Raw genomic sequence first — 142,212 nt, 5'->3', positions numbered from 1 at the left:
ACGCTAAGTGGAGGAGACAAGAAAGTGGTTAACCCTCAAGCTGTCCGGTGCCAAGAAAGCATTTTACCAGCATCTCTCATGATAGCCCCAGGGTTCAAAGGAATAATAGCTGGACAGTGCACTAACCCTCTCTGAGGGAGGAACATATGGCCGTTAATTAAATGGAGAGGAAGCGTGTCTTGTCACATGCCAAGGAGTCAGGCCATGTGTTCCCATGCAGTAATCTGGGTCTCTAGGACTCGGAGAATGACAGTAGAGATGATCCTGGAGCTATGGATGATTCCAGGAGGAGGACTGTGGGTTACAAAACACGCCTTATGGACAGTTTGCATTGGGGCAGTGTTAAAGGGACACCCAATAGTGAACACGACCAAGGCCAGTAATGCCGGCAGGGCATGGATTATATGCCTATTTCTTACTGTATGCCAAACGCATCACCACTCTGCCTTAGTTCCCCCATTCAAGAGGGATGTGTAAGCCAGTGGGGTAGCGCACCAGCCCCTCAGGGATCGATGCCCCCTCAGCAGTGTTTCAGGCCCTTCCCTTGGGGGTAGAGCAGATGAGAACCCCCTCACCTCTCCCCGAGCAGTTGAGTCAGAGTTTGCCAAAGTGAAACGTTCCATGGAGAGGGTTCCATTTCAGCTCAGTGCCTCTGGAAAGCGGGCACAGTTCTGACAAAAATGTACCTGGATTTCCTGCCAGCCCACCCACCCTCTGCAACCCAGGCTCACAGGGCTCATCACTCCAGGGCAACCCACCAGGCAGACTGCCCCACAGCCAGGCACTGCCATTCCCCTTAAAGAGACTGGAGATTTTTGGTTGGCGTTCCAAATCAGAAGCAAACCGGGTTTCCACAATACCAACATTTTCCATAAGGCAGGATCTCCCTCCCCTTCACCCAGCACACGCTTTTTTGGTCAAACAGAAAACTTGGGCAAAGGACCAGAATATAGTAGTTCCTCCTCCACCCAACACGAGCGCAGTTCCCAGAGGCTTTTCCCTCACCTCTCTCAGGCCTTTGCCCTGGCCTAGCGCCCCCCACTGGATCCTTTCAACTCCCCCTCTCTGTAGCTCCTCCTATCTGGGAGTCATGCAATAACCACCGTCCCACCTCTTCCCTGCAGGATTTTCACTGTCCTTAATAAGGACCAGGTGCTCTTCAGGCGATCACCTGACCCCTTAGAGACAGCTAATTAGTCACAGCTGGGGCTGGGCCCCTCTCCCCTTAAATGGGCAGTCATCCAGTGACAGGATGACAGACATTTCTCTTCTGCTGTTCTTGTCTCTCCTCCTCATCTCCTCCTACTCTTGCCTTTGCCTTTTAAATTCTTTCTCTCTACTTGTATTTACTTTTGGCTTTTTATAGGCACAGTGACAGCTGTAGTTAAGGGGCCCACAGGTTTTCATTCTAAAAAGTCCTTTCAAATGTCTTATAACTTACAGAGGTTCTTGCTTGTCTCTCTCACCAGCAGTGGACCAAGAAAAGATATGACCTCACCCACCTTGTCTCTCTAATATCCTGGGACCGACACAGCATGCGGGTTGTGGCTGACATTTCTATTTAGGAGCTCGTACGACATCCCCATGGCATCACACAAACATGAATAAACAGAGCCTCTGGTGCAGGGAGATGATATGATAATCCCCATTTCACAAATGGAGAAACTGAGGCACAAAGCAAGCACTTGCCCAAGGTTCTACAGGTCGTTTGTGAGAGAGCTGGGAATTGACCTACCGTCTCCTGTAGGCCAGGCTTTGGCTTTAACCACAAGACCAACCTTCCTGGCACGTCTGTTCTTCCAGGAGTGATTTTTTTCTGTTTAACTTTGTGCAGTGCTTGGGGATAGAGCTGTGTGAGCGACCACTATAGAAAAGAGAGTTTTCTTGCGTTGTAGCTCCTCCGAGTTCTGTTGGTTGTGCAGAAACTTGTCATTCAAACCAGTAGCGTAGCTGGGAGGGGAGCGGCCAGGCGGCGCCCCAGGTCTTCAGCGGCTCTTCGGCGTCAGGTCCTTCATTCGCTCCAGTCTTCGGCGGCACTTCGGTGGCGGGGGGAGCGTCCTTCAGTGCCGCCGAAGGCTGGAGCGAGTGAAGGACCCGACGCTGAAGTGCTGCTGAAGACCCCGGAGCGCCGCCGGGTGAATACAAGTGGGTGGCACCCTTTTTATCTCCGCTCCCCCCTGTTTTCTCCACCTGGCTACTGCATGTAGGATAGTGACCTCTGGTAAATTTCCCCCTCCCTGGAAGAGGTCCATCTTTGGCCGTTTGCTTTGTAACTGGGTCCTTTCTGGATTGTACTTGTGCCATTAAGGCTACTAGACAGTAAGTTACAAATATTGCCAAAATGAGAAATCACTTGTATTGAGCGGGGCCTTCAACATTTTTTTATGAGAAGAACTGGGACTGTCCCACTCCTCATGGGAGTCAGAAGTTCCAGTGCTTCTCCGGAGGTCCCATCAAACTTCTGTACAACCTAAGCTTTCACTCTCTAAAGAGGGGAAACGGTTTCTACCCTTTGCTGTTGTGAATACAACTTTCTGATGCTGGGCCAGCGCTCTGATAGACAGACTGACTCCATAGCTCTAAGAGGCGTAGCCTGCCCCGTTCAACGGTGGAGCCTAACGACAGCAATGTAAATATCAGTGTAACCCACACACCTTCTGGGGACGGGGTTCTGTCCCATCCAGTGGCACTGAGACCACTTAGAGAGAAAATGAGTCTGCTCCATAGCCTTAGCTAACAGTCGGTTGGTTTTTAGCTCATTCAGTAGAGGCTCATGCACTAAGCTCCCGAGGTCCCTGGTTCGATCCTGACGACAGGGCGTTACATCAGCACGAATGTTTTCACTGCTGATCATTTTAGCAGAAGACTCCAGCCCTTCTGGGGTTGTGACCAGAGCTTGGAAGGCTCCCACTTTATTCCCTCAACATTTCTCTCCACAGCATTTTATACTCTAGACTCCTGCAGGAATCATCTGATTACAGCAGTGCCACCAGTGGAAAGAATCAGCTAGTGCCCCATCTACTGTGGGTGGGAAGGGATGTTTTTGGCGAAGGGGGACAAGGCACAGACATCTGCTCTGATCAAATGTGCTTGGGTTTTTTAATGACCACACAGAGCCTTGGCTTGGAAAGGTTTTATCTGAAACATGCAGTAAACTGTGTGGATCTAGGTATACTGGCCTTGGAAGGAAGAAGGGCAGAGCTAGCTTGGATTTATACCTGTGATTTTGAGGATTCTAGTTATTTCAAACCTGGGGATTATTCTTACTCAACCATCCCTCCTGCATGACGATTCTATGCCCCATCACGTATAACGCGTCCCCAGCTGGATTTCTCTGCTCTGCACATGCACGCAGGGATAGCTCTGTCATTATCTGTGATCATGATTATTATATTGTTCCTCTGACTATAAATAACCTCATCTGCTCCCTCCTCCCACTACTATATCCTTCCTCAGAGTCACTTGGCTCTCTGTGTGTCCTCAGCTGCGCTGCATTTGTATGTGTTCCCTCCGGCAGGCAGAAGGGCAGCCACCCATGCATGCTGGACTCCTGCCTCTTAGCAATCTGGAAATGGACCCTGCTACTTTCCCTTTTCCACCCATTTACTCCATGCATGACTGGAAATGCTGAAAGGCCTTCTCTCAGATCCAGAGAGAGAGCTTACTGCAGATCTAGCAGCAGGAGAGAGACCCACTCTGAAGCACCCACGGGGAAAAATTAGTGGGTGCTGTGCACCCGCTGGCAGCCAAGCTCCCCCGCAACTTCCTCCTCCGTCTCCTCCCCTGAGCGTGCCGCGTCCCTGGTCCTCCACCTACCTCCCAGCGCTGCCCGCCTGGCTGCCGCCAAACAACTGTTTGGCTGCTCCTGGAGCGGGGGGAAGGAGCAGGAACGTGGGGCACGCAGGGGAGGAGGCGGGGCCGGTGTGGGGATTTGGGGAAAGATTCGGAATAGGGGCAGGGAGGGGGCAGAGTTGGGGCGGGGACTTTGGGGGAGGGGTTGGAATGGGGGCGGGGCAGGGGTGGAAGGGGTTGGAATGGGGGCGGGACCGGGGACAGAGAGGAATTGAGCACCCACCGGAGGGAGCAGAAGTTGGCGCCTATGGGTTCTAGAGGCCCACATACCAGACCGGAGATGTTGGACTCAGGAGTGGTCTATGCGGATGGTATGGATTCGGTATACACAATGCGGCAGGAGCCCACAAACAGCTTGGCAAGCCCTGCCCTTTCAGGGCTGCTGTGTCAACTTCACACTCATAATAATCACTCTTAAAAGACCGGTGAGCAGTAATAATGTCTGTCAGTGATTAGCATATAAAATACTAATTCACAATCACAGAATTCTTGGCATTATTCAATCAGTGGATCCACAGCACTTTCCAAAATCCGTAAGAACAAGGGGCCCCCGCAGTGTAGACAGCGCTAGGTCGATGGGAGAATTCACCTGTTGACCTAACTCCCGCTTCTTGGGGAGGTGGATTAACTACACGGACAGGAGAACCCCTCCCATCAGGATAGGGACCATCTTCAGTGAAGTGCAACAGTGGCCTAGGAAGGCACTCAGCGTCCCACAGCGAAATACAAGATGGACTAGATAGTTCAGCATAAGGTGGGCGGCGAACACTTCTACTGTCACAGGACAAAGGAGGGTGAGCTACAGATTGTTGTAATGAGCCAAAAAGCCAGTATCTTTATTAACTCCATGATTTTTAGCATCTAACAAAGTTACAAATTTAAACTCCCAGGCATGGGCAGCAGGTGAACCCCTGCTTTGGGGAGGCTAGCCTGCCGGCCGTGCCCCTTCCACTTGAGGCCCCGCCCCCGCACACGGGAGGGTCAAACCCCCCCCACCATCAGGAGGAGCCCTGAGGGCCTCCCACCCCAGCCACAATGGGCTGAGTCCCCACCCCGAGCATGGGCCAAGCTGCTGACCCCCCTGAGCACCGGGCTGCTGGTCCAGGCTGACTGCAGCGCCGGGCCAAGCCACCAGCCCCCTGAGCGCCAGCACTGGGCCAAACCGCTGGCCCCCTGCCCCTGAAGGCCCCCTGGCTGAGCCCCTGGCCCCCTGAGCACCTGGCCCAGCGTCCCCCCTCCATTGCCAAGCCACCCCCCCAAGCACCGGGCCAGCCTCAGCGCCTGGACGAGCCACCTCACTCCCCCACCAGATGCCGCCGGCCGCTGGCTTGCCTCATCCCTCCTCACTCCCCCTCCCAAGAGAAGGAGGGACGCAGCGGGGACTTCTGGAGGGGTGGTGGTGGTGGAATGGAGGAATTCCCGGCAGCCAGCAGCAGCAGGCAGCGAGGGCCTCGGGGAAGGGGCAGGGGCACCACGGCCCAGGCGTCCAGCGGCAGGTTGGCGGCAGCTGCACCAAGCATTCCCTGGCCCAGTATACCCACCGCCCACGCTCCCAGGCTCGCCTTTGGAAGGCGTTGGGCAGGTTTCCGTTGAGGACGAGGACTGAGAGGTCAGATATGGAGTGATCGCTATATGGAAAGTGTTTGCCCACAGCGCGATAGGGTGCTTTTGTCTGCACGAGTTCATTCGAGAGCGTAGTGACTGTCTGGCTTCACCCACACAGCTGTTACTGGGGCATTTCATGCACTGCATGAGGTTTACCACGTGTTGTGATGGGCATGTGTAGGACCCATGGGTCTTGAAAGATGTGTTGTGGGGGGAAGGGAGTGAGCATTGTAGCAATCAAGCGAGGTCTGCAGGTTTTGCCTCTGTTATGGCAGGGGCTGGTGCCGCTTTGAGTTGGTGGGTCCCGGTCTGTGGTGATGATTCTGATGATGAGCTTGGAGAGGTTCAGGGCGGGGGGCGTGTTTCACAGTGCTCCCTGTAATTTTTTACGTCCATGTGCAGAATGAATTTTGTTATGTGCCCAATATGGAGGTGATGTGTGGTAGGGGTAGGGCGGAGGGGTTTGGAGTGTGGAAGGGGCTCAGGGCTGGGGCAGAGGGTTGGGGTGCGGGGGTGAGGGCTGTGGCTGGGGGTGCAGCCTCTGGGGCGGGGCCGGTGATGAGGGGTTTGGGGTGTGGGAGAGGGCTCAGGGCTGGGGCAGAGGATTGGAGCATGGGGGGTGACGGCTCCAGCTGGGGGGTGAAGGCTCTGGGGTGGCGCCGGGGATGAGGGGTTTGGGGTGAAAGCTGCCCTGGGGCTGTGGCAGGGAGAGAGGACTCCCCCCAGCCCTCTCTCGCCGCAGCAGCCCAGGGCTGGCGGAGGGGCGCCTCTCGCTAGCCACGGCAGCTCCGGGGCTGGGGCTGGGGAAAAGGCGCCTTTTGCCATCTGCATGGCCGCACAGCTTAGGGGGAACTTAGGCCAGAAGAGGAGATTCTGGAACAATTTCTTCAGGACACGGTCCCCGTCGAGTATGGGCTATAACTGTTTAACGATACCCCATACGGGTTCCAGCGTGGGGTGGTAGCTGACAACTATGGGTGTGCAGTAAGAGGGTTTGGGTTTTTTTTTCTGTATTGGCGCGGGCGCTCTCAGGTATTTGGGGGGCCCGCTCCATGATGCGACCTACTTCTCTGGTGGAGGGTCCTAGTTTGGCGAAGGCGGGTTTACATGTGTTAAGAGGGTGTGTCCCAGACTTCTTCCTCCGAGCGTGTTCTGTGGTAGCTGAGTGACACAGCGATTTAGCCAATCGCCACTGACCAGATCAGGCCACATCAGCTGATCTGGGGCCTCACGGTCCCATGACGGAGGATGCTGGGGGAAAGTGCAGAAAGGAAGAACTCTCCGCTCACCCGAGGGAACATGTGAGCCAGGCCCACTTCTGCATTGACTCACAATTCAGAGTCAAAGCAGGCCCCCGGTCCAGCAAAGCACAGGGGCAAACTTAACTCTAAGCTCCATTGATTTCAATGGGTTGACTCATGCTTAATGTTAAGCATGGGCTTAAGTGCTTTGCTGGATTGGGTCTCTCAAGAGTCCCCTGGCCAGTGACTGGATTTGCTACAAGGCCAACTCTGCTCCTACTGAAACCAGCAGGAGTTTTGCCTCTGTCTTCAAAGAGAGCAGGATCTACCCAAACCTGTGTCCTGAACATGTCTACAAATGGGCCTGGAAGCAGGAGCCTTAGAGGCTGTAGGCTTCTGCAGCTACTGGCAGAGGCGGTGGGAGCCGGGCTAGCTTTGGCTCAGCGGGAAGTTACTCTTTGCAGAATTCACTTGGCCTTACGCAGCCTTCCCCTTTATGGGGAGCCAGGTGGAGTTTTTGATTGTTACATCCTGGCCTGCATGAACCAGGCATGTATTGAAATGTCTGTCCCCACAGGCTGCATAAAATATTCCGCAGTTATTTGAGCTGCACCTGATCACCCGCAATGGGTACAATTTTCAAAGCCGGGAGCCTGACGGTAGGCTCTTGAATCCACTCCACAGCTGAACTTTAGGCACATAAGTCTGAAAATTCTGGCCAATTATATTGCCATTGTTGCAACTGCTGTTCCAATCTGCACCTGTGTTTAATCAACGCGTCTGGAGATAAGGAGGCGGAATAAAACCAGCATGACAGCTTTGGGAAAGACAGGTGTCTGGAAGCCTGTTTACCACTTCTGCTTAAGGTCCCCGTCTATAGTAATTTTAGAAAAAATTGTACCCTTTAACTGAATCTCTTTAAAATTGCCCTAGGTAAACCAGCGCAAACTCCCAATGCAGACACACAGAACCCAGCTAACCCTTGTTTAAATCAAGTGAGCTTAATCTGCCAGTATTCTGCAGTCCTTACTCAAGCAAAATTCCCATTGAAGATAATTATGTATATGTCTATAAGAGCTTCCCCTGCCAACATAGCTACTGCCTCTTGTGGAGGTGGATTATCTACGCCGACAAGAGAGCTCTCTCCTGTCTGCACAGAACATCTTCATTAAAGCTCTGCACCGAAGCAGCATTTTAAGTGTAGACATGCTAATGGGAGCCAGAGCCTTTCACCTCTGTGTCACTGGTTCTAATCCCGCCCTCTGACTGAAAGTTGCTACCCTCTAGCAGCAACTGGGTGGGGTCATAGAAGTATGTAAGACACAGGAGGTAACTGTCCCTCTCTACTCAGCCCTGGCGAGGCCCTGGCTGGCGTACGGTGTCCAGTTCTGGGCACTACGCTTTAGGAAAGATGTGGACAAACTGGAGAGAGTCCAGAGGATAGCAGCTATGAGGCGAGTCTAAATAAATGGGGCATGTTTAATCTTGAGAAAAGAAGACTGAGGGGGGACCTGATATCAGCTTTCCAACATGCTAAGGGCTGACATATGTTGGAGAGAACAGTGATGAGTTGCACTCCATGTGTCATTGGAGGTTTTTAAGAAGAGGTTGGACAAACACCTGTCCGGGGTGGTCTAGGTTTACTTGGTTCTGGCTCAGCACGGGAGGCTGGACTAGATGACCTCTCAAGGTCCATCGCATCCCTACGTTTCTGTGATTCTAATGAGGTGCAGGCCTTTATCCAGTTCCAAGTGGGACAGGTGTCCCCATCATAACTGGGGGGTGTTAACGGGGGGGGTGAAAGGTGGCTGAAACTCATCCCCAGAGATGAGTGCTCCTGAGCAGGGCTGAGATGTGTTGGCAGGGTAGAAAGGTGACAGACATCTTGGGAATAGAAGGGCTAGCCAGGGAACGGGCTGGGGGCAGCTTGCCCTGCTCCTGGCTAAGGAAAAGAAGTTGCCAGAGTGCAGTGCTGGGAAATCGGATCATCCCATGAATGTTAAAGGTGACCCAAGGAGAAACCCAAACTCCATCCCCACAATTTCTGCAAAGCAGCGGGGCAGCGTTAAAAGCCTGGATGTCTCTGGAGGCCATGTGAGGCTACTGGGCTTTCTCAGCAGACACTGAATCTTGAACGGCTCAGCCCAGACCTTCAGCTGCTGTAAATGGGAGTTGATCCATCCACATCAGCAGAGCTACACCAGTTACAGCAGCAGCTGAGCATCTGGCCTCTCCTCTTCCCACTGTCAAAGCTCCTCTTTGGCACCAGGCTGCAGCCCTTTGCTCCAGAGTCCTCGTGACTGTTGCTTACCCTGCTCTCACGCTATTGCCTTAGTGGTCACTCCAGTGCCCGGAAGGTCAGACACTGGCCCACAGCGAGCAGGGCCCTGGAGGAAGGGGAAAAGGTGGCTGCAGGGCCATCTCTCTTGGATCTCACTCTTCCAGTGACACAATGAAAGTCACATACTTGGGAGAGCAATGTTAGTAACGCAAAGGAGGCCAAGCTCCCAACAAGGAGAGGGTGGGGGCTGCAGCACCCTCTCCCCCTGGCTGATTAACTCTCACTCTGCACCCGAGGGGGATTTGCCGGACGGCATTACTGTCCGGGGACGATGCTGTCAGGTGTAGGAGCCAGGCCTGCTCTGTCCTCCCATTTAATAAGGGGACTGTGTGAAAGGGGAGGATCACGGAAGACAAAGAAGCTGCAGAAGGAAGCAAAAATCAGTGGCGGGGAGGGGAGAGAATTTAAATAGATGCCAGATTCAGAGACATTCACTGTGTGGCTGAGAGTAACATGAAATCAGCTGTGCTGTGTGCCGCCGTGGAGTGAATAGAGCCCTTGTACAATATCCAGCTCAGCGTGACAGCAGCCCCACACCCCGCTCTGCTGGTGCACCTCAGTCGTGACTCGCAGCCCCCCACCCTCCAGCTCCAGCCCTGAGCTCCCGGACCCACAGCATCTCAATCCTGACCCCACCCTGCTCTTCCAGTCTTGGGCCCCTCTCACACAGCTCTGCTGATGCACTGTGATTTTAACCTGCAGCACCCCTAGCTAGTCCAGTCCTGGACCAGCCCAGCTCTGCTGATGCTCTTCAGTCCTGATTTTTGTTACCCCCTGCTATCCCAGGCCCGGTACTCCACCCAGCTCTGACATCGCAGTGATGGTAACAATACCTGGCCCATCGCACCTTCCATCCAAGGACCCGGAAACCCGGAAGCACTTTATCAACATTCGCCCTTCAAGCAAGGGATCCCCAGGTTACAGATGGGGAAACCGAGGCAGCGCGTTGCAGGCCACGTAGCGAGTCAGTGGCAGCGCCAGAAACAGAACCCAGGAGTCCTTGATTCCCTGCCCGCTCCTCTGCACCATGTTGGCCACCTCTCAGGGGAGCAGCCACCGAGGGGCTGCACCGTCAGCCAGGCAGGGAGCTTCCTGCTCGCACACCTGCAGGACAGCACCTGACGGCTACAAGCAGCTCTCAGCTCCTAGCCCAGTCAGGGCATGAGTCAGGCCAGGCACAGAGCTTGCCCTCCTGGCCCAATTTGGAAGAGCAGCGCCATCTAGTGGACATCGAGGCCAGGGAAAGGCGAGAGTTGGATGCTCCAAGATGGATGCTTCAGGCTGTCTCTGCTGAGGCTGGTCCCCCTGGAAATAGCAGCGGCAGTTGTTTGCTGCCTGGTCCTGTACAGCTGAGCACACCCATGGCAGGCCCGGCACGCGCTAGTGACAGAGCCCGGGGGAGACGTACTGCACAGGCTCGGAGCCTCGCCTCTCATCAAGTGATCAGAACAGGAGGCTGAGAGTCAGGACTCCGGGGTTCTATTCCCAGGCTCTGTCAATGACTCTCATGAACTTGAGCAAAGTCATTTCCTCCCCTGCCTTAAGTTCCCCGTCTTTTAAACGAGGTCGGAAGAACAGTTGGGCCCCACCACCCGGGGCTGGTGCGCTGCTTGAGTCAGTATTGGTGGAGCACGGTGCGGTTCGGAGCCAGGGTGACCCCCCGATCATCTCGTTAGCTGACCATTCCCGGATTTGGCATCCCCTCACCCACACTCAGCTGCTGGGAGGCCCAGCGGGACCTGTGCTGGCACTAAATGCACTGTCTCTTTGTGCGAGGCTCTTCCAGCATCCACCCCAGGAATAACGGGGAGCAATCCACAACGCCTGGCCGGCAAGGGACCAGCAGAGAGAGAGCTGGGGCATTTGTTCCCAGCTGGGCCTTGCAGCGCTGGGGAATGCGTGGGAGACTGAGTCAGTGCAAACCCCCTGGAGCTGAGGCCCTCTAAGGATGGGCAGTGCAGAACCAGTGGGATGAAAGCAGAGAGCAGGAAGGGTGAGGACTAGTCACAGAAGCCCAGATCCTCAAAGCTATTTACGGTCCAGTGGAAGTTAGGAGCCTAAATCCTCATTTTAGGAGCCTAAATCCTCGGGCCCCTTTTTGACCCGAGCAGCTAGTCAAAGTTTGGGGCCCTGTGCGTGTTCCGTTCTGCTTGGGCACGTACAAAGTGATGGAGTCTGGTATTTTCTTTGGTGCAGCTTTTTTTAATACAAAGAATGCACCAAGCCCTTTGTCTCTGAACGCAGAAGGAATCAAGCAGCAGGAAACAGCTTTGTTTGCTCCCAGCCTCTTTTAGCCTGCACCCAAACCAAACCTCTTCCCCGGTTTCCTCTAGGGTCAGCCCCTGACCTTTCAGCCGCTCCTTCAAGCTGTCTCTCGCTGTACTTTCTTGTTGCAGTTCCTGTGTGATGGCTTCTCCCCACACAGCCCCTCACCCAAAACAAAACTCAGCCAAAAGCTCCTGGGTGGGTTCACACACACCTTTGGTGGCGTGGCCAGGTGCCTGGTTTTTGATGGGAAAGTCCGGTTGAAGAGGAGACCTGGCAGTGTCCAGTCAGATGTACTGACTGGACACCGGGTAAGCGCTGGGTGATTAACCTGCACCAGCCTCTGCTCGGCCGGGGCTCCCTCCTCTCTGCAGCCAGGCTCCTTGTCGGGCTTCAGCAGTTCCCGTCCCAGCCCCGGAACAGAGGGAGCCCAGCCTGGGGGGAGAGGGAGGTGGAGATGGTCCAGAGAGGAGGAAGGGGTGGGCAGAGCCGTGATTTACAGGAGGAGAGGGGAAGAGTGGAGCAGGGGCAGGGCCTCAGGGGAAGAACCAGAGAAGGGGGCGGGGCGTGGGGAAAAGGCGGTGCAGGGAGGGGGGTTCGGGGGCAGAGGTGGGGCGGGGGCAGCGCCTGGGGGAAAAGGCGGGGCAGGGGCGAGGCCCGGAGGGAAGAGGCAGGGCAGGGGCAGAGCCTCAGGGGCCCAGTTATCAGCCATTAGAAAATTTGCAACCCTAACCTTTGGCCTTATGCTTACAGTTACGTTAAGGATGAGTTCACACCAAACAATCTCAATGGGGTTTTAATTAATCCAGCTCATAACAATACTTTTGAGGATTTGGCCCTTTCTCCTAAACCCAGCTTCTCTTTTCAGAGCATTGCCCAGCCGCTCGCCTCCTGGCCCTATCTATGGTGCTGCTAGGGCCCTCATCCCCACCATCTAGCTGGGAGGCAAGGCTAGTCTCCCCATTTCACAGATGGGGAACTGAGTCACAGAGAGACTTGCCCAAGGTCACAATGAGAGTTTGTGGGAGCAGAGATGTGAACGCAGGTCACACAAGTTCCATGTGTTCTCCCTAACTGCTAGACCATCCTTCCCCTCCAGCTGGCTCCCTGCTGGCATCTATAGTGGCCTCTGTGTCATTGCCCCAAAGCAGTGTCAAACTCAGTCAAGAAGACAGAAAATTCCTCCAAAGAGCAGGTTTGCAGAGCTGAGAGTCGCCAGGCATAACAGGGCCAGGGTGTGATCCACCCCGGGCTTCATTTTAAAGAGACAGGAGGGCATTTGTGGCGGGCCACTGCACTGGGTCACAGCAGCTGAGAGGGTTCCCTTGTGGGCAATGCAGCTAGCAAAGTGTCTGTTGACCCTGGCTGACCCAGGACAGTCCTGGTTTCCCTGTGTCTCGGGAGCAACTCCGGGGACCCTGGAAGTACCCTCGTTTTTCATTTCAACAACTGAAACATTTTGGATATTTTAATACTAAATGTTTGTCCAAGAGACTTTTGCACCGAGCGGCACTGGCTCGGCTCTGCCAGGAGCTTGGAGCCCAGCGGAGGACTGGAAGGAGCATTCAGCATGGGTCCAGAGAGGAGTGGAATGAACATAGGTGTCAGCCGAGCTGTCTTTCGCTCAGAGTGGCTGTTAACGGCCCTTGGTAAACTCATGAAGTTGGGGAGGATTTTCCTCACTTGGAGAAATCTGTTCCTGTCGCTGGGGCTGCAGCTGTGTGTGATTTTTTTAAAAGGGCACCTCTATCTGCAGGGAGAGTTCACAACCCTACAAAGTGGCCCTTCAAATCACCTGGGGGTTTGATCTCAAAAATAGGATCCCTTTAGCAATCAGGTGTCATCCTGGGACTGTCGTAGAGGGGGTGAGTCATCCCTGAACTAGCTGATTAAGCCACAGGCGGGGATGAATCATTCCTGTGTTAGGCTCCAGCCAATCCATGAGCTGGTCTGGTGGCTCTCAGGGCAGGTATATAAGCCTCACAGGTGAACCAGCTGCTCAGTCTTATCAATGAGGTTACTTCATGGTTTAGAAGGGATGTCTCCTCTGCCTGATAGCAGGGACAGCCTCCACAGGCCTCAGCCTGCTCCAGCCAGGCTCTGGCTCCAGCCCTACTCTGGCCTCGTGCCAGCCCTGCTCTTGACTCCTGGTTCCAGCTCTGACCTGTAGGCTGCACTGCCATCACTCCAGCTTGTAGGCCTGACCATCTTCGCCTCAGTTTCTGGCAGAGAAACCCAGAGGAAAAGGACAATTTCAGAAACACCATGGAGCTTAATGAGGCCGCCTCCTCCTCCCTGGCCTTACATCTTGTGCGGTCACTTACACTACTGCAAAGCGCTACCGTTCTGGTAGCATTTTATAACCGATTTGTACTGGTACAAAGTGTGGGCAAATGTTGACTCCAGCCCGGCTACTTTACCTCCTGAATGGAGGCAGGATGTAATAATAACAACAACAATAATCCTGAACTCTTCTCTGGTGCTTTTTAATCAGTAGGTCTGAAAGTCCTTTACAAAGCATTAGCCCCATTGTTTTACAGCTTGGGAAACTGAGGCATGGCGGGGGGGAATGTGACTTGCTCAAGGTCACCAGCAGGGCCACGGCTGAGCTGGGAGTAGATCCCAGGTCGCCTGAGGCCCAGTCCTCTGTCTACTAGGCCACACTGCCTTGTGTGTACTTATATAGCATCAGTCCTCCAAGAATCTCAGAGCCTTATTAATTCAGCCTCACAACGCTTCAGTGTGGCGAGCTGTATCGTTTGCCCCATTTCAGAGAAGGGGAAACTGAGGCACAGAGACATGGAGGGGCTTGCCCCAGCTCACCCACTAAGTCAGCGATATAATTATATCCTGTCTCTTCCCTATCAGGCTGGTGCTCTAGCTGTTGTTATTGTTTGTATTACAGTAACACATCCAGGGCCCGGCCCAGCAAGGGTCACCAGTCTGCTTGGTGCTGTACAAACATTGATAGATTATTGGGGCCATTACAATCATGTAGGGGACAGGCCCTGCCCTGAAGAACTTACAATCAAAAGAAACAAGGCAGGCCAAAAAAAACCAGAGAGAAACTGAGGTCTCCTAATTCCCAATTCTTGTGCCCCTACCCACTGGACCACACTGCCTCTTCTATCCATCAGCACCATGTTCTAGGCTTTTGCATTTGTTGGCTACGGGCTGTCGTTTCCATTGCATAACATGAACATAGTATAAATAAATGAAAAGGTCTGAACGGGCATGAGCTAAGTGGCTTTTGTTGTTCCCTCTCTCTCCTTCCAGAAGGAGCATTCACTGTATCAGATGCTGACACCAGACGAGGTTGGGAGAGGAGCTGGTCAGGGATTTTTCAAAGAAACTTTTTCCTATCAGAAAATGCCGAGACGTTGGAACCAGAACTTCTCCGCAGGAAATGGGCCGATTTGGCAAATTGCTCAACTCGAAAATCTTTTGGAAAAGACGTTGTGACAGTGTTGGGATGTTTTGTTTCGAGATTTTTCTAAACAAAAACAATTCCCGTTGCCCTTCGAGTCAGAGCAGCTGCTTTGTGGGTGACGATTGCTGCTTCCTCAAGGCAATTTCTTCCCATATTAACGCAGCAGCTTAATAGCTGCCACCAAGATGTTAGATCTTAGTGTCTTGGTCCAAATAGGCATCTGGAGTTTGCAGGCCTGGATTGCTGTGGACCTGCACGTGTCATTCACACTGATGCACAGCAAGTGTGAAATGCCACCAGATCTGCAGGGTGATGTTTTACCCCTTCCTGGCCTGGGTGTAAATGATGACACAAGTGGCAGGGTGACAGCGAACCAGGTCCGTGTAAGTCCATCATTTCACAGTTTAAGGCCAGAAGGGACCATCAGATCATTGAATCCGACCTCCTGCATAGCACAGGCCTTCAGTACCCCGCGATGAGCCCGATAACTTGAGTGGGACTGACCTGTGTGCCACAGGCAGAGACCCAGGGGCCACCAATGCCTCTTGCCCCTGCAATGGCAGGGAATTGATTGCATGAGATGTACCCAGATGATCCCAGCCAGCAATCCACACCCCATGCTGCAGAGGAAGGTGAAAACCTCCCCAAGGTTCTTGCTGCTCTGACTTGGGGGGAAATTCCTTCCTGACCCCAAATCTGGTTAGACCCTGAGCACGGCACACCAGCTTGGCATGTAGAAGAAGGATTCATTGGATCACCCCAGTGTATCCCCTTCCCTGTGTCAGGCCCCCAGCTATGGGGGTCCGTGCTGAGGTGGAGCCTGGGTTGGGGTGGACATGGTCTGAGTTCAGTCTAGGGTCAACACTCCGTACTAGTGTCACGCCGTAGGATCAGCCCAGAGTCCAAGTCGATGGGCCACAGCAGGTCAGAGTGAGGTGAGTTAGTCAAAGTAAGGTTAGTAGAACAGAGGCAGGATGAGGGGTCAGGGGCAGAGCTGAAGACTAGAGCGGGGCCAGGTATCAGGAGCAGAGCTCGGGCCATTCTTCATCCTCTTATACAGATTTGAAACATGGGCATTGCTTAAACAAGACATCAGGCACCCGAAGGTATTTCATACGTGTTGCCAGCGGCAACTACTGGGTATAAAAGGGTTTGCTTTGATCAGTAAGAGGGATGTGTCATTGAGAACTGGCCTTGAGAGGATTAAAGTCACCATCAGTCACCGCCGGCTGGCACTTTTTGGTCACTTAGCCCATCTCAGAGACAAAGCCCCTGCGCATTGAGCCCTGACATTAGGACTCAAAGTCAGGGGGAGACGTTGCCCAGCCATAGGCTGGCAGCAGCCATGTGGTTGTCCACAACTGGCGTGGCTGATTCAAATAAGCAATTCCCTGGTGGAGCTTTCAGATGCCTGAAACAAAGCCAGGTCGTGTGGCCGTGGCCATTCGGCGCACCGGACCCTTGTCTAAGCATGTTGTCGTTGCTAGGGCTCTACCCAGGAGCAAAGTGAGGTATCAGGACTGCACAGCATGGTCTGTTTGCAGTGGCAAGCCAAGGATGCACTAGGTGCACAGACAACCTCCAGGCACAGGTGCTGGAAATAGGGGGGCTGCTGCATCCCTGGCTTGAAGTGGTTTCCATCATATGCAGGGTTTACAGTTGGGTTCAATGGCTCTCAGCACCCCCCACTACAGAAATTATTCCAGCACTCCTTCCTCCAGGGATTTTCCCTAGGGCGTAAATCTTGTACCTGGGCCAATCAGGGAACACGGCAGGCTCTGCCAGGTGGAGCCTCTGTGGGCAGGACATCCACTGCTGCTTGAACCCATAGGGCGCATACGCTACTGTTCCCCGCTTCACCAGAGCTGTCGGGCAGCAGCATGGACATAGCTGGTGCCCAGAAACCAGCAGACCCATCTTCCAGGCCCACGCATCCTCACACCATGTCCCATCTCCAGCTGTGGCCAATCCCTGATAGGAAGCACTGCCCCCCACCCCAAGTGTAGCTGGCCAGTTGTTCATCAGGAAAAAAAAAATCCCGCTGACCCCTGCAGGTGACCACGTACTCTTACCTGTTTGAGCCTTTCGCATGAATGTTAGCTTGAAACCACATTACCCAGCTGGTTATTACATGCTGCTTCCCTTGCTGCTGCGTGATTCAGCTTAAGGAAAAGGATGAAACTTGTGTTAAAATTGCTGGGGCCGCACTGGACACAAGCTGAAGTGCATTCAGCATAATTCCCTTTGCTCAGGGCTGCAATGCAAAGTTGAATCTGCTGGCTCAGCTGGGTTTCACAGCCCCCACTACCACAAGAAGGAAAATGGAAGTGCTGCTTTGCTTTTCATAGTACGCTCCGCCAGAGGGCAGGCAAACACACCGTCCCACACCTAACATGGGGGACGATGATGATGAATTGTCAGTGGAGGAGCTATCCACAGTCGGCAGGAGCTGCATAGTGCAGGTCAGGATGCAAACTGCCCCAAAGTTCACATCAAAGTAGAGTGACCAGATAGCAAATGTGAAAAATCGGGACAGGGGTTGGGGGTAATAGGAGTCTATATAAGAAAAAGACCCAAAAATCGGGACTGTCCCTATAAAATTGGGACATCTGGTCACCCTACCTCAAAGGCCCATCTCTAATTTACAGTCCTGCCCCTTCATCCAGCCTGGCTGAGTGAGACTCTTTCAGTCCCCTCAGGAAGTGCTTGGTGCAAAGGTGGAAAATAATCTTAATAAAACAGAGAATCCAGGAGGACTGAAGGCATGAGGGGTGCCTTGGGGAAGTGTGGATCAGGACTGAGGGGCATCGGCAGAGGCGGGGGGGAGGGGGGCGGACTGGGGTAACAGGAGCGGGTCGGCTCAGCACAGAAGTGCCTTGGCACAGCTGTGTGAGGTTGCAGGCCAAGAGTTATCACAGATGCTATATTGAGTGTTGAGGGAGGAGTCTTTTCCCCCGGTGGGACTGCATGCCCATGGCTCAGTAATGGGGTATGGAGCCTTCCGCCTGTAGGTCACCGGCACCGCTTTGGGCTCTGTATTATCTTCCAGTGGGTGGCGTGTAATGAGCTCCCTGTCTCAGTCCAGGTGCTCAAGGACACCTGTCAACTAGCACTCCTGGTAGCTGGCCTGTGATGGGGTAGGTGGGCCCCACGCAGCCAATAGGACAGACAGGCTCCCCACTGGTGATGAGAGGGTTAAGGAGAGCCTGTGGACCCATTTGACCCCACCCTGCTACACCTGCAGCCAATAACAGGCATGGAGAGGGGGTGAAAAGGAGGAGACCCAGCCCCATTCAGGGCTGACCAGGATGGAAGGAGACCAGATCTCTGCTACTTTCTAGGGAGGGAAGCCCAGGACCCAGCTAAGACAGCTTCCGTTTGGTGGATGAGCCGACCAGGCCCGGGAAGATGGACAAGAAGGGTTTAGCTGCTCAGAGACAAGCCTGGAGCAGAAGGGTGGGGTCTGGTCAATGAAGCTGCAGATTAAGATGGTTTTTTAGTTCTCTGTTTTCCTTTTCGTTTTGGACTCTAACGGCCTGGAAGGGGTCGGACTCCAGCGTGTGTTAGCCAGAGGGCACCACGGCATTGCGGGCAGCACCCGACTGTTGGGGACCCACAGAAGGGAAGTGATGCCATGATGGGCCACAAGGGAGTGCTGCCTAGACAGCCCAGTTACACGGCCATATCTCGGTTCCGGGGCGTCGTCCGGCTCTTTGATGGGAAGCTGGCCCTCCTAGGCAGTGGACTGATTCCAGGCTCTCCCTGCTTGTTGTGTGGAAAGAAACAGCTAATTGCATGCTGCTGCTTAGTGCCTCTTCCCTGAGCTGCAGGCTGCCTTCTCCACCCACCTTCCTTCCTGCCCACCGAGCCAGCGTCAGATGGTGTAGGGCTGGGCTCTGAGGCTACAGACCCGCCTGGGGGGACACAGCCATTATAGGCTGCCGCCCTCTAAGGAGGTCACACACCTGTTCCCTGTGAACCAAAGCCACTGGGCTTGGCTGAGAGGCACCCAGAGAAGTCCCTGGGCTGCTGCTGAGATCCCTTCAGCCAATCATTGGTACCCAGACACTGAAAGCTGCAGCTGAGACCAGACTTCCAAGGAAGCCCAGCACACTGAGCCCTTTGGGAAATCTGGCCCTGAATATGGGCACTGAGCTGCCTTGAAAACCTGACCACTAGAGCTGGACCATGTAGGAGATCCAGCAATGCCGGAGACAGTAGGCCAGATCCTCACAGGTACTTAGGCACTTAACTCCTATTGAAATAATGGGAATTAGGCACCTAACTATACCAGGGCTAGTTCTGCTAAGGCCTGGAGAAGCTTCCTCCTAATTGAGGGGGTGGCTGCTCTCACCGAGATGCTGCACAGCCCCTGAGCATTCTCTGTGCTTTTGCAACATCACCTGAGGCCCAGAGAGGCGAAATGACACTCCCAGGGTCACCCAGTGAGCCAGCTGCAGAGCTGGGAGCAGACCCCAGGAGTCCTGGCTCCCACTCACATACTCAAACCACTAGACCCGCCTCCCTCCAAGGGTTCGGGGCAGGGTGCAGGCTGTTGAGACGCCCAGTCCCCTGCTCTAGCACTGAGAGCCGCCTTTTCTAAACCACCCAGATCCCAACATGTTGAGTAGTTTCTACATCTGGCTGCTTGTTTTGGAGGCTAAAGGAGAGCTGAGTGTTCTCTGAAAATCTGGCCCTGTTTGCAGGCCCCAAGCACTTGAAAATCTGCCCCCCCACAACCCCGTCTGCCCTTTCTGCAGGGTAAAGCCACACGCTGCCTCCTGCATGTACTCCTCCCCTGTAGCTTGGCCCCAGGATGTTGAATGTTACACATTTTTAAACCATATTTTAATCTTACAAATTCCACAGAGTGGCCTTGAGTCTTTAATCTGCCGAGAGCTCCTTGGAGGTGCATTGCTGTCACTTGCATGCTGCACGCAGAGTTGGGTGACCAGATGTCCAGATTTTATAGGGACAGCCCCTATTTTGGGGTCTTTTTCTTATATAGGCTCCTATCACCCTGTCCCAATTTTTCACACTTGCTGTCTGGTCACCCTAATGCAGAGGCATGCGCTGGATTCGGCGTTATTAGAGCAAACCTTTCCAAGGTCCCCTTTTCAAACACTGGCCCCATTTCTCTCCTAAAGCTCCATCAGAGACTCCTGTTGGCAGGGCCGGGGATGAAGTTATTTAAAACATGGAACCAACTGTGTGACTCTCGTCTCTGTGAGTGTGTGTGTGTGTCGGGGAGAGAGTTAAGAGTGCTGGGGTAGCTTAGGAAATGACTATTTAGTCAAAGAAATTAAACCTCATAGGGCCCATTCCTGCAACCCTTCACTCATGCAGATGGTCCTTCCCCACACAAGAAGTCCCTAGGAATTGGATAGCCTTATTCACAAGAGTAAGGACGTTGCCACTGAGTAATCCACTGAAAACCAGGCCACAACAAAGGAGAAATCGCTTTAAGCTCATACATGCTCATTCCTTGACAAACAGATAGTGGGTCAAACTCTGATCTCAGTTATGTGCTCTAAATCTGGAGTAATTTAAAGTCATTTTTCCCTAGAATAAGCCTATGCTTGCCCACCCCTGTGGAAAAGAACATCTGTATCTTCCACATTTATGTTGCTGAAAATCTATTGCTAGCATCATACAAAGACACATTTCTCTCTGTATTATAGGGAGGAAGGACTGACTTAAGGGGGGAGGGATAAGGTAAAAAGTTTGGGGTGGGGACCCCTGACTTTCAGCATCCCTACTGTAAAAAATGTTCCAGCACCACTGGACTTCTCCACAGAACAGGAATGGCACCCAAAAACATAGGTGCTGGAACTTGAAGTGGTTTCCATCATATACAGGGTTTACAGTTTGATTCAGTGGCTCTCAGCACCCCCACTATACAATTTGTTCCAGCACCATTGCCCAAAAGTGTTGATTCTCTCTCTGCTGCTCTAACCACTAGACAGAATTCCCCTTGTTAAGGCAGTCAGTAGAATCACTTATAAATACCTTAGATAAATAGACGTCCCTCCAGGTAGCATGGGAGCAGGGGTGATCTTATGGCTAAGGGACAGGATGGGAGTCAGGAGCCCAGCATTCCAATTGTCTATCACTGTCACATGCTTCCCATGGGAGCTTGGCACTACCACTAACCCCAAGCGGTCAAAACCCATGAGACGGGCACCTAAAATCATGAGATTGGGATTAAATATAGTAAATATCAGGTTATTTTATTTGCTGTGTGTGTTTGTGTGCGTGTGATGGTTTCAAGCTCTTCTCCAAAGCCATGGGAGCTAGAAACTTACTTTTTTCTACCACAGTGGGGTCCTCAGCAGTGACTCGGGCTCCTAGGTGCTACGGTCAGACAGCTAATCATAAAGCTGTGAGAACTAGCAAAACTGCCTTGGACAAGCCACTGAACAAGTCACTGACTCTCTGCCTCAGTTTTCTCATCTGTAAAAGAGGGTAACACTTCCCCCATTGATAGTGGTGTTAGATACGGTTACATTAACTGATGGTTGTAGAGTATTTTGTAATCATAGGAGCAGGCATGGGGTCCACCTGTTCTGGCATCCTGTCTCCAACAGTGGTCAGCACCAGCTATTCACTTCTCTGAACGTCCTTATACTACACTCATCACCAGGCTAGCTGAGTGCCTTCTAGGTCGCACATTAAGCAGCATGACCACACAGATTCATAGATTCATAGATATTTAGGTCAGAAGGGACCATTATGATCATCTAGTCTGACCTCCTGCACAACGCAGGCCACAGAATTTCACCCACCGCTCCTGCGAAAAACCTCTCACCTATGTCTGAGCTCTTGAAGTCCTCAAATCATGGTTTAAAGACTTCAAGGAGCAGAGAATCCTCCAGCAAGTGACCCGTGCCCCATGCTGCAGAGGAAGGCGAGAAAGCTCCAGGGCCTCATCCAATCTGCCCTGGAGGAAAATTCCTTCCCGACCCCAAATACGACCCCAATTCAATGTCCACAAGACCACCCACCCCACCCACACACAAGGCACGAGCACATGTCTGCCACATGTCAGCTGCCTCACAAGGTTAGACACTGAGGCATGGTCAACACCTAAAACTTAGGTCAACCTAGCTACGTCACTCAGGGCTGGAAAAAATTTCACATCCCGAGGGCCGTAATTAGGTCGACCTAGCCTCCACGGTAGACTTGGTGAGATCAACAGAAGGATTCTTCCATGGACCTAGCTAACGCCCCTGGGAGGTGGACTGACTGCATCACCAGAAAACCCCCTTGTGTTGCTATAGGCAGCATCTACACTATGGCGCTACACTGGCACCATTGCAGCACCATAGCTGTGCCACTGTAGCTCAATAGCGTAGACAAGCACGAGCTGTTCCTGGAGGCAGCAGGCGTTTAGACTTTAACCATGTCATGGAAATCACAACACATTTCCCCACAACACATTTTCCAAACAAAAGGAAATAAGATCAGGGTTGGAAGAGACCTCAGGAGGTCATCTAGTCCAACGCCCTGCTCAAAGCAGGACCAACCCCAACTAAATCACCCCAGCCAGGGCTTTGTCAAGCCGGGTGTTAAAAACCTCTAAGGATGGAGATTCCACCACCTCCCTAGGGAACCCATTCCAGTGCTTCACCACCCTCCTAGTGAAATATTTTTTCCTAATATCCAACCTAGACCTCCCCCACTGCAACTTGAGACCATTGCTTCTTGTTCTGTCATCTGCCACCACTGAGAACAGCCGAGCTCCATCCTCTTTGGACCCCTCTTCAGGTAGTTGAAGGCTGCTATCAAGTCCCCCCTCACTCTTCTCTTCTGCAGACTAAATAAGCCCAGTTCCCTCAGCCTCTCCTGGTAAGTCATGTGTCCGAGCCCCCTAATCGTTTTCGTTGCCCTCCGCTGGACTCTCTCCAATTTGTCCATATCCTTTCTGTAGCGAGGGGTCCAAAACTGGACGCAGTACTCCAGATGTGGTCTCACCAGTGCTGAATAGAGGGGAATAATCAGTTCCCTCGATCTGCTGGCAATGCTCTTACTAATGCAGCCCAATATGCCATTGACCTTCTTGGCAACTAGGGCACACTGTTGACTCATATCCAGCTTCTCGTCCACTGTAATCCCCAGGTCCTTTTCTGCAGAACTGCCACTTAGCCAGTTGGTCCCCAGCCTGTAGCGGTGCCTGGGATTCTTCCATCCTAAGTGCAGGACTCTGCACTTGTCCTTGTTGAACCTTATCAGATTTCTTTTGGCCCAATCCTCCAATTTGTCTAGGTCATTCTGGACCCTATTCCTACCCTCCAGTGTATCTACCTCTCCCCCCACCTTAGTGTCATCCACAAACTTGCTGAGGGTGCAATCCATCCCATCATCCAGATCATTAAGATGTTGAACAAAACCGGCCCCAGGACAGACCCCTGGGGCTGGGGCACGCCGCTTGATATCGGCTGCCAGCTAGACATCGAGCCATTGATCGCTACCCGTTGAGCCCAACGATCTAACCAGCTTTCTGTCCAGCTTATAGTCCATTCATCCAATGCATACTTTTTTAACTTGCTGGCAAGAATACTGTGTGAGACCATATCAGAAGCTTTGCTAAAGTCAGGATATATCACGTCCACCACTTTCCCCATATCCTCAGAGCCAATTATTTCATTACAGAAGGCAATCAGGTTGGTCAGGCATGACTTGCCCTTGTTGAATCCATGTTGACTGTTCCTGATCACCTTCCTCTCCTCCAAGTGCTTCAAAATGGATTCCTTGAGGACCTGCTCCATGATTTTTCCAGGGACTGAGGTGAGGCTCCCAGATTCTCCTTCTTGCCTTTTTTTAAAGATGGGCACTATATTAGCCTTTTTCCAATAGTCTGGGACCTCCCCCGATCGCCACGAGTTTTCAGAGATAATGGCCAATGACTCTGCAATCACATCAGCCAACTCCCTCAGCACTCTCGGATGTGTTAGATCCGGCCCCATGGACCTGTGCATGTCCAGATTTTCTAAATAGTCCTTAACCTGTTCTTTCATCCCTGAGGGCTGCTCACCTCCTCCCCATACTGTGCTGCCCAGTGCAGCACTCTGCGAGCTGACCTTGTCTGTGAAGACTGAGGCAAAAAAAGCATTGAGTACTTCAGCTTTTTCTGCATCATCTGTCACTAGGTTGCCTCCCCCGTTCAGTAAGGGTCCCACACTTTCCCTGACCTTCTTGTTGTTGCTAACATACCTGTAGAAACCCTTCTTGTTACCCTTCACATCCCTTGCTAGCTGCAACTCCAATTGTGCTTTGGCCTTCCTGATTTCACCCCTGCATGCTCAAGCAATATTTTTATACTCCTCCCTAGTCATCTGTCCAAGTTCCCACTTCTTGTAAGCTTCCTTTTTGTGTTTAAGCTCACCAAAAATTTCTCTGTTAAGCCAAGCGGGTCGCCTGCCATATTTGCTATTCTTTCTGCACATCGGGATGGTTTGTTCCTGTGCCCTCAATAAGGCTTCTTTAAAATACAGCCAGCTCTCCTGGACTCCTTTCCCTCTCATATTAGCCTCCCAGGGGATCCTGCCCATCAGTTCCTTGAGGGAGTCAAAGTCTGCTTTTCTGAAGTCCAGGGTCCGTATTCTGCTGCTCTCCTTTCTTCCTTTTGTCAGGATCCTGAACTCGACCATCTCATGGTCACTGCTGCCTAGGTTGCCATCCCCTACCAATTCTTCCTGGTTTGTGAGCAGCAGGTCAAGAGGAGCACGGCCCATAGTTGGTTCCTCCAGCACTTGCACCAGGAAGTTGTCCCCAAAATTCTCCAAAAACTTCCTGGATTGTCTGCGCGCTGCTGTTTTGCTCTCCCAGCAGATGTCAGGGTGACTGAAGTTCCCCATGAGAACCATGGCCTGTGATCTGGAAACTTCTGTAAGCTGTCTGAAAAAAGCCTCGTCAACCTCCTCCTCCTGGTCTGGTGGTCTATAGCAGACGCCCACCACAACATGACCCTCGTTGCTCTCGCCTCTAAACGTAATCCAAAGACTCTCAAAGGCTTTTCTCCAGTTTCATGCTGGAGCTCTGAGCAATAGTGCTCCTTTAATTTTCTTCTAAGGGGGAATCAATTTACACAGGGATATCGATTAGCATAACTGATAACAAGGACAAAGCCAGCCAGTCTATTTGAAGCTAGATGGGACAAAGGGCTGGATAGTAGAAAGTTGGGAGCAATCCTGAACTGGCTGGCGAGATGGATTAGGTGGGACCAGAGCTGCTCAAAAACATGGCCTGGAGGGCTGCAAGGGAAAAAACAACCCACCAAAAATTGTCTATTTTTTTTCACATTTTAAATCTTTTTTAAAATATTAAACTACCTCTAGTAGGGGGCTTATAGAAGCCTTTCCTCTAACTTCTATGGGCCTACAGTTCAATCAGTCATATAAACCCTTGTTCTTTCAAACTATGTAGCAGAAAATACTGTGTCTTCATTATTCCCGCCTCCCCAACCCATTTCCCCCCTGGGTGGTCTTTAATTTTAATCACAGCTATGATCCAATCTGAGCCTTAGGGCTGGAATTTTGATACTTCAACAGGATACAAAAGATGGGCTGGAACCAAAACCTGGGATCCAGACATTCCTGCATTTGGGGAAAAAATATGGATCGCATCTGAATTGAACCGCTCAGGCCCATCTCCATCAGAAACTACAACTAGGAGTTCTAATCAAGGACCAACACCCCATGGTGCTAGGCACTGCGCAAACACAACAAAAAGACTGTCCCTGCCCCAGCAATCTTACCATCTAAGACAAAAGACAGTAGAGGGATAGATAGATAGATGGGGGAGTATAAAGAAACAATGGTTGATAATGCCACCCTTTTGGTTTTTCCCCTTAGAGGAGACAGGCTGTTAGCAGTAATTCTCATTACGATGCATTAGCTGTTTGCTAATTTGTTTACACTGGGTTATAACTGCAGTGCCTTCTTGGGGATCTTGTATTGCTCATGCCGGAGCCCATAACTGAAATATGAACAGGCTGGGGTGAGGTAGGTGGAGATATTGGCACAAACGGTAACCTTTGCCTCCAGAGGATGCCTGCTAGAAATGTACATCAGCAAAAGCAGAAGGTGACATTATTTATAACATAAAATCAGGGCTGATAGTATCACATAGGAACAGAAGTTAGGATCATAGAAGGATAGGGTTGGAAGGGACCTCAGGAGGTCATCTAGTCCAACCCCCTGCTTGAAGCAGGACCAATTCCCAATTTTTACCCCAGATCCCTAAATGGCCCCCTCAAGGATTAAACTCACAACCCTTGATTTAGCAGGCCAATGCTCAAACCACTGAGCTATCTAAGTCTAGAGCTAAGGGAAGGTTCTTGTACATTAACCTGACAATGAGTGAGATCAGGGTCTTAATTAGGGATGATCCCAAGCAGATTTCACACCAACCAAAGTTTGGGAGTGGTGTGGCATCCAAGATATTGGTTCTGTCCCAATTGTTTAGAAATCTTTATAATGAGCTGAACCAAATAGGAAAGTCTGTGGCCCATCTCCATCAGGAACCAAAGCTGCCAGGTTCCTCAAAATGTAGAGTGTTTTAAAACCAGATCAAGTACAGTACTGGATCCAAGTTTTGTAATCTGAGCCAACCCGTGTTTATGGGAATTTGGCCACAACTGGGTCTGGTAGCTCTTCTCTCCTTTGTAAGCCTGTTAAGGTTGTTGACCTATGTCTCTGTGTCAGGGAATATTTTGATCAAACCTTCAGCTTGAAAAGGGAGGAGAGTTTTGTAATCTATAGAGGAAAAGAAAAATTGGGGTTTTGCCCTTTTTTGTGATATTTAAATACTTTTAAAATCCAAAGTAATTCCCCCCATCTTTTTTTATATTAAAAATGTCAGGAAAGTGAATTCTGATTTTTCCAGAAGCCTCACTGTAGATCTCAGATGGGGATTGAGGGCTTTCATAGTCAATCCTTAAAGGTTTGATCCTGCCCCTCTGCCAGTCAATGTGAGTTTTTTCATTTATTTGAATGGGGGCAGGAGCGTGCCACAACTGAATGAACAGGGGATGACGACTTTATAGGTGATCTGAATAAAACAAAGCAAGTAAACAAACAGACGAGCTGCATCATTTCCTCTCTCAGTTAAGCCAGTTTCACTTACAGTTCCTCTGATGTCACAATCTTGTTAGTACTCCAGCTGTACATAGATTCCTTCAGGCAAAAACAGGGTAAATAAGACCTGAACCTTGTCAAAAACATGTAGAAACAAAAAACAAAAGGTAAAAAATTGTTCATCCTTTCTTTATCCATACAAAAGAAGCCAAGGAGGACACAGACTTTTTTACCTGTGGAAGGTCATCTTTAAATTCCTGTCCTTTTGGAAGAAAAGGACTGGATGGAAGAATGGGCCCTAATCATGTATTTCTTCACTCCACATTTCCCTTTACTCTGTCACTCTTTATCCAGAGCACCACCTGCCTTTTAAAAGAGACATCACCTACTCTGGAGAGCACGGCAGCTTTTGTCCTGTGCATGCACAGTGGGTGATGTTCCATATTATTTTCTGCTTTGGAGAATTGCTAGCAGTAACTCTGATCAATAGGCTTAACACACAATGCCACTCAATGGGAGAAGCAGCATTACATCTGCACTGCATTCATCTCTCCTCATGGTGCTTTGCAGGGCCAAGATTTTCAAAAGCAGCTAGTGATGGTGGGTGCCTCAGAGTTGAAGTGCTGTCATAGACTCATCATTCTGGAGTGCTCCCTCTTAGTGTGACCTGTCTGGCATTTTAGCAACAACCCTCTGAACCTCAGGATGTCAGTGTAGGTTTTCGACCGGAATATCTGGTCAAAAAGGGATCCTGGTGGCTCCGGTCAGCACTGCTGACCTGGCCATAGACTGTCCAGTTGGCGGCGCAGTGCAGCGGGGCTGGCAGGCTCCCTGCTAGCCTCCGTGCCACGCAGCTCCCAGGAAGCTGTGGCATGTCCCTCTCCAGCTCCTACGTGTAGGGGCAGCCAGGGGGCTCCACACACTGCCCCACCCCAAGAGCCACCCTCACAGCTCCCATTGGTTGGGAACCACGGCCAATGGGAGCTGCGGGGGCGATGCCTGCAGACGGAACAGTGCGCAGAGTCGCCTGGCTGCGCCTCCACATAGGAGGCGGAGCGGGGACATGCTGCTGCTTCTGGGAGCTGTTTGAGGTAAGTGCCACCCGGAGTCTGCACCCCTGAGCCCACCCCACCGAGCTCACTCCATCTCCCCCTGCCCTGCCCCAGCCCTGATCGCCCTACCGCACTCCGAACCCCTCGATCCCAGTCCGGAGCACCCTCCTGCACCCCAAACCCCTCATCCTCAGCCCCACCCCAGAACGTGCACCTCCAGCTGGAGTCCTCACTCCTACCCGCACCCCAGCCCCCTGATCCAGCCAGGTGAAAATAAGTGAGTGAGTGAGGGTGGGGAGAGTGAGCAACAGAGGGAGGAGGAGATGGAGTGAGCAAGGGCGGGGCCTCAGAGAAGGGGTGGGACATGGGCAGGGCCTCAGAGGTGGGCAGGGGGTTGGGCAAGGGTGTTTGGTTTTGTGTGAGCAGAAAGTTGGGATCCCTACATCAGAAGTCTAGTATAGTCATGGCTTGGCCCTCCATCCAAGTTAGGTTTCCCTCCTTCTGAGGAATCAATGTCCCTTCCACCCTGCCTGGTTGCCACTTCAGTTGCCCTTCTTCTGGAGTAGCAGCTCCCAGGGCTTCTCTCTTACGTCCCTCGCCAAAACCCCCAATCAGACAAAATACAAACTAAGCAGCTTTTACCCATCTCAGGCTTGAGCCTTTAATCCCTTTTAGCTACTCCCATTTCTCTGCTCTTCTACAGAACACCAAAGCACAGGGATGCCTCCCTGGAGTCCTGCTCCTTTTTCAAGGGCCGCCACAGGAGTTCACTCCACTCCTGTAGCTTTCCCACAGTTCTGCATCTGCCAGGTTCTTGTCAGGCTCTTCCCACAGAGCAGGAACTCCCAACGCTCCTGGATCTCCCTCCTCCAAGGACTCTAAACTCCTTCCTTATACCTCCTCGCTGAGCCGAGGGCTCCAGTTAACGCCTTCTCAGCCAGTGCAGGATTCATATACCCCATGACAGGTGCCCAGTTGAGACATCTTAAAGAGGTCTGATTTTCAGAAGGTAAAGGCTCACCATTTTCTGAAAATCATTCTCCATGAAAGTGACGCAATTTAGGCACCCAAACATTGCGCTGCCCAAAGCCACTAGTCACTTTTGAAAATCTAAGTGGCTCCAGGGGCCACTTTATGTGTACATTTTTGGTGGGGTTTAACTATGACGTGCCATTTATGACTTAGTGTTGTGTGTTTGTGTAACCCACACATCTCCTGGGTGCGGTGTTCTGTCCCATCTAATGGACTAGATGACCTCCTGAGGTCCCTTCTAACCCTGATATTCAATGATTCTATGGCACCGAGACCACTTCGAGAGTAATTCATGAGTCCGCTCTACAACCTTAGCTAACAGCCAGTTGGCTTTTAGTTCATGCTGCAGAGGCTCATGCACTAAGCTCCAGAGATCCCAGGTTCGATCCCGCCCACTGACGACTGGGGTTTGTCAGTGTTACAGTTGCACAGTGTGTAGCACAAGGCGGTCCTGATTCCGAGCAGGATAATAACAAAATAATAATAAAATAGCAGCACAACTGTGGCTTTGAAGCTGTTGAGTTTAGCTGCGGCTGCTTTTGTATCCACCACTGGCATGTACATTTGTGCCTTTTACACCCTCGGAAACTAGCATTTTGGCCCCACCTGGATTCTTCATCTGCAGGATTATATTTATTATGTTGTCAGTGTTGCCATGAATTATCATTTATCTTTTGTCACACCATTGGTATTTATTATTACAGAACGGATTACAATATCATGCGTTATCACGCCCCTGTTGTGATTATGAATGGCACACTCATTCATCCAGCCCTTACAATGTACCAGGCACCCGACAGGACACCCAGGAGGCCTGGCGCTCCGGCCACACGGCCCGCTCTCAGGCCGGGAACGGTGCCTAGGCCACAGCAGGGGTAAACGAGCTCAGCTTCGCTCGCAGCAGGATGGTGGGGCTGCGGGGGGGGCAGGGGGAGCGTCCCCGCATCGTTGTGCGTGAAGGGTCCCGATTCAGCAAAGCGCCTAAGCACGTGCTGACGGACACCCCTGTTCAGCCAGAGCTGTGCGGCCCTAAAGCGGAGCAGGTGGCCGGCAGGAGCAGGTGAGCCGGGGGGGGGTGTCACCGGGCTGATCCCTCTCCGCGCCCCAGGAGGGTGGGGGCCAGGGGGCGGGGGCGGGGGCGGTGGGCAGCGGGCGCTGTTCCCCCCCCCAGCCCCGCCCCAAGGGGTGCTGGCCGGGAGACGTGCGGGCAGCGGCGGGGAATCACCGCTGGGGGGCGGGGTCAGGGTCAGAGGGCGGGGCTAGCGCCCCCCAGGGGCCGGGGAGGAGAAATAGGCGCGGCTCCGGGACCCAGGGGCGGAGCCAGAGGGAGCAGTGACGCGGCCTTCGGGAGAGTGGGCGGGGCCAGGCGGACGGGCTGTGGGCGGAGACAGGGTGCGGGCCGGGCTAGGGGCGGGGCGGAGGGGGCCAGGGGCGGGGCTAGCGGCGGTGAGGGCGTGGCGTGGCGCGCCGCGCGGCGTTCCGGAGTGGGCGGGGCCGAGCCCTCAGCTGACCGGCCGCCATTTTGTCGGGCGCTCGGCGGAGCGGAGCCCGGAGCGAAGAGATCCCAGCCGCCGGGGCCGCCGCTGCTGCCTCCTGCGTCCCCGGGGCCCGCACGCCGCCCGGCCCCGAGCGGGATGTGAACGGCCCGGCCCGCCTCGCCCGGACACACACGGCAGCGGCTGCCGCGCCCCGGCCCGGCCCCTCAGCCCGAGCGCAGGCCCCGCCGGCCCGGCCCGGCCCCGCCGCCGCCGCGATGGCGCTGAAGATGGTGAAGGGCAGCATCGACCGCATGTTCGACAAGAACCTGCAGGACCTGGTGCGGGGCATCCGCAACCACAAGGAGGATGAGGTGGGCCGGGGGGGGAAAGGGGCCTGGGCGGAGGGTCGGGGAGCAGGGGCCGGGGGGGAAAGGGGCCTGGGCGGAGGGTCGGGGAGCAGGGGCCGGGGGGGAAAGGGGCCTGGGCGGAGGGTCGGGGAGCAGGGGCCGGGGGGGAAAGGGGCCTGGGCGGAGGGTCGGGGAGCAGGGGCCGGGGGGGAAAGGGGCCTGGGGCATCTGAGGAGGGCAGCGTAGGACCTGCTGAGAGTCATGGGGAGGGGAGGGGAGCGGAGCGGAGAGGGCCGGGGGGTAAATTCCCGCTGTAGGATCCGGGGATGGGGGGTGGGGATTGTAGAGTGGGAGGCGAGTCTGAAACAACCCCCCACCCCACAGCGAGCCGTGGAGGGCTTGAGGTTGCTCCCTCAGAAGAACTAAACCCAGGCCTTTCCCCTCCAGGCTCAGGGTGTGTGTGTGTGGGTGTGGAAGCCCCCCTCCTTTCACTGTGCCCCCCCCCGTAGATTTTTGGGGGCGGGTGGCAGCTCCCTTCCTTCTCCTCCTCCTCCTTTTCTCTCTTTATCTGGGGCTGCCCCCCCCCCCAGTAGGGTTTGGGGGAGGGTGATGAGACTCTCCCATTCAGACCAGGGCTGCCCACAAAGAGAATAAAAATCTAGTGGGAAACTCTGGACTTGTCCCCTGTGCATGGTTCAAGAGGGGGTGAGTCACATCTGCTGCTCCTCTCTGGGCTGTGAGAGAGTCTCTTTCTCACACCTCTTCCCCCCCCCCCATATCAAAATAAAAGGTGTGTTTTTCATGCAGAAAAGGGGATTTTTTCAAGGGCGAAAGTGCAAGTAGACATGAAAATGAGGAAACAGAGTCTTGTGGGGGTCGGCCAAAGGGGAGAGCCAATTCAGGGAAGCTGCCAGAAACAGTGGGGAAAGAGTGTTAAAAGGGAGAAGGATCTGACAGGTGGGAAATCTTTGTTCTTGGTTTAGTATTTGGTTATATTTTTAGGGGAGATTGCTTTGGTATTTGGTAAAGAAATTCCTGTCTGCTGCCTTCAAGAGATACGTGACTATTTTCTAGGGTGCGATTGGAGTATAAGAAAATAGAATTCAAGTGTACTTAAGCTTTTTAGTTAATATTATTTCATTTAGCTTCTGTCTAAAACACATTTCCATAGATGCCCTAATTCATAGGCTTATTTAAGGTAGAAAGCCTTGGATGTCACCACCTGATAAATTCTGCTATATTTGAGTAAGATCAGGAAACTGATGGAAAGTAAATAATTGCCCATCAAGAACTGGTTTATGTGAGAAGTGAGAATTCTTTTATCAATTGTTGTCACGTGGTATACGTTAATCAGGAAGTCCAAGACACTGAGGAAGTCCTTGGAGGCTTGGCACAAGCAAACTTGATGTGACTTTTATGTGAACAACTTCCATAATTACCTTTTTGGCAGAAAATTAGTAACTTGGTTGGAGTTTAGTATGATATCATATCACAACTTCAAACTACAGTAAAGAGCAAAATAGTACTGATTGTGGAAGGGATTAAGAAACAAATGTAGATCTTGTTGCTAGAACAAATATTTAGGTTGTAAAACTCATTTGTGTTTGTTCTTTATCACTTGCGTTTCATCCTGAGATCAGCAACATTGTTTCCAATAGACATTAACTTTCAGATCCCTTTAGATTTGGATATTTCACACTTATACTTACAAGGCAGCATTTACTAGAGCCACATACCACGAAAAACTACTGAATTCTTCAATTTCATAATATAGTTTAAATACTATTTGGTATTGCTTTGGTGGCATAGGAAGATGTAGTTGCTATCAAGGACTTAGTGCCCTGGACAAAAATAATAGCACCTAGCAGCTTCTAGTATTTAATGAAAGACAGCTTTTGTTCGATCATATAAGAAATTATTTACAAGTGTTTATGTGAATGTTTGTTGTTGAGATGGTGGTATGTATATTAACCTTTTATTCATGCCTGTGTAGTTCATGCTTTGAGCTATTATTATTCCACACAAAACTGGGATCGATAAACACTTGATGAATAATTCTGTGGAGATTTCAATTAGAAATTTCCTAGAGGACATTTAGGCCTACTAAGATACTGAGCACCATATTATTTGGCAGTAGATCTCTGCAAGTATCAATGCCTTTATAGTCTTCATGCAGGTCCTACGCCTTACTTTGTGACTCCCATGATCTTTGTCGAGAAGGACTGAATATATTACCTTCAGTTCTAGAATAAGTACTTGACAAGTAAGTCCTTTTGTAGGGATCTAGATAGTCAAAGAATGAATAGTGTAACTCTTAACCATTTAAAACTAGGTAGAACAACTTCTGTTCTAGATCTTCACACGTGCAGTAGGATAAGAACTGATCAAGTTTCAGCAAACATGTACAGGTTATTGATCAATTTAAATGCATATTTCCTACTGGTACTGTTAGTTCTCTAAAGATTCTCCACAATATACAGTCCCTCTGGAGGGAGACCATCAAAGATGCTACTTACTCATTGAAAGAAATTGCTGTTAAACAATGTAAGGTATTTTCTCTTCCTTCCTTCCTTCCCCTGCCTCATCTCACTGCAGAGCAGTTTAAACACGTGCTAGTTTTGAGTGAGGTATTGGGAACTGAACCAGAGCTTCCCAAATGGTGATGGTAAGCACTGTATTTTTCCAATCCATAATATTCAAAATAGTACTTTAGGAATGGCAATTAAAAACTCTTCTGTTCTTCTCCATGTAGTCCATTGTTCATAGTGTTTAGGAAGTGTCATTGAGACACTGACAAGTCTGGTTGTACATCTTCAGATTGCCTTGAGACAAGACTATCTAAAAGTCAACTAAAGGGTTTGGCCTGTCCAAAAGAGCAGATATTTACTAACACAGACTTGTGAACAAATATTGACACACGCTTTGTGCTGGTGTCTATTATTGTGTTTGCTGTTGGATAGCAATTAGTGTTATAAATCATGGATGCCTGGCAGTGACTCTTAGGCCTTGTCTACACCAGGATTTCTCTCCCTAGAACTTCCCACCATTAATAACTGCAATTTGTCTCCACCCTGGGTAGCAATGGTGGAAGCATTACTATATACGAAGTTTGCTGGTGACTGCCAGCATCTTTAGCATTGCATTGGCTAGACCTGCTTAGAGCCCCTTCTATGCCAGAGCTCTTACTAAAAAGAAAAGGAGTCCTTGTGGCACCTGAGAGACTAAGAAATTTATTAGAGCATAACCTTTCGTGAGCTACAGCTCACTTCATCGGATGCATACAGTGGAAAACATATGGCTGTATTTTCCAATGTATGCATCCGATGAAATGAACTGTAGCTCACGAAAGTTTATGCTCTAATAAATTTCTTAGTCTCTCAGGTGCCACAAGTACTCCTTTTCTTTTTGTGATACAGACTAACACGGCTGCTCCTCTGAAACCTGTCAGAGCTCTTACTGTTGCTGCTGGAGCTGAACTATTGGGATATACTAGGAAAAAAACTAGTGGAAACACACAGTGAAAGCAAATATTAAAATGGAAAACCAGATGTTTCTTGCCTTTTGTCTTCACGCGGGTTTTGTAATGTTTTAATGGTTGTATTATAATCAAAATGAATGGACCAGTTAAACTTTCCTTACTAGATTGCTGGCAGACATAAGTGTCTATTGGACAGATCATCCTGGAAGTGGTGACTCCATGGCCCTTGCTTTGTGTGCATGAAGAGGTTTGTTTCTCTGGGATTTTCAAAAGAGTCTAAGAGTTAGGCACCCAGCTCCTATTGAACTTCAGTGGGAGTTAGGCATGTAAGCCAATTAATCTCCTTTGAAAATCCCATTTCTAATGACAGAGCCCCTGTCCATATTGGGAGCAGGACCATACCAGTGACAAAAATGTTTGAAAACAGTTGTTCAGCAGTGATCTGGGGAAAAAGTGGCTGTAGCAAGCATACTTTCGGTGTCCATTGTGGAAAAGCTTTTTAATTAAAAAAAAAAAAAAAAAAAAGCTTTATTCTATCCCCCTTAGCAAGGCTGGAGTCTTATACTTCCTTTATCTTTTATTTTCATGGCTTTGTATACGGTACTTTGAAGCAGGCTTAATTTGTCTAATTCTGGTTTCACTTACTTTAACTGTAGTAACATAAATGCATAAATTAGGGGAATTGAAAAATGTATTGGAAAAGTATAAAAGCATTTCTTCCCACTGACTGTGCTGCTGAGCAGACTTCCTCATTAATATGATCAGGAAGATAAAAGTATTACTGTTATAATGTTGCTTATTGAATAGCTTTTGAAGGTGAGATTCCCTCTGTTCTCATTTTGTAGCATTAACTTTTTTGTTTGGCATTATATTATATTTTCGTCTAGTTTCTGCCAAAACAAAACGTGTGTAATATCAGTCAGCTGCTGCCTAACCCTTGAATCATTTTTTAATTTTAAATATATAAGAACTTTTACTTTACCATACATTTGTAGTGGAACATCCTGGGTATGGTACACTTTGGCCTGCTTCCATAATTCCATCTGTGAGAAGAAGGTATAATGGATGTTAAATAAAAATGTCTGAGATTGAATGAAAAATGTTGTCGTGCCTTTTATCTGTGTGGTCAGTTACACTTTATGAAGCATGTTTCTTTCTTGGCTAACTTTCATTTTGTGTTGATACTTGTCTTCTGCGGAACAGTGGGTTACATGTAAAATCAGCATGCAGCAATTCCACCAAGCAACACTTTTCTCTTCAAATTTGTGCAGTGTTTTCTGGTTGAAATAAACCTTAAAAGCTTCCATCTTTCCAGTTCTTAAATATGACAGCTCCCCAGTCCTCTGCAGGAGCTGACATTTGCCATCATAAGTGCAATTTAATTAAACTAGTAGATCAGTTCCATTAGTAAACACCGTAAGAACGGCCATACTGGGTCAGACCAAAGTTGCATCTTGCCCAGTATCCTGTCTTCCAGCAGTGGCCAGTGCCAGGTGCTTCAGAGGAAATGAACAGAACAGGTAATCATCAAAGGACACCATCCCTGCCCATCCTGGCTGATAGCCATTGATGTACTATCCTCCATGAATTTATCTACTTCTTTTTTTGAACACTATTATAGTCCTGGCCTTAACAACATCCTCTGGCAAGGAGTTCTACAAGTTGACTATGCGTTGTGTGAAGAAATACTTCCTTTTGTTTGTTTTAAACCTGCTGCCTATTAATTTCATTTGGTAACCCCTAGTTCTTGTGTTCTGAGGAGGAGTAAATAATATTTTCTCCACACCGGTCATGATTTTATAGACCTCTGTCATATTCCCCCTTAGTAGTCTCTTTTCCGAGCTGAAAAGTCCCAGTCTTAGTAATCTTTCCTCATATGGAAACTGTTCCATACCCCTAATAATTTTTCTTGCCCTTTTCTGAACCTTTTCCAATTGCAATATATATTTTTTGAGATGGGGCGATCACATCTTCACGCAGTATTCAAGATGTGGGCATACCATGGATTTACATAGAAGCAGTATGATATTTTCCGTCTTATCTGTCCCTTTCTTAATGATTTCCAACATTCTGTTAGCCACAGGGGGCTGAGGGCAGCGAGCAGGGTCTTGGTGGAAAGGGGCGGGACAGGGGCTAGTCTCCCCAAGGGGGAATTTCACCTGCTTCCCGTGCCTTAGACCCCCTCCCTGCTGGGCAGAAGCCCCTAGCCCCACCACCTTGCTGGAGCGCAGAAGCCCCAAGCTCCCCCACAGGCTGGTAGGTGGAGAATGCAGGTCTGTGGGTGGCTCTGCGAGCTGCACTTTAACTGTAAAAGAGCCGCTTATGGCTCACGAACCATGGTTGGCCACCCCTTGCATATCATCTTTACTTTTGAGGAATACGTGCAGTGGCATGATAATCTCTGCAGCATTTCCCTGTACCAGGATAAAATTTTAGGGAAAAGCACGCATACAAGCAGGGAAGAAAAATAACAATCTGTCCCATTCTGCCATGCCGGTCTTTTTCTGTCTTGTTTGTGATTCACCAGGGAAACACATCCTACTGGCGGTGAGAGCGGTGGGCAGAAGTAAAACTTAATTTTATCCTTTGTGGTAGGTGAATTTATACCATATGGAATAAGTTATCACAATAGGTGTCCATTTCTTGAGGATTTGCAGCACAGCTGACTAAAGGAAGAAGTAGGTTGCTGTGTCTGACAAAACTTTTCAAGGAATCTGTGCACCATATGATATGAAAATGTATTGAATGTTTGCTCTGGGCCTTCCTAGCTGGGACCTGATGTGATTAAAGGTACATGGTTCTGTACTTGAAATCTGCGTGCAGGAGGCTTTTGGCACTGCAGTTGTTTAGCTCTTGCATATCACTTTGCATCTTCAGTGTGTTATAAATATTGTCACCCCCATGAGAGAGCAGTATTATCTGGTACTGTGATAGATACTGTGGTGAGGGGTGCCATTATATAAATCTGGTTAGGTGAAGCAACTGGGGCAAAATGGTAAAGAGACTTTTACTGAGGAGTTTTACACTCTGACCATGTGTGTCTGTAATTCAGGTACTTAGGTTTATTGGAGTGGTCCCGTGTATGTGTGGCAAGATCTGCACAAAAATGTCTGAAGGCTTGTCATATAACTGGTGGATAAAATTGCTCTTATGCGCTGCCTTTGTTAGGACAGACTTGAATGACAGGGTTAGGACTTCATATTTTTTTCAGTTGACAGCCCTAAGAAAAAACAGTTATATGGAAATAGGATCGATTTGGCCTTGATTGTACTCTAGAGCTAGTCAGAAGCCATCTTTCATGTCCGATCATGAATTTTCTTCAGTAGGCAAAACTGAGTTATGAATCCTTCACATAATTTTTCTCAACATAAAAAGTATTGAAAACACATCTTTTCATGCATAATGTAAAGTGATAAGTCAACAATGAGTAATCTGAGGAGCTGTAGCTCCTGAAAGAGACAGGGTACAAAGTTACAAAATCCTTTACATAACCATCTTAAGAGGAAGGGAGCAATCAATTTCTGGGTGGAAAAACTTAAGATGTGAATTTGAATCAACCCAATGGTCTAATGCAGGGGTTGGCAACCTATGGCATGCGTGCCATCATGAGCCGATTTTTAATGTCACGCTGCTGCCTGCCGGGTCCCAGCCGCAGGCCCCACTTAGCCCGCTTCCGAACCCAGGCTGGCAGCGGGCTGAGCGGCGCCAGGGCCCCGGCAGGTAGCAGTATGCCATTAAAAATCCTGCCTGCCCTGGCCCACTCTTCTCCGCCGCCCCCCCCCCCCCCCCCGAAGCTTGGTCTGTGGCTGCTGCTGCAGGGCAGGCAAGCTCTCCCCTCCCCTGCCTCTTCCCCCAATGTGCTGGGCTCCTGCCTCTCCTCCTCTCCCTCCCTGCAGCCCATTAGCTGATGGCCCTTGTGAAGGGGGAGAAGGGGAGCTGCAGTGTGCTCGCTGCTCTGGGGAGGAGGTGGAGAAGAGGTGGGGAAGGGGCCTTTGGGAAGAGGAGGTGGAATCAGGGCATATCCCCTCCAGCCCCCTCCTGTGAGCTGCTCTCAGCAGGGGGCTGGGAGCACCCCCATGACCCTAGCCCACACCCACAGCCGTCTGCCCTGACCCCTGCACCCCCCATGACCCCAGCCCTGACTCCAGCACCTCCCCCCTCACATACCCAGCCCCCCCACACCACATACCCTGACTCCTGCACCCCTCTCACATGCCCTCTGCCCTGACTCTTGCACCCCCCACATTCCCACCCCCACCCTGAGCACCAAATGGGAGCTCCTGCACACACACACCCCCACATTCCCACCTGCACCCCTTGCACCAAATGGGAGCTGCCCAGGTAAGCACTCCACACCCAAACCTCCTTCCCCAACCCTGAGCCCCCTCCCTCATTCTAGCTCTTGGTCAGGCCCTACACCCCAATCCCCAGCCTACTGCTTCACCCCCAGCCCTGTGTTCAATGCACTCCCACTCTCAGCTCAGTGCAGAGAGAGAGGAAGAGAATGGGATAGAACCAGGGAGAAGGTAGGTACCCACTCTATTTGGGCAGGGTTGGAATCCCGGACCCGCGGCCACTCAGCCCACTGCTGCTCTGGGGTCCCGGCCGCTGGCCCCGTTCAGCCCGCTGCCAGTCTGGGGTTCTGGCTGCTGGCCCCTTGCCAGCTGGCATCCCGGCCACAGGCCCCACTCAGCCTGCTGCCGGCCTGGGTGAACGGAACCCCAGACCAGCAGCGGGCTGAGCGGGCCGGCGGCATAAGATCAGCATTTTAATTTAATTTTAAATGAAGCTTCTTAAATATTTTGAAAACCTTGTTTACTTTACATATGACAATAGTTTAGTTATATAATATATAGACTTTCTAAAAAATGTTAATGTATTACTGGCACACGAAACCTTAAATTAAAGCAAATAAATGAAGACTCGGCACACCACTTCTGAAAGGTTGCCGACCCCTGGTCTAATGGGAGTACTCCACACTGAATGGTGGATTTAATTGCCAGAAAGAATTAGGTGGGTTGTGGTGAGGCTGCTCCCCTTCTTGATGTGTATTTGGAGACAATGGATTTGCCTTTCTCAAAAGCCACCCTTCATGCTGAATAAAGACCTTTATTGACTGATTGCAAAGTTTAATCCAATTGTCTTCAGATGGAAAAATGCCAGACTTAATAGGGAGTTCAGAGGCATCCTAAATTATAAACTCTTTGGGATGGGGATTGTCATTAACTGTTTGTGGATCTAGCACAATGGGGCCTTGGCTGCTTGGCCTCTGGGGACTACTGTATTATAAATGTTACATAATAATGGGCACAGGGTGGGGTATAAAAAGGGAAACTGAGGAATATTAGAAATCTGACTGGAAAAATATTACCAGTAGGAAATAAGCAATTTGTCTGACATGTCTGTACTTAGGAACTGATCAAGTATCAGTGAACTTATCTGTCATATCATATGTATTAAGATCTTTGAAGGAGATCATTATTCCATCTACTCTTGAATGGGCTGAGAGTTGCTGCTATTGTTAATTATTTAAGTATCTGAAGCCCTGCAAAAGGCAAAGGAGTTACTAGTCAAGTACTTTATCCCAGAATTGGAAACACTACACAAAAGAGAGTTTGTTAAGGACCTGACAATCTGCAAGAATCCTGGTCTCCACCCTAGAAGGGACAAGTGGAGCCAGTGTCCCTACTTAGCTCTTCTGTGGCATTGGCAAAGGGGAGGGCTCTGGGAACAATAAGAAACAAGTGACTTTTTGTGTTGTATAATTACAAAGGGTAATGTAGAGTTTAGCCTTCACTGCATTTCTGCTTTCATTCTATGTTGAACCTTGTGTGTGTTGACTGAGGCTCAGCTAGTACCCATAACTTGCTCTGGTCATACAATAACGATTGCTTTATCAGGTAGTAAGAGCCTTGAATCAGCCGGGCTAATAGATCATTTTGAAGCTCTTTCTCCTGTGTATTTAAAACAGCCTAGCAAAATAAATTTACTCATAGATTAAATAAAGGTGGTTCTTAGGCAAGCAGGTGAGGAGAGCTCTGCAAAACTTCTTGCTAGTAGCTTATTTTAAGAAGTTTGGAGAGCACTTACGACAAATTTTGCAAGCTGAGGAGAAAAACCTTCCAGAAACTTTCAACAAAAATAAGATGTCAACTATACTGTGAATACTTAGTACAACGGCATTTCATTAATTCATGCTTTGTAACCTCCCCCTTAAAAACTAACTTCTAGACTTGTGATTTATTAAGCACAGATCTGCAGGATCCTGGTGGGGCCGGTGTAGGTGATTACTGCATCCAGGGTGCCATGCTGCCTTGTATACACCTCCATCATTTGAAGTCCCAAAGCAGGTCTACTTATGTTGCTGCTCCTGCATTCTCAACCTTCCTGCTGGTGTTGCTGAGATAGACACTGCATCCATGGCTGCTCTTAAGGAGAAGAAAAGGAGTACTTGTGGCACCCTTAGAGACTAACCAATTTATTTGAGCATGAGCTTTCGTGAGCTACAGCTCACTTCATCGGATGCATACTGTGGCATACTTTTAGTAAGTAATCTAGCTAGGTACGTGTTAGATTATGATTTCTTTAAATGGCTGAGAAAAGAACTGTGCTGAATAGAATAACTATTTCTGTCTGTGTATCTTTTTTGTAACTTAAGGTTTTGCCTAGAGGGGTTCTCTGTGTTTTGAATCTAATTACCCTGTAAGGTATCTACCATCCTGATTTTACAGGGGGGATTTCTTTATTTCTATTTACTTCTATTTTTATTAAAAGTCTTCTTGTAAGAAAACTGAATGTTTTTTCATTGTTCTCAGATCCAAGGGTTTGGGTCTGTGGTCACCTATGCAAATTGGTGAGGCTTTTTATCCAACATTTCCCAGGAAAGGGGGGGTGCAAGTGTTGGGAGGATTGTTCATTGTTCTTAAGATCCAAGGGTCTGGGTCTGTAGTCACCTAGGCAAATTGGTGAGGCTTTTTACCAAACCTTGTCCAGGAAGTGGGGTGCAAGGTTTTGGGAAGTATTTTGGGGGGAAAGACGTGACCAAACAGCTCTTCCCCAGTAACCAGTATTAGTTTGGTGGTGGTAGAGGCCAATCCAAGGACAAAGGGTGGAATATTTTGTACCTTGGGGAAGTTTTGACCTAAGCTGGTAAAGATAAGCTCAGGAGGTTTTTCATGCAGGTCCCCACATCTGTACCCTAGAGTTCAGAGTGGGGGAGGAAGTGGCAGTTTCCACAGTATGCATCCGATGAAGTAAGCTGTAGCTCACGAAAGCTCATGCTCAGATAAATTGGTTAGTCTTTAAGGTGCCACAAGTACTCCTTTTCTTTTTGCGAATACAGACTAACACGGCTGTTACTCTGAAACCTTAAGGGAGAAGCTGCACATCCAAGTTCGGGAGTAGGGAGCCTTTAGAAAGGCGGTAGACTCAGTTTTGCTCTTCAGTGATGGCTCTTCAGAAAGCTGTTTTGTGTTCCCTGTGGCTTGCTGATGCAGCCACAGGAGAGATTAAAGATGGTAGCTGTCTCTGCTCTATGTTGAGAGAGAGGTTCTGTCGCTTCTGATCTTTCTTCGTATGGCACTTGTCCACAAACCTCATTAAGGCTCCTCCTCTTCGCTGCAGATTAGAGAAGATCTTTCATGTACTTAGATTACTTTAGAGTAGTTAGTATAGAAATGTTCTTCAGCAGCATATTGCGTTTGTGTGGCATAATGAGCAGCAGGGGAGGTATTAAACTATTTGCATGCACCAAAAAGACTGAATCATGGGACCAGTTATAAAGAAGCCTGTGTGTTCACTAACTTATTAAAAGCTGACAGTATCTATTTTGAAAGATGGCACTGAGGTATATTCTGAAGATAATTAACGTGGTGTGTGGTTAAATAAAAGTGGTACAATTAAGGAGATATTTGAACAAGGAAAACGTACAGGGAGTATATGGTTAACAGCACACCAGTGATAATTCATTGTAGTAGAAGCTGATAGTGGTATGTTCTTATGAGAAAACACGTTTAAAATGGCAGTGACATATATAGCAATATCCTGCAATATCTTTGAGAGACATTACTGAATTAGCTTTAAAATAGTTTGAGTCCATTGTACTATAAATGCAAAGTTTAGGTAGTATTATGGGATTGTATGTAACTTGTATATGGGGGAAACATGACCAATGTAAACTCTGGGAAGTGTTATGAGTTCCAGAGGACTATTTGAAACAATGTGCCAGGCAAGAATGAACTTTTGGAGCAAACAGGTGGGTTTCGTAGGAAATCTCTAGGGCAGGGGTCGGCAACCTTTCAGAAGTGGTGTGCCAAGTCTTCATTTATTCACTCTAATTTAAGGTTTTGCGTCCCAGTAATACATTTTAGTGTTTTTAGAAGGTCTCTTTCTGTAAGTCTATAATATATAACTAAACTATTATTGTATGTAAAGTAAATAAGGTTTTTAAAACATTTAAGAAGCTTCATTTAAAATTAAATTAAAATGCAGAGCCCCCCGGACCGGTGGCCAGGACCCAGGCAGTGTGAATGCCACTGAAAATCGGCTTGCATGCCGCCTTTGGCACGCATGCCATAGTTTGCCTAACCCTGTTCTAGGGTGAGGTGTATGCAGATACACGCCTTTCAGTTATGCAAAGACTTAGCTTTTCAAAGTTTTGCCCTAAGGAGGGGACCTTTGTCTTGTCATCTTCTGTTACATGAGGATAAAATCAAAGGCACAAACTGTATAACGTTCAAAATGAACTATTCATGGGGTTCTTGTTCTGTGCTAACAGCTGTTATGAACTTGCAACCACAGGAAAAAACCCGTGGTGGGATCTGAAGGACTGATCACCTTCAGATCTCTTGTTGGAATTGGGGGTGATCTCTGGTAAGCTTATTAGTATCCATTTAGGTTCATTTATTTTTAATGTCTTCTCTGTAGTGCTTTCACTTTAAGAATAAATGTGCTTGCTTAGAAAGGCTGTGTGGTGTCTTAAAACTAGAGGCAATTATGCTGTTTATAGCCTCTGAGGAGAAAGCAAAACAGGCCTCTTAGGCAGTTTGACTTGCTGGGGGATTCATGGTAGGTAGGGAACTGTGTGGCTAGGAAAAATACTGGTCAAGAAGGAGAGAGACATGGGTCATCACCCAAGACGGCTGGCAGTTGAGGAGCTGGGAGCCTAGAGTCCTTGCGATTGGTGGACCATGAGCAGAATATACAGGTTCAGTTGCCCTAAACTGTGAAAATGGCTATGGCAATATTTTAGAATCACGTTAAATATATCTGTGAAAAAGGGTTCAGGAAAATAATATCTAGGTGACTCTAACCATTGGCCAAAATGTCAATTACAGAAATAGTTCATGGAACACAGTTTAGCGCTATTATTTTACCCTTTATCACGTTTCTTTGTTTCGTTACACAGACAGCGGAGGCTAATTTGTTCAGATGAGTCTTTCTTTGCATTGAGTTTTAGATACTGTTGATCTAATAGTTAAATTTCACTTTTCCATCCCATGTAGGTTTGTATTTGATAAAATGTTAGTCGTAAGTGCATGTTAATATAGCTGGATAAGAAAGCTCTTTAGTTTTTCTTGTTTTTCACAGTAAACATAAGCCTGAATGAATTGTATCACTTCCAGCTATAACAAGTGAGTGACTTGTCTTCACTTTATTAAGGACTATAAGTTTGGTTTGAACAGGTGAGATAATTGTCCATCTGCTTGTTCTACAGACTTGAATTGTAGAACTCAGCAAAAAAGCATTTGTAGTGGATAATAAAGAACAGCCACTTGACATGAGCCATTCTCATTTTCATTATCCAGCTCAGCTTTATGGTTTACAAAATCTAGTGGCGTAGCATGTATTTCAAGCAGTTGTGTGATGAGAACAATACAGATTACTTTTTTGGACGTGATCTTTTCTGCACCCCTAACAAAAGGTTTGTTTGTATATGGCTAAGCATACTTTCACCAAAGCCTGATATGCTGTACAGAAGTGTAGAAATCTATCTGGCTCCATGCTGCTTAGTGGAAGGTTCAAGGGAGTCAGAAAACTCTGATATGTGAAATGGTTTTTCTTAAAAAATCCATCCACAAATTGTTGCTCATTTGGGAAATACTCAGTTTGATTTTCTGTTGGCCTCGAAGTTGAGTCTGGAGATGGAGAATAGCTGTTTAGTTTAAAAAAAAAAAAAAAATTCACCTCTGTAATATCAGGCATGTCAGGTCTTGTTGTCGTCCTTTTGTAGAGGACTCCTTGGTGGACCCAGAGAAGCTTTCCGAGGCCTTGATTGATAGCAGCTATAACTGAGGTCTTTTGTTATGCTTTTGAGTTAAATAAGGCATTTAGAGCTTTAAAGTCTGTGTGATTTTTTTGATTCAATCAGATTTCACTTGCTTGGTAACTATCATAGTCTATTACTTCCTCAGTTCTCCATAGCCTTCCCAGAAAAACAAGAGAGTTGTAACCATTTAAAATGCTTCACACAAACCCTTTTAGAAAGAAGCAAAGAAGGTAAAACTAACTTTTGCCTTTAATCTGTTGCCTGAACTGAAATGGGTTTTGTTCTTCATTTCATTTTTATTTTACCTACCAAAATGAGCAACCTGTTGCCAATGAGACATTGGGATATTTGTGAGAGGTAATTGCCATTCTCAGTTTCTTGAATTATTTTTCCTGAGCAGAATGATAGTTTCCTATATTGGTTTTTCTTCTGTAGTAAGTGTGGGCATTTCTGGTGTGCTAATTTTACTAGTTCTGCTTTGTGTCTTTATACAGTGTTTGTCTTTGCATTTTTTACTGTTAAGGGTTCATTTTGAGCAAATGTGCTTATTTGTATAAACTGTACTGAATTTATAAACTTATTGCTTCTACATGTGGACATCTTTGACTCTGTAAAATAATACAGAATTAACAAATATATGTCTGAAAATACTCTGTACAGCCACTCATATTCTTCTGCAAAATATTCCAGAGATCAATTAAAAGCTTGATCAAACAGATGTCTACAATGGTAGGTGCTTTCATCTGCCACATATTTGGAAGGTTTTTTCCTGCTCTAGTGCAAAGTGGGGAACAACTAAGACTCTTGAGAATTGTCTAATAGGAATACTGATCACTAAATCAATTGCTATACACTCAAGTTGACAGCTACTGGAGACTTATCTGTAATTAAATGGTATATCCTAAATTTATTTACAGTGTTCGTTTGCAGACTTATATTACCAAAAATGACCAATCAGTATATTCTTAATATGTACATGAATCTAGGCCTCAACACATAATATAGCAATGGGCAACTTAGAAATGAAGATGATACATTGTGAAAAATAAGAACATCCTTCAGTTAGACAAATTACTGTCTTTTAAGAGAGATTACATAGAGGTTAATGTGATGGATATTTTAGAAATTCATGTAGGTGGATGATTGTCTAGCGAGGTTGGTGCCATATCCTGTTGCCATTTATAGGAAAGAATATATTGTGAGAGCTGTTACATGGCATTTAGATAACTTTTTTTTCCTCTCCATTCAGAAGAGAATCAGAGATATAGAGATGGAAGATACCTATTAGATCATCTTGGTGTTCTGTGACCAGTATTATCTCATTGTTTCCTTGTAATCCCGTCTGTATCTATCTGTTGTCTCTTTTGTACTTAAATTGTAAACTCTTCAGAGGAAGGACAGTCTTTTTGCTCTGTATTTGTTCAGAGCCTAGCACAGTGAGGTCCTGGTCCGTGACTGGGGCTCCTGAGGGTTACAATGATGATAAACTTGTCCATTCCTTTATTAGAATTGTTCTGTATCTAGATCACAGATTCTTGTGCTTTGTCCAGTTTATTCCTAAAGTGCTAAAAGACGGGGCTTCCAACCCTTTCCTTTGGATAGTATTCCACAATCTTAGAGCTCTTTACCTAATTTTCCTTTTTTTTTTCCTAAAGCTTGGAGAAATAGGATTAATAGCATTGCTGTGTTGCTCAGGCAGTATAAAAAATCCACATCCCTGAGTGATGATGTTTAAATTGACCTAATCCCCCGTGTAGACAGTAGTAGGGGAAGTGGTGGGGGGAGGGATAGCTCAGTGGTTTGAGCATTGGTCTGCTAAACCCAGGGCTGTGAGTTCAATCCTTGAGGGGGCCATTTAGGGATCTGGGGCAAAAATTGGGGATTGGTCCTGCTTTGAGCAGGGGGTTGGACTAGATGACCTCCTGAGGTCCCTTCCAACCCTGATATTATATGAATGGAAGAGTTCTTCTGTCAACATAGCTACCGCCTCTTGGGGAGGTGGAGTGCATATACCAACAGGAAAACCACTCCAGTCAGTGTAGGTAGTGTCTACACTGAAGCCTTACAGTGGCACTGCTGTAGCCCTTCCAGTGTAGACAAGCCCTTAGCCTAAAAGCATCCAAACAAACATTTAAAAGTATAGAACAGCCTTGGAATATTGTGGTAGGCGGAAAAGTCACTAAATGAAATAGCCTGTCAGCCAATGTCTTTAATACTTGGAGGATAGAAATACCTTTTTAATTAGGCATTGGATAAAATGTGGCATTGGGAGGACAAATATGCCTCCATTTTCCCCATGTAATTCAGAGCCTCAAATGTGTATTGTTACTGGCAGAACTTGGAGCCTTACACTTAGCTCAGTGGCATTCCTGTTTGCCAGTATGTAACACAATAAGTGGGACTGCCATACCAGATCAATTCTGACACCTCTGGGAATGTTCTAAGCATCAATGGGGGAAAATGGGAGACCTATGAAGCCTTTGCCAGCTATTTAACACAACCACAAAGGGGTGGTGGAGAGTGTACAGCTGCAAGGTATCCCTGGTGTGTGCAATAGGCTCAGCCTACACAAGCTGTTAAATAGTATGTGACTTCCCCATCGTGCTTATATCACTATTTGTATATTGCTTTTCATATTAATATTGGTATTATGTTGTTAAGAATTATTTTGCCTAGCATATTCTCACTTGATTTATTAGTATTCTACAAATATTTTGTGTTTTGCCTGTTCCACAGGTGTGTAGCAGTTTGGAAGATTCCTAATCAGCCTCTTTAAGTGGGAACTGAACTAATCTTTCACCTGCCTAATTGTCTCAAATCTACTGTTGGGAAAACATTAGTGTCTGTAAACTCTTGACTTTTCTTGCAGGCAGCTTCTAGTTTACAAGATACTTTAAGATAAAATAGTTTTATAATGAAATATTTGTTTTGATTGAAATTTCACCTGGGAATCAAATAAGCAGTTCTTGTATAAACTAGGCCATTTGTTGTGTGACTGCAGACTCCAACACCTGTTTTAAAAGGTAACACATGTGCTGTCTTTTATAATGGCAGGTGGTCCCAACAATCTCACTTTGTATGGTTTCTGGGTTTTTAGGAATGCATCTTATTTTACAGTCAATACTTGCTCTCCAGTAACCCTACAGGTAAAAACAGTTACTGGAAACTGATCAGCCTTTTATTTTAGTCTACACTGTGAATAGTGCCTGTTAACTTGGACTTTGTATTTATTAGCCATCTGGGGTAGACCTAACAAAAACAGGTCAATAGGATTCTCTCTTTAGGCCTTCATACTATAAGCAATAGCCTAAGAAATAGAATTAATTTTTTCTCATTCCAGAATGTTGTTCTTCAGGCAGAATCTGTAACATCTGACCCATTGCATTGCTAAACCTCATCTTACTCTTTCTACCTTATTGTAACAGGAATACTTGCATATGGTTCTGAGTCTAAATCAATTTGGAATTCTACTTGTATTGAAACTTGTGTTCCTGTGTGAGAGATGGGTTTATTCAGCCTAAATTTATTAATATTCAGGTGATAATTTATGTAGTAGGACATGCAACCACAAGAAGTTTCTAGATTTGGGGATATTACATCTGTAATGCTTCCGATTCTGCTGCTGTAGAGGCAACCATTCAAAGAAGCAGCATGAATCTGAAGTCATTGATAACCTGATTTTTGCTTTTGTCAGACATCAATCAAATTATTTTGTGTTCCATGTGGAAGCTGGAGGGCAGACAGTATTTACAAACTGCAGAAAAGCAAAATGATGAGGCTAGCTTATTATTTTCAAAGTTCTAAGGAGGTGCTAACTATTCTTTAAAATATTTCCCACCTTTAAAGCACATTCTTGTCTGTTTGGGCTATAAATTGAAAAAATCTACAAGACTAAAGAAAAGTCCCTCAGGGGGAGGGATAGTTCAGTAGGTTGTGAGTTCGATCCTTGAGGGGGCCATTTAGGGATCTGTGGCAAAAATTTGGGATTGGTCCTGCTTCGAGCAGGGGGTTGGACTAGATGACCTCCTGAGGTCCCTTCCAACCCTGATATTCTATGATTCTATGATTCTATGTTATAGTACAGGTGTGTTTGGTTATCTGCAAGACCCAATAAAAAATGCAGTCAGTCCTCCATATACCTTTGCTGGCAGGTAAGAAACCCTGGAATTAGCATTTTCACACATGTTGTTTTGCATTGGAGTAGAATGGTGAGATAATTAAAACTTGTGTATCTAAAGTCAATCTTTTCAGGTAGTCAGCCACTGTACTTGAAGTGTTTAAAAAAAAAAGTCATGACTTTCTGTATCTACTCTTAGAGAAAGTGTAAAAAAATATATATATCCCTGATAAACCTATGTAACTTGTCTGTTTTAGGAGGTTGATAGAAAATACTTGACTTTGAAGTGTCATTGTGTGGGGGACAGTAAGGAAGTGAGATTTTTGTTTCAGAATGTAATAAAATTTTCAACACCTCCTGACCCTCCCCAGGGATCATGATCCACTGGTTGGGAAATGCTGGTGTAGATAAATGCTTTGCAGACTATTTAAAGCTGCATCCAGATTCTTTAATGGGAAAGGAATGAGATCAAGTAGAACATATATCTGATGTGCTATAGGAGGACTGTAGTTTTCCTCAGTACATTTCCAAAGTTGTAAAGGATATTGTCAAATAAGAGAGATTTGTTTGTGTAGTTAGTACGATTAAAAATTAACAGACCCCTTTTTCGTTGGGGTAGTCTTCTTGATGTGTTAAAATCCTGAATGACTTTACCACACCAACTAGTCACTACTTTATCTATTTGTAAATAGCACTTTTAATGCATTTGAGAGGCTCTATATTGTTATAAGAAAAGGAGTACTTGTGCAGCTTAGAGATTAACCAATTTATTTGAGCATAAGCTTTCGTGAGCTACAGCTCACTTCATCGGATGCTGTAGCTCACGAAAGCTTATGCTCAAATAAATTTGTTAGTCTCTAAGGTGCCACAAGTACTCCTTTTTGTGAATACAGACTAACACGGCTGCTATTCTGAAACCTATATCCTTATAGTAAAAGTAAAACTGGTCATTTTTAGAGCAACATGCCAGGAGTCACATTATTGATTTACAGTACAGAAACTGACATGCTAGCTGTCAAGATGTAGTTGTACCTTTAAAAAAAAAAAAAAAAAATAGTACTGAACATCAGTTTGTAGGTGAAATAAATCAGTTCTTAGAACTTGGCTTCACTTCCTATGCACCAGGAATTGTGATCAAGGTTTCTGATGCAATCCTGAGTGGTGGTTGAAACATTCAACGCTATACTTATATTATAAAGTTAAATGTAACGAGCCATGCAAATGTTGGCTTCATAGTGACCACAAATTAGGCAATACAGCAAAGATGACAGCCTTCCAGTTTTTAGTGCAGCTGCCTTTCAGGAAGACACCTCTTAAGTTCTCTAATTCAAAATCATGCTGTATTTGAGAGAGAGGATAGAATGAAGCTATATCAACACTTAAAGCACTACAACGGCACAGCTGTAGAGTTTCAGTTTAGACAATACAGCGACAGGAGGGGTTCTTCTGGCACTATAGGTAATCCACCTCCCTGAGATGCATTAGCTAGGTTGACAGAAGAATTCTGCTGTTGATCTAGTGCTGTCCATGCTGTGGGAGGTTAGGTCGTCATAACTGTCACTTGGGTGAAGATTTTTCAGTGTAGACCAGCCCTGAGCCTGCAATGTAAAATGGCAAAGGCTGACCTTTAAGTATCAAACATTGATCACTGAAATATAATTCCTCAGTACTACAAGAACATTATATTAATGCAGAATATTAAAAAATTCTGTAGGGCACATGAATAATTCCCTGAGATCCTAAAGATTAATTTTGGTAGCAAACTCAGACCTACTGCAAAAGGTACAATAATATAAAATATTTCTCCCCTTGGAGAACACAAGTGTGGCCTTTTTTAAAAAGCCCTCTCCAATCTGAACAGAAAATCTAAGGTTTCATTGATTCGGCTTGTTTTCCATTGGTTCACGTTGGCAGCTTGATGCCAGTCTAAGGAATTGATGCTGCTCCATAATTCTACTACATTTATGTTCTATCAACTTGCTTAAAGTTCCCTGAAAAGTATAGTAAAGTTCCTGTATGTATCTCTGTGGTTGGCAAATAACTTGTGGTGTAGACTTTTGAGTCATAAAGGTTTCTTAAGGAAGGATCCTGTCATCTTCTTTCTTGAGGGCAAGTAGTACAGTTAATTACCTTTATTTCCAGCATTTTAAGAGGTTTAGAGGGTACCTGGAATTTCTAAATTATAAATTCTTTATGGGCAGGGATTGTATTTCATTATTTGCATGTACAGCACAATGGGGCTCCAATCACTGAGTGAATTTGCTACTATAATGCAAATAAAGTAGTCTTGAGGCCACATCTTCAGCAAATATAAATTTTCATAGCTCCTTTGGCTTCACTGGAAGATCTAGCCCAGTGTGTGCCCAGGATGAACAAAAATTGGCAAAACTTCTCTTCAAAAGTGAGTGCGATTTTCTGATAATGCATCAGAACTAAATCAGACACAGTTGTGGAACACCTTGGAGTAAAAAACCATGAACAAATTTCTCACACGGTATAATATTTGACAGTGGTTTTTTTTCTATTTTTAAAGTTAAGACGTAACTATCTTACAGCTATTGTTAATGAGAGAAGTTATTCAAACAACAGGTTTTTAATCTACTTTATTTAGCGCTGTTTGCTGTTAACTTGTATTTCCTCTGGACAACGAAAATATGCTGATCAGTTTTACTTCTGTTCATTATTAATTACTACTTAATTTTACCTTTAGTTTCTCCTTCCCTGTCTTACTGCAATGTTTCAGTTTCGAGCACTGTAGAGGATTATTGGTTTGTGTAAAACCTTGTCCTTTAAAACCTAAATTTTGAACCAGATTTGTTCTGATGATGATTGTGTCCATATGAAATGCCCCCTTCTTTGAGAGAAGCCAAGATACTTCTGTTTCAAAGGCCATGCAGGCAATTTCTGCTGTTTATTTACAGCCCTGCTTCATTGGATTATCAGGCAGCAAACATTGTTACCGGCATAGATGAGACTATATTTTGTTTAAAGCAGAAGCAGTTTTGAGAGTGGTTTTGCCTCCAAGCATTGTAGTACTCTCAAATGGCTAGTATCCAAATATTTCTTAAGGCTGTCAAATAGACCCGATGATGATTTCTTGGTTGCCATTGCTATAGGCTTTTCAGAAATCATGTGATGGGTCATGTGATCTCATGAATCAAAGCTTCCACGTTGCTGAGAGTCACTTTAACTTTAGACGAGTCTGAGTTCTATAGCATTTCTCCCCCCCCCCCATCTAGAATTTTTTAAAATAAAAACAGATGACACATGAATGAGGTTTTATAGATGACCTCAGTTCTTTGTTCCCATCTTCCTACTTATTTCTTCCTCTCCAACTCTTGGCTGTCTAAGTCATGATATGGGAACCACTTATTTGAGAGACCGTCTCACTTATTACCACGTTCACTACGTTAACCAGTATTCGCTGCCCCTCCCAGAAAACAAACAACCCTATGCCAAACAGAGTTTTTCATTCTGAAAATAGAGAAGAGTCAGATACTCCATGAAGTATTGCTCTTACATGGAGGGCACTTTGATACCACACTGATGGGCAGCAGTGTAAAACCCTAAGACAAATCAGTAGTGGCAGATCCAATGGGGTTGGGATCTGAAGAACTGGTTGATACTGGGGATTAGTGCAAGACCTTGACTTCGGACCTTTCTCTGCCTCTGGTGCTTTGCCAGAAAATAGCAGCCTTAAGGGCATGATGCAAGTCACACTTAGTTTAGCAACTTTTGATTGTTGTGTGGTTGCTTGTACTGTTGACTTAAAATTACTGACAAGGGTCGCATTAATGCATTACATTTTGTGTAAGTTGCCATGGCGATGTATGCTCTAAAATATTGGTGTCCTTTGCAGCTCCTCTGAAATACTGAGTCTTAAGCAAATGAGAATAGAAACTTAAATGTAAAGAAGCACATACTCTGAGATATAACTGTTAAATTAGACAGTTCAGTAAATGTTAATCAGCTACAAAAATTCACCTGCACTTCAGATGCTTCACTCTTGCCAGGATGAAGTGTGATATTGCAAGAAAAGTGTGACTTGTGAGAAAATGAAACACTGGGGAAATGAGTCTTGAGTTTGTGCTTTGGTTTCCTACAAAAACCTGTTTCGAAGGGATTGTGACAGTCAAAGATGGGATTTATGCATCCCATCTTTGCCTCTCCAATATAATCAATTTCATTTTTCTGCATTAATTTAAAATATTTGTGCTTTCAAGATGAGTTCTTGAAATTCACAGAATTTAGGCAGTTTCTTGAATCAGTGGTTGCACATCTTTAAGTGTGGAAATAATGCTTACCGTGTGTGTGTGTGTGTGTATATATTAATGCTTACCACATATGTTTGGGGGTGTGTGTGTGTATACATACATAATACCCCTCTCCTAATACATATATAAGGAGAGGGCTATTCTGACTTCATGCTTTATCCCCAGTTTTGCTAAGTAATTACTGTGTACATCTTCATTTTTCACTTGAATTTTAGCTATACTGCCATGAAAATGTTTCTGCAATCTTTTTTTCCCTTCTGTTTTCTTGTATGGTTCTCAATCACCAAGGTGATTGCAGCAGTGTTTTGCCTGTGGAGTGTTCCTCTTGGGATACCAGCCAGATTAAAGGATCAGAAGTATTTTTACCTTTCACTTAATATGAAGTAGTCTTTTCCCCGTATAATCCAGTCAAAAGTTGAAAGATACAGATAGAAGTTGTCCATCTTCTGCTGGATTTGCAGTGATCTGCTAAAGCATAGAGGTCATTCTATTAGGGCTTGCTGTTTGTGGCTCCTAAGGTTTTTAACTGGCTCAAAGATTGAAAGGTCTATTTTAATTACTTAGTTTGTGCCCCAATATATGGTGGTCTTACATGCGGTGCCTAAAAGGCAAGATACATAAATATCATAAAAAGAAAAGGAGGACTTGTGGCACCTTAGAGACTAACCAATTTATTTGAGCAAAAGCTTTCGTGAGCTACAGCTTATGCTCAAATAAATTGGTTAAGTCTCTAAGGTGCCACTAGTACGCCTTTTCTTTTTGCAAATACAGACTAACACGGCTGCTACTCTGAAAGCTATAAATATCATAGGTGTTCCAGTTGAACTAGCCAGAAAACATGAGCAGCTGACTAGCATGCTTGGATCACTTAAAAAGAGGCTTTTATGGAACCAAAAACAGAATTTAAAAATTTAAGCCATGACCATTGTTGAATATGATATTTAAGAGTGTAGTGTGTTTGCCCTCTCTGGTAGGGCTAATCTATACTTGGAAGAAGTGGACCCCAAAATAAAATGCTTTAAATGAGCTCTGTGTACTCCTTTCTGAAAAGCACTTAGCTACATTTAATGGAGAGCACCTTTGATCACAAAATCTCAAAATTGCTTCAGAGAAGTCTAAGGGTATGTCTGTACTGCAGCTGGGAGCATGCCTCTCACCCATGACAGGCAGATGTGCACTAGATCTGCTTGAGCTCATGTGCTAAAAACAAACATGATCATTGCATCATAGACTAGCTGCTCAAGTACAGACCCAGGGTGTCCGGCAGGCTTGAACTCAGACTGCTAGCCTCTGCTGCAGTGTTCACACCACTGTCCTTCACGCAGTAGCTCAGCATATGTCTGTCTACCTCAGGGGTCTCAAACTCAAATGACCACGAGGGCCACATGAGGACTAGTACATTGGCCTGAGGGCTGCACCACTGACCCCCGGCCCCGCCCCCACCCCTTCCCTGCCCCCATTCCATCCCCTTCCCTGAAATCCCTACCCCAACTCTGCCCCCCTCCCTGCCCCCAAGGGGTACAGGAGGGGTGCAGGGTGCGTCAGGGGACTCAGGGCAGGGGCTCGGGGTGCAGGGTGCGGCAGGGGGTTGGGGTGCAGCAGGAGGGGCATCCTTCCCTTACCTAGCGCTGTTCAGTGCCACGTACCCCGCAAGCTGTACACTCGGGGCTTGTCTACACACAGAGGGCTAGTCTACGCTGGCAACGTTAAGCGCTGCCGCAGCAGCGCTTTAACATGGCTTGTGTAGTCGCAGCAGAGCGCTGGGAGAGAGTTCTCCAAGCACTCTAGAAAAACCACCTCCACGAGGGGCGTAGCTCCCAGCGCTGGTGCACTGTCTATGCTGGCGCTTTACAGCGCTGAAACTTGCTGCACTTGGGGGGGGGGGTGTTTTTCATACCCCTGAGCAAGAAAGTTGAAGCGCTGTAAAGTGCCAGTGTAGACAATCCCAAAGGTTGTACTGCTTTAACTCTGCTGTTACCGTTCATGTGGTAGAGGAGTCCTCCTAGTATGGACAGTATGGGAGTTTTCTGTCTTGTGGATGTATATAGTGCATGATGGCATAGGTTGTAGACTAAATGAAATACCTTTCTGTTCACCACTACTCTCGTCCTTAAACACTTGAGGGTATGTCTACACAACAAAGAAAAACCTTTGGCTCTAGAACCCTGTGAGGCGGGAGGGTCCCAGAGCTCAGGCTCCAGTCCAAGACCAAAAGTCTACACAGCAATGAAACAGCCCCTGAGCCGGAGCCCCACAAGCCCCAGTTGGCTGGCCTATGCCAGGGGTTTTTTCTTTGCTGTGTAGACATAACCTGTGAGGCTTAATGAAGGTCTGTATCCCTAGCTGGCAGCTTTAACTTTGAATGTGCTCCTGAGATTCTTTCCTATTTGAGTATTTTTGTTTTTAATGGACGTTTATAGTCAATTTGAAAAAACCTATCAGCAAATGGACAAAATCAGATGCACTGATCGGTTTCTTTGCTTACTACTCATGTGCTAATTTGAGTTATATATAGCTGCCCGAAAGAATGGGACTTATTTGGTACTCTGAGTAACACAAGATGAACTGGGGTTTCTTTTCAAATTCTCCTTGTGGCAAACATCTTGTCACCAGACTTTTGCTGACATGACCTCTATTTGCTTCATAACAGAAGAATAAAAGCATAAATGAGCACTAAAATATAATAGCCCTGGTATTAATGGACCTCTAGCACTTTGTGAGACTTCCGGCCGGAAGCAAAATGAGTTGAGCTGCCAGGGGTTATTAATGGCAATTAAATATATTTCTTATCTTGTTGTCTTTGTTTCACTGCACCCTTTCATTGTTAGATATGGGTTGTGAAAGAGGACACTGACTCACAATTTCATGAGAATGAAATCTGTAACCGCAAAGTAGGGGATTAGCTTGCATTTTCAAAGATAACTTTGGCATTCCAACATTAAACTCTTAAATCAGATGTCAAGATTCCATGGGTTTGTTTTGATATTGCCCCCTGACCTAAAAACCCCACACTTTATTTCCTTGATAAAAAACACTGAATAAACCTGTGAGTGGAAGTTGGGAGGATGAGTGAGGGTTGGCAAAGGTTTTCTGAAACAAAATACTCTTCAATAAGCTCTTTGGGTCAGGGACTGTATTTGTGTTGTGTTTGTAAAATGCCTGGGATAATGGAGTCCTACTCTATATGATTGGGGTCCCTAGGTGCTACTATAATCCAAATAATTCACTTGTAAGCATATTTATTCCTCAAATGTAAAAAGGCACACATTGGCCAAAATGAAAACGTTGCAATTCTGTAAGTAAAACACAAGCACAATAATAGTCACTAGTTTACAAACTAGTTAGGCCTGTGTTTTTTGGACCTGCGCTTAGATTCTGATATATAGTAGAACCTCAGTGTTACGAGCACCTCGGGAATGGAGGTTGTTCGTAACTCTGAAATGTTCATAACTCTGAACAAAACATTATGGTTGTTCTTTCAAAAGTTTACACATGAACATTGACTTAATACTGCTTTGAAACTTTACTGTAAAGAAGGAAAATGCTGCTTTCCCTTTGTTTTTTTTAGCAGTTTATATTTAACACAGTACTGTACTGTTTGCTTTAATTTTTTTGCGGGGGGTCTCTGCTGTTGCCTGATTGCGAACTTCCAATTCCAAATGAGGTGTGTGGTTGACTGGTCAGTTCATAACTCTGGTGTTTGTATCTCTGAGGTGCTATTGTGCTTCCAGATTTGTATGATTTTTCAGCACCTAATCTGTTAAAGGTTCAACCAAGCCAATCCAAATGTGCAAAAACTCTCTTGATTGCTGATCTGAGAGGACAGGAGTGCAAGGGTTGTAAAAATAGCCAATGTTCTGTGCTCAGTTTCATAAACTTCTGTAGCTTTCTGTCACTTTGATGCAGTGAACTACGGCACAACCACATTCACAAATATTAATTTGAGGTAGAAATCTGCGTTTTCAATTTTTAATGCTACAAACGAGGAAGGGAATTGGGAACTCAGGATTTTGTTCTTGTCAGTCATGTTTAGATTGAGCCCAGATATGTAAAAGCCTGTGTTCTTTTCTGTTTAGGAACCTGTTATGAAAACTTACCAAAGACACATGCAAGCCATTTAATCTTTCAATTATGGTTTTCTTTATTGACAGCATGGGGGATATTGACTTTCTCACAGGGTGGTGTTAGGCTTAATTTAATGTCCATAAAGAGTTCTGAGATATTGCTAGGATGGTGTCTGTTTTCTTGGGCTGAGGAAGGAGGATCTGCATTGTAGTCCTGGCATTGAAAGCTAGCACTGATGTTGCTTGCCAAGATACAGGAACTAGATACACACGTGAAAGATTCAATGACACCTGTTCCAGCACACTGCTACATGAACATAAAATATTTAAGGCAAGGTACGATGTATTGCTTAAGAGTTCAGTTTCCCATTGTATAAGACAATCTGTCAGCATCTCCTGTCAGTGCATATTTATAAATATCAAAAGTTTTTGTTTAAACTCTTAAATTATGTTTTCTCTCCAATCTGTCTAAATGGGATTGTTTTCTATATAGTCTTTCATACTGTGGATATTTGAAATATATTTACAAAGCAATTATTATGATACTCAAAATGCTATGTATGAAGGCAAACTTGCATCCTAGGACATTAAAACAGTGTGGGTGAGACAGTGAGGTCATAATGTTTAAATTCTCCCTGGATACCCCTGTAGACAGAGGAAACCTCTGTAGAATGAATAACTTAATTATAGAGACCCAGTGGTTAAGGTTTCAGTTGAGATTTGTGCTTTAAAGCAGGGCCAATCCCTCTGTCTTGGGCATTTATGAATGAATTTGGTCTCCAAATTTGGAACAATGATTAATAGGAAAATTTTCAGTGTAATATTACTAAGCAAATGTTGGGCAGGCAAAGGAAACATTTAAAAAAAACACTCTCCTTTTTAAAAAATGTGCTTGACTTTGCATTTTTTGGGGTTACCCTAGCTAAGCAATCACAGTCACAACATGCTGCAAACTTCACTCTTACCTGTTCTTGAATTATGCAACTTTTGGACTTTTTAAATTTAGTAAAACTTTTTTCAACTTTTGCTTAATTTGGACTTGTTCATTATATCTCATTTTATCAGAATAAACTTATTACAGCGTTAGGTGACATTGTTTCAGGCCTCAAGATCTTGTCAAGGTCTTTCAGAAAAGGTAGGGAAGTGAAGACCTGATATTTTGATTTTTAAAGGGAAATAAAGTATGAGCGTTTTGTTTAAGTTGTAAAAGTCTAATAAACTTTTTTGCTTCATAGTTCACCTTAAAGGGAAACTGTCAGTTTAAATCACATTATAAGCACATTTCAGTACTACTGATACTAACAGTTCAGATTGAGTGAAAGAATTTTAAGTGATCTCCTTCATTATTTATGCTGTATTCTGTTTTGCATTTGTGTGGACAACGAAGTCGCGTTCACTTTGTTTTAATCTGCTTCATTTTAAAGTACTGCAAGTTAGAGGTTCCAGACAAAGCAGGGGGAAGTTGCTATATAAGATCAAAGCTTTACAGTGGGCATTTTAAATAAAAACTAGGTTTTTATTAACTTTTGCTTTTACAAAAACTGAGTTTTAGATCAAACTTTAATGTAACATCCCTTTTAAAACCCCTTTGAACATAGTTACAAGCTCTAGAAATGGAAGCCAAGTTCCAGCCTTAATTCATCATTCTATCTTTAAGTCAAGATTGTCCCTTTTGTTACTTTTATTTTAATCTTATTTTGAAAGAGAAATACTGATAGTAAAATAAATTACTAAATTACAAATGTATGCTACTGAAGCTTTTGTCTTGCATAATTTGCTTAAAAAGTATAGGGCAATTTTTTGAGATTTTTTTCCCTAAATGGCTTGTATATGTGGAAGGGAGATAGCATTCATTTTTCATTCCCTTCCAAACTTCTCACTGCACTACCCAATGGCTGCAAAACTGTGAGGGCTAGCTGAACTGACTAGAATCAGAAGTGATCAACTTCTGTTTTTATCTCTTGTAACTTACAAAGTTTGTAACACTTATTTTGTGAAGATGGTGAGCCAGCAGAACTATTCCCAGATGGATCTATGCTTAGTGATCATAGAATCATAGAATATCAGGGTTGGAAGGGACCTCAGGAGGTCATCTAGTCCAACCCCCTGCTCAAAGCAGGACCAATCCCCAATTTTTGCCCCAGATCCCTAAATGGCCCCCTCAAGGATTGAACTCACAACCCTGGGTTTAGCAGACCAATGCTCAAACCACTGAGCTATCCCTCCCCCCCAGTGATCTTGTATCCTGACAAAGATTTCCAATGTAAATGGTGCTATACCTTTAACTATAGTTGTGTGAATGGTCACCATAATGCTGCTGCTTTGGAATGTGAACCCCTAAATTAATACAGTTGCTACTTGCCCTAACTAGGATCACTCCATGGTTTGTTTTTGCACTACAAATGTCTTTTTCTTGTCTGGATCTGCTATTTTAGTAAAGATAATACAGCCTCCCTACTTCACTATCTAGTGACTAAATCCCATGACTTGAACCACAAGTATCACTCCAGCATTCTAAAAAAAGGCCAGAGAACCGTCAGGATTATGCAGTAATTCCAGTATAAAGAGAAGAAATATTAAGTAATGGCAGCAGACCAATGGGTTTCCATATCCAACATTTCTCAGATGTAACTTGCTTTGGAAGTAGGTCGCTAGGGAGAACTACATATGAATATTAAATAATTCATATATCTGTATCTGTTTTTGACTAGATTCCTCTGACAGTTAATTTATATGGAATTATAAATACCCTGGTGTGCATGTGGCTTTTTTTAGGGAAGGCTTTTTTTCTCCTTTGAAATCTTGGGTAGTATCTTGTAGATGCCTTTATAACGTTATTTTAATCAGAGTTAATCATCATGAATTGAAAGAATATCTGACTGAATTAAAGCCAATGTATAGAGTAAAATATCTGCTTCAACAGACTTCTTAAAATGAAGTCTGTGTGCAGGAAGGACATGGCAAGTACATGATCCTTTAGAAAGAGAGAGTCTCCAAACATTTAGCTGTAATGTAACATTTGGTTCTTTGGAGTTTCTGAGATGTACATATGAGTAAGCAGGTGCAAGAGATATCAAGTAATATAAAAAGGCAAAGTTATCCCTCTCTGACTGTAAAACTATCAAGGCAGTAGTCCATATACTGCTGTCTAAAGGGAAGAAATCAGATGAAATTAACAGTTGCTCCAGAATTACCTCCTAAAACTCTTGTACCCTGGCCCTTTGGTAGCAATAATGAGAATGTGGGCTGCATATTTGGGGTGCTGAATGTATAAATACGCAAAGAAAGACTGGGTTATTGGCTCCCTCTGGAGCTGGTGGCTTATTCAGCTTTATTGGGAAATCATTTGGGGGTGGGAAGACTGAGAAACAAATGCCTTAAGTTGCTCAATAGTGACCCCTTCTGCTGTGCAAGCAGTAGCACTGAAGGGCTCCAGAGTCAGTCCTGTCTAGTTTTCAGCCGGAACAATTGTGGTTGTGACATGGATAGTTAAAGATGTGTCATGGAGGATTTGAAAACGGGATCCTCAATGTGTAGGGGGTTCTATTAAGAAAATATAACTGAGTAGCCTACAATTATTTTTAATCAAGGAAAACTAATATTGTGCTTTCTATAGTGCCTGGCATCCTGAATTCTCTTGTCACGTAATAAACAATTGCCAATTGCCCAGTGGGGCAGATAACTAGTATGATCTACAAACGATGAAAGTAGAATCCTGATGCTAGACTTCTGCTCCTGCTGTTATATACACAACCTCCTAAAGCTTCTTTCCTGTTAAGCTTTTAAAGAGTGGCTCTGGGCTGAATTGATTTATTCACAGGAAATTGAAAGTAGATTTGAAGAAACATTTCAGCATACTTTTGGCTGTAACATTTAGCATAATGGTTTTGATTGGCAAGTAGTTTCTTCAGAATTGAATGCTTATCAAAACAGTGGGTTATTAAAATTTGTGATAAATTGGAAATGAGCAAACAAACACTAAGGTCAGGTCCTGCTAAAGTACATGCAATCTGCAGGATGAAGAGTGGTTCATGTAACTGAGTATGAAAATAATAACTTTCTCTTCCCTCAGGCAAAGTACATCTCCCAGTGCATCGATGAGATCAAACAGGAGCTCAAGCAGGATAACATTGCAGTGAAAGCAAATGCAGTTTGCAAACTTACATATGTAAGTACCCTGCTAGGGTATAATCATAGAATCATAGAATATCAGGGTTGGAAGGGACCTCAGGAGGCCATCTAGTCCAACCCCCTGCTCAAAGCAGGACCAATCCCCAATTTTTGCCCCAGATCCCTCAATGGCCCCCTCAGGGATTGAACTCACAACCCTGGGTTTAACAGGCCAATGCTCAAACCACTGAACTATTCCCCCACCCCCCAAAAAAGTCAGACACTCCTGCATCCCCCAAAAGGGAAGTTGACCCTGGTCCAGCTGTGGGCTCACAGCTCACAACATGCCTATCACAACATGTGGTGTACCTCATCCAGTGTATTAAATGCCCCAATAGCAACATGGGTGAAACCAGACATATGTAACCATACCTTTTATTTTACTCTCTTGCTAACTGCCAACTGACTGTGAACTGTGCCTTCAGTTACTTTCCTTAGTTTTACTTATGTAATATGACTTAAGCATATTTTCTGAAAGTGATTAAAAGGGTCACCAACTAAAAAAAAATCACTCCTCTCTGGAGAATATTTACCTACTGGTGTTTACAGTATTTTTAGTGCTACTTGAATCTGAAAGGTTAGAAAGAAAAGGAGTACTTGTGGCACCTTAGAGACTAACCAGTTTATTTGAGCATGAGCTTTCGTGTGCTGGAAATGGCTCTACTTGATGATCACTTTAGATAAGCTGTTACCAGCAGGAGAGTGGGGTGGGAGGAAGTTGTGTTTCATGGTCTCTGTGTGTATATAATGTCTTCTGCAGTTTCCACGATATGCTGTGCATCCGATGAAGTGAGCTGTAGCTCACGAAAGCTCATGCTCAAATAAACTGGTTAGTCTCTAAGGTGCCACAAGTACTCCTTTTCTTTTTGCAAATACAGACTAACACGGCTGTTACTCTGAAACCTGAAAGGTTAGAGTTTCTTCATGTGTTTTGACAGCCCTTTGTACATAGAAGGTTTTGCCATTTTTTTCTCTCTAATCAGTCAACTTCTCTTTGCATGGCCTTTCATGCAGCAGCAGGTAACAGAAAAATTTTAAATACGTAATGTAGAGTAGGTTTAATACCCGAAATTACTCTTTTTGGACACTTGCGTAATTAAAAGGGACTTTTACTTGAAGCCTTTTTACAGTAACTCCTCACTTAACGTTGTAATGATGTTCCTAAAAAATGCAACTTTAAGTGAAACGATGTTAAACGAATCCAGTTTTCCCATGAGATTTCATTTAAATGCGGGGGGTTAGGTTCCAAAGAAATTTGGGGGGGGGCAGACAAAAGGCATTATATACTGTACTGTGGTTGGGAAGTGCTCCTGGCTTACCCACACAGCCACAGCCCGCTGCAGGCAAGGACGCTAGGAAGCACCTTCCCTGCAGCAGCAGTGGCAGCTTACCCGGAGAAGAACAGGCTCCAACTTTGCCGGGGGATGCTCCAGGCCCGCTTCTTCCCACCCCCACTCCACCTCCTCTCCAGAGCATGCTGCATCCCCACTCCTTCCCGCCCTCCCCCTGAGAATGTTCTAAGCACTGCCAAACAGCTGTTTGGCGGTGGGGGAAGCGCTCGGAGGGACGGGGAGGAGGCAGAGAAGAGGAACTTGTGCAATGCTCCCTTGTAAAGTCGCTGCTCTTCCACAAAATCTTACAAGCAGTGGACAGAGCAGGCAGCCAAACGACGTTATAAGGGAGCATTGCACAACTGTAAACGAGCATGGTCCCTAATTGAGCAGCGACGTATCTTTGAAACAACGGTAAGTGGGAGGATGTTAAGTGAGGAGTTACTGTATTCTAGGGGTGGGAGAAGATAAAATTAAATAGCCATGTGACTTTTCTGCTGTCCAGAACATATATTCTATAGTAGTATTACTGTACATCTTCAACCTGTAACAGTACCCTGTTCTTTTTAAAATTTCCTTGTTGTATTGGGTCTTGTATTTTGAAGTGATTCTTTTTTTTCTTTTTGGGCTCCTTTTCCAACAGTTACAGATGCTGGGCTATGACATCAGTTGGGCCGCATTCAATATTATTGAAGTAATGAGTGCATCGAAGTTTACATTCAAAGTAAGTGGCCTGTATATTTGCGTATTCTGGCCAACACGTCCATTATCAGCAGTATCATTCAATATAGATTGAAGTCATCCTACCTTTGCTTCTGGCAGTCAGACAGGACATAAAACATCAACATTACTTTCTTCAACCAGACATGCAGGGTGTATCCTTGTTTGTGATAGCCCTGGTCTCTATTCTTCTGTGTAGGTTGCTTAAGACTGCTCATCAGTTGGTGTATTTTCTTTTATTCATTGTATTTTTTTGGAATGTTTTTTCCATGAGCTAGCATCTGAGGCTGGAAAAGGCCACAGTCTAGCCAAGGAAGGCTGGACAAAGCTTCTAGGCTTCTAGCTGTTGCTAGAGTATTTCTCAAGAGCCAGGAAAGTAGGCCACCTCTCCAAAAGAGCACTATCATTCCAGCCAGAGTGAGGCAAATCTGCCATATAACTGCTGCTGCTAGGCCACCAGGCAACTTTCTTTAAAGTAAATTCATTGCTGGTGAATGGTACTGAATTGACAACCCAAGAGAGTGAAGCCCTCACTCCGCCTGGCACACTGGCAGCAGAAGTGCAGCATTTCCCAGTTCCCCCTCCTGATGAGCCTGTGTTGTTCTCGGGGGCCATCAACAGTTGAGAGAGTGGAGTTCAGTCTCCTTGGCTCCTTGAAGCCTTGACCTCTGTAATGAGATGGACAAAGAAGACCGTGCCAGTTGGGGTGGTGGTTTTAAAACCCTTGTGAGGTAGCTAAATTAGACCCATTTTACAGATGGGGAAGTTCAGAGGTAAAGTGACTGTTCTAGTGCACACAAGCAATTTGTGCAAGGACTGCTCTAACCATTAGATGACACATTCTCAGTATATAATTCTGCTGAAGGATTATCCAGTCCAGTCTTTTGAAGATTCTGTGGAAAATCAACACTTGTGAATGACTCATTTCCTTCTGTTTTTCCTAATTGTGCAGAGAATTGGTTACCTAGCTGCCTCTCAGTGCTTTCATGAAGGGACTGATGTAATTATGCTGACTACCAATCAGATTAGAAAGGTAAGGTATTCGCTTCAATAGGAAGGAATTCAGACTGTTGTAAGGTGTTTATTCCGTCTTCCCACCTGGCATCTCAAAGCTGTATAAAATCTGTTTAATATAGAATGTAGGTATGTGAGCAAAGTAGTTGTCATTTGGCTCACATTCCAGCCTGATACCTGAATTTGTCAGAGATTGATCCGAAAATTGACAGCCATTGTCAGATTGTTTTCCCCTTGGTGCATGCCCAACTATCTGGGCTTGTTCAGAGTGCAAAGTGAACATGAAGACCCTAACTTTTCTTGGCGCTCCCAGTATCACACATGCTAACACAAGAAGTTAATGGGTGGGGAGAGTGCTGCAGTATCTGAAAGGAACTGTGTAATTACCTAGTTACAAATGAGCTGGCTTTTTGGATCCACGAAAGGCTGCTTCGTCCAGCACTGACAGACCCTTGACCTTCTCCCACATAATTATACAGAAAACAGGTGAACAGCAGCTGTTTCCATTAAGGCTGTTTATTCTTGTACTAATGTGCTCAAATGTGTTATCTTTTGGTTTGGCATGGCATTCATTTTGTTACTTGTATTCCTTTCGCAATTAATGGATCTGCATTTTTCCTGATCAGCTACTGCAAATAGAGAAGAAATCTTAAAACAAATGTTAATTTAGTTTCAGTCTTTAAAATAAATATCTTTTTAATTTGAGGACCCTAAATACTTGGACAACTTTCATCAGATACTAATCTGTGCTTAGATCTGTTATAAATGGCTGAACATGGTTTTCACTTGCTCCAGAGAAAATTAGCAGAATGGGATTCTGTTCAGACTCTAACCTAAAGAACCAGTGTTCTTCTTTTAATTATATTTTAAACTATGTTCAGGTCTGACAGATAAGTCCTTTATTTTATAACTGTTCAGCTCTTTGTTATGAAGACTCCGCTATACTGGTATTCTCTAAATCACATTTTGTTACACGTCTCTTCCATTCTTTTTATGGATGTTTTTGTATTAAAACTATCTTTGTTTAGGCTCTTCTATGCTCCATTGATCTAGCAACTGTGTATTTAGAAGAGGGGACCGTCACTTTGCCCAAAGCATTAAAACCAAAATGAACTGTAGAGCTTTCACTTTCATTCATTCCAAACTGTGATTTAATATTATTGCCAGCCTGATCTTTTTCCTTCACCCGCTCTGGGGTACTGAAATGAAGTGTAAATTGCACACTGCCCCAAAGTCTGAACTATATGTCTGGAACTCCCAATCATTGGAATGGGAATCTTAAATATTAAGCTTGCAAGTTCATATGGAAAACTTCATGCATTTTTATTCATGTTTTTATGCACGAATTGCCATATTTTTTAAGGACTGATCTTTTCATGACTGCTTTGTTTTTAAAATCCTTGTCAGAATAAATTCAGGTACAAGTATAATGCAAATCTTAAACAGTCCTCTCAAATTGGAAATATCTAAAAGAGTATACAATATTTAATAAAAACAAAATAAAGAGAAAATCGACAAAATATGTATTCTGCAGTTTAGCTGGTATCCTGTCTTTACTGGAAAGATAAACTGTAGTTAATGGGGGCTTAGAAGACTACACTTATTATATTAGCTTAGCTGTATAGGAAGGTTAAACCAGGACACTATATCAAACAATGGGCCCCACTGAAGTCAATGACAAAACTCCCGCTGATTTCTGTAGGGTTAAGATTTCAGTCAAGATTTTTAATGACCCTAAACGCTAGGAAAAATTTCCGTGTTCATATGCAGCTTCTGAAATACCATGTGTGTTGTGCTCCCAATATTCTGTAGTTTAGTTATGTAGATTATTACATGTATTAAACTAGTGCCTAGCCATCTCTGAGGATGAGTACTAATGAAGTGACAGTCTTATAAAAAAAAATCAGATAAGTAAATCCTCCCAAACCTGTCAGAGCAAATATCCTATAGAAAGGAAGCTCTGTTCTGTCTCTGTTAAACAGGGCAGTTTTATTCATTTATGTTTGAGATGTTTTTCTTTTACCCTGAGTTTTCTTTGAATAAATCGGAAGTTTTTAACCCTGTCTTTACTCTTTTAGGATCTGAGTAGCCCTAACCAGTATGATACTGGAGTAGCACTGACTGGTTTGTCCTGTTTTGTTACTCCAGATCTTGCCAGAGACTTGGCAAATGACATCATGACTCTGGTGAGTTGATAAAAAGTGAGCAAACCTTTTTTCCATATTATTGTGTCTAGAATATATTTAGACTATTAGAAGCATACTCTTCCTTGTAAAATTTACAAGTGCTATGCCTGAAAACTTGATAATTGGTTGTTAGCAGTTCTTGTGTCTCGGGAGCTTTACAGCTCCTGACTTGTGTAATCTCTTTCGCAGTTCATATCTCAAAGTTAGCAAACTAATTGTGCACCCAGAGTTCATTTTAGAAACTTGTCCAAGTGGGACCACAAACTACCAAGAACAAGTAGGTGACGTGCTTTTAAAGTGAGAATCATGCACTGACTTTATTACTATGTTGGGTCAGGTAGTATAGTCCTCTTCATCACTCCTACCACTTCACCATGCTCAGCTTGGCTCTTGAAGAGGAAGAGCAGCTTTGAGGACTTGAATAACTCAGCCAGAGGTTAGGGGTCTGTTACAGGAGTGGGTGGGTGAGGTTCTGTGGCCTACAATGTGCAGGTCAGACTAGATGATTATGGTGGTCCCTTCTGACCTTAAAGTATCAGTATATTAGAGGTGATGGTTCTGGTATAAGATCTGTTCTTTGTCCTCTTTCACGATGCGTACTCCGTTCAAGCGTTATTACCATTGTATGCTTCAGATGGGTCAGCAGCACTAGGTTTGCATTTGGGTGACTCAACCCCTTCAGATAGGGTATGGTAATGGAGATAAGCATTAATACATCCAATGAGATTGCTACTCCATAGGTGAAGGTGCTATTTAATGGTGAGGGAGGAGCAGTTTGGTTAAACAAGTTCTTTGATGTTTGAGACGCTGCTTCTTTCCTCTATCCTATGTCACTATATTAACCTGATTGCGTCTTATCACATCTGCCCCTGTTGGCTGTACTTGAGACTGGATATGTTTCTGCCTTGAAGATCGCTGTTTGATGCTACTTGTTAGATTGAATAATAGGACTGGTTGAGTGCAGCGAATTTAAGAACAAGGTGACTGGCAACCTCTCTTTATCCTAGGCCAGTAGGGAGTACGTGCTCTACAGCACATTCAGAGTGGGAGTCTTATGGTTGATCCTTGAACCCTGGTCTTTTGTAAATCACACATCATTGGCCAGCCCAAAGGGACTGCTTTGACTATTTGTTTTGACTTGCATGACTGACAATGTTTTGCTTTTTATCTTAAAATGCTGAGTGCACTAAAAGAGCAGCTGCATGGAAAGACTGCCCAACAGAATCAATCTTTGTAGATATTGCCGTGGAGGCGTTGACTAAAAATGATATCTTGAAAGAAACCTCTTGGGAAAGTGAGCATGTTAAGAGTCTGACTGTGGTTGTTTCACTAACAGATGTCTCACACAAAGCCTTATATCAGGAAGAAGGCAGTGTTAATCATGTACAAAGTGTTTTTGAAGTACCCTGAGTCCCTCCGTCCTGCATTCCCTCGCCTTAAAGAGAAACTGGAAGATCCAGATCCTGGTTAGTGAACTTTAATAAACTACTATTATTACAGAACGGGACCTCAGTGAAGACATGAATTTTTAGTGGTGGTTGATTCATGGGAGGTAAAGGAAGGTAACTGGTTACATGTTATAAATTATTGCTGTACCTGTGGGCAGGCACCTGAACACTTAAAGGGATGTGATCAGATTAAAAACACGTTTTGTGTTTTTAAAAAAAATTAAAAAGCCATTACTTGTTACTAGGCTGAATTAATGGATTAAATCTTAATGACGTAAAACCATTCTTACATTTTGTAGTTCACATAGCTTGGCTGCTGAAAATACAGTAGTCAACTTCGGGTTTTTTGCTTCTCATGCCCTAGCCCAGGGATGGGCAAACTACAGCCCCCGAGCTGTTTTAAGCCGGCCTGCAAGCCACACCATGTGGCTTGGCCCCGCTCTGGCCGGGGTGCTGGATCGGGGGCCACATCACGTGGCTCCCAGAAGCCACAGCATGGCCCCGCTCTGGCTCCTACATGCTCCAATGGGAGCCCCAGGGGCAGTGCCTGCGGAGGGGCAGTGTGCAGACCCGCCTGGCCGCGCCTCCGCATAGGAGCCGGAGAAGGGACATGCCACTGCTTCCGGGAGCTGCTTGAGGTAAGTGCTGCTTGGAGCCTGCGCCCCCTAAGCCTCTCCCCCAACCCCCTGCCCCAGCCCTGATCCCCCTCCTGCTTTCTAAACCCCTTGATCACAGCCCAGAGCACCCTCCTAGACCCCAAACCTCTCATCCCCAGCCCCACCCCAGAGCCCGCACCCCAACCCCAATTTTGTGAGCATTCGTGACCCGCCATACAATTTCTATTCCCTGATGTGGCCCTTGGGCCAAAAAGTTTGCCCACCCCAGCCCTAGCACAAAGCTGCAGTGATTGGGTTGTAATATCTGGATGTAAACGGAACATTTGAAATATTTCTCATAATATAACAGGAATCTCTTCCATATTTTTTTTAAAAAAACTGAATTTGGGGCCTAAACAATCTCTGTAATCCACTTGTATTGTAATGTTTTAATGTTAATACTACAAGACAAAAGGTAAAATACTGTGGCTAAATTCTTGGGGAATGTGTCATAGCTAAAGCTACGTTTTAGTCACGGGTATTTTTAGTAAAAGTCATGGACAGGTCACTGGCAGTAAAAAATAAATAAATAAATAATTCATGGCCGGTGACCTGTCCATGACTTGTGCTATACCCCTGACTAAATCTTGGGAGTGCTACTGTGGGGGGGAGGCGCAGGTGGTGTGGGGGGCGTGCTGTGGCCAATGGGGGCGGAGGCAGCGCGCTGAGCTAGGAGCTGAGGGAGGGACATGTTGCCACTTCCAGGGAGTCCCCCCAAGGTAAGCGCTGCCCAGAGTCCTCACTCCCTCCCGTGCCCCAGCCTTGAGCTTCCTCCCACACCCAAACTCCTCCTGCTGCTGCTAGAGGAGGGGGGTGCGGTGGCCTGAGACTGCCCCAGCAGTGGCCAATGCGACTGGCCCAGGGGCTGCGTGGGCAGCCCCGGAGCCAGCCACACTGGCCTCTGCAGAATTCATGGAATTCCGTGACCTATGTGACAAACTCGCAGCTTTAGTCATAGCTAGCACAGCTAGGAAGCTTTCTTTATGTCAAGCAACTGTAAGAATTATTGTTCACATTTCTATAGCCAGTCTTCCCAGAATTTATTTAGGATGCTTATTTTTCCCCACTGGATGGAAATGCTGTATATTCAGTTTGAGAGTTCCACCTGAGACTCAAGCCTATGACTTTCAGCTGATTTTTGTTTAAAGAGGGAGAATATAAATAGAGTCACTGGACTGATTTGATTAGGGTAAGGCAAGACCTGCCCTCCAGTGAAATAAGCAAGAAAGAATCACTCATGTTAAAAGGGAACCTGCAAAGGGGGGAGGAGGGAGCTGTGATTTTGCTCTTTTTGAGGTTTTGTGATGGATAAACCATGAAAGGCTCTTCAAAACATTGCTTGTTTGTTTTACATTAGGAAATCAGGTTCTGTCTAGACTGCAAAGTCTGTGATCAAAAACCAAGCCTGTGGGAGTTGGAACAAATGAAAAGGGATTTTTAGTCACTGTTTACCTTTGTGTCGCGTATAACATCTTTTAACTTAAAGAAAAGGAGTACTTGTGGCACCTTAGAGACTAACCAATTTATTTGAGCATAAGCTTTCGTGAGCTGTAGCTCACGAAAGCTTATGCTCAAATAAATTGGTTAGTCTCTAAGGTGCCACAAGTACTCCTTTTCTTTTTGCGAATACAGACTAACACGGCTGTTACTCTGAAACCTATCTTTTAACTTAATTGCCTAATGGATACTTAGAAGAAAGGAAGCTTTTCGTCAAATCTTTAAGGTGTGAGCTTTAATAGTGGACATCCTGTGTACCGCCACACCCCGTGAACAAATCCTCCAACAGAAACAGGGAAGACCAGAGCTAACATTCATGGTACTTCTAAAGGTAGAAAACATATACAGAGGGGGAAGAAAAACTTTCATGCCCTTTTACATTATAAAGCAACCAAAAAAGGCACAAGCCCAGTTTCTTAAAATCATTTGCAGGTTCCATTTAAAATACTTGGAATATAATTTCTTCCATAGAGTAATTTTGCAAATGAGGATAAGCAATAATTCCAGCTCCGTACTAGTCTAATCTGTAGCTGCTCTTGTTCTGTTCATTTTGAGTATGAAAATCAAGCTACAGTTGAATTGTTGATTGGACCCCTTTTCTCCCACTTCTGTTTCCCAGGTGTCCAGTCTGCGGCAGTAAATGTTATTTGTGAGCTGGCCAGACGCAATCCCAAGAACTACCTTTCCCTTGCTCCGCTCTTTTTTAAATTGATGACGTCTTCAACCAATAATTGGGTCCTCATTAAAATTATAAAATTGGCAAGTATTCCAGTTCTTCTATGTTAGCTGTTTTCCAGGGCTGGCGTGCTCATTAACAGCACCTTGGGTGTGAAAATAAAGCTATCACTTAGAGGGATAATTACTAGTAAATCCAAATGACAAGGAAGAGAAGCAGACATCTGTTATAATGGGTGGGAACATAACAACCAAAAGGAGACAAAACATCTCCTTTTAATTTTGTTTCGTTGTGTTGTGCCACATAAATGACGATAGTACTGTTTTACCCTGACGAAAGCTAGCTGTTAAAAGAATTTCCCTTCCTCCTTTTCTTTTCAAATAGTTTGGTGCTCTTACTCCATTAGAACCTAGGCTGGGAAAGAAATTGATTGAGCCACTTACCAATCTCATACATAGGTAAGTCTGAAAATATACTTGTTTCACCTCCTTAATTCTTCAGCATTGTTTGTGGTAGCATGAATGGAGTCCGCCTAGGTTTATTGCATATAGAAATGTTTGGCTCCAGACATCAAAAGTTAAAATTATGTCACTGGAACAGCCCCAGTATAAAATATCCTTTTAAAACTTCTTGTGAATGTGACTGGCAATTGGAAGAGACCTGAGAGAGGCCATCTAGTCAAGTTCCCTGTGCTGAGCCTAGAAAGGTGTGTAAGTTTAGACAAACTGGAGAAAGTCCAGAGGAGAGCAACAAAAATGATTAAAAGTCTAGAAAACATGACCTCAGAGAAAAGATTGAAAAAATTGGATTTGTTTCTTTTGGAGAAGAGAAGACTGAGGGGGCATGATAAATCTTCAAGTATGTAAAAGGTTGGGATGAAGAGAAGGGTGAAAAAACTGTTCTCTGTATCCACTGAGGACAGGATAAGAACTAATGGGCTTAAATTACAGCATGGGAGATTATAGGTTAGACATTACGAATACTTTGTAAACGTGAGGGGAAGTTAAGAACTGGAACAAATTGCCTAGGGTTGTGGAATCCTCATCACTAGAGGTTTTTAAGAACAGGTTAGACGAACACCTGTCAGGGATGGTTTAGATAATACTTAGTTGTGCTTCAGTTCAGGGGACTGAACCAGATGCTGTATTGAGGTCCTTTCCAGTCCTGCCTTTCTGTGATTGGGAACCCCTGTTTTAGAGGGGGTGGGAGAAGAGGATCTTTTCTGTTAAGGCTCGCAGTAGTCATGATAGGATTGATTGTTTATGTTGAGGAGAGAGGAGATGAGCTGTGAGTGAGCAAGTTCTCACACATGTACAGTATCGTCTATAATAGTGGAGGGGGTGGTGCCCGAACAAACCACTGTTTGTCCATTCAACATTCTTTGAGACTGCTCCATGGTGGAAGCTTAATTTTGTGTTAACAAGACAGTTAAAGGCCCATGGATTATAAAGAAATATTACTTAAAGTTAACAGTATAGCCGATAGTAGGGGCTGGTCAAATGGCTCGAAAAATTTGTGCACAGACGTAGATTTCACCCCACTGGAGCTGAGAAGTGCAGGCGGCACCTGTTATGTCTCCATTGGATGCCGAGTCCCAGAAAGATTCTTTCCTGAGAGGTGCAGGTGGGAAGTCAGGTCACATTGCTGCCACCACCCTCCCTCAGGGATTCTGCAGAATGAGCGCTAGTTTTCTGAGAGCTCCCTAGAGGTCCCAGGCAACAGGGATGCTCTGAAATGGTCCGTTGCTTGGTCAGTATTGCCTGCTTTTTGAATTGTGGCAGCTTCCTTTAGACGGTCCTTCTATGGCCACGCAGAAAGGAGGCTGCAATTGCTTTTTGCTGTCAGTGTCTCCCTCAAATAGGCGTTGTCATCATGGGTTCTGTGTCCATCTATGTGCACCCTGCTTTTATTTGATCTCCCAGATTTCATAGATACTGTGGAATGCATTTTCGTCAAATTCCTCTTGCAGCCATTTACTAAGGATACCTCTATTCTAGAGGGTTCAGTTGAGCCCTAGGGTAAACAACAAACATGTTTGGAGTGTCCAGAATAGCATTTACAAAAAGTTAAATTGAATTAATTGGCAGTCAATTAACTCAAGTTAAAAGTCTCAAGAGCAGTCAGACCCAAAGTGTTGAAACTCTGTGGCTAGTTCACCGGCAATCATTGTCTTAAGTGTAGTTAGTAACTTTAAATTAAAGCATTACCTCAGTTTCCACAGTTCATGCTGCTAGAAGAGAAGCCCATTTGTTACTAATTATAGACTAAGGAACGAAAAGTGTCTGCTGTAACCCATCTCTCTCTCGAACAGCCAGCGGGCTTGCATCCAAATACCTAAAGAGGGTTCAGTTCATTGCAACACTGGCAAAAATACAAATTTAGTACTACTTCAAGAAAAGCAGCGAGATGGACAGTATGTATATCTACACCCCCTCTCCATCCCACGTCCTCATCCTGCTCCTGCAATAGTTATTCATTTAATTAGTTGTGAGGACTTTAACCTGAAGTCTGGTTGGTTTCCATCATATTAGTCATGATGTTCCTGGGCCAGTGTTATCTAATGCATAAGGCAAGAAACCTGCCACCAACTGCTAACAGCATAAACAATAAAAAAAATCTTATCCTGGACCTGGGTGTACTGGGTTTTTAGATCCTTTGTGCTTGTGCCTGGCTGTACTGGGTTTTTAGCTCCTATGTGCTGAGTCATCTTTATAGTGTCATTTGTGTCATCAGGAGTTAACTTGGTAGTTCATTACCTCAGTGGACCATCCCTCTGGGTTCTACTCCTACCATTATCATGCTCACTGACTCTGGCAAGTCACTTCACCTCTGAGCCTCAGTTTCCACCATGTGTAAATGAGGACACCAGCTGTGTAAAGTGCTTTTGAGACACTCAGTTGGAGATAGCATGCTGCGTGCAAAGTATTGAGAGCAGGCAGAAGTTTTGGGCGCGGACCCAAGTAGAGATACATTTTGGGCAAATGACTTTTAAAGAAGCAGATTTTTCTCTAGTAGAGGTGAGTAATGGACACAATCCAGTAAATTTCTGAAAGGATCAGTTGCTTGAGCAGCATTTAATGGTCTTGGAGGAGAGAGATTTCAGGGCTTTCTACCAGCCCTTTGTTTCACATGCATTAGTGGTCTTAATTTGATCCTACCCTTATTCACTTAGTTCTTAGCCAAGTTTGGGTCAGTGGGCTGTACTTGATGCTGAGATCTTGAGTTTTTAGTTTCCCCTTACCACTCAAAATGGTGCTATTGCTTCCTTGTTTCCCAGAGAAAAAATGGTGTAAAGTAGAACCGTGTGGATTTCTCAGGTGTCAGGAATATGGACTGAGAAACTCGTTGTTTACCACCCTACCCCCATAAATTTAGCTGGATTCAGTGAAGACTGGGTATTGAATCTTTTGAAGAATAAGAATTATTTCATCTAGTTCAAACATATATGGAGGAGGGAGGAAAAGGTTGGTAATTTCTGTGTAATAAAAGCTGGTGTTTTTGAGAACTCTTCATAATGTGATATTTTTTGTTCTTTATCTGAAATACTTGATTTGTTTCTTCCCTGTAGCACCTCAGCCATGTCTCTTCTGTATGAATGTGTGAACACAGTGATTGCAGGTGAGAACTGAAAGTCAGCCTAAAATAGAACGTTTAACTTTGGCAGCGGTTAAATAACGTCCGCCATAAAATCCATTTTTACCTGCAGTTTCAATTAACTTAATATAACCAAATTAAATCGCTTAGTGAACTTGGCTCACTACGTAATTGAAACTGAAATCCTCTGCTGTCAATATATAGGGGGTAAACTAACAAAATGTAAATCAAACTTGCTAAAGGTAAAAGCAAACAAAACTTAGCTAGCAATAATAAAATAATATACACACTCTTTTAAATAATGCACAAACTGAAACCCACAAAACCCGGCAAATACAGTATTAAGCTATGTACCTATATGCAGCACCCTCCCATACCTCCATGCTCACAGACCCTCAAACTAAGCCAACAGTTCTCTTGATCCATGAGCCAGAATAGAATCCAGCACCCTCTCCCAGAAATGTTGGCTCTGCAGGGTTAGTGGGAGTAAAGAGAAATAACTCTCAAGTGACTGGAGTCCACAGATATGCCTGAATATTCATAGGAAACAGACTGGCTGAGTAAGAAGGAGCTTTCTCCCTGCCTTTTAATGCCTCTTCTGTTGCCATGGACATGGATGCACTTTATGACAGGCAGCATGATGACTCTGAGTTGTTTGCCATGGAGTCATGCACTGCCAAAGCTGCACAAATGTCCCCTGTAATCAACAGTAAAGCCTGCCTTGCCCTCTGAGGCTCTTGCTAACTTGATTGGGTTTGATGTAATTACTCTGAGTAGGATTCACTGCTATGTCATGTTTTCAGGGAACTACAGACAAAAATCCAGTGGTACAGTCACTGGTGACCTTTCAATTAGTGTCTGGATTGCTAGATGGAAACTGTAAAAGAGAGACTAAAGTTACCCTGGCAAGAGCAAAGCATCATGAAAACAGAGCTCTTTGGGAGGCTTTGTAAAAGCTCCCCCATATGCCTCCCTTTGTTCTGCAACATCACACTCCTCTGTTCTTGGGGCCTTGCTAGAACAGACTTCACAGCTGTGTTGACATTGTACCAAACCATGCACTTTTGTGAGTGGCAGCCAGAAAGCACTAGGGCGAGACCACCAAACATATCTTCACGAGGGCTAAGCCAGATATCATGTATTAAGTTTTATCTTGTTTATACTTCGTTGTGTGGAACAAATGTAACATTAGTGCTTGTGTGTTTCAGTTTTGATCTCTTTATCCTCTGGGATGCCCAATCACAGTGCCAGCATCCAGGTACAGCACTTCTCTTAAGGTTTTTATTTTGCCACATTATACCTATTTATTCTGGAAACGGGGGGGAAGAAATACTCCAGATATTTGAAGTAGGAGCCTGCTGATTGGACAGCCTTGCTTATTATCTGGCTTTTATTATTTAGTTATTTCTCAGGTAGGTTCCTAAACTTCCTTTCCTCTAAAACTCAGATTCTGTGTGCTGTCTTCTGCTTCCCCTATCCCTAAAGGATGTGTGGAGCAGGGAAGGCCAGATGCCTAAGAACAAGATTCAGTTTCAGAGGCTTTGCTACTGCTTTTGATCAGTTGCCGCTCAGAATACAATTACTGGAGCTCCATGTTCTCTTCATCTTATGATCCATTAATGTAACAATACTGTCTTACCGGTGGTCACAGATCCTGGTAACGCTGCTTTGTCATGTATTGCACCCACCCAGTATAGCGAGTAATCTCCATTAAGGGAATATTTTAAATAGTAGTCTTCTCAAAGCTCATGTTAATCCTGACTTGCACTTTTTTCCAGCTCTGTGTTCAGAAGTTAAGAATACTAATAGAAGATTCTGATCAGAACTGTAAGTGTTGCTTGTCTTCCCTGAGGCTTCAGTGGTCAATCTGATGGGGCTAAGTGGCAGTGGTATTAAACGCAATGAGCGGTTCTAGAATACAACCTGTTCAGTATTATAGAATGCCCAGTATTGTGTGAATTGGTACATGTGTACTAAAGAATTTCATATTTATGATTTTCGCTATTCATAAATATCATGTACAACTAGCTGTTCTTTAAGTAGATGAGTAATAGTGCCATTTATGGTATGTTAAATCTAAAACAAAAAAAATTTTCTTTCCATCTCCTGGGTTTTCCCTTCATAGATTTTCCAGTGAGGAAGCACATCCAAGAAACACTAGCAATTCCATAGACTAATGGTAAAATCCAAGACCACCAGACTTGCTAGTGCTGGGAAATGCACTGGCATAAGTTACTTGTAGCTAACACCATTTAAATCCTTTTTAGTGAAGAACCTTTTCCAAGCATCTGTAGCGAGAACTATAAATGTCGTCTTCACCTTCAGAAGAACAGCCCCTTTTCTGTACAGTAATTCTGTTTGCACTATTGGAGTAGCTCTAACACTGGCAGAACCCAGTCATTGAGCACATGTGGTACCATCTTGGGCAGCTGTCTTCACTTCATCCAGTACCAACATTGGTGCAAGCAGTGCAGATGACCTGATGCTGCCCTGGCAATACAGATGCTCCTAGCACCATAGTAATTTTCAGTACAGAGTGATCTTGCTGTGCCCATGCAGCCTGAGTCTGTTACTATCTGCAGCAGTTAATTCCTTTATGGTACCAGCTACCGGTGCTGTTTATATCAGGCACCTCTCCAGCTCCAGTTGGGGGGAATGGTTACTTTCTTTGCAATAACTGTGGTTCTTTAAGATGTGTTTTCCACATGGAGTTCATGACCTGCCTTCCTCCTCTGCTGCTATGGAGGAATGTTGGACCTGCTTTGCCTTTTCTGTCTTTGAGGGTGAAGAAAGAAGGTCGTCAGGGCATGTAGGGTGCAAGCACTCCAACCGACACTGCTGGCCAAAATAATCTAATCTTGCACACACAGAGTGCGTGCATAGATCTCCGAGCCACAGTGACTTCCACTCTTTACAGATGGTGAAACCTGAATGGGTGTGGCTTGGCTGAGAGTACACACGGGGCTGGGGGGGCGCAAAGGAAGAAATAGATGCTTAGGCTGTTCTTTTCGTTTTCTAACTGGTAAATGTGCTCCCTCTGTCAGAGTTTATCCGAAACAGTATATCTGGGATTTGAGGTTAGATGGGAAAGTCAACCCGTCTTAAAATCCCCTGTGCTTGCAAGAAACAGTACAGTATTTATGTATGTGGAAAAATTTTATTTTGTTTTTTTTCCCCCCACAGTGAAGTACCTGGGTTTATTAGCAATGTCCAAAATCCTGAAAACTCATCCTAAGTCAGTTCAGTCCCACAAGGATCTCATTCTCCAGTGTTTGGATGACAAGGATGAATCCATCCGACTCAGAGCTTTAGATCTCCTATATGGCATGGTATGTTTCTGTGCATTCCTCCTCCCCTCCTTAGTTAGCACTTACAAAAAATCCCTGGGGTGAGATCCTTGCCCTTACTTTGGCCCCTTTATGCAGGGTGAAGGGGCTGGCATGACATGAAAAGATTCCCCTGATCACAGGCACTATAGAAGACATCTATAAGGCTGCCTTCTGAAGACCCCTTGCAAACCTTGGCATAGACCATACCAGATAACCAGCGGGATGCTGAGGGTGAGGGCTGTAGTATACAGTGCTTTGGAAATTCCAGGCACCACTACTGTCTGTACTATAGATGCTCTAACTCAAACACTACTCCAGAGCTGTCTAAATTACGCTGAAGTTGAGAAGCAGCATTAGATCAGGATGCAAAGTTGGCTTTGAGCTACCTTAGTATGCCATGCCCCACCATGTCCTTCTGAGGCCCTGAGGTGCGACACACAATCTCACCCCAGGTGCTTGTGCCTCTGTTCCTTTGTACGTGTGTTGTGTGTTGCTACTTTTCAAGGAAGTTTTAACAATGCTGTCTAGACTGAAGAAATACAGCTTAATGGAGATAGTCTTGTAGATTTTTGAAGGCACTGTGGTTACAACCTTGGTGTATCAAGTGCCTTTCATCCAAAAAGCTCTATGAAAATACATTCACATGGGGTGGATCGTGGCAGACTTCATTCCTAAAATGCTGTGATATTTTGGCAGTGGAAGTAAAGAATATTGTGTCCCGTTTAGTGTTTTTCTGGTTGTTTCATAGTTGGGCAGAGAGTATCTAACCAAGTTACAATTGCTTGGGAGTCTTGACAAGAGGTCAAGATGTTTTTTTACATATTCAAAAGACAGCCCTTCCAGCAATGCTGCCTAGCATTCTGCTGGAACACTGACTCAGAAGTAAGAGTGCCATATACTAAGTCATCAATAGCACTTCTGCAATACCTACGCTTCCTGGAAGGTCTCCATCTATATACTGATCAAGCCTGAGATGTGCTGTGATCGTAGCATGAGGTGATATGGCTGCAGACACTGGTGGTCACAAATTTGCACTGAATTCCCTACTGCTTGCTACATGTCAATATATTAGGTTCCCAGAGCATGTTAAAGTGCAGTTATGCTCCGATAAGTGACTTATAAAGTTAGCATTGTTTTTTGGGTGGGAGGGGTGTTTTCATAAGTCTATCAAACTTGCTCAGTTTACAAGTGTAAAATAGTCTTTTCAAGCCATCAGCATGGCAACCGTCAGCTGTGTTCCTTCAGGTTTCTCTGTCATTGCCATACTGTAATACTAATTCTGAGTTCTGTTACGGCTCGCTATTGCAGAGCTGTATTGGATCTACGTTGCTAATAGGAGTGAGACGTAATAGCCAGATTTTGATTTTCAAATATGACTCTGCATACATGCATGGGGCAGATCTGTTAAAGTAGTAGTATCATACTTACATAGTCACACTTCTGCTTATAATGCACTTTAAGGGGTGGAAATCTGAGTGAGCAGTCATTGGGAAAATACTGAAAATTAAAAATGCTCTTAAAGCGTATGGGGTTAGCCTCAGATTTAAAATGTGATTTATGATATATCCATAACATATCACCATAGTATCCTTGCAGTTATGGATTGAAAATTATTCTGATCTAGTGATCATGGTCTTACCAAGTTCAGTCCTGGGCTTATGCAAATAAACCTCTGCCAGATCAAGTGTCCAATGACAGGTGTCCGGCCATTAAACTGGCACAAATGCTATCGAGACGTGCCCCAACAAACAAATTCAGTCTCTGGCTGCAGCTAAATTGTCCAGCTGTCCAGAGCCAGAGGTGCTGTTAGTATCTCTGTATTCTTAATACTTGTCTCACCCAAAGACAGATACAGGTACAGCTAATAAGTATCTACTACTTTCCTCAGCTTTTATGAAATGGGTAAGACCTGGCAGCAAGTCTGCATTACCTGTCTGTGGCTCATGTCTCATTTCACTCTTAAAACAGGTGTCCAAAAAGAACTTGATGGAGATAGTGAAGAAACTGATGATTCATGTGGACAAAGCAGAAGGGACAACATACAGAGATGAGTTGCTGACCAAAATCATAGACATATGTAGCCAATCCAACTACCAGTACATCACAAACTTTGAATGGTCCGTACTTTTGCATCTAGACTTTGAAATAAGTAGTGATGGCACTGTCTGCTTGCCTGCTGTTAAGAGTGTATCACTTTCACCTCCTGTAGGTACATAAGCATCCTGGTGGAACTGACCCGGTTGGAAGGTACTCGGCATGGTCACCTTATAGCAGCTCAGATGCTGGATGTAGCTATCAGGGTTAAAGCCATTCGTAAGTTTGCTGTTTCCCAGATGGCCATGCTCCTGGACAATGCCCATCTGATAGCCAGCAACACCCAGAGGAACGGCATCTGTGAGGTGCTTTATGCTGCTGCCTGGATATGTGGGGAGTTCTCAGAGTAAGTGCAAAGGGAAAGTTTTTAAATCACGTTTGAAAGGTGAAAAGCAGAATGTTTGCTGATTGAGACTCCTCTCACTCGAAAGTGAAGGTGTCTTGGATGATGGAAGCTCAGAACATGCACCATAGAGCTGACAAAGCAGTATTTCAGAGTGAGCACTGCTTTTCCCAGACTAATGCAGCTGCTCCTACCCAAGATGGTTACTACATGTGAAAAGCTGTTGGGCTAGTCCGTGTCTCTTGCATCCATATCCCTGCCAGCCGAGAAAGTAAGGGATGGATGTGGGTATAAGCGATGTAGCAGAGGCAGCATGCACATTCCCTGGGAAAGGCGGTGTTAACTCAATAAATCTTGGTCTGATTTAAATGGATTCTGTCAACTCAAATCTCAGAGGCATAAGAGGTAATAGAGAACACTTTCCTGTTCAGTTTGTAACTTCCTGCATTTGACAGAATTTTATGTATAATTTCCCCTATGCAGTCAGCCAGCTTCTCTTTTTTGTACAAGTCTTCCACACAGCGGTGGGAAGAGACTCCCTTTTTTAAAAAAAAAAATAGGAAAATGTAACTTGACCCACAAAAACTGGCAATGTAAGAGCTGGATTCTGTTTTTGCTTCTGCGTTAATAATATCACTTACTAAGTTCCATTCTGTTTAATAGGTGTGCACAGGTATAACCAAACCTTGGTTACTGGCGATGTATAAGATGGAAAAAACATAGCTTTACTGCTGGATCCTAGGCTGAGTCTGCAGAGCAAACGTTTATTTAAAAAAAAAAAAAAAAAAAAAAAACCTTGTAAATTGAGCACGCTTTTAATAGAGATCACTGAAATGGAAACGAAAATGTAGATTCATAGATATTAAGGTCAGAAGGGACCATTATGATCGTCTAGTCCGACCTCCCGCACAACGCAGGCCACAGAATCTCACGCATCCACTCCTGCGATAAACCTCTCACCTATGTCTGAGCTATTGAAGTCCTCAAATCATGGTTTAAAGACTTCAAGTAGCAGAGAATCCTCCAGCAAGTGACCCGTGCCCCATGCTACAGAGGAAGGCGAAAAACCTCCAGGGCCTCTTCCAATCTGCCCTGGAGGAAAATTCCTTCCTGACCCCAAATATGGCGATCAGCTGAACCCTGAGCATATGGGCAAGATTCACCAGCCAGATACCCTGGAAAGAATTCTCTGTAGTAACTCGGATCCCACCCCATCTAACATCCTATCACAGGCCATTGGGCCTATTTACCATGAATATTTAAAGATCATTTAATTGCCAAAATCATGTTATCCCATCATACCATCTCCTCCATTGTAACAATACCCATGACTAAATCATAGCCTTAGTCATGAGAGTCTGAAACAAAAATGCTGCTGTCTGACTGGGAGTAGAGTTAGGCCAACACAGAGTTTTGCTGAAAATCTTTTAATGTCTAAGTAGTTTTTGTATATTTACATGAAACTTGGTGAAATGTCAAGCTTTTTAAATGGACTCCACTCTCTTTCTGCCTTCATTTGCATCCATTCAATGTCTTTCAGACACCTTGAGGAATCAAACCAGACCTTAGAAGCAATGCTGAGGCCTAAAGTTACCACTCTACCAGGCCACATCCAGGCAGTTTATGTCCAGAACATGGTAAAGCTTTATGCATCCATCCTACAACAGAAAGAGCAAGCTGGGGAAAAGGAAGGAGCCCAGGAAATTACCCAGCTGATGATCGACCGTTTGCCTCAGTTTGTACAAAGTGCGGATCTAGAAGTACAAGAGAGGGTAAGGCAGCAAAACTATCTTTGGTTTTGTCAAAATGATCTTTAAACCTCTACTATCGGTTTAATTTGTGATAGTGAATTAACATCTTGCATGGATCATACATGTATTTTATATAAATACCTGTCATACAAGATCTCTGCTAGCATTCTGTACCTTGCACACCTCAGTGATGCAGGTGCATAAACGCTCCTTGTTTTATAGACGTGGATACTGAGACACGGGAAGATTGAATGACTTGCCCAAGATCGCTTGCACAGCAAGACTGTGGCAGAGTCCAAATCTGACTCGCAATCCTGTGCTTTAACCGTTAGACGGAACTCAATCTATATAAATAGTAGTTTGCAGTGTTGTTGTAGCAGTGTTGGTCCCAGGATATGAGAGACACAAGGTAGGTGAAACTTCTGTCAGTGGAAGGTGCAAGCTTTTGAGACCCGAGGAAGATCTCTGTGTAGCTCAGAAGTTGGTCCAATAAAAGACATGTAAATAATATGCAGTTACATCCCAAACCAATCATGCAAAGATCTAAATCTATAAATGCCATGTTCGTGTTTGCATATTGAGCAGCATCAGTCTCTGTGATTTCATACCATGCCACACTTATCACCCTATCTGAGCACCTTTGGGGTGCAACTCTTCATAGGAGGCCATTCGAAATAAGAGGTGACTGATGCAAACATTGCATTAGTGCGTGTTCCAGAAAGAATTGCTACAAATTTTGATGCCTGCAGTGGTTTGTCAATCAGTGTTCTAAAAACTCTCACAGCCTCTGATGGGGTGTACAAACCCCACACTGGGCAACAAAGGGGTTAAGGGATTATTTTGGGCTCAGCCGGCCCTTCCCCTTTCCGTAATACACACATGCAGCAAATGCTCCATTTGCTGAAGGAATTAAAAGGCAGGGAATTAGCTCATTTGGGTAGCAGACCTGCAGCCTATGGCTCCAGCAGTGCAGAGAGGAGGGAAGCTTAAAAGCTCTGACACAGCTGACCAAAGGGGCCCTCCCTGAGGAAAGGGAGGACCCACCCCAGAGACAACCAGAGGGGGAAGTATCCTGTGGATCTTGGACATTGGTAACACCCCCCGCCCCCCACCCCCTTTTCTTATTTTGGTTTGGATTTCCCCACCAGGGAAAGCCTTGGAATAAGCTTGGGGGACGGGGGACTGAGAGGAGGAAGAGGCCCAGGGAGGACAGCCTTGGTTGCCAAGGCCCTGGGTTGGAGCCCGGTGGAGTGGGAGGGCCTGGGCTCCCCTCCCTGCAATCCTGTTGGCAGTCAGGGGTTGCGACCATGACGACTATGCCAAACTCCCCAACCAGACCCCGAGTGAGGACTATTACACAGCCCCAACTGAATCAAAAATTGGCATTGGGGTGCAAGGTGAAGGGGAGTGAAAGTCCATTATCTACAGTGTATGGAAGGAGCAGAGGGCATAGAATATAGATTAAAAACAAAGTGAAAATTATGTGCATAATTCAATGTACTTTAAAAAAAAATCCTCTGACTTTTATAACCAATGCAGTCAGTTTTGCCAACTAAGCCATGAAATCATAGTAAGGAAGAATAGGCAGTGTAGAGAAAAAATTCCTTTGAGGCTCAGTAGTCAGTGACCTGCACAGCAAGAGTTGATTCCAATTTGTATGTGGTGTTAAATGTATTCTTCATGCATCAACATTACTTTATGTATAGGGCTGGGAGCTCCCTTAGGAGCTTCTGAAAATCCTGCCCGCAGTGCGTTTCATCCTAGCATCTGAGTGTTTTGTAAGGGTGGATCAGCATTGTCCCTATGTTACAGATGGGGGGGCGGAGGCACAGTTTGGGTTGTATGCCCAAGGTCACATACTGAGTCTGTGGGAGAGCTGGGTAAGGAGTCCTGACTCCCAAACCCCTGCTCTAATCCAGCAGCCCACAGTGCCTCCTGTAATCCTCCTCTGCCAGTCTCTGTAGCTTCAAAGATGTCTGTACAATTATAAAACGCTAAATCTTACTGCAGCTGTCTACTCTTTTTTCTGGTTCAGTGACTGTCAGTGCATTGAGACTAGTTCTTAAACCATTTTTTGTATTTGGTTTTCCAGGCTTCTTGCATTTTGCATCTGATTAAATATATTCAGAAGCTACAAATAAAAGAGGTGCCTGTAGCTGAGGAAGTGATAGCCCTGTTCGCAGGCGAACTGAACCCGGTAGCTCCTAAAGCACAGAAAAAAGTCCCAGTTCCGGAAGGGTAAGATTTTTTTCTCCCTCCAGTCTTTTAATTGTAAGCTCTTAGAAAATGGGAGTATGCCTTCCTACATGTCTGCAAAATGCTTAGCACACTGTTAAAAAATTCCAATAATAAAGCTTACTCTGAATGACTAGAAAGACTACACATGGCTATGCATGTGGACAAAGCTATATGTTGTAAGTAAATATATTCTGACCTTCCAGTCTGAGTCTATAATTGTTGCATTTGTTGCCAGTTTGGACCTTGATGCCTGGATCAATGACCCTCCATCAGATAGTGAGTCCGAAGATGAAAAACCCAAAACAATTTTCCATGATGAGGAGCAAAGGCATTCTAGACATAGACAGCCAGAGATTGATGAGGAAGAATTGGCCAGGGTAAGTGAAAATAAAAATACAGTTTATGTATTTTAAAAAATGTGATAAAGTGGTATTGCCAACATCATTAGAGAAGTTGGAAATGTTGCCATAGCTGCATAACTCAGATGGGAGCTATGCCTTTCTCCCCACTTGGGAACATCTTATAAAGCGAGTAAGGATAGAAGTCATTGCATTCAACTGCTTAATCATTGCAAACTGCTCCAGAGCCTGTATGCAAATCCATACTTCTAATAATAATGTTGTCTTGGTCCATGCTGCTTTTCTCTTTCAAGCTGAGAGCAAAGTTTTTTTGCAACAGATTTTCCAAAGGACTCAGCAACCAATGTGCAGAGTTCTTCTGAAAGTCTAGTGGCTTGCTTTTGTGTCTAAATGGGAGCTGAGATCTCTCCAAACTTGTCCCCAGTTGTGAGTGCTGAGATCTTCTGAAAAATCTAACCAGTAAGCTCTGCAGGTATATATTCTACTGACTTCTGCCAAGAAGATGGACAGACTTTTAAAAAAATTTAAAAAAATAAAATCAAAGAAGGAAATGCCTGGTCAGTCTATCCAGTTGAGAGTCACTCGATTGAAATAGGAGTGTAGGTTTTATTTACTGTAGATGTGCAACCCTCCTCAATTTGCAGTTGACTTTGAGGCTTGTAGCATTGTGCGAAGTCTGTTAGAGGTGGACATGATCAATATTGGGAGTTCTGTGTTGGGCTTTGTTACCTATGTTTTTCACAAAAACTGTGCAGGAGAGTACACACACACTTTTGGTACACCACCCATCTCTGCAACATGTGCTATTTGTACCACAGGAAGATGCAGGGATTAAATAGGAGTTGAAGCCAAGGTGCCTCCTCTGAAACCTGTCCAGAATTTGCCAACTCTTAACAATTCCTGTTTGCAATGCAGCTAAGAACTGTCATGCCTATAACTCCCTACTTCTGGCATTTTTCCATTTTGATCAAGAATTACTTTTTAGGCTGGAATAATTCCCTCTTCCCACCACAACTGCAAAACAGGGATAGAAGCAACCTAACTGACATCAAAACCTTGTTGCCTTCAGGAAGTTTACATCTCTCCTAGCATAGAAGCCAAAAAATAGAGGGCAGGGGTATTTGTAGGTTAGTGCTCCCTATCAGCTGTTTCCTAGTATCTATTGCAACTACAAAACTTGAGAACTAGACAGCTTTAGACCCCAGTTATTTTCCCAGAGCCTCTTGAGAGTTGTTTGCAGTGCTACCAATATGCAGCAAGAACACACTTTGTAATGTCTGGAAATAAAGCAGAGAAAAATCTTCAAATTTATAACTACAAATACTTTTTTTAGCGCCGAGAAGTCCGGAAACAGGAACAAGCAAACAATCCATTTTATATTAAAAGCTCTCCTTCCCCACAGAAGGTAAGTCTAGCTTGTTAAAAAATTCTCTCGCTGTCTGTGTATGTAACAGTACAAGGACCCTCGACTTTCATAGCCGCATCTTAATAGACTGTCTTGTGGATCTCTTCCCCCTCTTTGGGAGCACTCCAACCACTTTCTCTCCCCCATTTGTGATCTCTTAACAGCTTAACATCGTTGTGGCAACTGGAGCAATTGCTTCCATGGCAGAGTATCATAAGGATGATATTTAGTGTCGGGTGATCTTTAATGCACAATTTTTAAATTACCATCTCCTTTTGGTCTCCAGATCTGCCCCTCCCGCCTTGGCTGGTCCCCTTTCTTGTTCCCTTCTTGTGTTTACTTGGTCCTCTCTCCCGCCTCTTCTCTCATGCTTTACTGTGGTTTGGGTCCCTTCTCCCCTGCTGTGTGCATGCTGCCCTGCCCACTTCATCCTTTACTCCCACTGCTTTGTGGGCATAATGCTCAAATGCTGTGTCTGCTTCTCTTCTGAATCACTGTTCTCTCCTGCTAGTAGCTTTGGTTCCTGAGGGCATCTCCAATCGGTTGCTTTAATATAGCACTGGCCTCTAGTCTAGAGGCAGCTGGGACTGACTCCTCCTTGTCTCCAGCTATTTATAGGCCTACTTTGTGTTGAAGAGCCTGAAAACCACTAGAATCAGCTGGCTGAAACAGTCAGCACAGTGTGACCAGCCAGTGCTCCATGGATCTCCAGTAGGCTGCAGTTTGGGAACTGCTGTAGCAGTAATTGCTGCTGTTCCTTTTAGACAGAAGTTGAGAATCATCTTAATAACTTCTTAAGTAAAGCCTAGAATTTAGAATCCAGCTCGGAAGAGCAGCCAGTAAAAGTGGAGTAGATAGCTGCAAAGAACACAAAATAAGACAAGTCAAGTGAATCCACTGGCTTGGTGATCTGGATACATGTTTTCCTTTGTAGATCAGGATAATTGATTTAATCTAAACTCCTTTCCCACTCCCTCCCCCAAAAATTCCTGTGCAGACAGTTGGACATTCTGTTGAAAGCAATGGAATGATCCAGTGAGTACACTTGGCAACATGGCAGCTATGCAGATTGCCAGAAACTGAGCTTGGTGAGCAGTGGAGGTAGGGGGAGGTAGATGAGTGCACCTGGTATTGTCAGCAGCAGTGAACTCGGCAGTTAATTCATCAGACTGGCTGGCTTGAATGCACACACAATGTGTCTGTTCTCTGGACCAAAAGCATCAAAGAAGCATTAATTAAATTGATTTGCTGCCTCTCCCTTCTTTTAGTCTCTTCTTTCTTTCCCTCACTTCTCCCGGGCTGGGGCTTTCTCCATTGCCCCATTTCCCATGTCCTGGACCTCAGCATTTACCTTTGAGGTGGTAAGGAATAGAAACTTCCTCACGTGGTTTTTCTAAGTCAGTTCAGTACTTTTCTTGGATGTAACAAGTAATGTTAAAACAATCACATTTCATATGCACCTATTGCTACTTGATTAGCACCAATGAGCCAAATAGTTTTTCAGGAGGTGTTATTTAATCTGCCCTTTGAAATGTTCACTTCACGGGTTACACTGTTATTTATGTTTACTATTTCTATATAATGGAGACATTTTCAAATGTTGAAGATACTCAAAATGTAATACATCAGAATTGGTTTCTTGTTTGGTTGAACATGAGCATATGCTTATGTACCTAATCAAGCTCTGAAATGAGGGACAATAACTCAGTATGCTCTCCTGTTGTAGAGTCAATACTAATGTGTCGAATCTTCCATTTTCCCAGCAATACCAAGACACCCCAGGTGTGGAGCATATACCTGTGGTCCAGATAGACCTTTCTGTTCCCTTAAAAGTTCCAGGTGAGCACATTGACCAAACCAATTTCAAATTGGAGATGAAGAATTTAATAATTCAACAACAAAAGAATAGTAACTTCCTCTCCATTTTAGAGGATAGGGAACAGCTTTAGCCTTGCATGTCAAGTTCCCACATTGCCTGTCACTTCTGAGTGTGCTGGAAGCTACAGCTATTAAACTTAGAACCATAGTTTCCACTGTCCTGTGCAATGTAAGGCAAGCCTTCCTTAAAGTGTTAAGTTCAGACAAATAATAAAATAACCCTACCATTAGGTGTAATACACAGGCTGACTGCATAATATGAGAACAAACCAATATTCTGTCAGGAAACATTCATCTTCAGAATGTCCACGCTCTGCAATTTAATATCTGAGACAAAAGGCTGTGACCAGAGCTGATGGGTTGGAGATAAAGTGAATTTGAGCTGTAGGCCGCTTCTGAATGGTAGGCGGATATAGAACTGAAAAATTATGGTGGAAGTGCAGCATATGGTAGAGAATTTCTAAATACTCAGCAGCCTTGCGCAAGTGACTTCTTTCATACCAGTTTTACAGCCTTAATGTTTGCCTAGGTTTCAGCAAAGGGTTTCCCAAGGATATGAAAAATGCTGTCAAATGTTCAGATTGAGAGTAGTCTCAAGGCCAGATTCTTCCTTCAGTGATCTGTCTAACTCACAATAAAGTCAGCAACAGTTGTGGATGAGAATGGGAGCAGAATTTTGTCCACTGGCTTGCGAAGGGGTGTGAAGTTGGTTGGAGGAGGCTTTTATTGAAGGGACTGTGGACAGCTGGGAGGTGAAAGGGTAGTGTGGGGCTTTGATCCTTTGGGATTCCAAGTCAGGGGGCAAAACAAGTGTTACCTCCTAACTTTCTAATGCGACGGTCAACCTGTAAGCAACTCTCACCTGAGAGCAACTTGTGTCCATGTGTTCAGGAATGCCCATGTCTGACCAGTATGTGAAACTGGAGGAGGAGAGGAGGCATAAACAGAAGCTAGAGAAAGACAAGAAAAAGAAAAAACAGAAAAAAGAGAAGAAAGGCAAACATCGCCGCCATAACTCCCTGCACACAGAGAGCGACGAGGACATTGCCCCAGCCCAGCACGTGGACATCATCACGGAGGAGATGCCAGAGGTCAGTTGCCTATTCAATCGTCTGAGCTGTGGGACTGGTTTGCATCCCACCAAGGCATATGTTAAGGTTCCCCATTTCCCTAATGTCAGCCTCACTGAGTCATTGTGATGTGTGGGTCCTGACTTCTCTTTGCAAAGCTGGTTGAATAGCAACATATGTTGCTTCCCCAGTGAAACCTTTACCTGCCTGTTAAAGGGATGGGAAATCTATTGGTGCACAGAGCCAAAGGCTGCAGTTGACCCAACAGAAAAACGAATGACTGATATTAAACCCACAATACACGTCTGCTGTAGAAATAATGCTACCCACGTAGCTGTTTCATTTATTGTGCCTCACTGCTTCACTCTGAGTTTAACTCTCATCCCAGTCAGCAGGCTTTCTGCTAATATAGTTAATTGTACCTGCTTGTGCCTGTAATCTGTGTTCCAATCAAAACCAAATTCATCAGTAACTGCAATACTGGGGTTTATGAAAAATAGTTCTACTTTAAATTCATCTGATAAATGCCTGAATGCTGGATTAAATTGTACAATTTGTGACTCCTCATGTCTAACTGTGTAAGGAGGCTTGTGTCACTTGTATCAGTCCAGTGAGATTGAATTTGGGATGAGACTGTTCTAGTTTTGGAATTGTGCTCTGCTTGTGTCTTCAGTGGACAGTCAGTTTTTCTTTCCCTCCTCACCCAACTAGAATGCGTTGCCCAGTGATGAGGATGACAAAGATCCCAATGATCCATATAAGGCACTTGATATTGATCTGGATAAGTAAGTACAAAACTGTGATATGTGGGTTTTCTTGCCTGTTAGCCTGGTTACATGAGGGTCTTGGAGGTCAGTGCAGGCCTACAAAGGTTATGGTGATTAAAGCTCCTACCGTAGGGTCTAGGTTCTGCTTGCACTAAATGCGAAAGCCAATGTGGCAAAGCCCATCAGTTTTCACCCACCTCGGCCTAATCTGTGCACATCGGAAAACCACCACACATACAAATAACTTGTTTCTTCTGGGATTTCAGAGACCAGGTGCAAGGAATGTAGTGAATCAACTCTGCCATTAGTAGTAGTTAAGAGCATGGCTGGATTCCTGTTTGGGTGCTGGGAGGAATGGGAAATGGGGAGAGTCGCACTTATAACTACTACACATGTACTAAGCAGTTGCTCTTCCTTTGTGTGTCTTCCCAGTAGTTCTTCAAAATGCTTTATTGGAGAGCAGGTCAGCTGATGGGGCTGGCAACTCCTTCCACCAGCCAATCTATCCCAGCCCATTGAGTAGGGAGCAGTAGAATGCTGGGATCCTCAGGTGCCCTGCTGGAAATCTTAAACCCCCAAAGGGCATTTAATAGCTACCATCAGAGGCCAATTATAAAATGTTGCCTGTGGCGGTTTTTCTGCTGTTCTGGAGAATCACGATATTGGATTCGTTGTAGTTGCTGGTTTAGGACCCACTGATGCCTCCTGCAGAACGTTGACGGCTGTTCTGTTCAGAGCCTGCTCTGCGTTTCCCTCTGGGACAGTAAAAAAAAATGGGGGAGAACAGACTTCTTAAGGAATTCATCTGTTTCTTCATGAAGTAGTCTTCTTTCTGTTTGACTCCAAGAGGAGTAAGTAGGAAATGAATTCCTAACAGGAAAGATCCTGGTTGCATGCAAAGGCTAAACAGACCAGTATGGAAAACACTAAGCCGAGCTGTTTCTAATGGAGTGTTCCGGGAGGTGTCATTGGGCCGTCACACCATTTCTATTCATGCTCTTCCCATTTACACACAGTCATTGTGCTCTTCTGTCATGTTTTCTCATATCTCTGTCCTCTCTCTCTCTCTTTCTCCCTGTGCTTGCACTGCTATGTCTGTGCCACTCACACACACACAGTCTGGTTTCAGGGAAGCCTACCAGGTAAGCGTATCTCACAAAGTTGATGGTCTTTGAAAGGTTGGTTGATATCAGTGAGCAGTGTGAACCTCTCCAGGATCATGGATGTATTAAACCATTGCCCGCAAAATATGAATGAGACTCCCCCAGGAGGTCAGACTAGATGATCATAATGGTCCCTTCTGACCTTAATATCTGTGAATCTATCTGTGAATCCTTACTGGCTTTCTTTGAGCCTTGACCTCTGTCACTGTACAACTACACATGAAATTGTTTTAAGACTGAGATCTGCTGACTGCTTGACCAGACATGATCCTGTTGCTTTACAGCGTCTGTGTTTGAAGTAAAGTTAGATCAAGTCCAGTCCTTCGTCCAGAATCTTCCTGACCTTGTGCTTGCTGCTCAGCAAACATGCGAATCAACATGGAACAAAAACACAGATCTGAATGTAACAGTCCATGTAGAGGCGATGTATGTGGGGGTCAGGTTCCTACCCAGATATGCTGCTTGGCTTGTACTTAGCATGCTCAGTAACACTGCAGAAGCCGGCTGCCCTCACCCTGCCTCCCCACTATCAGCAGGCCCTGGTCGTCTGAGTCCGTGGACTCTCTCTCAACTGTCTCACCTTAGTATGACAGTACCAGGGAAGCTGATATAATATTTGTCTCTGGGCATAGAATATAAAACCAAGCTATTCAGCTCAGTTCTGTTGCGATATGGGTGTTCCAGTTTAGAGTGCAAACTCATTTTAATTTTAATGCTGGGGCTTGTGATTTACAGCACAACCTTCCAAAGTGAAATTGCTTCTAAGTAACGCTAAGAGAACTCCATTTGCAATCATAGTGATCCTGTACAGAGGTTCAGATACAAGAAACACTGAGTCCTTGTCCTGGGGATTTGTTTGAGTCAGGCTATTGCTTCATAAGATACAATTCATTGCTTGGCTTGTCACGTTTCTATTGCAAATGTTTCTTCCTATTTTACATCTTCACTGGTTCCTCAAGGATAATTTCATAGGTTTGCAACATAATGAATGCTCTGTGTGTGTGTGTTTTCAATTCTTCAGTAAGCATTATTTAATCTGCAAGTGCGTCACTGTCTTTTAAGGGTATTTAAGTGCCCAGGGCTGACAGCTCACAGTAGCCAGCAAAATATTTTAATCTAACTTTTGATGCCTGGAGGCATGGTCTGTGTGGTTGCATAAATGAGCCTTTATTGGGATTCTGAAGTATGGGTCAGTTGGGATTTTTTTTGGTACGTGATCTTAGGAGAATTCTGCATGATCTTTTTTGAGGTGGAGTGGGCGTGGGCGTGATGGGAGGGGAGGAGAAACTTGTCTGGGAATCTAGTAAGTGCTCTGTGCAACAGGTAAACTGCCGGCCTTCACTGGAAGGTAACTAATCGTCTTTTTTTAAGACCCTTAGCGGATAGTGAGAAGCTGCCTGTGCAGAGACACAGAAATGCTGAGGACCTGAAATCGCCAGACACAGAAGCTCCCTTAGTAGGAAAAAAGAGCAAGAAACCCAAAAAGAAGGAAAAGAAACACAAAGAAAAAGAAAGAGAGAAAGAAAAGAAGAAAGAGAGAGAAAAAAAGGTGGCTGAAGAAAGCAAAAAGGTAATCATCTAAGAAATGTCCTGTTTCAAACGTGCTGCTGTAGACCATATACTCCCAGGTATTTTCCATGTCAGTGGTCAGTTGTGACTGGTACTAGGACACACACAGCTGATTATTTTTACTTTGTTTCACTTCCTTGGATTTCTACAGTAATAAAAGCCATACCTGCCTAGGTGCCCCTGCCACAAGTTACAAGTACAAAAATAAAGTAAAGAGCTACTTGACAGCCTGCAAAACTCTCCCCCTGGCAGAACTCACCAAACTCCTCCCCAACACAGATCTAATGAAGATATGTCAATACAGTGAGCTGCTTTAGCAGGGAAATCACCACTTGAACCCCACTTTTATATTTAGAAAATTAAGTGAATTTCCTGCTGGCAAAAGTTGACGCCAGTTGTTGGCTGCTGCTCTGAAGACTCAAATATTCTCTGCACAGACCAGTTTACGGTGAGAACAGCAGTGGCACAAGCTTCCCCAGACATGGCAGCCAGTGTCCCTGGTCTGACCTAGAGAGACCACTTGTGGGATAAGAGGGTACTCCTGGCTGCAGACTGACTTGTACCTAGCCTCTCTGCTGAGACTGCGTACAACGGTGCTATTTAAAGCTAATTGTGCTGATGGCTTTATGAAGTGGAAACACATCTTCTAGAAGCTGGATTTGACCAACTGATTTCATGGGGGCCATCAAATGATAGATTTGTGGTTACTTCCAACCAGGGCCAGGTTTGAAGCGTGAGCTAGAGGTGAAATGGGTCCTGAGCTCGCTTTAAGGCCCCAGAGCCATCTGTTCTACCCATTTCTACACCTATTGCAGCATCTTCCATTTCAAGCAACTTGCTCTATGGCTGTACACGAAAGCAATACAATGCAAATGTTAAAACGTAAATCCACAGACTAATGTTAACGCAGTGGTAAAGGTTTGTTTGCTTTGGTGTGTGTCAGGGGGAAGACTTGGATTTCTGGCTCTCCACTGCTCCACCACCTTCCTCCATTACACAGACACAGGTAGGTCTCTTAGTAGGCCCCTCAGAAAAGCTTTTCCTTGCGGTTGAAAGTACAGTTGCAAGCTCTGAAATGAACTCCAGTGTTAGTGCAAAGAGGGAAAGGAGATGAGGGCTCCAGCTCCTTCTGATGGTCCTACCAGGATCCCTTTGCTATAAGGTAGTGGAAGTTAGTCCCTTCCAATTCACAATTGCTCTGTGGGGTGAGGCTTCAAGCCCAACTACAGAGGGAGATCTGTGGGTTTGAAAAGCACCTGTAAATGCATGGAAATAAAGGGGTATGCTGAGTCAGCTACCTACATTGTGTACAGCATGTTGCTAATCCCTCCAGACTAATTTAATGAGCTGAGAGTGTCTGGAAACGTGCAGGTCAAGGAAACCTGGGTTTGTAAGGTGGGTTCCATCCTCACTGCATCCCATTCTTTAGAGATATTGCAGTGTTCGTGGCATGTCTAGGTCCCCCAGAGCTTAGCAGTAACAAGACAAAACAGGGAGAGGGGTTGCCAATCCTAGGCCGTAAAGAGTTTGCCATTAGATTACTGGCCAAAGCCTTGCTTTGCAGTGTGGAATCAGAGCTCGCAATAGTAACGGCTTCAGACATAGGCAAGGTTTTAAAAAAGGAACCTACTGTTACACTTTCAACTGACATCTTTAAGGAGGGAGAGGAATGGGGATTTTTAGCAGGCTTGTTTCTAGGATGAGACCTTGTGTGTCTTGTCCTGGAGCAGCTGCCTTGTCCCAAGTCCTAAACCCTTGAAACAAACATGTTAGCAGACCTTTAATAACAGCTCTAAGATAGTACAGCAGTAATTGATCCATTCTACCCAGGACTTAATTGTTTGCGTTATCTGCATTCAGTTAGTATCATAGCCCTTCTGATTGCTTCCTGTCCAGACTGAGCCTGAAGGGAGCCCTGTCCTAGGTGAACCTGAGGAGAATGAAGACGCAAAGAAGGAAGAGCAAGAAGAGGACGATGATGAAGGAAAGGTGAGTGGTTAAAGAATTGACACCAGCAGTCTTGATCTCAATGTAAGTATTACCGGACTGGATCAAACCACTGCTCCATCTGGTCCAGTATCCTGCTACCAACAGTGACCAGTACAACTGCTTCAAAGAACGGCACAAGAATCTTTGCGGTAGGCAGTGATAGGGTAACCTGCCCCAAAGGATCTCTGAACCCCCAATAGTAAGTGGCTGGGTTATGCCTCATAGCAAAGGGGCAATTAACTGACCATGTTCAACATTGAGCTTCCGCCCATGGCCATATGTTCCAGTTTTACAGATTCAGACCTCTGCTTGTACCACACTGCCTTGGGTTTGAAGCATTTGCAACTAGGAGGCAGGCAGCAGTCGCGCACTGGAAACCCAGAACAGAGGATTATTCCTGAGGTGTAGAGCAGGAGCCTAGAGTTGAAGTATTAGTACTAAGGAAACAATGATAGTTTTTAAGAGCACGTTGCTGACGCTTGTTTCCGTTGCATGGTAGAAATCCTCCAAGCATAGGAAGAAAAAGCACAAGAAGGAGAAGGAGGAGAAATCCAAGGACAAAAAGAAATCCAAGAAGAAGCATCATCACGGTGAGGAGGAACCAGCAGAGTCGGTACAGAATGGAACACTAGATGATGAACCACTACCGGTGAGGAGTTGTGCAGCTCTGGCTTTAGGGCTGAGAGGGAGGTGTGTTTGCTACATTGTACCAGAGCTGCGCTCGTACCTATTTCCCCAGCATCTTATATTTCCCCATGTCTTATAGACCCTCCCATAGGCAATCAAATGGCCTTGTGGCAACTGCAGAATTCCCTTCTATGGATAATTAGAGGGTTTAATGTATTTTTAGCTGTCTCTTCCTGCAAAGTGAGGAGGAGCCATCATGAACCAGCCAGCTGTCCACAGACCGTAGCTTGGGAACCACACCCTGGCGCTGTTCTAGCCGAACATCCTTTCCTCCTCAGAGTTAGAGGATGTTTCAACTAAGCAAATGTTTCCCATTTGCTGCTTGGAGAACTCACTTCACATTGGAAATAGAGAGAAAAACTAGGGCTGAAAACCTTGGTGTTCAGGACTGCTCAGAGGCATGTGGAAATGAAGCGGCGATTTCTAGGGCTGGTTGCCAACAATATCTGCATTAAGCACTCTTTTTCTGAGGGGCTTTTGCTGAGCTGGTTGTGTTAATCAGTGAGCCCATCGTAGTGGCTTCCCTTGGGGCGTGTCTCCTATTTCAACTACTGTTTCTGCCTCTTCCAACATGATTAATATGAGCTCTTGATTTGCTTTACCTCTCAGGGTAGGACTACACTTACAGCACCGCACAGAGTATGGACACTGCACACCCAGACAGCATGGGTATAAATAACAGTGTAGCTGGTGAGGCAGTGCGTAGGTGAGAAGAATACATACACACCAGATCCCTATGTACCCTTCGTGGCTCTCTAATGCCTCTCATGTCTACACTGCTATTTTTAGTGTCCCACTGCCGCAGGGAAAGGCTCTGACATAGGAGGCAGCAAGGAAAGGCTCCCGCAGCTCACTTCTTCTGGAGCCTTTCTCTCCTGCCTCCCCCACCAGGTGCCTTTCACTGTGGCGTTCAGCTGTACATTCCCTGCATGCCACTGCAAGCCCAGACAAGGCCTCAGGCTTTGATTTAAGCCTATTCCCTTGTGCAAGGGAGATCAGTGAATTAATTTCTTCATATTAGGAGCCCCTTAAATTTAAACAGAGGTTTCTGTGCTGCCTGCAATAGTTGGCTGCTGTTGACACTCGAACTTGAACTTAGATATTCTCGTACTCTGGCAGAGCTATTGCAGTTAAGTGCAAGCAAATGCCCCTCTGTTCAGAATTATGCCTGGGAGGGAGGTCTGCTTGCTTTGTAGAGTTCTCTTTCATACGCATGGCTCTTTGTATAACTTTGTGCTTGTTTTTCAGCCTATGTCCAGTTACTGCCTTCTTGCTGAAAATTCATACATTAAAATGGTAAGTAACTCAGTTGTTAGTGTCTCTCTCTAACTTCCCTCCCGCTTGCAATTTCTCAGCACTTTTGAGAGAGAGCCCTGGGACAACTTACAGATGCATCGGTTTTGCATAAGCACCATTTAACTAGAGAATCATCCCAATTCCTGCAGCTAGAAACTATCAGGCAGATATGTCCATAGCAAGATCCATCCCTGTCCTTTTAGTTATCAGCACAAAAGTATGGGTAAATCCTACTGCTTGAATGTCCTGCAGTGCAGTTAAATGAAGCCTCAACGCTGACCAGCGGTAGGGATGTGTGTAATCCCTAAATTGTGTTTAATCCACTGCTCTCTGGAACCTGTCAATGTGTACTGTAGGCAGCTTCTAAAGCTTCCCTGTGATTTCTTCATTCACAGACATACGACATTCAAGGAAATCTCCAGAATGATAGTCAAGTCACTGTCTCCGTGATCTTTGAAAACAAGAGTACTAGCTTCCTGAAAAGCATGGAATTAAATGTCCTGGACTCTCTCAATGCTAAAATGCTGCGGCCAGAAGGGTCATCGGTACATGATGGGATACCTGTGCCGTTCCAGCTGCCCCCTGGTATGGCCAGTCTTCAGCTCTGTCTGTGGGTCTCAGTATGTCTAGTCCCAGGCTGCCCTCTTGTGGGGAGACTAACTGAGCTACTTGCTACTTTTCAGAAAGTAGCTGGTGGTGATGCTTAGTCTGCATGCTAGGTAGACCCTCAGCTTGATTGGAGATGTGCCCACGCTCCAGTAACCGTACTTACAGGTAATGGTAGACTGTGCTCCCGAGTGGCTAATACATAGGACTGGGAATCAGGCTACCTGTGTTCTTTCCTGGCTCTGCCACAGACAATGTACTGTGGATGTCATCAGGGCTGCCCACCTCAAACACTCAAAAATGACTTGGCTTAAAAATTATTTTTTTTTTTTTAATAATACGGGGCTGTTTGCTTTCTGGGTGCTGAACCTTTAGGTTGCACGTTCTCAAGCTTTTCTCTGCGACCATGAAAGCTGAGGTTCTCACCTAATCACCTGAATCCAGGTCTTAAATTTACACGGAAGATTGCAGACGCGTGATAAGATCACAGGGGTTGGCTGCTCTGAGGCACTGAACTGCATTGGGCCTCAGTTTCACCCCTGGTAAATTGGGAGTTAATTCCCTCACAGGAGTATTGAGGGTTAGCGAGACTACAGTGCTTTCAGATGGGTGAATGGAAAGCGCTATTGAAGGGCAAAGGAGTAATACTGTTACATACGGTTAACATGCAAGCGTATGTAGTGGATTTTTTTAACAGCTAAGCATGAGAAATAGGAACATCCCTCTCATATTTAATATTTGTAAAGTGCTTTCATTGCAGAGTATTACATGTAAATAAGTGTAGGACAGTAGATTCTGCTTAACAACTCCTCAGTTGCCAGCAATAAGGTTGCTATTATCAGGCAGTTGCTAATTGGCAGAAGGCACATTTGCAAGGTAGCAGTCAGGGAAGAAAGCTGCAACTCTGGGATGTGACTTCCCTAGGTGCAGCCCTGCAAACCTGCTTGTGGGTAGGGTAGCTGCAGGCATGGGTGCTGCAGCCCAGATGCTGGGGCTTTCTATAGGGAGCAGGGATGATGGGAGCGCATGGGGGTGCACCGTACTTCTCCCTACATTCTCTGGTGGTCAGAGCTCAGCATGTCCCAGTGCTTCCTTCACTGTGTGCTGTCTCCCGGCAGGGTGCAGCCTGGAGAGTGCAGGGAGAGGTCCCATGCAGTCCTGCTGTTGCCCTGCCACAGCCTCCCCTCCCAGCCTGCATCCCCTTACCTCCTGTGTGGTTCCAGCTGCAGGCAGGTTTGCCAGGCTGCAGCCCCAGAAGGAAGCACTGGGAGGGTCTGAGCACCAGCTGCAGACAGGTTTACAGGGCTGCAGACAGGGAGGGCACATCCCAGCACTTCTTTCCCTGGCTGCAGCCACACAAACATGCCTGCTGGTGAAGCTTTTTTTTTTTTTTTTTTTTTAAAAAGAAAGTTGCTAGTAAGTGGCATGCCATTACCAGTATCTGAATCCCGTTATAACACTGGCAGCAGTATGTTGCCAGTAAGTTGAATCTACTATATCGCCATTGTGAAATATTTTGCCAGGAGGGGTCATTGGACAGATATCAGCTAATGGTGGTAATCGGCTTTAGGCTGGGGTTTTCAGTGACCCAAAGGAGTTAGGTGCCCAAATCCTATTAATTTTCTGTGAGTTGGCTGCATAACCCCCTTAGGCTCCTTTGAAAATCCCAGCCTCAGTCGGGGTTCAGAACCAGGCATTGGTTAAGCTCAGTGCCTATCTCCCGTGCTGCTGCATAATGCTAATGACTAAAATCTTAGCCACATAATAAAGAGACACAAATCACTTTTTATGTCCTCACTCCACCCTCTCCTCTTTTCACACTAGGAATCTCTAATGAAGCCCAGTTTGTGTTTACTCTTCAGAGCATTGTTATGGCTCAGAAGCTAAAAGGAACATTGTCCTTTATAGTGAAAGTAAGTGCAGCTTTAAACTCTCTACTTCCGCCTTCCTTTAGAACTGCGTAAGGGAGCCTGACATGGACAGAAGGCACTGCTTTAGGGCTCCTCTGAAACATCATTTCACTTCTGCTACACCAGCCCATTGTGCAACCTGAGAAGTATTTTACATGATGTGCAAAAAGCATCCTGAATATAAAACGAGCATGTCCTGAAGTGTCACTCCTGGCAGCGTATAGCAGTTTTCAGATTGCGTTGTCAGCTAGCGGCTTGCTGCAGGGAGACGTCTGCCTAGGAAGGAGGGGAGGTCAGTCTCAATGTCACTGGCCAGCCAACAGCAGGAGATGCAGCCCAGGGGCTGTTCTTTCTGACTTCAGCTTTCCCTGATCAGTTCTACACTGACACCTAGGCTCCATAGCTCTAAGGGCTGGAAAAATGGCTAGTAATTGGGTGTAATGCTGAGAGCAAGAGTGGAGCTGGCTGAAGAGGTTTAAGTACCAAGCTTTGGCCTTTCAAAATATGCTGTTTCTACTCTAATGGCAACAAATAGTCACATTAGTGAAGTATTTGAACATAAAGCTACAGCCCCAAATCCAAGTAGACGGCCAACTCTGAGAGAGCCATCGTTGTCTCAATTTTCTGTTTTTTATAAGCTTTGTTGCAAATCCATCCTTTTCCTAGGATGGGGAACAGGAAATGTTAGTTTGCTTCTCAAGCTGCTTCCCACATTGTGAAAGTCGATCTCAGTGTGATAGACCAAATTCAGTCTGTTCAACCTTTATTTCAGCAGGACATGGAGTTTCAAACTTGGCCAGATCCGTCTGGTTCACTGTGTTTAAACTGTCCTTTAACTCCTCTACGTGCATAGACAAAAAATTCAAACTCCTCTCTCTAAATACGCTGGGTGGCCCAAAGTCAAATTCCCTAATCGTGGCAGTAACTCCACCCCTCAGTCCCCAGGTAGCCCTTCAGGTGTGAGCCTTAATGGGATGCTAAACCTGAGAGAGAGAGTCAGTGAAATCTCATCCAGGCCTCTGCGTGGTAGGTTGGGGGTAGGTGCCTTCTCTCGCTGCCTCCGGGCTCCCCTTCATCTCCTTTCCTTTGACCTGTTGCAGAATGATGAAGGTTCAACCCATGAAAAACTAGATTTCAAATTGCACTTCAGTTGCGCTTCATACTTGATCACAACGCCTTGCTATAGGTAAGTGCCACCTGAGGGGGCTCCAACATCCCCTCTGCACCTCGTGGCATTGGGGCCTTTGCCACCCACGTGAAGCTTTGGCTGTGGGCCGGCTTTGCAAGAAGTGCAGCATGTTCCTGACTTTCCCAGCCAGTGGTTGCTTCTGTTCGTACTTCGTTCTGGGGAAAATGTACCCTACTCCTTACTTAAAACATATGTCCTCCCACCCCCCATTATCCCGACACCACAACATGTATCGTGGTGGGCTGGCAAAGTAGGTTGCTGAGTAAGCCTTGCATTTTTCACTTTCTCCCTGTTTCAGAGATGATAGGGATGCCCTGAGACAGACTGGGGGGTATATCCCTGTTCCACTCCTAAACCTGATTCTCCTGCTAGATCTTAATTGTATATGAGCTGCCTCACTATTAGACTTACTAAAGCCTGCATGGTGCTGTCACGAAAGAGTTTAGTATGGGCGTGTAGCCTAAGTGCATACCATGATCTCTCCTTCATGTTTTGGCAGTGATGCTTTTGCCAAGCTGCTGGAGTCTGGGGATCTGCATATGAGTTCTATAAAAGTAGATGGAATCAGCATTTCTTTCCAACATCTACTAGCAAAGATTTGTTTTTATCATCATTTTTCAGGTGAGTTCCTAACACAGAACCTGCTGCAAGGTTTCTTGTTCCGAAATTACTACTTAAGGGACTAGCTTGGCCTAGGGAAGGTAGATTCTGTTTGGCTCTAGATCATTGATTCAAATTCAGTCCAGCTGAAACCAGTTTGGAGGAAGGCATCTTGGCCCCGTTTTAGTAGACAGGTGTCCCTGTCCAGAAGGAACTAATTAAAGCCTGAACAATTCGAAATGAGCTCCCATTGGATCCATATCGTTTGTCCAGTTCAGTGAGGCACATTGGGAGCCAGTGCTGCTGGCTCTGTGGAGAGAATACCTCAGCCTCCAGTGCTGTAAATCTGATCTTTCACCAGCACTAAATTTAATTGGAATGGGAAGAATTTAGCTTTATATATTGGAGTAATTGCAAATTCTAAATGACTAAACTAAAGTGGAATGTCTTCACCACATCCTGGGGCCCAGCAATTCTTCACCAAAGCTGCTTGGCTTTAAAATGGCCAGCATTGGTTAGGCTAAATTAACAGCTTTTGGATAAATCTGCTCTTTGCTGCAGGAGGGTCAGTTTTGTGAAGTGACATCATCATTAAACTTAATATACCAAAATAACCCAAACATTTGAACAAGCAAATAGACGGTTAAGGCATCCAACCACTGTAACTCCTGGGGCAGGTCGCTGTCAGCAGGATGGCCCCAGACAGCGGCTGTATTTACTCTTTGAGGAGAAGGTAAAAAAAGGCTGTTAAATAAAAATGGCTGCTTTCTTCTGTAGTTGTGGAACGAGTTGACTCTTGTGCATCAATGTACAGTCGTTCTATCCAAGGCCATCATGTCTGCCTACTGGTAAAAAAGGTGAGTGCTCCATAGGGTTCTGCAATGGTGCAGTCAAGTGGAAACTAGCTTATCTGGGAGCCTTTTTACTGGTTTAAGGCAAAGGTGGAAATATTCCCAGTTCATAAAAATCTTAGAGGGTGGGATTCAGGGTGGCTTCATTCAGCCAGCCCAGCTGCTTGGGAGGGATCCTGGTGAGCCCCTTCTGCCCTGTACTGCCTGGGCTGACATGGACAAACCTCTGTCCTGTGTCTGAATGAACAGGGGCCAGTACTGTTGTGCAGAGCACATCCTATCATCAGAGGTGAATTAAGGTTTCCTGGGGCCCTGGGCCAGAGCAAGTTGGGGGGCCCCCTGCCCCCATTCCACCCCTTTCCACCCAGGGTGCCCCCTCATTCTGCAGCCCCGCAACCCCTTTTACTTCCCTCCCCCCAAGACCAGAGAAGCTCAGACTCTGACCATGTCCCCGGGATGCAGCAGGGAGTGAGAGCTCCTCCAGTCCCAGGGCTGCTGTGGGGGTCCAGGTGATGGTACTCCTTCTCTCCCCACCCCCGCACCCCTCCCCCTGCACTTCTGCAGGGCGCCAGGGTCAGGGTGCTGGGGCTTCTGCCTGCCCCGCAGCTTCTGTTGGGGATTGGTTGTGGGGAGGGGGGGGCTTCCCTTGTCCTGCGGCTTCCGATGGGGTCTGGGGGCGCTAGAGATTCCCCCGCCTGGTGCTGCTGCCGCAGAGCAGGGTCGGGCAACGGGGGCTTCCACCAGCGGCCAGGGCACCCCAGTTGGCCAGGGGCCCTGGGCACAGGTCCCATCAGCACAGTGGCTAATCCGCCACTGCCTGTCACCCTCCCAAAGAATAGACCTAGGGCCTGCCTTGGCTCCCACTGACTCCACTGGGAGTAGAATTGTGCCCCTAGCCCCTTCTTTAGTAACTGACTGGCTCTTTTTTTAAAGGGAGAGAATTCAGTATCTGTTGACGGAAAATGTAGTGATTCCACCCTGCTGAGCAACTTGCTGGATGAGATGAAAGAGACATTATCAAAGTGCTGAATAGTCTTTATAAATATTGCAACTACAAGAGATGCACTTAAAAAAGTGTAAGACAGATTCAAGTGTTACGTTTCTCCCTCGTACGCATGTACTATCTCGGGGCACGTGCTTTTCAGTTAACTCCACCATCGTTTGCAGTTTAGACATTTTAAGGCTGTATGTTACCTTTTTTATTTGGAATCTTTTTACCAACTGTGGTGTTAACCCTTTCCAGCCCAGTGAGATCCTGACATGTTTGGGGGGTTATTTATTCAGCAGTTCCCAGCAATCCAATACACCCTGCCTCCCATATGGAGCAGAATGTTATCAGCAGCACTTGTTAACGTAGGAGGTTGCCTTGGCCCTTGTCTGTGGAATATGTCTGCTTTAGTAGGTGTATGTTTTTAGCAGAGGCTGGTGTTGGACCTGAAGGCAAGTACCTCCTACTCTAAAGCTCACTTGGTCCTGAATATCAACATCCTTGATATCATAAGAGCTAATCAGTATGTACCCGGTAAGAGTTTGGGACACTCCTGGGTTTCTGCTTATGGTAGCTGCCTTGGCCCTTACCTTCTATTAACAATAGCTAAAACATGGGCTGAAAAGTGTTGACTCCTTAGTCCTCTCTGCTCCTGTTCATCCCCAAAACAAGGCCTATTAAACATCTCCCCATGAGTGATCTCTGATGTGCTTTGTAAAGTCCACTGAAATTTCACATTCCTGAAGTTAGAATGTAGCAAAGAAACTGGAAATCCAAAGGTTTTTTGTTCCTGTTTTTTATTTTGTTTATAATGTGGCTTACCAGATGAGGTTGACCAGTAGCAGGTTGGAGAAATAGCCACCTAAAATACCTCCTGCTCCAAAACGTTTGTCCCCGTGTTATCAATGTTGAGATGTGACAATGTGTGTGTTTGGTCCCTGGAACATTGTGCTGGCCCTGATTTCATGAAGATGGATTCGGACGTAGCCGGGTGCCAGCAGCCAAGGTATAATTGGGGCCGTCTAAACTGTACCTGCCTAGATGCAGGAGGGAAGAGCAGGCGTGGATGGAGAACACTACACACTTGTTTGTGGTACGAGTTACTACGAGGGTCTGACAAAATGACTCCATTCTGTGCTGTTGAGGGTTCACCTGGAATCATTGACTGGAAAGGGAGTTTTCTGTCACTGAAGTACAAATGAGGACTGTACTCTTAACTGGCATCACTTTCCAGAATCTCTCGTTTTTAAATTCTTTGTGCTGTTCTATTTCCAGCAGACTTGGAATGTACTAAACGGTTATTACTTTGAGACGTGGGTAAAGAACTGTCAATTGCTATTACCAAAAGGGCCCCTGTGGAGGAGATAGACATGGACAATATCTGCACTTAATTTTTTTGGCAACTCCCCCATCCAACAGATGTCAGTATTGCACAGTAGACTTCTGATTAAAAACCCTACAAATTGAGGACAGAGGGTGAGATCAGAACTTTATCCTGATCTTACCTTTTGTTAGACACATTGTGCCTCTTTACACTCTTCCCATGTTAGGGTGTTCTCTGGCTCTGCTGTGGTTTTATTGCTAGGACCAGCATCGTATGCTGTCTGATTGCACTTGTGTATTGCCGGAATCCTTTTGCAGCAGGCTCCTGTGCTGGTGAAGTGGTAGTGTTTGGTAATGACGATCAACCTCCCTTGGTTAGCCAGTCTGTGTATTAGAAACTGAACATATTAAAATTGTCTTAAAGGATAATGTTCCTTAATTAGTTGGGGGGGGGGGGGGGGTAAAAATTCATGGATGAAGACTGTCACTTTAGCATGTAGTCTTCTCTTAAAGAATCCTGTGCAGTGATTCTAGACCTTTGAAACTGTATGATGTGTTATATTAAAGAATTTATTTGCTATCAACATTCCCGTATGAAGAAAGACCACAAGCTGCTGTAACAATTTTGTGTCAAGATGATCTAATAAAATTTCAAAACAAAAGTTAACTTTGATTTTTATAATCCCTTTCTGTTCTTACAGCCTTTTATTAAGAGTGGTAGATGAGGTTTTTATAAACCATTTTCAAGAGATCATTTTACCTGTCTCTGAAATTGCAGCCAGTTCTGGGGTGGAATACAGCAGCTCATTAATGCAACTGAAGTGGCAGGGAAACTTTATGCAGGCATTCAGGTGAAAAATGATTTCCTGCTGTCCAGTGGCTTGATGCATTTTGATTAAATAAACCCCCTTTGTGTTGAGTGTAAAACATGATGATGTATAGAAGTATAACATAGCACTCCACTGATTAGTTTCTAATGTTTAATTTCCCTTAGAGCTAATACATTCTACGTAGATATTCATTTAAAAAAACACAGCTCAGCAGTCTATCTCGCTGGTGGGGGGGATTCTGTATTTGTGCCATCCAGTAGTCCTCCTGTTCACAAGTGTGTTGTGCCAAGTCTTAGACATGCTGGCATTTATCCCTTGGAGGTAGAAGAAACCAAACAAATCCATCAGCGCTTGGACTGGTCTGAAAAGCACAGCTAGGTCCATGTGACGAACGCTGCTAGTGCAATCTCTGAGTACCCAGGAAAGGAAACATCATTTTGAAGCAAAGGGCTGCAGTCAGCTATCTGCAATGAAACTCAAGCTGGGAGAAAGATGGCCTGTTTACAGATGCTCCAGCTGGGAGCATGGAAAGCTGCACTCAAATGGCTGGAGCCTTCATAACCACAGTGCAGAAAGGCTTGTATATCTTTACTGTGGCTTCAGTTTTGAGGGCAAAGGAAACAGAACTCTGTTCCAACATGCCATAAGGCAGCAGGGAAGGGTTTGATCTAGTCTCAACTCACAAAAAATCACCATATAATAAAACAGCCACAATTAACAGGTGAGGTGCGTTGGCAGAGCTTGGGGGGGCGAGAGGGGCGTGGTGGCAGCATGGAGCAGGCCTCCCTGGCATCAGTCCCATGGTTAGAGGAACGCTGTTGCCCCCTCTTGTGCATTTGCAACCAAGGGCGAATGGAAACAGCATGCTGAAGCAGAACACAAGTGTAGCTGGTGTGGGATTATGGCTTCTGCTAACTGCCCTGCATTTTAAACCCAGCTTCTGCCTTTCAGGCTTGGACATCTGCTGGCTCCAGCTCCATGTACTGGATAGTTTTAATTCGCTTTTCCCTTAGGAAATACCCTCTTTGTGGCCTCTCTTCTACTCATTTTTATACTTCAACTCCTGCTAAGGCCTCTCAAACAATGGCAAAACACATACAAACCACTACCTTCCAGGAGGCTGAACAAGGGACCCCACTCGTCATCCTTGTCCCCCAAACATCTGCAAACTGCATCTTCCACTGCTCTGTGCAGGCCAATAACCTCCAGCAGTAGTGCAGATTGGAGAGCGCTTCCCATGGTGTCTACGCTAGCGATTCTGCTAAACGTATCACCAGGCCACCCCCATCTAGGGCCAACAGAACCAGCACTGGCGCCATCTCATCTATCCCTGGTGAGATAGATCCACCATGGTTAGAACGCTGGCAACCACCAGCTCCTGTCTTTAGCAGTGCTGCCTCGGGCCAGGGAGAGCTGGAGGAAAAAGCCAACTGTAGCCACAGCCCCAGAGCAGACCCGCCCCTTAAAGCTATAAGAAATCCTCTATTTGCAAACTTACTTTTGAAGTTTAGCATTGCTGGGCTGTAGGGAAGGGAGAATAAAACATTCAAGATTAATCATTTTCTAGTAAACGAAATACTACAGGAGCTGAAAGGGGTGCGCTCTCTGTGGAAGGAAATACACTAAACACAGTCCCTATTAAAAGCAACAAGTATCCAATTTGTGAAGATTGTTTTCTACCTCCTTAAATCTAGGGGCGACAGTGAAGGGGGAGGAGGAAGAAGCAGGGAGGAAAATCTGAAATAATTCAGTGGGGTTGTGTATAGTTCTCTGGCTTTTCTGATTTATGAGGAGAGGCTGAGGGAACTGGGATTGTTTAGTCTGCAGAAGAGAAGAATGAGGAGGGATTTGATAGCTGCTTTCAACTACCTGAAAGGGGGGTTCCAAAGAGGATGGATCTAGACTGTTCTCAGTGGTGGCAGATGACAGAACAAGGAGCAATGGTCTCAAGTTGCAGTGGGGGAGGTCTAGGTTGGATATTAGGAAACACTATTTCACTAAGAGGGTGGTGAAGCACTGGAATGGGTTCCCTAGGGAGGTGGTGGAATCTCCATCCTTAAGAGACTTTTGAGGTCAGGCTTGACAAAGCCCTGGCTGGGATGATTTAGTTGGGGATTGGTCCTGCTTTGAGCCGGGGGTTGGACTAGATACCTCCTGAGGTCCCTTCCAACCCTGAGATTCTATGATTCACCATGCCACCTCAATACTAAAGTAGGCTGGCCTGTTCTCAGTTATGAAAAGTTGCACAAAACTGTACCCCCGCTGCTTCCAAGGATGGTTGCAATGTGCTTCATAGGACACGAACAAGGTGGGAGGGAAATAATATTAATCTAGGTCTTATATATCCCCATCCCCTAGAAAGGATTCCCCTCAACACTGAGGCTCTTTTGCTGAAAGAGCAGGAAGCTTTGTGGGAAGCTTTGGGAAGTTTATGCCCAAATTAACAATTCCCCTTCCTGGTGCCTACTTACCTGGTGGATGTGCAATTGCTGAAAGACAAAGATGCTTATTAGAGAGCTGGGTGGTAGCTGAGCACTGCTGTCAAAACCCAACCCCTGCCCCCCAATCCTCTGAGCCAGAAAGCTAGCTTGCTTTCACCAGAATAGGATGGAGGCTGGTTGTCCTGGGATTACAGATCAGTATGGTGCAGCCCCATCATGCTGTATGGTGAGAGACAGTCCCTGTCCTGAAGAGTTTACAGTCTAAATGGACCCTGGGTGGAAGGGGGAACAGTCCCAGAGAGAAGTCACTTGCCCCAGCTGTCTCAGTAGCTCACTGGCAGAGCTGGGAATCCCAGCCAGTGTCCTACCCTCTCGAGCATGCTGCTTCTGCACTGACCAGCCATACACAGCACCGTCCTAATAGGAATTAAGAAGCGGAGCAGTCACTGCAGGATTGAAAGGCCTGGTTCTAATCCCACTTCCCAAAGCAAGGGGAGGTGAATTTCAAAGCCACGCACGGGGAATGTAGCTGTGCCATGCCTAGTAGTGGCAGTAACAGCTAATTTCTCATCCATGGGCATTGAAGGGCTGAGCCCAGGAGAAACGAGCACTTTGCCGCTTTAAGAATCAGTCCTCCTCTTCTAAGGAACTGGGTGTGTCTCAGTACTGGAGGAGCGCTCAGCAGCCACGGCCTGGCACAGGCCTGGAGTGCTTCATGGGATGGGATTCTAACTGTAACTCTCCGTGGCAGCTGGCTCCCGAGGCTGTGTGAAAGGAATTTGTCCTCCAGGGAGGCCATTTGAAGGACTGGGTCCCTGACGCCCGAACAACTGGCGCAGAACAGACACTCACTGGAAGCCTGGGATCCTTCTCAAGGCAATTATCCAGCTTGCTGATTGCCTGAGAAGAAAACATGAGATCAGAGGGCCTTCAGTTCAGGAAAAAGCATACAGAATTCATCACTGAGCCAGGCTGTAAGGGCACTACCAGGTCCCTCGTGAACAAGGGGTTAACTCCAGCTCAGCACCTTTCCCCCCATTGCCACAGGAAGGGCTGGGAGAGGGGTTGCTTAGGAGAAGGGGTGCAGCTCCCATCCAGGCTCAGAGGGTTGAGCCCCCAAACTGGGGAGTTTCTCCTTCACTTGTGCTGAATCTGCCATCATGTTCAGAGCACTGCTCCTGGAAGAGGCTGCCTGCAGCCCTGAGTTAATGGCAGATTGTTCCACCAGCTGACACTGATCAATGCAGGTAGAGCCCTGCTGCTACCCCCACGGGGCCTAAGGCCCTGCTCCTCAAAGCTGTTTAGGCCCCTGACTCCCACTGGGCCAGAGAGAAGTGATTCACCCAGGGAGAGAATTGAACCCAGGTCTTCAAAATCCTAGGCTAGTGCCCTGACTGCCAGGCTCGGCCCAGTTCAGCTCTCACTTATCCTGGTGTAACTCAGTTGCAGTCAATGGAGTTACCCCGGATTTATAACGGTCAGTGAAAGGAGAATCTGAGCCCAAGGTAGCAGCCCTTCTGCAGCACAGATGCCTTCAGTTTCCCAGTAGACACCATCAGTCTAGGGATCAGAGAAAGGGCTGCAGCATTTCACATCCCTATTTCCCTCCAGGGAGTCACTAAAATGGAAAATATTGGAGGTAGATAGAAAATATCTGCTACTGGTCCTGGTCCTGGAGTCCTTCCAAGTGGTAAGGAAAAAATGTCTCACTTGTCTATTTTGTTTCTGAAAAAGAAGAAACACAGTGAAATGGGAATGTCAGGGATCCCCCAGCTGTCGAATGGTGGGTTCTCACCTCACCCTTGCTCTGGGACTCAACCTTATCGACGGGGTCTGAGCCAGCATTGCGCGGTGCCCGAGTGAGCACAGTGTGAAAGGGCTGGGCGGGATGCAGTACACAGACAACCCAATACTGCACTGATGGCTGCCAAGTCAGGCCTCCGTAGCAGCCAGTGGAGCAGAGCTCTGAACCTGGGCAAAGGTTTCCAGCAGCAAATGTTAAACTAACACTGTCATTCTCGTGCTCCAGAAGAGGAAACCCAGAGCCTTCCACGCCAGTGCAGCCATCGCTACAGGGACAGAAGACACCGGCCCAGCATGTGCCGTGGGGTGGGCAGCTCCTGGGCAGGAAGCTCTGTGCTTTCCTAGGCGTGGTGCTTTCAACATCTTTCCTCCCCTGCGAAAGTATCTGAACAGGGCTGCTGCCTCCCTGCTCCCATCTCAGCGCCACGCAGGGTTTTAAGGTAACGACATCATTCCATGTAGGGGGCCATCATTTCCTCCCCCTGTCCTCAAGCCATCAGTGCATGGCTCTGCTTTCTTGGCGCAAGGGCCGGTAAGCAGGCAAAGCTACATCGCTGCACTCCATGCAGATGCTGCAAGCAGAAACCAGAACGGCATCCCCACTCCCTTCGATGCCCACCCTCTGTTAGATGAGGGTCAAAGTAGCTCTTAAATCTGGGTCCTCTCCCACCCCGGTGCATTTCCCCCAAACTGCTGAACCCTGCTGGTTAGGGTTTTCATTCTCCACCACTGGCAATCTTTCAAGCAGGAGTGGATGTTTTTCTAAACAATCTGCTCAAGTTCAAACAGGTCCCATGCAAGTTAAGAGGGTTACTCATGTGAGTAAGGGTTGCGGGATCAGAGCCTTGTATTGTATTTGGAAAGCTGATTAAAAACCCTGTGTAACGAACTAAAAACCGAAACCAACACAATCCATGAGGCCTTGTCTTCACTAGGAAGATGTGTTTTTTAACCCCTTTCTCCTAGTGTAGACACGGCCTTAGTGACAGACCCTGGAAAGCCGAACACTGAGCTGACACTTACATGTAATCGAAAAGGCCTTTCAAGGCTGCTTCCCATTCTTCTGATGACCTGTTGAAGAAAGGGAAGGTTTGAACACACCTGTGGATAGGTAGATGGTTAGAGGGGTGAGGTAAGGACGTTTTGTAGGTTTCTCTTATAGTGTGGGAAGAGGAGCCACCTGGTTAATCAACAGCCCTGTTAATAATCTATTCTCTTTAAAGAAGACATATATTTCCTCCGCCCTCTCCTGGGGATAGCACAGCCACAGAGCAGCTCTCTTTCTCACAAACACACACACACACTCCATATAAAGACGTGCTCCCTACTCGCAGTTATAGCCAAAGCAAGCTGGTCTGGAGAAGTTACAAGTCAGGCAGGAGACAGCGTCATATCTAAAGATTCCTGTAACATACAAGAGCGGGGAAGTCGCCTGTTAGCCACATCTGCAGTAACCTTTGGTCGCTGCTGGAACAGCAGAGATTATATGTTGGGGGTGAAATCCCAGCCCCCCGCCCCCATGAAGCCCATGGGAGTTCTGCCTTTAACTTTAATGGGACCAGGACATCCCCCCCCCCCCCCCCCCCGGCTTACTCGGGTGGATTCACTGTCATACTTTTGGGTCTAGATCAGGGGTCTCAAAACAGGGCCTGGAAGAGGTGTCCGGGGTCACACCCTCCCTGCTTTCCCCACATGGCTAACTGGAAGGGGGGGCTGCAAGGTGGAAAGAGCTGAGAACCACAGACCTAAACCATTAACAATGAACCCCACAAACCCCCCTGACTTACCACAGTGACGTTCACACTCCAGTCTGCCTAGGGAAGGCGGGGAGAGTTCATTAGGGTTAAAGAAGCCTTGTTTCAACTGCTCCCGTTAACGACAGGCACTAAAGACACCATCGACTGTACTTATCTGGCCCTCCTCACGGCAGCACCTGAGTGCCTCATGCTCTCTGCTATATCCTTCCCACCCCCACCCTCCTGCTGCACAGAAAGGAAACTGAGGCACGGAGGCTAAGTGACTTCTCCAAGGTCACAAAGGAAGTTTGTGGCAGAGCAGAGAATTGAACCTGGGTTTCCCAAGTCCCCAGTTAGTGCCCTAAAGACTGGGCAATGCTTCCTCCGTGCTCGCTGGTGTGAAAAGCAGGACCTGCTACTCTGCCCAAGATCTTATTTATCCCCTTCCCTCAAGCACTGTAACGCCCTCACTTCTTGTGGTGTCAGGCAGGCAATTCAAAGTGCAGCTCTGCTTCCCCTTAGCCCTACCGCAAAGCTGGAGACCATCCCCGGCCTACTCAGAAATCTCTCCCCTGCGGTCCAGGATGACACCTCCCTTCTAGGCCCCATGATCTTCTGTGGACTTGCTGAGTCCCGTCCTGCCCTGACGGCTCCTCCGTCCCCAGCCCACTCAGCGATTCACAGATACTACGTGCCATCCTGCCCCTTCCCCACCGTGCTCCAGGAGCTCTTGCTCTGAAATTGCCCTCACTGTCTGATAAAACCTTCCCACCGGGCCCTTGCCCTGACAGCCTCATGTCAACACTCCTTTGACCCCAGCCCCCTCCCTTCACAACACTCGTGAACCCTACAGTTTCCCCGTGTTCAACTTTGCCCTTTGCCCTTTTTTCTACTCCCTCTTTACTGCAGCTACAGGTGCTACCAACAGAAACCAACGCAGAGGGCATGGCATGCACAGAGGAAAGGCTCACTTTCAATGATGGCTCTCTGTAGCGTCTGGATCTGGTTCTGGAAAATGGACTGCAAAAGCTGAGGGAGAACACCTTCAAAAGAGAGAGATGTAAGCTGTTTGGGGCAGGGACTGTTATTTACTAGGTGTGTATGGCACCTAATGCAGTAGGGTTCTGACCTGCTTAGCGGGTAGGTGCTACCACAACATACATGTTAAATCATACGTAGGGCCCTACCGAATTCACGGCCATGAAAAACGCATCACGGACCGCGAAATCTGGTCTCCCCCGTGAAATCTGGTCTTTTGTGTGCTTTTACCCTACACTATACAGATTTCACGGGGGAGACCAGCGTTTCTCCAATTGGGGGTCCTGACCCAACAGGGAGTTGCAGGGTGTCGCAAGGTTATTTGGGGGGGGCGGTATTGCCACCCTTACTTCTGCGCTGCCCTCTGAGCTGGGTGGCCGGAGAGCAGAGGCTGTTGGCTGGGCACCCAGCTCTGAAGGCAGGGCCCCGCCAGCAGCAGTGCAGACGTAAGGGTGGCGAGACCATCCCAGGCCACCCTTACGTCTGCACTGCTGCCCTCAGAGCTGGGCAGCCAGAGAGTGGGGGCTGCTGACTGAGAGCCCAGCTCTGCAGGGAGCAGCGCAGAAGTCAGGGTGGCGAGACTGTACCAGGGCATCCTTCTGCGCTGCTGCTGGTGACGGCGCTACCTTCAGAGCGGGGATCCCAGCCAGCAGCCGCCGCTCTCCAGCCGCCCAGCTCTGAAGGCAGCAGCGCAGAAGGAAGGGTAGCGGTACCGCAGCCCCCCTACAATAACTTTGTGACCTGTCCCCCCACAACTCCTTTTTGAGTCAGGACCCCAACAATTACAACACCGTGAAATTTTAGATTTAAATAGCAGAAATCAAGACACTTACCATTTTTAAAATCCTATGACCATGAAATTGACCAAAATGGCCTGTGAATTTGGTAGGGCCCTAATCATGTTAGAGCTCCAGGGGCTCACATATTCCTGGCTATAATTCAGCTTCGTTCCTGGATCAATATGGCCGACTCTAGCTGACTTTATTTCCCTTTAGTTATTCTGCCAGCTTTTTAGAGGTCATCAGAAAGCGCCTCTAGACAACAGGGAAGAACTCAGCTCACTCTCGGGCCATCATTTAAACAGGTTTATAACGCCTGTAACTCCCGACATGCACGTCACCACCAGGACATGAAAAATATTACTGCGTGAAAGTGGGCCTAAGACATTTGGATTCTCTCCCCAAAAGTGCAGGCTTTAACCGGAATTCACAGCACTGCAGACTAGGTTTGCTTCTGTCAGATCCTATGGGGAAAAGTATTCTACACTTGCTTTGTATAGTAAATTAGCACCCGATTCTGCAAACATTCATGCATATGCTCAACTTTATGCCTGTGAGTATTCCCATTGACTTCAGGGAGATTATAGAAGTTGAGTGCATACATGGTGGCAGAATCAGGGCCTCATGGCTTTTAGCCATCCATCCAGATCCTAAGCAAAGTACCTCACATTTCTGCTACGCTTTTATCCTTGGCCACTGAAAGAAAGCTGTGTCCTTCTCAGGACGCTTACAAAGCTAGTGAAATAATGACAACGTTGGCAGAAATTCACTTTGTTTTGTTTCAATTAATCTGTCACTTTTAGCGATCCTGTTAGGTGAGAGTACAAAAGTGACCAATACTGTCTTATTGTTTCCTTACTCTTCTCCATCTGTCTGCCTGGCAGCTCTTAAGGGCAGGGCTGTCTTTTCAGTCTGTGTTTGTGCAGCGTCTAGCACGCTGGGCCCAGGTCCGTGAGTGTGGCGTCTATGCGCTACCATACTACAATAATAATAAAAATAGAACTTTACTGCAGGCTAATATATAATTTACAGTAAATTACAATAATAATTTATTATATCTCCAGTAATCCCAGTATGGCAAATATTTCTGCATTGCCTTGGATCTGTATTAAAGGTGACCTGCACAAACTGGATTTGTGGCTCTTTATGATGAATCTTTTAAATCTTAAAAGTTTTAAAAATAAAAAGGGGGGAACTCCTGCTTCCTTTTAACATTGGAAATGAATATTTTGTCATCTTGTTTTCCTAGAAGACCGTACAGATGTCTGGGGGACCAAGCTATGATATCAGAAATCATACAGAAGTGAAACCTGATTAATTGAGGGCGGGAAGTGATTTTTATTCAGATGGTTTAAAACTCGTACTTTGTTGTTGCTAAAACCTATTTAAGGAATCTCTTGAGAAATAACTGTGAAAAGGTGCCTTAAAGCTCCCACCTCGCATCATCAATACCTAGTCCCATGAATCTTCTAGCAAAACCAGATGTAGGATTCCTGATCTTTCCAGGGTGAAAAAACAAACTTTTTTTTAAAAACACTCTTTGGCTGTCTTTGGACACCATCAATAAAAAAAATGGCATAAAACCATTTTTTTCATCCATTAAGCCTCACACTGAAATGATCCTCATTCAAGTTATAACACTCATGCTTATATTTGGTCAACAAAAAGGCACCCATGAAATTAAATACAGAACATGGCCCTGATCCCATGAGGTCTGTGGGAGTTTTGTATTCGACACCTCCCAAAATCAAGCCCCAACGTCTATTTTTTCCATTTTAATATATTTTTTCCCAATTCTTTTCCATCCAGCTGCTGATAGTCATCACCACTTCCTGACTTAACGGCAAGCCCTGCAATGGAGACCCATTCCACTTCTTCACTAGGCAACAGACATCCCACATCACCAACCCTTCTGGCCGACGCATCCCCCTTTTTGCAAGTCAACTAACTTACCTGGTTGGTACGTTTTCCCACTCAACATGATGTCAAGTTTTTCGTACACTTTGGCTGCAATTTCATGCAGCTTATCCAGAGCTGGGAATGTAGAAGAGAGAAAAGGAATGCCTTGAGGTCACTAGAAATATTGAGCACTTTGGCACGATCCGTGAAATTGCTGTTCAAAGTGACCGTGGTGCAGGCTACAGAATCTAGAAACATTGTTTAAAAGTTCTCCATCTGAAACCCATTTAAATGCTGCATTTGGGGCTTATGTGATTTGAACAGCCCTGTGTGAGTTCTCTGTACTGGAATCAGTTTCACTTTGAAACTACAGCAAGTTGGTTTTCAGACAAACCCTTCACTTTTCCAGCACTGTCAATCCCAAGCGTTCAAAAAATCTGGAGTGAGGCACCTAAGAATCATGAGATTTTTTTTAAAATAATACATTTGCGGTTTTTTTATTTGCCTTATTTTGTGAGCCTTTAGGGTACCCCGGAACACATTTATACAACCACAAGGGCTAGGAACATACTTTTAAAAAACCACCAAAAGTGAAAGCAGAGATTCTCCCATATTCATACGAACCCAGGAACTGACGCTTTGAACAAGAACAGCAAATATCATGGCAGCTGGTAACACTGTTTTTATGAACACAGCATTGGCTGAATTAAAGATATCTAAGCCAGTCAGAATGCAAATGAAATGACGAACACAGAGACCATTACAGAAATAAAGACAGATGATCAGGAATATTTTCATAGAATTACCACCTCTGACTTAGAAAATGTGGTTTTGCTTTGTATTTTTAACATGGCTCATTTTCACCTGGGAAATTATTTAGCAGCAGGAGGCCATTACCTGGCTGTGGCAACACGGTATTCTAACAATATCATCCTATTTTAATTAATTAAGATTCTGAAGAATAACCAACCTTTTCTGATTCCAAAGAAATGAAAATGACAGTGGAGAGGTCCCTGGGAAGTAACGTTAAAAACTCAATTTAAAATAGAAATGCTCTGTATGCTACAATTCGTCAAGCTCAAAAGCATTTAACAGATTCCCAACTTTTAAGAACATAAGAACGGGCACACTGGGTCAGACCAAAGGTCCATCCAGCCCAGCATCCTGTCTACCGACAGCGGCCACTGCCAGGTACCCCAGAGGGAGCAAACCTAACAGGTAGGCACGAACCTAGTAAACTAGTCTCTCTTTGCAGAGCCCGGTGAAATTTCCACATGTAACTATTCCTGTTGGATCTGTGCTAACGAAGAGCAGACACAATAAAAGGCTAAGGGGCAAGGTAAAACAAAAACAATCTTCTCTCTCAAGAGTTGTTCATCTACTCCTTGAATTAACGTCCAAGGTACCAGTGGTTGGAATAGGAAAGACTGATACGCATGATGGCAAATGAACTGGCATGATGGCATGAGGAGGAAGGGAAGTGAGATTAAAATGAAACAAACATACATCAAAAAGCAGAACCGTAGGCCCTGATTGTCTTGTTCATTCTGTGCCGCAGAAGATTACAGCCCCAAGAGTCATGGGCTCAGATCTTCAAAGGCAGTGGATATCGACCAAGGGTACGCATACCCCTGGGGGTACACAGAGCTCTTCCAGGGGGTACATCAACTCATCTAGAGATTTGCCTAGTTTTACAACAGGCTACTAGCACGAGCCAAGCCAGCACAAACTAAAATTTCAGAGCAGTATAAACAAGTCATTGTCTGCATGTGTACTATACTTTGGAATGTAAGGACAATATTTATATTCCAGTTGATTTATTTTATAATTATATGGCAAAAATGAGAACATCAGCAATTTCTCAGTAATTGAGCGTCCTGTGACACTTTTGTATTTTTATGTCTGATTTTGTAGGCAAGTAGTGTTTAAGTGAGGTGAAACTTGGGGGTACGCAAGACAAACGAGACTCCTGAAAGGGGTACAGAGTACAGTCGTCTGGAAAGGCTGAGAGCCACTGTTCAAAGGTCTGTAGACTTCTAACTTCCATTACATCAATAGAAGCTAGGAACCTAAATACCTTTGAGGATCTGGGCTATGGAGCTTAAATTCCACAGTGCATAGATAGATTGGGAGTGTACCCTACATTTTCCTTATCATAGCTTCATGTGATGGCTACTCATCCTACCCTTCCACACACCTTGGAATAACATAGATGATCTCCAAATAGCATAAATTCCTGCTAGATCTCACTAGTTTGGAGTAAATTTTAAGGTCAGGATTTTTAAGTATTCCAGTCGTATAAGAAGAGTTTTTGTCACTTTTCAATGAGATATTTAAAATTCCTTGGTTTGTTTCAGAATCTCCTTCATTTAAAGTCCCAGCAGCAGAACTTCGGAAGTTCACATCCCGTGTAAAATGATGACGTGGTTTTGCACAACCTCCGTTGCCAGTTCAGTTTTGGGGTTTGGTTTTTTATTTCTTCCTAAGGGACAGATACGGATCTTTTCCCAGCCAGGATCTTTCAAAAGGGACTTTTTTAGGTAGTGTGGCCTATTGTGTAGATTGTGGGGCCAACCTACGACCCACAGGCCGTGCATGGCCAACCAGAGCATTTCATAAGGCCCACAGCCTGCTTCAACACAATATACTAAGGGCCAATTTATTAGCGTTTTGTCATAATTTAGTTTATATAAGTGTGTAAATAGACATAGAAACAATATATCTAAATAGATATGAAACAAGCTGAACGTAAAATATAAATCAATACAGATGACTTTAAATCTTATTAATATATGTAGAATCTGTTTGACCCACACAAGGTTGTGCTTAGGTTTATGTGGCCCTCCTGTGTAATAAGGTTGGGCACCACTGGGGTAGACCATTGGACTGGGATTTAGGAGACCTGGGTTCAATTCCTGGGTCCCCCACTAGCCTTTTTAGCAGTTGTATCACATTGTTGACTCTCATTCAATTTGTGATCCATTATAACCCCAGATCCTTTTCAGCAGTATTACCACCTAAGCAGTTATTCTCCATTTTGTAGTTGTGCGTTTGATTTTTCCTTCCTAAGTGTATTACTTCGCAATTGTCCTTACTGAATTTCATCTTGTTGAGTTCAGACCAATTCTCCAATTTGTCAGGCTTGTTTAGAATTCTAATCCTGCCTTCCAAAATTCTACGAACCCTCTCCTCTTGGTGTCAACCACAAATTTTAGAAGCATCTTCTCCACTCCATTATTCAAGTCATGAATGAAAATACTGAATAGTACTGGACCAAGGACACACCTGTGGGACCCCACTAGATACGTCCCCTCCAGTTTGATCACTACTCTTTGAGTATGGTCTTTTAACCAGTTGTGCATCCACTTTATAGGAATTTTATCTAGACCACATTTCCCTTATGAACATGTCACTAGGAGCTGTGTCAAAAGCCTTACTATAATCAAGATATTCTGAACCATGGAAGGATTATAGGATTATCCTCCCCAGTGTTGCCAGATGGCATGAGATTTTGTCTTTTTCTTAAAGCCCCAGCTTCTGGAGTCCTGGGGTAGGAAGAGAGTCGCAGCTTTCTTCTTCTTGCTTCTCTTTTTTTTTTTAAAAGTAAGTCTCTAGCCTTTCTGGTTGGGGAGAAAATCTTGAAAACGTGACTCCCCTAACGGCAAATAAAAAGAACCTACCTAGCATTTATTATTCTTCAAAAAAACCCTCAATTTTTATGCCAATCTCATACTTTTGGGGATCTGAATTATAATTCTGGAACACATGGGGTTGGCAATACTGAGCCCCTATGCAGTCAGATGGGGCTGCTCGCTGATGTGGGGAGGGAGGCTGAACAGTTGCCTATGGGAGATGTCCATAGGTTCTGTAACTAGGGGGGCTGGGGGTGAAGCTTGAAGTGGTTTCCATTATATACAGGGTTTACAGTTTGGTTCAATGACTTTCAGCACCCCCACTATTCAAATTGTTCCAGCACCTCTGGAGGTGTCTAGAGGGTCTCTTTCCTCTCTAGAGCATTGGTTTTCAAACTCTTTTTCTCGCAACCCAGTTGAAGAAAATCGTTGATGCCCGTGACCCAATGGAGCTGAGGATGAGGGGGTTGGGGTGTGGGCGGGGCTCAGTGCTGGGGCAAAGGGTTGGGGTGCAGGGGTGAGGGCTGTGGGGTGGGGACGGGAATGAGGGGTTCAGGGTGTGGGAGGGGGCTCTGGGCTGGGGGTGCAGGCTCGGGGGCTGGAGCCAGGGATGACGGGTTTGGGGTGCAGGAGGGGGCTCTGGGTTTGTAGGGACTCAGGGCTGGGGCAGGGGATTAGGGCGTGGGGTTGGGGCTTACCTCAGGTGGCTCCCAGCCAGCGGCGCAGTGGGGGTGCAGAGGCACTGTGGACCGCGCTGTGCCCCGGAAGTGGCCAGCATCAGGTTCAGCTCCAAGGAGGAAGGAGCACAAGCTGAGCTCCGCGCAGCTCTCACCCACAGCTCCTGGCCAATGGGCGTGCAGAGCCGGTGTTCGGGGCAGCAGCAGTGCGCAGAACCCTGTGGCCCCCCACCTAGGAGCCGGACCTGCTGCTGGCCGCTTCCAGGGCGCAGCGCGGTGTCAGAACAGGTAGGGACTAGCCTGCCTCAGCCGGGCAGCACCACCGATGGGACTTTTAACGGCACAGTCGGCAATGCTGACCAGAGCCGCTATGACCCAGTGCCTTACAGTACTGGGTCGCGACCCACAGTTTGAGAACCCCTGCTCTAGAGGACCTGAGAGGCACTTATTGATCTCAGTGCATAAAGCCAAGTGGCCACAGGAGGTTCCTATCTTGAGAGCCTAGGCATGGGGCCTTTCTCACTGACGGCCTAGGAAGGAAGGATGGTGCCTGGACCCTTGCTTTCTCAGGGCGCCCGGAGGGCTCGCAAGGGCTCTCCCTTCAGCGGGGCTGTGCTTTGGGGTGTCACTCCTGGATCCCAGGATGGCTGAGAGGAACCCCCTCTCTCTGGGACCTCAGAAGGTGGGCAGATCGGGGAGGGCTCCCGGGGACTCTCTCCTGGAATCAATCCGGGATTTCGGAGGAGGGGTGCCTGAGGGGATTGTGCCTGGGGGTGTCACTCGGGGGGGCAGGGCCTGGGGAAGGGGGTGTCCTGGGATCACTCAGGGAACTGGAGCAGGGCCTGGAGGGGGGCAGGGCCTGGAGGGGAGCAGGATGAGTAGGCTGGGGTGGGGGGTGTCCTGGGGTCACTCGGGGAACCGGGGCAGGGCCCGGGCGGGTGTCCCGGCGGTCACTCCGGGCAGGGCCTGGGGGTGGATGTCCTGGGGTCACTCGGGGTCCAGGAGAGCGAGGGGTGTCCCGGGGTCGATGCTGAGGGGAAGCCGGGGGGCGGGGTCCCGGGGTCGATGCGGGGCGGAGGCCGGAGGCGGGGGGTGTCCCGGGGTCGATGCGGGCCAGGCCGGGGTCCATGCGGGGTGGAGCCGAGGGGAGCGGGTCTTGGGGTTGATGCGGGCCAGGCTGGGGGGGGGTGTCCCGGGGTCGATGCGGGGCGGAGCCGGGGGGGGTATCCCTGGGTCGATGCGGGGGGGAGGCCGGTGGGGGGGTATCCCGGGGTCGATGCGGGGGGAGCAGAGGGGGTTCCCGGGGTCGATGCGGGGGGGAGCCGGGGGGGGGGTATCCCTGGGTCGATGCGGGGGGGAGGCCGGCGGGGGGGGTGTCCGGGGTCGATGCGGGGAGCAGAGGGGGTTCCCGGGGTCGATGCGGGGGGGGGAGGCCGGCGGGGGGGTATCCCGGGGTCGATGCGGGGGGAGCAGAGGGGGTTCCCGGGGTCGATGCGGGGGGGAGCCGGGGGGGGGGGTATCCCCGGGTCGATGCGGGGGGGAGGCCGGCGGGGGGGGTTCCCGGGGTCGATGCGGGGGGGAGGCCGGCGGGGGGGGTTCCCGGGGTCGATGCGGGGGGAGGCCGGCGGGGGGTGTCCCGGGGTCCTGAGGTCGATGCGGGGGGGAGCTGGGGCGGGGGGGGGGGGTCCCGGGGTCGATGCGGGGGGGAGCTGGGGCGGGGTCCCGGGGTCGATGCAGGGGGGAGCTGGGGCGGGGGGGGGGTCCTGGGGTCGATGCGGGGGGGAGCTGGGGCGGGGCGGGTCCCGGGTCACTCACGGATCTCGGCGGGGACGCTGAGGCGCAGCCCCCGCACCGTGTCCCCGGCCCAGCCCCGCAGCAGCCGCCCCGCGGCCGGCACGTCCCCGAGCCCCCAGGCCTTGCGGCTGAGGCGGGGCCGGTAGGAGGCGAAGCGGGCGGCGAAGGCGGGGTCGCAGTGCAGGCAGCCCCGGGCCGCGCCCAGCGCCAGCGCCGCCGCCAGCCACAGGCCGAGCAGCCGCCGGGCCGCCCCCATCGCCGCCCGGCCCGGCCCGGCCCGGCCGCGTTCCAGCCCCGCGGCGCGTCACAGAGAGCGGGGAACCCGCGGGGCCGGGCGGGACGCTGGTGGGGGCAGGGGGTCGCCGGGGGGCTGGGGGGCGGTTTGGGGGCGGGGGGTAACCAGGAGGAGGGGGTACCAGGGGGTTGGTTTGGGGGAGTGGGGGGCTAGGGTGTGGTTTGGGGGAGAGGGGGTAACCAGGAGGATGGGGGTGCCAGGGGGTTGGTTTGGGGGGAGAAGGGGTAACCAAGGGGACAGGGGGTACCAGGGGGTTGGTTTGGGGGAGTGGGGGGCTAGGGTGTGGTTTGGGGGAGAGGGGGTAACCAGGAGGATGGGGGTGCCAGGGGGTTGGTTTGGGGGGTCAGGGGGTGTAACTTGGGGGGCTAGGGGTTACTTGGGGGCGGGAGATAACCAGGAGGATGGGGGTGCCAGGGGGTTGGTTTGGGGGGAGAGGGGGTAACCAAGGGGACAGGGGGTGGGGGGGCTAGGGGGTACAAGGGGGTTGGTTTGGGGGAGTGGGGGGCTAGGGTGTGGTTTTGGGGAGAGGGGGTAACCAGGAGGATGGGGGAACCAGGGGGTTGGTTTGGGGGGAGAGGGGGTAACCAAAGGGACTGGAGGTGGTTTGGGGGTGAGGGTGGTAACTGGGGGGCTAGGGGTGGTTTGGGGGAGAGGGGGGCTAGGGGGTACCAGCGGGTTGGTTTGGGGGGAGAGGGGGTAACCGGGGGGCTAGGGGTGGTTTGGGGGAGAAGGGGGTTAGGGGGTACCAGGGGGTTGATTTGGAGGGAGAGGGGGTAACTAAGGAGACAGGGTGGTTTGGGAGGAGAGTGAGTAACTGGGGGATAGGGAGTCCCTGGGGGGAATAGGCAGTGGCTGGGGGAGTTGGTTTGGTGGGGAGAGGGGTGGCTGAGGGGTTGGTTTGGGGCAGAAGGGGGAAGCTGAGGGCTGTTTGGGAGAGAGTCAGTGCATGGGGGTGGTTTGGGGGAGAGCTAGCAGCTGGAGGGGGTTGGTTTGGAGGGATGACAAGTAGGTTTACAGCGATAGGGGATAACCTGGGGGGATTGGTTGACGGGAGAAGGGGTGCCTAGGAGTAACAATATCACCAGCCAACTCCAACCGTTTAAAAGTCACAAGCCGGGTGCCTGAAAATTGTGAGATGTCTAAAAAAAAAAAAAAGTTAGGGTCTTTATTTGCCTTCTGATTTTTTTAATGAGTCCTATTTTAAGCAGAGCTGAGATTCTCTTGCAATCACAGGACTCCAGGAGCTAGGGCTTTAAGGAAACCACCAAGTAGCACAAAACTCCTGATAAATGATGGAGAAAGAAATCCAGAGAGTTTTTAAAAAAATATTTTCCTGCTTAGAAATATCAAGAGTGAAATCCTGACCCTGTTGAAGTTAGTGGGAGCTTTGCCATGGAAATGGGGACAGGAATTCACCCAAAGAATATAAAGTCTGGTGTTCATTGGTGATGTTTATCTCGGCCGCAATGCCTCTAAAACACTTGACAGTGGCCAGGCATCGGCAATCTTGACTCTGTCAAGGTGGGATCCGTATCTAAGTTATGGACATGCCAGCAGATAGCATTAGGTGATTGGTATTTGTTGCCTCTTTCTGGAGATTCATAAAACCACTGAAAGGCAGAGGAAGATGGAAAACCAAAGGCTGCTCTTGCATTTCCCTGTCCATTGGAAGCAGCAAAGTTCTCCTTTTTCCTGTGGGGCAGCCACCAGGCAGAGAGGACAAAATGTGTGGCTTACATTTACATTCTGAAAGACTGGATGGAAGAAAGAAGTGTAGTGGGTGCATCCCACCACCTGCAATTTACAATGCTGAGCTACAGCCCGCAAGACAGCCCTTAACTGAGGAAGATGGGGGTGAGCAGAACTGGACAAAGAGTTCTTTTCTCCCAGCAGTGTATGCAACTTTTTGAGTTAAATCAGTCATAAGCAAACAAAAGATAAAGGGTGAAATTCTGGCTCCAGTGAAGTCAATGGCAAAGCTCCTTTTGACTTCAGTAGGGCCAGGAATTCACAAAAGAGTTTTAAACGGTCTGAATACATCATCTTAATTTTGGTTTAATTGCACAGCATCTCTTATGTCATATGTTCTTTGGTCTTCTGTAGAGTTTATCAGGAAAAGTGGAGGAGACAAGATCTGGATTTCTAGTGAAAGAAACAAGCAGAAAAAAAAACATGGTTTTTGGTACAGGGGGAATTTTTTTTCAGGCCTTTTTGACATGTCATAAAGCAACCCCAAAGGACACAAACCCAGATTGTTGTTGGGTTTTTTTTCATTTATAGGTCCACCTTCTCTGAGTCCAGATGCTGGAAACCTGTGCTATCTGGGCAGGAGAGGAGAAGAAACTCCATCACTTATGCGCCTTGCACAAGTTTTCTGTCTTTATTGGCATGAGTTGTTCAAGCTTAGATCCTGAACAGTCTCTGGAACTGAGAAGTAAGTCCTCATAGTTCCCATGAAGATTTCCCCCTTATTAATGATTCCTTATAATTATTTACTAATGGTATTTCAATTGTGCCTGGAGACCCTGAGGGTATGTCTACACTGGCAGAGTTACAACGCCGGCAGTTACATCGCCACTCAGAGAGCGCTGAAGGGAAACCGCTGTTGTGTGTTCACACTGTCAGCTGCCTGCACAATAGCGTGTTCACACTTGCAGCATTTGCAGCGCTATTCAGAGTGGTGCGCTCTGGGCGGCTATCCCACAGAGCATCTCTTCCTCTTCTGCCTCTAAGAGTTGTGAGAAGGCAGAGGGGGTCGTGGAGCATCCTGGCTCCTGTCCGAATGCCCCGTGATGCATTGCTTCGCATCCCAGCAATCTCTGTGCTTCCGTCTGCATTTGGCGCCATCTTTCAACGGTTTGTGCACTGCGCGCTCTGCCTCTTCGGTCTGCAGGAATGGATCCCGCACTGTTGACCAATATGCTGCTCACTCTCACTAACACGTCAGGAGTAGCAGTGGAGTTATTCTTTAAGCTACAAAGGCAAGAGGAGTTCGACATCTCGCCATGTGTAGTAGCTATGACACAAGATTGCTTGTGGCATTCACGGACATGCTCACCACTGTGGAACGCTGCTTTTGTGCTTGGGAAACAAGCACTGAGTGGTGGGATCACCTCGTCATGCACATCTGGGATGACCAGCAGTGGCTGCAGAACTTTCAGATGAGGAAAGCCACTTTCATGGGACTAAAAAGAAAAGGAGAACTTGTGGCACCTTAGAGACTAACCAATTTATTTGAGCATGAGCTTTTGTGAGCTACAGCGCACTTCATCTTCCTTTCCAAATGCAAACAGATGGACATCATACCAAAAGGACTGAAGGTAAAAAATCCATTACAATCTACATACCACACAGACTATGCTGACAGCTTGTGCCACACGCTCTCAAAGAAACTGCGGAACCACCTGATCAACATCCTCTACAGCAAACAGGGAAAGATTAAGAATGAGCTCTCAAAACAAAAGGAATGCATCCGATGAAGTGAGCTGTAGCTCACGAAAGCTTATGCTCAAATAAATTTGTTAGTCTCTAAGGTGCCACAAGTACTCCTTTTTGCGAATACAGACTAACACAGCTACTACTCTGAAACCTTTCGTGGGACTGTGTGATGAGCTCACCCCATCCCTGCAATGCAAGGACACGAGAATGAGAGCTGCCCTGTTGTTGGAGAAGCACGTGGCGATTGCACTGTGGAAGCTGGCTTCTCCAGACTGCTACTGATTGGTTGCTAACCAGTTCAGAGTAGGAAAGTTGACCGTTGGACTCATGTTGACCGAAGTGTGCAGGGCCATTAATCACATCCTGCTCCGAAAGACGGTGATTCTGGGCAACGTGTGTGACATTGTGGCTGGCTTTTCACAAATGGGCTTCCATAACTGCGGAGGGGCGATAGATGGCACGCATATTCCAATTCTGGCACCAGATCATCTAGCCACCGAGTACATTAATGAGAAGGGGTATTTCTCTGTGGTTCTCCAGGTGCTTGTGGATCACTGTGGTTGTTTCACAGACATTAACGCAGGCTGGTCTGGAAAGCCACAGGACGAACTCATCTTTCAGAACCCTGGGCTGTTCAGGAAGCTGCAAGCAGGAACTTTCCTCCCGGACCAGAAGATCACCATAGCGGAAGTTGAAATGCCCATTGTGATCCTGAGGGACCCTGCCTACCCCTTAATGCCGTGGCTTATGAAGCCATACACTGGGCACCTTGACAGCAGCAAGGAGCGGTTCAACAACAGGCTGAGCAAGGGCAGAATGATGGTTGAGTGTGCTTTTGGCTGTTTAAAGGCCCGCTGGAGCTGCCTATATGGGAGGCTGGACCTGGCCGATGACAATATTCCTATGCTTATAGCCACGAGCTGTACACTCCATAATATTTGTGAAGGGAAGGGTGAAAGCTTCACTCAGGGCTGGACCGCTGAAGCTTAGCACCTAGAGGCTGAATTTGAACAGCGAGAGACCAGGGCTATTAGAGGGGTGCAGTGTGGGGCCATAAGGATCAGGGATGCCTTGAGGCAGCAATTTGAAGCTCTGTTAAACGACACTAATATATGTTGCTATACTTGGGAGTGCAGTGCCTGTAATGCCAGGAGGTGATTGTGATTGGTGCCGACAATGCACTATGAAGATTTAAGAAAATTGCCTCTTGCTTTGCAGGGCTCTGTTTGCTTTCCGTTAATGGAATAAAGATTGCTTTCAAACCAAAACACTTATTTTATTAGAAAAGAACAACCGGAGGAAAGAGACAAACAAAAAAACACATCAGTGCTGTGGGGGATGGGGGAAGGGAGGATCCCAGGAGGAGGTGGGGTCCCGGGCCAGTTAGAGATTTGTGTACCAGAGGGGCAAGGGAAATCAGTGTGCCAGGACCGTACTGTACACTGGGCACATGGCTCTTGGGGAGAGCCAGCACTGTGGGGGGGGCCTTATAATCGTTACTGTCCCCACATTTTCCACAGACTGTGTTCATTATGGAAGATATCTCGCTGCTGAGGGTGAGCAAGGAATCAAGGGAGGGTCTTCTCCAAACTGCGGCTTCCGCCCTGGCCCTTATGCAGCTCACCTGTGTGCAGCAATGGTCCACCCCCACAGTTTCAGCAGAGTGGTGCGGAAAAGTTACCCTTAATGGGGCAAGAAACAAAGCAGCTCTGCCAAAGAACCTGCGGCAGCGGATTGCCCAGTATCTCCATGAGAGTTTCGTGGAGATCTCTGAGGCAGATTCCCGTGAAGTGAGGGAGTCAATCAACACCCTGTTCCACTGCTCAGACTAGGCATATGGTGGTATGCACATCATACAGACACAAGCCTGCTTTCTGCAACCCTCCTGCCCGCAACAACTCACTTCAGCGATTCCCAAAATCAAAGCCACTTACCAGAGGCCTCCTCTCCTGTTTGTGCTTCACCAAGCTCTGACGGTTGTGACTGGCTAGTCTCCTCTGGGGTAGATAAGAGCTCCTGGCTTCATGCATCTCTGACCTCCGAGTTGTCCTCTGCCTCTGGGTCCTGCTACACATCCTTGTCCAAGTTTTTCTCTTCCTGGCTCGGTCCACTCTCAACTGGCATGCGAGCACTCCATATGTTTTATGGAAATATGCTAATGAGTGTGAATATAATGTAACTGAAATATGCTTAATGCAAAAGGTCTCTTGTAAGGTATAATTACAAAGCTTATAATCTACTAAGTGTGGTCATCCTATTTGTATGTATGTATCATTCTTGTGTCTAAAACTAGAAATATGAAGTATAACTCTGAAGTCCTATTGTAATTATGCAAAGTGTGGGCCATTAATGGTGGTTTAGAATCTTGATGGCTCCCATTAACTCGGACAATTGGTTGTAAATGGCTCTGTTTACTTGCAAGCCTTCCTGTGTTTGTGTGATTCAGGCCAGGATGAGTGGAGGCTTGGGGTCTCACAGGACATGTGACCATGTCACCTGATACTAGAATCCATCTTAAACCTGGTGCTTTTCCATTGAGAAGGAGGGGTGGGAACCCAGAGAGAGACAAAGGATTCCCGCCTTGTGCCAAAGATATAAAAGGAGGTGGAACAGAACAAAGGGGGCTGCCAGTCATGAGAAATCCCCTAGTTACCATCTGAGCTGGAGCTAACAAGGACTGCACCGGGCAAAGGATTGGGCCCAGGCTAGGAAGGAGTCTAGTCTGTGAAACAAGCTTGTTGGAACATCTCTAAGGGTGAGATTTACCTGTATTCAGTTTCTTAATGTATTGGGCTTAGACTTGCATGTTTTGTTTTATTTTGCTTGGTAACTTACTTTGCTTTGTCTGTTATTACTTGGAACCACTTAAATCTCACTTTTTATACTTAATAAAATCACTTTTGTTTATTAATTAACCCAGAGTAAGTGATTAATACCTGGGGGAGTAGACAGTTGTGCATATCCCTCTATCAGTGTTATAGAGGGTAGACAATTTATGAGTTTACCCTGTATAAGCTTTATACAGAGTAAAACGGATTTATTTGGAGTTTGGATCCCATTGGGAGCTGGGTTTCTGGGTGCTGGAGACAGGAGTACTTGCTGAGCTGTTTTCAGTTTAGTCTGCAGCTTTGAGGGTGTGGTTCAGACCCTGGGTCTATATTGCAGCAGGCTAGTGTGTCTGGATCAACAAAGCAGGGTTCTGGAGTCCCAAGCTGACAAAGAAAACTGGCTCAGAGGTAGTTTCAGCACATCAGGTGACAGTCCCCAGGGGGTCTCTGTGACCGAGCCCGTCACAACTTATTTGTTTCGGTTTTCAGCAAGAAGGTTGGTGGAGATTGGATGTCTAACATAGTGAATGTCAGTGAAAATGAGGTAGGATCAGAGTCTAAAATAGGAAAAGAACAAGTCAAAAATTTCTTAGACAAGTTAGATGTCTTCAAATCACTTCAAATGCCTGATGAAATGTATCCTAGAATACTCAAGGAACTGACTGAGGAGATTTCTGAGCCATTAGCAAATATCTTTGAAAAGTTATGGAAGACAGGAGACATTCTGGAAGACTGGGAAAGGGCAAATATAGTGCCCATCTATAAAAAGGGAAATAAGGACAACCCGGGGAATTACAGACCAGTCATTTTAACTTCTGTACCCGGAAAGATAATGGAGCAAATAATTAAGCAATCAATTTTCAAACACCTAGAAGATAATAAGGTGATAAATAACTGTCAGTATGGATTTGTCAAGAACAATTCATGTCAAACCAACTTGATAGCTTTCTTTGACAGGGTAACAAGCCTTGTGGATAGGAGCGGAAGTGGTAGATGTGGTATATCTTGACTTTAGTAAGGCTTTTGATCCTGTCTCGCATGACCTTCTCAGAAACAAACTACGGAAGTACAACCTAGATGGAGCTGCTATAAAGTGGGGGCATAACTGGTTGGAAAATCATTTCCAGAGAGTAGTTATCAGTGGTTCACCATCATGCTGGCAGGGCATAACGAGTGGGGTCCCGCAGGGATCGGTTCTGGGTCCGGTTCTGTTCAATATCTCATCAGTGATTTAGATAATGGCATAGAGAGTACACTTATAAAGTTTGCGGACAATACCAAGCTGGGAGGGGTTGCAAGTGCTTTGGAGGACAGGATTACAATTCAAAATGATCTGGACAAACTGCAGAAATGGTCTGAAGTAAATAGGATGAAATTCAATAAGGACAAATGCAAAATACACTGCTTAGGAAGGAACAATCAGTTGCACGCATACAAAATGGGAAATGACTGTCTAGGAAGGAGTACTGCGGAAAGGGATCTGGGGGGGGTCATAGTGGATCACAGGCTAAATATGAGTCAACAGTGTAACGCTGTTGCAAAAAAAAGCAAACATCATTCTGGGATGTATTAGCAGGAGCATTGTAAGCAAGACACGAGAAGTAATTCTTTCGCTCTACTCCGCACTGATTTGGTCACAACTGGAGTATTGAGTCCAGTAGTATTGAGTCCAGTTCTGGGCACCACATTTCAGGAAAGATGTGGACAAATTGAGAAAGTCAAGAGATGAGCAACAAAAATGATTAAAGGTCTAGAAAACATGACCTATGAGGGAAGATTGAAAAAGCTGGGTTAGTTTAGTCTGGAGAAGAGAAGACTGAGAGGGGACATGATAACAGTTTTCAAGTACATAAAAGGTTGTTACAAGGAGGAGGGAAAAAAATTGTTCTTAACCTCTGAAGATAGGACAATGGGCTTAAATTGCAGCAAGGGCGGGTTAGGTTAGATATTAGGAAAAACTTCCTAACTGTCAGGGTGGTGAAGCACTGGAATAAATTGCCTAGGGAGGTTGTGGAATCTCCATCACTGGTGATTTTAAAGAGCAGGTTGGACAAACACCTGTCAGGGATGGTCTAGATAATACTTAGTCCTGCCTTGAGTGCAGGGGACTGGACTAGATGATCTCTTGAGGTCCCTTCCAGTTCTATGATTCTACATGTAGTGAGAGAGAGAGTCCCTGCCCTGAAAATCTTATAATCTAAATAAAATGTGGGAAAAAGATATAGATAGGGAACTAAGCCCTGGTCTACACTACGAGTTTAGGTCAGATTTATCAGTGTTAGATCGGTTTAGCCCTGCACCCGTCCACACTACGAAGCCGTTTTTTCCAACTTTAAGGGCTCTTAAAACCGATTTCTGTACTCCTCCCCGATGAGTGGATTAGCGTTGATATCGACTTTGCTGGGTCCAATTTGGGGTCGTGTGGACGCAATTCAACGGTATTGGCCTCCAGGAGTTATCCCAGAGTGCTCCATTGTGACCGCTCTGGACAGCAGTCTCAACTCAGATGCACTGGCCAGGTAGACAGGAAAAGCCCTGCGAACTTTTGAATTTCATTTCCTGTTTGGCCAGCGTGGCAAGCTGATCAGCAGAGGTGACCATGCAGTCCCAGAATCGCAAAAGAGCTCCAGCATGGACCAAATGGGAGGTACTGGATCTGATTGCTGTATGGGGAGACGAATCCATGCTATCAGAACTCCGTTCGAAAAGACGAAATGCCAAAATATTTGAAAAAATCTCCAAGGGCATGAAGGACAGAGGCTATAACAGGGACCCGCAGCAGTGCTGCGTGAAACTTAAGGAGCTCAGGCAAGCCTACCAAAGAACCAGAGAGGCAAACGGCCGCTCCTGGTCAGAGCCCCAGACATGCCGCTTCTATGATGAGCTGCATGCCATTCTAGGGGGTGCCCCTACAACTACCCCAGCCCTGTGCATGGACTCCATCAATGGACTCTCACACAACAGGGATGCGGATTTTGGGGACGAGGAAGATGATGATGAGGAGGAGGTTGAAGCACAGCAAGCAAGTGGAGAAACCGTTTTCCCCGACAGCCAGGAACTGTTTTTCACCCTGGATCTAGTACGCTCCCAACCCACCAAAGGCGGGCTCCCGGACCTAGAAGGCGGAGAAGGGACCTCTGGTGAGTGTATCTTTGTAAATATAATACACAGTTTAAAAGCAAGTGTGTTTAATGATTGATTTGCCCTGAAGACTTGGGATGCATTCACGGCCAGTACAGCTACTGGAAAAGTCTGTTAACGTGTATGGGGATGGAGCGGAAATCCTCCAGGGACATCTCTATGAAGCTCTCCTGGATGTACTCCCAAAGCCTTTGCAAAAGGTTTCTGGGGAGGGCAGCCTTATTCCGTCCTCCATGGTAGGACACTTTACCATGGCAGGCCAGCAGCACGTAGTCTGGAATCATTGCATAACAAAGCATGGCAGCGTGTGGTCCCGGTGTTTGCTGGCATTCAAGCAACATCCGTTCTTTATCTCTCTGTGTTATCCCCAGGAGAGTGATATCATTCATGGTCACCTGGTTGAAATAGGGGAATTTTATTAAGGGGACATTTGGAGGTGGCCGTTCCTGCTGGGCTGTTTGCCTGTGGCTGAACAGAAATCATCCCCGCTGTTAGCCACGCGATGGGGGGAGGGGTGAAGCGATCATCCCAGAGAATTGGGTGTATGTGGGTGGGGGGAGGTGGTTAGTTGGGTTTGTGCTGCACGTTAACCCGAAAACCGCAGCCGATCCTTTTAAAGGGCCAACCCAAAGGGTGATTGGTATTTGAAATGAGAGTGATGCTGTTTGATTCCTATTATAACCCACATATTAGGAAGGTTAAAGAAGCCAAAAGATTGTGGCTTACTATGTCTGTCTGCAAGCCGAATTCAGTTGCCCGCCGGCCCTGTGTGTGTGATCTCTCACACCATATCGGCAGGCCCTTGATATAAGTGGCAAAATGCGACCTTGTAAAGAAAGCGCACGTGCTATGTAATGTTAACAGCTTGGTTCACCGTGAAAGAGACTCCCATTGTTCTCTAAAATGTCTCTTTTTAAAGACTAATCTCCCTTTTTTCCCTCCCGCAGCTGCAAATGTTTCAACACTCCACGTATCATCTCCGTCCCAGAGGCTATCAAAGATTAGAAGCTGAAAAAAACACACTCGCGATGAAAGGTTCTCCGAGCTCATGCAGGCCTCCCACGCTGAAAGAGCCCAGCAGAATGCGTGGAGGGAGACAATGTCAGAGTCCAGGAAAGCACAAAATGAACGAGAGGACAGAAGGGACGCGCGAGAGGAGAGGTGGTGGAGGCGTGATGAGCGGAGGCAGGATGCAATGCTGAGGCTACTGGCGGATCAAACTGATATGCTCCGGCGTATGGTTGAGGTGCAGAAAAGGCAGCAGGAGCACAGACCGCCACTGCAGCCCCTTTGTAACCAACCGCCCTCCTCCCCAAGTTCCATAGCCTCTTCACCCAGACGCCCAAGAACGCGGTGAGGGGGCCTCTAGGCACCCAACCACTCCACCCCAGAGGACTGCCCAAGCAACAGAAAGCTGGCATTCAATAAGTTTTGAAGTGCAGTGTGGCCTTGTCCTTCTGTCCTCCCCTTCTCCACCACCCCACCCGGTGCTTCCCTCCTCCCCCACCCCTCCTGGGCTACCTTGGCAGTTATCCCCCCATTTGTGTGACGAATTAATAAAGAATGCATGAATTTGAAACAACAATGACTTTATTGTCTCTGCAAGCGGTAATCAAACGGGGGAGGGGAGGGCGGTTGGCTTACAGGGAAGTAGAGTGAACCAAGGGGGGCGGGTTTTCACCAAGGAGAAACAAACAGAACTTTCACACCGTAGCCTGGCCTGTCATGAAACTGGTTTTCAAAGCTTCTCTGATGCGCAGCGCTTCCTGCTGTGCTCTTCTAATCGCCCTGGTGTCTGGCTGCGTGTAATCAGTGGCCAGGCGATTTGCCTCAACCTTCCACCCTGCCATAAACATCTCCCCCTTACTCTCACAGATATTGTGGAGCACACAGCAATATTGGTTTCGCTGAGGTCTAACCGAGTCAGTAAACTGCGCCAGCGTGCTTTTAAACACCCAAATGCACATTCTACCACCTTTCTGCACTTGCTCAGCCTATAGTTGAACAGCTCCTGGCAACTGTCCAGGGTGCCTGTGTATGGCTTCATGAGCCATGGCATTAAGGGGTAGGCTGGGTCCCCAAGGATAACTACAGGCATTTCAACATCCCCAATGGTTATTTTCTGGTCTGGAAAGTAAGTCCCTTGCTGCAGCTGTTCATACAGACCAGAGTTCCTGAAGATGCGCGTGTCATGTACCTTTCCCGGCCATCCCACGTTGATGTTGGCGAAAAGTCCCTTGTGATCCACCAGTGCTTGCAGCACCATTGAAAAGTACCCCCTTCGGTTTATGTACTGGCTCCCTTGGTGGTCCGGTCCCAAGACAGGGATATGCATTCTGTCTGTCGCCCCACCACAGTTAGGGAATCCCATTGCAGCAAAGCCATCCACTATGACCTGCACATTTCCCAGAATCAATACCCTTGATAAAAGAAAAGGAGTATTTGTGGCACCTTAGAGACTAACAAATTTATTTGAGCATAAGCTTTCGTGAACTACAGCAGGTGTTTGCATTGACTGCTTGGGTCACAGCAGCCCCCACAGTAGATTTGCCCACTCCAAATTGATTCCTGACTGACGGGTAGCTGTCTGGTGTTGCAAGCTTTGAGAGGGCTATCACTACTCGCTTGTGAACTGTGAGGTCTGCTCTCATCTTGGTATTCTTGCACTTCAGGGCAGGGGAAAGCAAGTCACAAAGTTCCATGAAAGTGCCCTTCCACATGCGAAAGTTTTGCAGCCACTGGGAATCATCCCAGACCTGCAACACTATGCGATCCCACCAGTCTGTGTTTCATGGGCCCAGAATTGGCATTCCATGGCATGAGCCTGCCTCAGGATGGCCAAATTGCCAGGGCCCGTGCTTTGAGAGAAGTCTGTGTCCATGTCCTCATCACTCTCGTCACCGTGCTGCCATCGCCTCCTTGCCTGCTTTTGCAGGTTCTGGTTCTGCATATATTGCATGATAATGCGCGAGATATTTACAATGCTCATAACTGCCGCGGTGATCTGAGCGGGCTCCATGCTTGCCGTGGTATGGCGTCTGCAGGAGAGCAGAGTTGCAGGGGAAGCAGTGGTTGGATGACCATTTTTGCAGACCTACTGCACCGTCTGCTGCCAGGACACAACAGCTGAGTGGGCTGCATGCTTGCCGTGGTATGGCGACACAGGAGCAGCTGAGTAGAGTTGTAGCGGAAGCGGCCCTGCAAGACCACCAGAAGAGCAGGAGAGCAGAGTGCCAGTGGAAGCAGTGGATGATGACGGTCATATAGAGGACCTGTGAGGTGGATTCATCGCATCAGGAGAGCAGAGTGGCAGCGGAAGCGGTGGATGATGACGACGGTTAGCAGTCCTAGTGCTCCGTCCGCTGAAAGCAGTATGGCGCCCGCACGGAAAAAAGGCACGAAACAATTGTCTGCCGTTGCTTTCACGGAGGGAGAAGCGACTGACGACGTACCCAAAACCACCCGCGACAATATTTTTGCCCCATCAGGCGTTGGGAACTTAACCCAGAATTCCAATGGGTGGCGGAGACTGTGGGAACTGTGGGATAGCTACCCACAGTGCAGCACTCTGAAAGTCGACGCTAGCCTCGGTACTGTGGACGCACTCCGCCGACTTAATGTGCTTAGTGCATTAGTGTGGGGACACACATAATTGACTAAAAAGAAAAGGAGAACTTGTGGCACCTTAGAGACTAACAAATTTATTTGAGCACAAGCGAGCTGTAGCTCACGAAAGCTTATGCTCAAATAAATTTGTTAGTCTCTAAGGTGCCACAAGTCCTCCTTCTCTTTTTGCGGATACAGACTAACATGGCTGCTACTCTGAAACAACAGAATTGACTGTATAAAATCGTTTTCTAAAAAACCGACTTCTACACATTCAACCTAATTTCGTAGTGTAAACATACCTTCAGTTCCAAAGAGACTAAGTCCCAGATCCATAAAGGTATTTAGGCTCCTAACTTCTATTGAAATCAATGAAAGTTAGGAGCTTAAATACTTTTGCAGATCCGGGCTAAAGTCTCCTTCCCAGGGTGTTCTTTCCTGAGACATTCTCCTCAAAAAAGAATGCTTTTGCTTATTTTGACTATGTGCACCATCTGCTGGCCACAAGATAAATCTAAAAGGTACCCTGCAAGAATGTTTGAAAGCCTGCATGTAAACTCCTAGGCTGCTAAGGTGGAAGCACACGTCACACGTCTCCGGAAGTATAATTTTCTCGGGACTGGACTTGCAAAGATGTCTGGGATTTGATGTCACAAGGTGTTAATCAGAGATCAGGCTGCATCCAAGTCCTGTCACGTGTGGATTATGCTGCAATCTCAACTCTTTTCACACAGACATTCATTCCCCACCTTATAGTGAAAGAGAAACTCGGCAACATTCATAGGGAGATGACAACATCTGTCTGGAATCATTTTAAAAACCCACCGCTACTTGTTATATTGTATCTAGTGCTGTTTATTCCTAGATAGCAAAGTTCTTTACAAAACCGGCTGGGTTATTATCTCCATTTTATAGGTGGGCAAACTGAGTGTGGAGAGAAGTTAGAATGACACCAAGTTCACACAGCTTGTCAGTGGCAGAGCAGGAATAGAGCCTAGGTCTAGCCACTGGGACATGTTGCCCCTTGGATGTCCTGGTAGAAAGTAGGTTTATGGTGTTTACTGTACTTTGTTCAGAACCCAAAGTAGTTCATAATCATGAAACAGAATCTCGGATGGGTGTGTTAGCAGTGCTGATAGATTAGATATAAAGATGTTCTGTACAATACCAGTACAGCCTCTGTGGATGCAGTTATTCTGGTCTGGAAGTGCAGTATAGCTTATTCCTCTTCGTCTACAGGAGCGGCCACAGTAGTATAAGCACATTTATAACAATATAACTGCATCCACATAAGGGGAGGTGTACTGCTTTAACTATATGATATAGTAAAGTGGTACAATTTTTGTGAGTAGACAAGGTCTTAGAACAGACGTGGGCAAACTACGGCCCACGGAGGCCAGCCCTTGAGCCCCCGGCCAGGGGGGCTAGCCTCCGGCCCCGCCCCCACTGTCCCCCCTCCCCCACAGCTACGCCGCCGTGCGGGCAGTTCTCTGGGCCACGGGGCCACGAGCTCCTGCAGGGCAACACGGTAGCGTGTCTGGCTCCAGCCGAGCGGCATGGCTGCCAGACATGCGGCTCTGAGCGCCATGGTAAGGGAGGTGGGCGGGAGGTTGGATAAGGGGCAGGAGGTCCCGGGGGGGCAGTCAGGGGACAGAGAGCAGAGGGCGGTTGGATGGGGCGGAGGTTATGGGGGTGGGGGGCGGTCAGGGGATGAGGAACAGGGTGGGGGTTGGATAAGCGTGGGAGTCTCAGGGGGTGGGGGTGTGGATGGGGGCGGGGCAGTCAAGGGATGGGGGGGTTGGATAGGGGGTGGGGTCCCGGGGGAGTAGTTAGGGTCGGGGGTCTTGGGAGGAGGTGGTCAGGGGACGGGGGGGGGCTGGATAGGGGGTGGGGTCCTGGGGAGCAGGGGTGTGGATAGGGGTCAGGGCAGTCAGGGGACAGGGAGCAGGGGGGGTTGGATAGGGGCTGGGGTCCCGGGGGAACAGTTAGGGTCAGGGGAGTCTCGGGAGGAGGTGTTCAGGGGACAAGGAGCAGGGGGGGATTGGATGGGTCAGGGGTTCTGAGGGGGGGCAGTCAGGGGGACGGGAAGTGGGAGGGGTTGGATAGGGGGCGGGGGCCAGGCTGTTTGGGGAGGCACAGCCTTCCCTACCTGGCCCTCCATACAGTTTTGCAACCCCGATGTGGCCCTCAGGCCAAAAAGTTTGCCCACCTGTGTCTTAGAAGGACAGAGGCCTGGTCTGCATTTAGAAATTTTGCCAGCAATAGTTATTTTGGTTAAGAGTGTGAAAAAATCACACTGCTAACTGACATAGCTATGCCAGCTAAAGTCCCAGTGTAGGCAAAAAAGTCCGTTTGCTGGAATACTTTATTACATTTAGGGAACTGGTATAAGCAAAAAGAAAAGGAGTACTTGTGGCACCTTAGAGACTAACCAATTTATCTGGGCATAAGCTTTTGTGAGCTACAGCTCACTTCATCGGATGCTCACGAAAGCTTATGCTCAAATAAATTGGTTAGTCTCTAAGGTGCCACAAGTCCTCCTTTTCTTTTTGCGAATACAGACTAACACGGCTGCTACTCTGAAACCTGGTATAAGCAAAGGAACTCTTTTGCTCTTATAAGCTGCGTCTCCACTAGGAGAGTTTGTCGGAATAGTTATACTGGGGCATAGCTATATTGGCAAACCCTTCCTAGGGTAGACAAGACCAGATTCAGATTTCAGTGACACTGGTGCAAATCCCAGTGCACTGGAGTCATCAGGTTTACAGCTAAATTAGAATGTGGACCAGGATCTTTACTGAGCCTTGTGAGATTGTTTCACAGAAGATAATCTACAATGCTGAAAATCTCCTAAAAACTTCCACACACACCCCTTCTCCTCCTGGATTAGCAGTGCAGTTAGGGATTTGGAATAACACAGGAGCTGCTTGGATTCTTTCCTCCAGGCGCCACCTTGGTGAGTTTATCCAAGGCCCCAGGCACTGCAGTGACAATGTCACGATGTTGCATTGGTGGGGCACCACCCGGCATGGCCAGGGTTTCACGCCATGTCGTCCTCCATGAGAACAGCGAGGCGATTGCACCACTTTGCAATGCAGCGAGGGTCTGCGACGTGATTGCACCCCAGGGTAGGGTAACCATACGTCCCGTTTTGGCGGGGACGGTCCTATTTTTAGGCCCTGTCCTGGCCGTCCCGACTTTTTTGACAAAACTGGTCGTTTGTCCCACTTGTTCCTGCCAACTGATCGTCAGCTGACAAGAGCAAACGGGACAAAGGCACAGTCTTGACAGAAGAGTGGGGTGGGCCCGTGGGACCCCTAGCGCGGTGCGGAGGAATGTGCGGGGGGTCGGGGGGCAAGAGTCAGCGCCAGCCCTGTGCTGGAGGGAGGGCTAGGGACAGCGGCTCAGGCCTGCCGACCTGCCCCACATGCAGGGGAGAAAGGGGGGGCCCCGGGCGGCCCCACGCGTGTGGTGGGGGGGATGGCAGGGGCAGGGGGGCCTGGGGCTGGCTCTGGGCGCCAGGGGGGAGGGGACCTCAGCCCGGCCCAGTTGTGGGTGGGAGGCAGGGAGGGCTTGGGTTGGCCCTGCATCGGGGGGGGGGGCCCCTCAGGCCAGCTCGGGGGTGTCACCCTACCCCAAAGGGACCCCCCTGGCCATCACCAGGAGAGGAGGGCAGGGGGATCCCCGCACAGGGGCTGCCCGGGGAAGGGGCACAGAGCGTGAGGAAAGGGGGTGACACGGGGAGTGGGGCAGGGCAGGCCAGGGGGATCCAGCAGCTGCGGCCCCCCGAGCTGGAGGCGGTCAGCTGCCCCGCAGAGGGGGCCGCCCGGCTCCACGCCCCGGCAGCAGCAGGGGGAGGAGCCCGCGGGCGCAGAGGCGAGTGGGGCGCGGCCCGGCCCCTTTAAGAGGAAGTAGGGCCGGCCGGGCGCGCGGAGCCGGGCAGGGGCGTGGTGCGCGCGGCGGCAGCGAGCGCCGGAAAGTTACCGAGAGCCGGAGGAGAGAGCGGGACGCTGACCCCTCCGCCGGGGACAGGTGCGGGGGTCTCGGCGGAGGGATAATACGGAAGGTGGGAGCGGTAATGGGGCGTGGGGAGGCTGGGGTCTCGGCGGAGGGATAACGGGGGGGCTCTGAGTGGAGGTTGGGAGGGGACCTCTGGGGGGGGCTCCTCCTGGGAGCTGAAAGAGGGGGCTTGGCAGAGGGGCCTGGAGGGAGGTAGCGAGGAGTGTGGGGAGAAGGGGCTGTGGAGTAATAGGGAGCTGGGGGGTGAGGAGTCTGGGGATAAGGGACTGGGGGGGGCTGGAGGGGAGTAATGGGGAGCTGGGGGGTGAGGAGTGTGGGGAGAAGGGGCTGGGGGGCTGGAGGGGAGTAATGGGGAGCTGGGGGTGGTGATGGGGAGCTGGGGGGGTGAGGAGTGTGGGGAGAAGGGGCTGGAGGGGAGTAATGGGGAGCTGGGGGGTGGTGATGGGGAGCTGGGGGGGTGAGGAGTGTGGGGAGAAGGGGCTGGAGGGGAGTAATGGGGAGCTGGGGGGTGGTGATGGGGAGCTGGGGGGGTGAGGAGTGTGGGGAGAAGGGGCTGGAGGGGAGTAATGGGGAGCTGGGGGGTGGTGATGGGGAGCTGGGGGGGGTGAGGAGTCTGGGGAGAAGGCGCTGGGAGGATCCTGGAGAGGGTGATGAGGGGCTGGGAGGTGTTGGGCGGGGGGGGCTGAGGAGTCTGGAAAGGGGAAGCAGGGGAGTCCTGATGGCTGGGGGAAGGATTTAACCTTTCTGTGTGCAAAGCCCTCAAGGGGTCAGTGCTGCCCAAGATGGGCTGGGGGTTGCTCTGCTGGGACTTCACTGGGTGGGCGGGCGGGGGGGATAGCCAAGAGCTGCCAGTGTTTGAACTTTTGAGCAATCCCCTTTTTTGGGGAGCAAGAATAGGCTCTGGCTCACAGGTCTGCCAGGAAGGGAAGTGGGCGGGGTGGGCTGCATTACTGCCCTGTCTCGAGGAAGTGGGTGGGGGAGGGTGAATAATTCCCATCTGCACGCAGGTACCTGGAGGATAAGTAGCAGTAGGGGTAAGAAGAAAGCAGAGGGTAAGTGCACTGAAGTTAGGTTCTCCTTGTTTGAGCCAATTGTGGCTGTAGGCCTTGAGAGCCAACAGTATTTAAACGTACACTAGGGGCTTCTGCCTGCACAGCTGGGTCAGTTAGGTGCACGAAAAAGTGTGATCTGTCACCTACGTAGCTGTGTGAGCAGAAGCCCCTAGTGTAGAGGTGGTTACACTAGGAAAAGCACAGGTTTGCCAGTATAAGCTGTGTCTGTGATAGGAGGGCTTTGCCACTCTAGTATACTGGTTTAGCTGTACCAGTAAAGGACTCCTAACGTATATGTGACCGTAAGTGATTGCTCCTGCCAACTTAAAGGCAGGTATTAACCACCTCCAAAGAAAATTCTTGCTGGATGTGGTATGGGATCTCTAGACTAAAGGGTGTCTCAAAGCTTGAGGGGCTGAGGGGGTGTCCTCCACTGTCCAGCAAAGAAATTTGGGACAAGGCATGCTATGTTGCCTTTCTCTTGAATGGGGTGAAGAAGGCAATGTGTTGAAAAGCCTCATTCCGGGCTGTGATGTCTTCTCTGCCAAGTTTCAGAGAAAGGGGGATTTTTATTGTAAGATAAAATTCCCCTGACCATCTGTTTTTCTTTATGATGGACCTAGTTGCTGCACGCACCCTGTCTTTCTTCTTCCTTGTGCAAGTTTCAGGCTCTATCTTGTTTATTAACCAGTTTCTTGGATACTGTAAATACCATATCTTAGTAGATTAATAAAACAGAAAGCGAATCCATCTCCTACTTGGCTGTGAGGAGTTGCAAACCTTTAAAGTAATAAAAAAGTGCCAAGTCTAAATTCCTGCCAAATTGGTTTGGGATCTGCCTTTTGTACTTTGGAGGGGCTCCAATCCCAGCTGGTGATTCTTGGCTTGCACTGAAAAGCTATGTCTGGATCCAGGCATAATACCAGTAAGCAGATCTGAACAGGAAGCCATTCCATCGCACTTGGAAATCAGATCGTAAGTGACTGACTTCATGCCAGAGTTGGGAATAGAACTCCGAATCCTCACTCCCTGCTTGTACCATAACTCACCTCAAACCTACTCACTTTTAGTGATGTCTGTCATAAACTTGTTCCGTAACTGGCTTGTGCTATCTACTAGTACAGAAATATCTTTTCCAGATGCTTTCTAGAGCCCATTTGGCTCCCTGACATTGCTTCTTCCCTTCTGAACTGGGGCTTATCCCCCAACATTTAGAACAGATGTGGAGTACCTCACAGAAACTTGTGTTTGCCTGGCTTGTGCCGTTTCAAGGAAATCTGTGCTGTGCTGATATAGCCACTATTTTGTAACTACAGAAAAACTTCTCATTAATCAGGCCAGAGATTTCTATGGCAACAGTATACAGAGAAAAAAGTTATTCTTGTTAGTGGTGGAAGTACGCACTCCTGTCTATAGTTGTATCCATTTCTGCAATGATCCCAAGTTCTGTACTCCTGAAAATAAATCCCAGACTTTCAAGAAGATTAATTTTTCGTGTAAGACAGTGATGCATTTTGTGATACTTGTGCCATAGATGCTGCTGTAACTGGTAATTAGTGAATTCATAACCAGCTTTGTTGGAGGTTTAGGAGATTATTTTAGAAATTCGTGATATCCAGCTAATGCTTTCACTAAAGAATGCACCTTAGGCTGGGTGTTTACCTTCTGTTCTCTAGATAACTCTGTCTCCATGGGACATCTGTGGCTTTTGTTTTCAGTTGTGTCTGTACCTCCTGCTGGAGCTGCTGCTGTGCTAAAAGAATCACCTTATTCATGATGGAAATGATAGCGGACTCTTGGTTGAATCTGATTTCTCTTAATGTGTCTGAGGTGGATTAGGGGCCTGTTGGGGGAACAATCCACTAGAAAGAACAGGCACAATGGAGGCCATAAGAACTCTTTCTACTTTGCAAAGGGATGCATAGTTAAGTCTTCAGAGCTGCAGCAGAGGAGCACACAGTGGCTCTGTCTTAAGTTGAGTGTTTTGGAAATCATGCTGCTGCTCTGGCTTTTGAGCCTATGGACTGGAGATAAGAGGCCTGAGTCTCCACTGCCTTGCACCATATGCAGCTACTTACACCTGTGCAAAGTGGGTGTAAAAGGCAGCCAAACTGGAATAGTGGTTCTTGCTTTGCAAAGATATACACGGCCGCAGTAGGTGCTGGATTCTCAGTTCCCTCAGGGCTTGTCTACGGTAAGAACTATATCAAGTTAGTTAAAATGGTGTAAATCCACAATGCAGACATCACTAGGATGTGCTGCACCCATCTTACCAAGGCAGACCTTACAGTGGTGTACTAAATTAAGCAATAACAATGTAAGCCCTACTTTGCACAAGTGCAGAGCATTTAAATGATAGGTTTGCAGTGGTGTAACTACACTGTACATTGGCAAACGCTAAAATCCTTTTACACCACTCTGGCAGCATAAAGAGGGCTTTAAGTGGGCCTAAATAGAGTCCCAAGAATACCTCTTGTGCAGGTAGCCTCGCTGTCTGGAGTAGAGTTGGCATAAGGGCTCTACATCGTCCCTGCATCTAGCCCCTAACAGAGGGGGGTAAAGTGGTGTGTGTGTGTGTGTGTGTGTGTGTGTGGCTAGAGTGTGCTGCACTGTGGCTATTTTCCCCCACAGAGCTCATAGGGCAGCACAGCATAATCTAGAGCTGCCCCAAAGCTGCTCTGACTTAATCAGAGTTGGGCAAGACCCATCTGGCTTTAGAATACACGGAGTGCAAGATGTCTGAAAGACACCTTTAATTCTTCTCTGTTCCAAATGCAGGAATAAAATACATGGGAATTGGGCCTTAGATGTGAGGCAATGGAGCATCAGTCACAAAAATGGAGCTTCTCCCATAAGCAGAAAGCAACCTGTGGTCTACTGCAGCCTTGTTTACGCTCGGAAATTTTCACAAAAACTTTCCCGCTGGTGCTACTGTTTTGGGGGACTTTTTTCATGTCAAACTGTATGATAGACAATCTTCAGCTCTTCACTGCTGCAAAGCCTGAGATCCCCTTAAGGCTAGGGTGACCAGATGTCCCTTTTTAAAGGGACAGTCCTGTTTTTTTGGAACTTTTTCTTATATAGGTGCCTATTACCCCCCCACCCCCTGTTCCATTTTTTCACAGTTGCTATCTGGTCACCCTACTTAAGGCCTGTTAACTTGTCACCAGGCAGATGAGAAAGGTTAATGCAGTGGTTTTCAACCTTTTTTTCATTTGCGGACCCCTAAAAAAATTTCAAATGGCGGTGCAGACCCCATTTGAAGACATAGTCTGCTTATCTCCAGGGGTCTGTAGACCCAGCCGGTTGAAAACCACTGGGCTAATGCATATGATCACTGCCACACCTAGTTCTAAAGGGCAAGGAGAAGGGCTGGCTTCACAACTCCCTGTTATGGAGACATGAACCCTACTGCTTTGGCATCAAAAGCATTATATTAACATGAGCGAGAGAGAGAGAGAGAGGTGGGGCTCAAAGCCAGCCTTTCATTCTGAGCCTGGTGTCTGCTAAGGAAACTCTTGTAGAATTTCCCATAACCCTGGTTCCACTCCATTGACATTCACAATGTTTGAACTTGTAATATAGT

The 142,212-nt window shown here is 46.7% G+C and overlaps 3 protein-coding genes and 1 long non-coding RNA gene across 9 annotated transcripts in view; 3 read left to right on the top strand and 1 right to left on the bottom strand.

The window, feature by feature from the left end:
• The first annotated feature begins 30,411 nt into the window (after positions 1-30,411).
• On the top strand, positions 30,412-104,284 carry AP3D1 (adaptor related protein complex 3 subunit delta 1). 3 transcript variants are annotated; one of them, XM_037886105.2, is made up of 32 exons: positions 30,414-30,744; positions 60,993-61,088; positions 63,065-63,145; positions 64,094-64,174; positions 66,234-66,341; positions 67,678-67,807; positions 70,562-70,701; positions 71,003-71,076; positions 74,187-74,236; positions 75,421-75,470; positions 75,991-76,039; positions 77,396-77,541; positions 79,510-79,658; positions 79,751-79,981; positions 81,519-81,750; positions 83,822-83,967; positions 84,203-84,344; positions 85,660-85,731; positions 87,495-87,570; positions 88,501-88,700; positions 89,391-89,464; positions 91,981-92,179; positions 93,122-93,184; positions 94,075-94,167; positions 94,667-94,816; positions 96,103-96,150; positions 96,546-96,735; positions 98,581-98,669; positions 99,767-99,852; positions 100,355-100,476; positions 101,233-101,312; positions 102,240-104,284. In XM_037886105.2, the coding sequence occupies exons 1-32, from the start codon at positions 30,649-30,651 to the stop codon at positions 102,333-102,335; spliced, it is 3,639 nt and encodes a 1,212-aa protein (XP_037742033.1). In that variant the 5' UTR covers positions 30,414-30,648; the 3' UTR covers positions 102,336-104,284. The 3 variants fall into 3 exon arrangements, with proteins under 3 accessions (XP_037742034.1, XP_037742033.1, XP_037742035.1); XM_037886106.2 differs by lacking the exon at positions 93,122-93,184 and having other exon boundaries at positions 30,412-30,744; XM_037886107.2 differs by lacking the exons at positions 30,414-30,744; positions 60,993-61,088; positions 63,065-63,145 and having other exon boundaries at positions 64,158-64,174; positions 66,304-66,341.
• A 299-nt stretch (positions 104,285-104,583) lies between these two features.
• IZUMO4 (IZUMO family member 4) lies at positions 104,584-120,502 on the bottom strand. The gene is made up of 11 exons (XM_037886009.1): positions 120,268-120,502; positions 114,198-114,278; positions 111,399-111,470; positions 110,479-110,505; positions 110,020-110,095; positions 109,715-109,762; positions 108,599-108,613; positions 107,741-107,788; positions 106,919-106,936; positions 105,946-105,968; positions 104,584-104,761 (listed from the first exon to the last, which is right to left on the bottom strand). The coding sequence occupies exons 1-11, from the start codon at positions 120,500-120,502 to the stop codon at positions 104,655-104,657; spliced, it is 750 nt and encodes a 249-aa protein (XP_037741937.1). The 3' UTR covers positions 104,584-104,654.
• On the top strand, positions 108,922-114,189 carry LOC122463810. Its single transcript, XR_006287426.1, has 3 exons — positions 108,922-109,131; positions 111,337-111,487; positions 114,054-114,189. It is a non-coding gene; the product is annotated as an uncharacterized LOC122463810 (long non-coding RNA).
• Positions 120,503-137,432: 16,930 nt separating the features above from the next.
• Positions 137,433-142,212, top strand: part of MOB3A (MOB kinase activator 3A) — a 25,083-nt gene continuing 20,303 nt past the window's right edge. Inside the window, exon 1 of one of the 4 annotated variants that reach the window (XM_037885812.2) lies at positions 137,433-137,620. The gene's annotated coding sequence lies outside the window, so the exon portion shown is untranslated. The remainder of the gene's footprint in view (positions 137,621-142,212) is intronic. The other 3 variants (XM_037885813.2, XM_037885816.2, XM_037885814.2) reach the window with 3 other exon arrangements.

The sequence above is a fragment of the Chelonia mydas genome, chromosome 25 (genome assembly GCF_015237465.2).
Source record: "Chelonia mydas isolate rCheMyd1 chromosome 25, rCheMyd1.pri.v2, whole genome shotgun sequence".
Lineage (NCBI taxonomy): Eukaryota > Metazoa > Chordata > Testudines > Cheloniidae > Chelonia > Chelonia mydas.
This window is presented reverse-complemented; position numbering and strand designations above follow the sequence as displayed.

What these genes read in the sequence shown, in the direction of transcription:
- AP3D1 (XM_037886105.2), top strand. Translation starts at nt 30,649, where the DNA reads ATGGCGCTGAAGATGGTGAAGGGCAGCATCGACCGCATGTTCGACAAG. An exon ending in CAAATGACATCATGACTCTG is followed by an intron (nt 66,342 to 67,677) that starts GTGAGTTGATAA and finishes TTTCACTAACAG; the next exon opens with ATGTCTCACACAAAGCCTTA. An exon ending in ATCACAACGCCTTGCTATAG is followed by an intron (nt 99,853 to 100,354) that starts GTAAGTGCCACC and finishes ATGTTTTGGCAG; the next exon opens with TGATGCTTTTGCCAAGCTGC.
- IZUMO4 (XM_037886009.1), bottom strand. Translation starts at nt 120,502, where the DNA reads ATGGGGGCGGCCCGGCGGCTGCTCGGCCTGTGGCTGGCGGCGGCGCTG. An exon ending in CAGCGTCCCCGCCGAGATCC is followed by an intron (nt 114,279 to 120,267) that starts GTGAGTGACCCG and finishes CTACATTCCCAG; the next exon opens with CTCTGGATAAGCTGCATGAA. An exon ending in GGAGTGTGAACGTCACTGTG is followed by an intron (nt 110,096 to 110,478) that starts GTAAGTCAGGGG and finishes TGTATGTTACAG; the next exon opens with GAATCTTTAGATATGACGCT.